The sequence below is a fragment of the Gadus macrocephalus genome, chromosome 15 (genome assembly GCF_031168955.1).
Source record: "Gadus macrocephalus chromosome 15, ASM3116895v1".
NCBI lineage: Eukaryota > Metazoa > Chordata > Actinopteri > Gadiformes > Gadidae > Gadus > Gadus macrocephalus.
In genome coordinates, this window is record NC_082396.1 from 24,147,255 (window position 1) to 24,269,150 (window position 121,896).

Consider the following 121,896-nt stretch of genomic DNA (forward strand, 5'->3'; position numbering starts at 1 on the left):
TTGTTTCCCCTTAAAGGCCCACTATGCAACTTTTTTAGCCAAAATTACATTAAGTATGCAGGTTGAGAGTTATGCTGATGGTTCTGCATCCATTTCTGGGTCGATTGGTGGGTGTGTCATTTACCCATGTCGCCTCTCCAGTGAAAAAGCGCATATGCAACTTGCTCTGTTCGGACCGACACAATCCGGATGTGACGCAGCGGAAGTATCCTCGAAAATGTAGTCAGATTGTAGTTTCGAAAATGCTTTACGGCACAGACACACACCCAAACATGGTACCGGCTAGATATAAACAGCCAGTTGCGAGGCAATTGTTGCATTCATCATGGATCAATCGACTGATAAGGGACCCAAGAGGCGACCGTCGGTAGAACAAAAGAAGAATGGACCAGAAAAGAGATCAGACACGAGTGAAAGGGGAACTATGCAACTTTTTTGGCTTGATTTACCTTAATATAACAGGCTAAGAGTCATTGCGATGGTTCTATTATACATTTTTGTTCGATTGTTCGTTGTTTCGACTCACCCTTGTGCATCTTGGCGGAGAAAAGGAATATGTTTCTGCCGGCGACCCGCCGCCCACTCTCGCGGGAGTCTCGGGTCTCGCGAAGTAACGAATTGCTTTACGCCGCAGACCCCCAAACACGGAACCGGCTCGATATAAACACAAGTCACTAAGGGATTGTTATATTCATCATAGATCAGCCGACTAAAAAGAGACAGAGAAACCCAATGTCGGAGGAACAGAAGAAGAGAAAAGGGAGACTGACCGGCAGAGAGGCCAGACACGAGTAAACGTTGGGCAAGCTTTTCAGGAATATCGTGAACTGAAAGAAAAAGAAGACTGCAAATCAGACGCCGACTCGGCCGTGTTGCTTTTGAAATTGAAAGTACCCTTGGGTGGCCTTTGTCTTCGTGGTATTCTTGATGTTGATAGTCTCTGTACAAATGTGTTTGCTCAACCATTTGGTTGTGAGCCCTGTAAAAATTGTTTTCTCGACCGTTTTGTTGTGAGCCCTGTATGTTTCTAGCTTGCTTGGTTGCAACCATATAAACACCTTTGTTTCCATGGGTGTTTTGCTGTTCGTCTGTCTCGTCCCCCAGATACAGACTGAATCCCCGAATCCAGGTTCTTGTTTATTGAGATTATGTTGGCCAAACCTCTTACACTGATTGTTCTGTTCAACCTAAGATAAAACAATTATAATCTAGGATATAAATTCTCCCCGCCAACTATAAAAAAGGATGGATTTATGTTTATTGCAATACAAATACACCCTTTTAAAAATGTTTAACCTTGCCTACACTTTATGAACATCTACTTCGGACATGGCTCCACGCATTCGCCGGCTTCTTTGAAAACAAATGCACATGGCTCGCGTAGAAGTGCATGGGGAAGGGTCGTCAACGAGTTGTTACAACAGTGTTGTGAAATATCTACTACGAAGCTGTAGGGGGCGCTGTGTAGATAAATGTGCGTGCCAAAACCAAGAAAACAGCGAAGAAATGCCCGAAGTTGCATAGTGGGCCTTTAATGGATCTGCTTTTTCTAGCTTTGCCAACTCAAGTTGTTTTTCAAATTTTTCTCTTTCCAGTCCAATTCTTTCTCGTTCAATCAACATTCGTTCTTTTTCCATTCTTTCATGTCTTTCTCTTTCTCCATCCTCTGTCTCCTTCCAATCTCAATTTCTCCAGTTCAAACTGCCTTTCTTTGTCTCTTTCATTAGCAAGTTATTTTTGTCTTTCATTCTCCAACTGAATTAGGCGAATTTTTAACTCAGTTTCAGAGCTAGGCTTAGGTTGAGGGTCACCATCAACGTCTACAAACGGAGCCAAGTTTTCAATTGTGAACACAGACTCATCATAAAAATGTTGTGCTATTAACTTAGCAATCTGAACTTTTGTGTAGCTTGCATTAACCTTAACTAGGTTCAGCGATTTAGCAACTTCCAATAAGTCCGTTTTTTTTTAAATCCTGCAGACCCGTAACGGTCTGCAGGATCGTTACGGGTCTGGTAGGTAACTCCAAAAACTCCTGCACTGCTGCTGCCATGATTATGAAATAAATCAGTTGAGTGAGTTGGATTCCAATTGCCTTGTCAAAATTGCTTAATGCCAAAGACTCATCAAAACCGGTTCAGATCCCGGACGAGCCCCCAATTATGTTACGTGTCAAAAATGGCAGCAAAGGCAGACAGAGAGTCATGGATGTGTTTCGAGTATTTATCTTCCACTTCAGGATCAAGACATGTTATTATCACAAAGTTACACCATTTTCCCCCTCTTCCCTAAACACAATGTCCATCGCGACCACGCAGCGTCGGAGAGCGTCCAAACGATAGGGCCTCACGAGGGAGGAAGTGAAGAGAGTCCAAACGATACAAAAACCAAGGCGTCCACGAGAGCGGAGGGAGTGAAGAGACGTCCGCGTCACGAGGGAGGAAGTGAAGAGTGTTGCCATCCAAAAATACGACGTGCACGAAAGCTCAGGGAGTGAAGTGACGTCCAAACGAAAGCGCATCCACGGGCGCAGATAGAGTCAAGCCCCCTCTGTCCGTAATTCTCTGCGCTATATACTGCGTGTAATCAGGAATGGGCCCATCACCAATCACTATCGCTAACCACGCATGCTGATCTGATCATTGACAAAAACAAATTAGATTTCCTTGACCACAAATAAAATACAGAATCATGTCAAAACAAAACAATTCAGAAACAAAGTATAAATGTAGGTTCATTACAATGGGATATTGCTAGTACTGAAGTCCGGTGTTTTAGTATGTAAATCTTGAAATAATTATTTGTCCATTTTCTTATTCTGTCTTGCAGAAAACCATTTGCACATTTATTCATTCATTCCTTCATTCATCTGATTATTCTTTGAAGCCATCGTTGATGTCATTCGCCTATTCAAGATATATAAACAACAAAAACTGTTCCCTGTGTATGCGTCTACCGGAGTTGCTGTCCTGGATAAAGTTGTCCCAGCGCACACACGTACATTCTCCAATATTGTTCCTTCGAGTCGGATTTCCTTCACCCACAACGGAGTCATGGACGAACAGCAGCAGCCGAAAGCGGAACACAAGGAAGAGGAAGGCCGCGACAGCTTCCAGCACACATGCAGAGTTATCAGGTCAGCTTACCACAGTCCCTCATGCCTTATACTGCCCCCCTCAAAGATGACAGCGAGAGCGCCAGCACACAGCAGCTGCGGTCACTCAGCCTGCAGACCGAGTCTGCCGTTACAGGTGACCAGCTTTACACTGCGCTTGGGCCCCCTCCCTGTCCCTTCTCGCCAGGAGCAGTCGAAAAGGCGAGTCAATGGGACATAGCATCGTATGCGAGTAACTTGCCCAACCACCTGCACATGTGTGTGGGGCTGCAATCGCCAGCCCCCTCCGAACAGAGCTGCTACAGTCGGCGCTTAACAGAATACAGCTTCAATGCAAGCGGACAAGGTTCTCCTACGCAACAGCACACGTCATATATCGGTCTGGGCGTCCTGTCAAACCACTCACCTTGGTTGAACTCCCAACCAGACAGCCGTGTCGATAACAGATTGTACGCCAGGCCAAAGGCAGCAGAGCTACACGTTGACTCCCTACTGTCAACATTAACTTCTGCATCGCTATTCGGAGCAGTTCCTAGTCTGCCATTTCCCACTGCGATGAGTCATGACACATTCTAATTTCCAGGCGATGCAAGCAGTGGGCCAACAACTGTCAACAGCACCAGGGAACCAGCCTGCCTACCAGCCATCCAGCTTGTGTCATCGCCTGTGCAGATCATCTATGCCAGCATGCCAACGGCCGTACAGGCCCAATATCAGCCTACGCCAATGACACCTGCCTATCCAGCATATCCAGCATATGCTCCAGCTATGCCTGCACAGCCAAATCAACCCCAGACTGCTACAGCGCAGTACCCTGCACACCAGTTACCCGCTGCAGCTGCTCTCCAGCCAGTGGGCCAGCACCCAGTAGGCACGCCTCAGCAGTTTACCTATCAACCACCCACATGGGCAGCGGCGCCTTTACCATTCACACCTGCTGTCCCCCCGCAGACAGCGTATCAGCCTCCGCCAGTCATCCCTGCACAGCCAGTGTATCAACTGCCGCCGTACCAGCTGAGCCATCATCCACAACCGGTGTACCAGCCCCAGCCTGCTCCAACAACTCAGCTGGCCTATCAGCTGGTGCCTCCAGCACCTGGACCAGCACCGTATCAGCCTGTACAAACTCTGCCGGTCCAGAATGCCCTTCAGCCCCAGTATACACCAACACAGATGCCATCCGCTCTCCAGCCTCCCAGGCAGCCAGTCCCAGTACCAAAACTGCCTAACTTGGTCAATGACAATGAGAGAGACTTTACTGACCTGAAGATGGCGCTGGACCACCTACTCAGTCCCCACACTGAACTCTCCGAGCATTTCAAGTACCGTGTACTTATGGAGCACCTGGTTCTGGATGAAGCCAGGTTGATAGCATAGTCCTGCAGGCACTATGCGCAGCCCTACACTGCCGCCATGCAGTCCTTACAGCGGCAATATGGACAGCCACATCAACTTGCGCAAAGCGAGATTGCCGCGATCCTGAACTCTCCTGACCTCAAAGCAGGAGATTCAAAAGCCTTCCAGAGCTTCGCCCTTAGCGTCAACCTGCTAGTGGGAATGCTTACATTGCTGGAAGGGCCCAACGGGATGGAAGTGATGTCGACCGGCCATGTCGGCTTCGTGGAGCATCTACAGGCTCAAGGTCGCCTCAATACAAACAGCCTAAACCCGTACAACCTTCGAGACCTTTAGATTCAATTAGTTGAACCAGGTTTACCGCTTTAGGTTCAATGCGCGTTCACATAAAAGGGGCATTTATCACGTAATTTGACTCACCCTTACACAAAATGGATCGAGCGAGAGTGGTGTATTTCACCCAAGGCGAGCAGTGAATTATTATGAACTCCTACGAGGAATTCAAAGTTCAAATCACAGCCAAGGGGAAGACAGTTGCCCATAATATGGCTAGGGTGGCGTGCTGGCAAAAAATAGCCGACCGTGTTATTTCGTAAGTGAAATGATTCTGCATATTGTCTAAAAAATATCATGTATTATCATGTGTTTTACCCCCATATGTGGTGCCAGCACGCTCCTACGAACATGGGGCCAAGTCAAAAATAAATATAAAAATATTATTCAATGTGGTAAGTTGTAAGCATCCATTTGAATAATTTCAGGTGAATCTAGCCTATGATTTGCAATGGCCTAGGCTCCAACCTTTAATCTCATGTTGATTACCTGTAGCAAATAAAAAGAAAACCCAAATTAATACCGCTCCACCGCCCTTCACCACTTCGGAGGAGCTGGCTCTCGCCAATATCGAAGGTCGGCCGATGATGGTGGAAGGGGGGATGTCCTCTGACCCCACTGCCTCGACATCCAAGGCGTTTGTAATGAGTATTCATGTATTGGCAAAGGACATAAATAATTGTCTTGCTAATCAAATGTGAAATTATTGAGGGTAAAATAATCATTTTATCATTCATAGTCATTTTTAGTTGAAGGTAACATTATTTTGGAGGAGCCGCCGACAATCAATCTCCAATCAGAGGTATATAACTATCAAAGCAAAGCATCACGTATTCTTCTAAATGTTTAATTATTGCAAAGAATGTCTAGGTTTCCCTGATTCTTGCAGGAGACTGTCGCCCTGTGACTCCAGGGCGACTATGGAGGTGATTTCTTTTAACAATTCTCACAGCTATAATATGAATTTGTAGAATAAAAAATGCCTAGGCCTACATAGCGGTTATGTAAGGGATAATGGAAAACACGGCACTTGACTATAGGTTAATGTACGTTGAACGTCCGGGGCCACCTTCGAACTTGAAACACAGACACACTGCGCAACAGTAAGTGCACGGCTTCTTTGTGTAGCATTGCCTACATACGGTCCAACAAGGACGATCAGATAATGAATACCCTCTGATGAGAATCTGTATCTCTCATAAAGAATATCGTCAGACAATGCAGAGGGATCGGTTCTGTCCCGAAAAATCCTGTCTCCGGAGAGACGCCTATACGAGAAGTGCGCCGAGGTCCATGGGAACACCCACAAATGGTGGAGGAGGGGCTAGGAAGCTGCGCACGCCGATTTAAGTAGCCGATCTCCGGCTAGACTAAGCTGAAAACCTGCTCCCGACCAGGTTTGGTTGCGAGCATAAGTCCCCATGGTGATACAGCGACGCTTAAAGAGATCGACTTTCGTGGTACAGCTAACCCTGGCTTTCAGCTCAACATACCTCGCTAACCCTCTAATCGAGCTTCGTAGTACAGGCCCCTGGACGAGTGTTTTGCAAGCTCTCTTGCGTTGTTTGGCCGCATGCGCGGTAGCCAGGCGACCGTCTCATCCAATGGCGAGCTCAGTTGGCGCTGTGTGCTTCAAGATTCCGATTGGCCCAGAGAAATGTCAATTATAAGAATGATCCAATAATTTTTCGCAATCCCCACCCCCCCCCAAAAGAAAACTCCGGTTCTACACGAATCACGTGAATGACCAAATTGACCAAGAAAACAGCGATTGTCGGCGAAAAGCGACAAGTTTGCTGCTTTGCAGAACACAAACCATAGCCTTTCAATTGGAATATTTTATTCGACTACAGAAGGGGTGTGCGCTGGTACAGGGCACCCTCTTATGTATGTGTCAAAACAACATATGCATCAAAGGGTAAATGTAGTATTAGGGGATACTCTGATATCCCCGTTTTTTTCAGCAGACCTCCTCAAATACACTTCGTGCTCATGCTCAGGAAGATTAATATATTGAATCTTGACCCAGAGCATGATTGTCCGACTTTATTCGTACTGCAGAACGAAATGTAAACCCATGCCTTTTGGATGGGAGCGTTTCTCAGAATATAAACAGGTATATATATCTCTATGTATATAATAAATAAATATATATATAATTAATTAATAAATATACATATTTCATCAGCAATGACTTTTCAGAGATTTGACCACTGGTCAAATCTCTGAAAAGTCTGTGCTGAAAAGTCAGTTTTGAAAAAATACATTGCAATGGTGTACATTTACACAATAAATATTCAACCTTTCAAAACTTATTTCTCTCTGCAAATGCGCGGGGGAATTTTTTTAGACTTTGAAATGAGTTTGTGAAAATGATGAAGAAGATAAAATGGAACACAAATTCATGTTTGCAGATGTTTGAATATTTTTTTCAAGCTATAATCTCTTTTTTCAGTGTTGCAAAACCTTTTTTACAAGGTGTTGTTTTCAAACCCAGACTTACAAGCCTTTGAAACTTTTTTTTTCAGGTTTGAATTATGGCAGGAAACTGGCTCCATACTCGTCTGGCTGCCGTTTTCTCGTCTGGCTGCCGTTTTGGTCGCTGGCTGGCTCGGTCGCTCAAAGTCTATGGGCGGTCCTTAATCAGTTAATTTGCATGTTATTAACGGGGTTTTTGCGACAGTTGAAGTACCAGAAAGCCATACTCTTTGGCGAAAGCTACCTACAGCTCTTTATTGCTAATATTGTTTTAATATTTATATATTGAAGTACAGTTTAAAATGATGAAATCGTTGTACAAGCGGTAGTGATGTTAGGTTAGTAATCAAGAAGGCTGGTGTTCGATTCTCTCCACGGACGGATAGATTTTTGCTCTTTTAGTCAAACTTATTGAAGCAATCGGCCTCTTTCATTTTAACATTTTTGTATGATTTAGTACGATGGTATGATAATTATACGACGTAATGACGGGCTGCGACGCCTGGCTGGTATCGGCTGGCTCCGACGACAGCCACGGCTGGCCGCTGTATGCCGCTGGCCGCGGCTGGCAGCTGGCTCTGGCAGGCTGACCGACTAGGTCGGACCATAAAAGCGTTGCGACCCTTTTGGAGACAAATAGGTCGCAACCAACCAGAGGTATGGCTGAATGAGCGACCTGGGGCAGCCATGCACCATGGCTGCTACCACAACCAAAAGCCTATGTTATCAGTTAACATCTCATTGAACAGAATAAATATACGTGCGTCAGTGTAATAAAAACGTACATACAATAATGTATAGCTTAGATATTGATAGACCAATAGGCCTTTTATAATATAGGCCTACATAAATATGTCTATTGGCAGTGGCGGCGCCAGAAATAATTTGTTGCAGTTGCTTAACAGTTGCTGTATGAATTCAAGAGGTTGCTGGTAAAAAAAAAAAACCTTGATCAAAACACCTGAATTTGGCTGAGGCACGGCCGGGAAGACATTTTCGGCACGGGTTGGGGTGGTTGCGGTCCCGTACGAGGCAAGTTTACAGTACAGTAACAACACAGACTAATCGCACCACTGTGATTGAGTGTGATCGTATCATTTGACAGTTCAACGTGCGCTATCTTTCTCCCTCTCCCTCACACACGCACCGACATAAAGACGTAAAGACATAGAACAATATAGAGGAAGATCTTTAAGAAGGCCAACATGAAAATAGCCCAGCGGCATGTACACATTCACTGCTAGTCCAGGTGGCACTGCGGCCACACGACATATAACAAACAACATAGTTCTCTCAATCAACAGCCCGTCAGCAGTCCCCCAACTACAAGGTTAGCTGTCCTGTCAATAGTGGTGAATTGCACATCTCAGACCCACCGTCGCCACGGTACATTCCAAAGCATTCACATTAGTTGCGCGATACGTCTCAAATGTAGGCCTATGTGGAACATTAATACAATAGTTGCTATTATTGTTCATACTATTATACTTCATAATACTTCTATTAAGGGTGGATCATACCAGGCTACGATAAACCCATCCTTTGGCATGAGCCAAACCTAGAATCTAGTTCTACTTCAAAACAAAATCACATGGGCCCCAAGTCAATATGCTGCGACGGGCAAACTTAATAACCAAACGGCCTACCTTAAATCGATGTCTTGATCACAGGACGTCTTGCAATATTCCACTTTAATCCATACGGTTTAACACACCAACATTGCTAGCAAGCATGTGCTAACATTGTATTGCTAATTCAGAACTGTGTAGGCTACAATATTTTCTTCCGTTTCTTCAGACATTGCCCACATCCAAAATGTGTCATGTATAAATATATAAGCCTATGCTAATTATATTATTTTAACTAAAAGGAGGTACCGTATTACAACAAATTAATATATCAAGACACATCGTGTGATTCACAACACAAAATGAAAAAAGATCTTGCGGGAGTAGACTGGATGACGATTAATCCTGTATTTAAACACCAACTACACACATTACATTACATTTCCATTGGTATTAGAAAATAAAAAAAATTGTTTCCCCCCCTGTTGAGAAACAACTTCATATATGGCATAGTTTTCCTTGACTGTTAACACCAATGTCACTGAATATCAAACACAATTCATTCTTAACACTCCAATTTCAGTTCTTAAGCACACTTGTTAAAAACACTGACTGTAAACAATTCTCTAAAATGAATTGCCATACTATGTGCACTTCCTCATTACATAGACAAACTCATTTCATACCGGTTTAATATCAGCAATCCCCCCATAAGGCAACACATTGCCTGTGATATTGATGAAGATGTGAGTGGATTTAGTGAGAACACACTTTTATTTTTTTAACACTAAACTATGTAATACAAAAAAACACTTCCATGTTGTTACCAAATACTACAGTAAAGTAGTGCAACTCTTTTCAATCATGTCAGAAAAATATGTCACAGTAAGTGTCCATCGTTACTCTGTGAGTGAGTGAGTGAGTGAGTGAGTGAGTGAGTGAGTGAGTGAGTGAGTGAGTGAGTGAGTGAGTGAGTGAGTGAGTGAGTGAGTGAGTGAGTGAGTCAGTGAGTGTGTCAGTGAGTGAGTGAGTGAGTCAGTCAGTCAGTCAGTCAGTGGGTGAGTGAGTGTGTCAGTGTATGGGTGCAAAAGATCTCAATTCCACATGGGCTTCGTGGGAAGATAGACACAGTCTTGCGATGCACAACGCCTGGTATTTCTCCTGTGAGTGAGGGAAGAGGAGTACATACAGAGTGTAAGTTAGTAAAAGCCCAATAAAACATAGATACGTGTTCATTGTTGTGTAAAAGTGTCCACAAGTGAATAGATTACGGGCTACTTACATAGTTATAACATCAATTTCTGCTTAATAATACAGTATAACTGTGCCAGGAACGAACACACACACACACACACACACACACACACACACACACACACACACACACACACACACACACACACACACACAGAAACAAGCGGGGCAAACACTGTGGAGTTAGTGGAAACAAACATCAGCATAACACAGACACACACACACACACACTTTTAAGGTACACCAAATTCATGACAACACTCACTCATAATATGTGTATCAGAATCACTGAGAGCAGAGTCTACCTACCATATATCACAGCAGCACAATGCGCCTGTTGTTGTGGTTCACGGCAAAGGCATCAACGATGGCATCCGCATCCAGTGATCTTGCACTTGCAGCGTTGATGGATAGTAAAGCCAGGTCACTGTTTCTAGAATCTCCTGAACTATTCCTCAAATAATTTTTGACTCGTGCGAGACAAGAAAAGCTTCTTTCACAAGCTGCAGATGTCACTGGGACTGTCAGAGATATGCATAAGAGTTTGTTGAAGTCACAGAAGGAGTCCTTGTATGGCTGGAGCAGGGCAAAAAATTCTTGTGTAGTGCCCACAGAGTGTCCTTGCTGTCCTTTAGTTGTGAGCAGGCGGCGTATCTGGTGCAGTTCGGCAGTCAGGTTGTCATGTGTAACCCCATAATGCTGAGCCATTGGCCACAACAAAGTCATGTTGAGAAATGATTTGTGCTTTGGGTTCAGGGCACATGTCCCCTGTAGAACGCCACAGGTTTCTGCAGAAAAACGCCTTCCCAGCTCATTGATCAGTTCATCAAGGACATTGTAGTAACAGTGTCTCCTGATATCTTGCAGTGAGGTAAGTGGTTGCCGTTGCCCTGTCTGTGTGTCAATGATGAATTCCTGGAGATGACCAGGAGGCTGTCTTGAACGTGGCTCCGCTCTGAGCTGGGTGTTGATGCCCGTCTTGGCACACAGGGCCTGTGCTTTGTCAGATATGTCTGCTAACGATGTCTCATTTAGCTTTTCTGACAGGGATGCTGAGACAGACTCGACCAGGTCCAGAGCTGATGAATAATCCAGATTTGGGGACTGTAGTGTGTCAGACAGAAATTTGGTGCTACAAAATACATCCTCAAACAGAGTGAGCTGCAGGACGAACTGCCCATCTAACAGTGCCATTATGGACTTGGCTTTTGTCCTCAATCGAGCCCCCTGCTGGCTTATCAAGGCTCGAAGTGTTGCGTGGATGGCAGGCAGGGTTTTTTTTATTGCCAGAAGTGCGGTATATTGGCACGCCCACCTCGGCTCAGATAGAGATTTCAATTCCAGCGGTGGCTGAAGTGGCTCCAATTCTTTTTGTTTCTGCAGAAACACATTGTGCACAATAGAACTGGAAAAAAAAAATTGCAGGATTTGCACGACTTCAAAAAAATCTGCAGCTGTTTGTATTTTGCCTACACAGTCTGTTAAAACTAAATTTAACCTGTGTGCATGGCAGTGTACGTAGAGAGCCTGGGGGACCTCTCTTCGGAATCGCTCTTGCACACCGCTGTTGGCACCAGACATAACGGCGGCGCCGTCGTAGCACTGGGCTATGCACTGTTCGTAATTGATGTTGCACTTAGTTAGTGTATTTTTGATTAGAGCTAGCAATGATTCAGCGTCCAAACCTTCTGCTGGTGTGAAGTGAAGGAAGTCCTCACGGACTCCATCCCCTCGCAAGTAGCGGACCACTACTGACACCTGTTCCTTCTTACTAACATCCCTACGCTCATCCACCAGAAGCGCAAACATCCCTGCGTCTCGCACATCACTACTGATTTGGTCTCGTAACATTTTGGCCATTAATGCGATTACTTCGTCCTGGACGGTGTGATGAGTGTATTTGGCGTTCTGTGCACAATTTGCCATTTTCTCAGCCACAGTGGTGTTGAACTTGCTGACTGAATGGAGAAATTCCAAAAAATTACCTCTGTTTGAGGACTCTTCTCCCTCCCGATGTCCGCGTAGAGCGATCCCTTGACAAGCGGTGTAACGCAGGGCCTCGACAATAGCCTATACTCTCTGTTCTCTCTCACTGCCTTAGAATGGCCCTCGTCCAGCGCATTGCAGATCCTGGAGCCAGCATCTCTCCTGGTTTTAAATTCCGCCCATGCCGCCATAGCATACCTGTGCACAGTGGACACATTGTGGGTTTGGAGTGTTTTCTGTGCCTTCACCCATGTGCTGAACCCATTCACGGTAAAGGCTGTTTCCTGGTGGACTCCTGCACCCCTCCGCCCGAAGTGCCTGCATGCGTAACAATACATAGAATCTTTGATTGTTGAATACTCAACCCACAAATATTGTTGATACCATCCTGGGTTAAAGGCGCGCATCTGAGAGCTGTATTTTTTCTTTGGATATGATCCCAGCACAGGACGACGTAGGTCGTCACCCGGAGTCTGGCTTAGATCCTCTGGCGGTAGTGCACTGCCACTGGTAGAGCTAGCTGGGCTAGCTTGTACGATTGGTCTGGGCTGCTCCTCAGCATAACCCCCCTCCGAACAACTGCCAAGTCCAACACAAGTCTGGCTATTAACGAGCCCATCCTCAGCCTCGCCATCGCGAGTCGTGTTTGAACTTGATTTCTTTCGAAATAGTAAAAACTTGTCCATATTTTTTAAGCACCAACGAGCCAATGTTACTTATTTTTCGTAAGACTATGCTATTAATGAAATTATTGTTTCATGTACATTAAATAATAATTAATTAATATTGTACATATTGCTTGGGATAGTTTGTGTTAATTGTGTGTATGTTTTTTTTTTTAATCTGTTCATGTCACTTACAGAGTGCCCAACGCTTGGGCCCAACGCATGCCCAGCGCTCGGGAACTGGGCACGGTGAGGGGGAGGGGAGGAGAGGAGAGTCCCAGGCTGACTCGTGTTGATTTGAACGACAGTCCAGTCACGGCCCTGAAATGTTGACGCTACTCACTGATTATGCACTTAATCTGGTGATTCATATGACAGGAATGGTCGGTATGGTGACGGGTACCGCATTCGGCCATAGGTTTAGTTGAACTTATTTAATACCATTTTACGGAAAATGGCATTATTTCAAATATGTTGTTTGAGTTTGACAAAAAATCAGGGGTTGCTCTGGGGTTTCTGGGTAATTGCTTGGAGTTGCTATAGCAACGGCAAGCAACCGTTTGGCGCCGCCCCTGGCTATTGGTCTATCCATCTATATTTTTAATACAGTGTTGTGTACAAATTTATATTGATTATATTGTCTATCAATATCTAAGCTATATATTATTGTATGTACGTTTTTATTACACTGACGCACGTATATTTATTCTGTTCAATGAGATGTTAACTGATAACATAGGCTTTTGGTTGTGGTAGCAGCCATGGTGACAATGGCTGGCTGCCCCAGGTTGCTCATTCAGCCATACCTCTGGTTGGTTGCGACCTATTTGCCGCCAAAAGGGTCGCAACGCTTTTATGGTCGCGACCTAGTCGGTCAGCCTGCCAGAGCCAGTGGCCAGCGGCCAGTGGCCAGCGGCAGCCAGCAGCTGGCCTGTCGTTGCAGCCAGCCAACCGACACCAGCCAGCGTCGCAGCCCGTCATTACGTCGTATAATTATCATAACATCGTACTAAATCCTACTAAAATGTTAAAATGAAAGAGGCCGATTGCGTCAGTAAGTTTGACTAAAAGAGCAAAATTCTATCTGACCGTGGAGAGAATCAATCAAACAACCCCTTGATTACTAACCTAGCAATGCTACCACTTACATCACACTGGCTTTTATGAAAAACACTGTTACACTTGTAACCATTTACACCACTGTGGCTTTTATGATAGACACTGTTACACTTATTACACTATAACTTGCTTCATAGGATATTTTATTAGTCTTTGACATTTAAAAAACCAATAGGCTATACAATATAATCAATACAAATTCGTATGCATCACTGTATTACAAAGTTAATTTAAAATTAATTATAGATGGATCATAGACCAATAGGCCTATTTATTTATATATATTATAAAAAGGCATATTGGTCTATCAATATCTAAGCTATATATTATTGTATGTACGTTTTTATTACACTGACGCACGTGAATTTATTCTGTTCAATGAGATGTTAACTGATAACATAGGCTTTTGGTTGTGGTAGCAGCCATGGTGACAATGGCTGGCTGCCACAGGTCGCTCATTCAGCCATACCTCTGGTTGGTTGCGACCGATTTGCCGCAAAAAGGGTTGCGATGCTTTTATGGTCGCGACCTAGTCGGTCAGCCTGCCAGAGCCAGTGGCCAGCGGCCAGTGGCCAGCGGCAGCCAGTGGCTGGCCTGTCGTCGCAGCCAGCCAACCGACACCAGCCAGCGTCGCAGCCCGTCATTACGTTGTATAATTATCATAACATCGTGCTAAATCCTACTAAAATGTTAAAATAAAAGAGGCAGATTGCGTCTGTAAGTTTGACTAAAAGAGCTAAATTCTATCTGACCGTGGAGAGAATCAATCAAACAACCCCTTGATTACTAACCTATAGCACCACTTACACCACTGTGGCTTTTGTTTTGATATTGCTACACTTATATCAAAATATATTATACTATATCTTTCTTCATAGGATATTTTATTAGTCTTAGACATTTAACAAACCAATAGGCCCTACAATATAATCAATACAAATTTGTACGCATCACTGTATTACAAAGTTAATTAAAAATTAATTAGAGATGGATAGACCAATAGGCATATTTATATATATTATAAAAAAGCATATTGATAGACCAATATGCTTTTTTATAATATATATAAATATGCCTATTGGTCTATCCAAGCTATATATTATTGTATGTACGTTTTTATTATACTGACGCACGTGAATTTATTCTGTATATATATATATATATATATTTTTTTTTTTTCTTTGGCTCAAAAAAAAGAAGCAGTAGCCTGACTATGTTCAAATGACATTTGTTCAAAGCAGTCGTTTAATTGCACTATAGGCTCTTTTTTTGTATCGTCCTGTTTTGATCAGTATATGCCAATGTTGTTATCAATAAAAAATCATTTGCACAAGGCAAGCCGATACACTTCACCATGTTGATAAGAGAATTCAAATGAGAAGAATTATGGGACAAAAAAATCAAGGGATATTTAGCATAGAAAAATAATTTGCGATTAATCGCGATTAATGTGAGTTAAATATGACATTAATGCGATTAATCACGATTAAATATTTTAATCGCTTGACAGCTCTAATAAATATTAAAACAATATTAGCAATAAAGAGCTGTAGGTAGCTTTCGCCAGAGAGCATGGCTTTCTGGTGCTTCAACTGTCGCAAAAAACCCGTTAATAACATGCAAATTAACTGATTAAGGACCGCCCATAGACTTTGAGCGACCGAGCCAGCCAGCGACCAAAACGGCAGCCAGACGAGAAAACGGCAGCCAGACGAGCGACCAACACAGCGACCAATGCGACCTACGTCGCGACCGATGCGACCTACGTCGCGACCGATGCGACCTACGTCGCGACCAATGTGACCTACGTCGCGATGCACGTTGTTGGCCAATCAGAGAGCTCGGCCCTACTGCAAAATAGGTCCAAAAAAGTCGGGTCGTCTTACACTACGGCCACACCAAACGCGTTACTCGCGTCGGATAACGCGAGTAACGCGCCTAACCTGATGCTTGATCATTGTGTGATGGTTCAACGCTTCCAACGCGTCAACGCAGCTAGATGAGTCCATGTCCATGCAAGAGAACGGAGCGTTCCCTCTTCGTCATAACTATCAAACAAAACATCCTTCACATTCACCGAGCGAACATTATGAAAGTAAAATGCACATTTCTCGCTAAAAATGTTTCCATAAACGCATTTAATGGCGTAACTATGTTACTATTTCCACCCAGAAAAAAGAAAGATGTTGGCCGTATGCTTCTGTGCAAGCGTCACTACTCTCTGCCAGTGACGTCGGGTCAAGCTCCACGCTGATTGGCTATCGCGGCTAAGCGTCACGCGTTGGAGCGTTGAAAGTTCAATTTTTTGAACTCCGGGCGTTGGTGCGTTGGGCACGTTACTGCGTTTACGTGCGTAATTACGTGCATCTGCCGCGTCTAACCCTTCAACGCGTGCAACGCGTCTACGCGCCTATACCAATGGTTCCCAAAAATCGGCAAAAATGCCGATTTTCGACGCCCCTAACGCGAGTAACGCGGTTGGTGTGGCCGTGGTTCTCTTCTTCGCCTCTCCCTTTAAATGTCAATACACATTCGTGGCCGCAGGTGGCGCCAGAAATTGGTTCTGGGAAGAAGTAGTCCAGCGTCCTTAACAACCAGACCGTTACTGGTGTTTAAAGACAGGCTGACCATTTAGAGACAAGTGGCTCAAAAGTGGGTCAGGTCAATCAACAACAGCGGAGGAGCTATGATGCCAATTTTAAAATAATGGTTGTCAATAAGGCAGAGTCAAGTAACAACTGCCAAGCTGCCAAGAAGTTCGGGGTCACGGAGTGTAACGTAAGAAGATGGCGAGTACCAAAACAACGTCTCAAAGATGACAACAGTCAGTGCAAATCCTACCGTGGTCCTCAAAGTGGTCGTTTCAGTGAGGTTGACCGGAGAGTTTTGAATACGTCAGAGAAAACGTGCTTTGGGAGGAGCTGGTTGAAGAGGAGCAGCTTGGGAGCGATGACAGCGAGAGCGAACACAGAGGACGTGTGAGGGATAGAGAGACATCGGAGGAGAAGTTTAGCGAATTTTAGTGAAGTTTAGTTAAATATGTGGCCTGTATTTTCTCAGTTATTTAAAAATGTTCACAATGTTGCTTGATTATGGCTTGACATTAATTTTGAATTATATTGTACATATTTTGCCTTGAAAGTGCCGTGGCCTTTACTGGCATTATTATTATTGTCATTAATATAACAAGTGTTTAATTCACTGTGTTTTTAATATTGTTATTTTAAAATGAAATGAAGTTCTTTGTACTGCAAATCTGGTCTGCAAATCGTTTTTTCTAAATGTTTGTGTTGAAAAACGGGGGGTCGTCTTATAATCAGGGTCGGCTTATATTCGGACCAAAAGGGTATATATCAATGGTCGCAACTCTTCTCTCTGGCCTGGGCGCTCCTCCTCCACACAAAGGAGCTGAGGCTGAGATGCTCAGCGGATCACAGCGCCGCCTCGTGCCGAGGGGACGGATAGCACGTCGAGAGGAAACGAAAACAGAGAGGCGCAGGAGGGACGGCTGCTAGCGAGAATAAGACGGGACGTGTCAATAATCCTGGAAGAGGAGCAGAAGGGTGAGGAGTGGGCCAGAGTGGGATAAGGTGTGTGGGTGGGGCGGGGCAGCGTGCGGCGCGGTGTGCGATGCGGGGAAGCGTGTGTGATGTGGCGGGGGACAGAGGGACAGATTGGTGATTGTGCGCGAGGCAACACAGATATCGAAGGCGGAGCAGCGGAAAGCGCTGACGATGTTTTCGAGAACTCAGTTGGATCCGAGCGCGAAACTGCGACACGCGCTATTCTGAGAGAGAGAGAGAGAGAGAGAGAGAGAGAGAGAGAGAGAGAGAGAGAGAGAGAGAGAGAGAGAGAGAGAGAGAGAGAGAGAGAGAGAGAGAGAGAGAGAGAGAGAGAGAGAGAGAGAGAGAGAGAGAGAGAGAGAGAGAGAGAGAGAGAGAGAGAGAGAGAGAGAGAGAGAGAGAGAGAGAGAGAGAGAGAGAGAGAGAGAGAGAGAGAGAGAATAACTGAAGACGACCCGGCTGAGCAGAAGGACAACTGTCATGGGATTAATGTCAACCCTTCTGCGGGTAAGAAGCGTTTCTCGTGTGTCTCGGTCTCTCTTCTGTGGCTTTCCTCTCCTACCAACTCTCTGAGCACCAGTAGGGCGAGAGACCCCCTCCTACCAGCTGCCCATAGATGACTAGACCAGCCCCATGGTGTTCTGCTGATCACCAGTGAGTGGATGAGGTCTCCTCAGTCTGTGTTCATGTTGTACTTCATTTTCTTGCAGAGGATCAACGCCAAGAATGACAACATTAAACTAGACACGTGTATAATGAATGCATTCAACCTGTAAATAGGTCAAATTAGGACCTACATTATAGGATATCTATTTCTCTAATATATATATCCTTTGTTAGACCATTTAGTTATTAAAATAGATTTAAGATGATTGCAGAGGAATGTTTCAGTCGTTTTACACAATATGAAAACGATTAACATGTATAATTATTAAAATAATATTTATTATAATTGTTATGTTTATTATTATTTTTGTTGTTGTTGTTGTTTACCAGTTTTACCAATAGCCTGCCCAGAGAGCATGACCATTGTGACCTTTGGGTTCAATGAGGGTCCACAACTCCCCAAGTAAAACATTGCTGGTGTCATGTGACCCTAGTAAAATCACTGGCGTCATGTGACCCGAGTAACATTACTAGTGTCATGCGACCCCCTGAACACAGGACCACCTGGCTCTGTGGATGTGTGTTTGTGTGATTGTGCATGTGTGTGTCTGCGTGTGTGTGTGTGTGTGTGCATTTGTGTGTGTTTGTGTGTAATTGAGCACGTGTTTGTGTGTGAGTGTGCATTTGTGTGTGTTTGTGTGTAATTGTGCACGTGTTTGTGTGTGAGTGTGCGTGTGTGTGTGTTTGTGTGTGTGTGTGTGTGTGTGTGTGTGTGTGTGTGTGTCTGAGTGTGATTGTGTATGTGCATGTGTGTACGATGCACTATTTCCACCTCTGACGGGAATGGATGGCGAGGCTGTGCAGAGCAAATAGACTGTCAGAGAGAGCTGGGAGGAGATGGATGAGAAGAGTAGGTGAGAGAGAGAAAACAAGAGGGTGAAAAGGAGAGAGAGAGAGAAGAAAGATAGATATAGAAATAACAGTGTACTGTGGTAGCTACGGGCTATAACTATGGGATGCCGTTTAGAACATTATAATGGAAGCACTTGTACGGGTCTTGCATCCACATGAAACGCACAATACTAAACACTTGTACTCACACACACTACTTGCGAACAATGCAAAAAAACGTGCACACACGTTGTACTTGTACACACACGCGTTCCCCTCAAGCACACACGTTCTACTTTTAGACACAGGTTCTACTTGTGCACACGTTCTACTTGAACTCACACATTTTACTTGTGCTCACGTTCGACTTGTAAACATGTTCTACTGGTGCACACGTTCAAATTGTGCACATATTCTACTTGCAGACTTTCAAGGCGTGAAAAGAGTCATCCCCGACCCACTTGCGTTCGAGCTTGAAAATCTGAAAAAATGAAAATCTCACTTTATGAAGTTTTCTAACATTAATATGAGTTCCCCTAGCCTGCCTATGGTCCCCCAGTGGCTGAAACTTGCGTTCGGTGAAAAATAAGCACTAGGTATCTTGCTCGCTTTTGAAAAAATGGAAGCTCAGTCACGCTCATTTGGAATGTGGCCCCATATGTCGTCATAAGGGGCCAAGCTACCTACCTTTTATCTGCCTTGCCCGCCCAGAGAATTTGGCCCGCAAATGAGACAATGAGCTACGAACGTGCGAGCGCCACATGCATAGGACGCGTCCACACCAGATTTCGTCAAGATTCATTTTGTACCCTCCACTTGTAAAAAATAAAATCGAGTTGAATTATTATGGATTAATACACGGGTCTTCTCAATGCCGTGGAACGCTCCGTTCCATTGCATGGGCTCTTCACAACTTCCAATTCACCGTTGCTTAGTATAATTGACCGCTGTCATGGAAAACAAAGGACTTTTTGCCTATAATGACATCTTTGGTATCACTCCTCAAGTAGTCCGGTAACTTTTCAACCCCAGCGTCTTCGGTTGCTGAGCGACGTCAATGTCTTTGCCAGACTATTTCTCTGCTGATCAACACTACGAATGCTGGTAACAAATAAATTGTAAAAAGACACCATGTGAAGTAATTTTTTCGTTTTGGTGCGTAGCCGTGTAATAAGCGGGATAATGTATAGAACGTCGCCGGTCATTATCAAAATTAAGCCCCTTCAGTGGGAAGTAAGACGCCTTCGCTGCGCATCGGTGTCCTGTTCGTCTGGGCTTATTTTCCCTATAATGACCAGCATTCTATACATTATCCATTACTTATTACACAGCTCTTTTCAATGCTGTAGACTGCTCCATTCACTTGCATGGGCCTTCCTAACATTCAGCTGTCAATTATTTTTGTTTATTACACGGCTCTTCTCGATGCAGTGGAATGCTCACGTCCTACTTGACCACTGTCAATAAAAGGTTTTTTTTTTGCCTCTGATTCACGTCATCAGTATCACTCTGCAGTCCGGTAACTTATCCATAGATATATATAGAACACGTGCAACAAATATTTTTTTCTTTTTCAATCTTGACGACTTTTGTAGTGCTGTGTGTAGTCACACGTTTGGCCCTTCTGAACTTTAACACGCAGTTCAATTCCTTTCCTAGCTCCTCTTGTTTATGTTGTTAGCTTAGCTCACATTGTCAACATTGGATACATGGAGCAGAGCATAGTGGGTCATATGTCCGATGCTTTTTGGAAACGTTTTCTTCATAAAACGTGCCAGACAGATTTTGTATACATTTCATTCCTTAGTTATTAGCTACATGGGTATGCCGTCTTTCAGAACCTTTCATTACCGGCACTAAAGAGAGAAAAAAGAGTGCATCCTCATTGTACCCAGCACTTCTGAAAATGTATTTCCGAATGCGTCTCTGTCCCCAGCACATTTTAAACCAAACTAACGCCCATGGCCACATGTGTGTGTGTGTGTGTGAGATTGCATACACTGTAATGTAAGTGTTGTACACTAGGGCTGAAACTAACGATTATTTTAATAATCGATTAATCTGTAGATTATTTTTTCGACAGATTAAAATTTAACATTTGTAATTTATTCAAAAACGGAACATTACTTCATATTCACGGTCAAAATTCAAGGTTATTGTTCCAAAGTCCCAGAACTATTAAAAGTAATATTAAATTATAAGAAAATAAAAAAACATTAGATCTTTAACCGGTAAATACTAACGTTTATAAATAAATTAAATCATCTTAATTTCTCTCAGATGACAAGAGATCGTTAATTTTTATTGATATTGATTTTCAAAAAAAACATACAATGTATGATATTCATATCTATACAGTATATAAGGGATGTCCATGGTTAACCGGTTAACCGATAAGAACTTTAACCGGTAAATACTAACGGTTAAAAATACATTAAATCATCTTAATTTCTCTCAGATGACAGGAGATCGTTAATTTTTATTGATATTGATTTTCAAAAAAACATACAATGTATGATATACATTCATATAGATACAGTATATAAGGGATGTCCATGGTTAACCGGTTAACCGATAAGAACTTTAACCGGTAAATACTAACGGTTAAAAATAAATTAAATCATCTTAATTTCTCTCAGATGACAGGAGATCGTTAATTTTAGTTGATATTGATTTTAAAAAAAAAACATACATTGTGTGATGTACATTTATATAAATACAGTATATAAGGGATGTCCATGGTTAACCGGTTAACCGATAAGATCTTTAACCGGTAAATACTAACGGTTAAAAATAATTTAAATCATCTTAATTTCTCTCAGATGACAGGAGATTGTTAATTTTTATTGATATTGATAACATTTTCGATACTCCTTAACGATCCGTCTTTATTGATGCCACTATTGATACTTTTCTATTATTTGTTGAAATAGAACTTGTACTATTGCTTTAATTGCTGATAAGATTATCCTAGCTCAAGATAGGACGTTAAACAGGTCATAATTCCATCTTTACTACCTATTTTATGTTGCTGGGAAGACAAGGTTTCGCCAAAATCTACATTTTTTATTTTTATACTACTTTTTGATACTTTTTTTTTTACTTTTTTATACTACTTTTCTGGTCTTAATTTCTTATTAATGACTCCTATAGCGCAACCTGACACGAATCACAGGACAAAAAACTATGTAGATTTTCGGGAAAACTCTTCCTCTCATCTGGGCGCTTTCAGCATTCTCTGTCAACGCTCGGTTTCGTCCTTCTCTGCCCCCTCGCCCCCCCTTCCTGCCAACCCCACTCCGTTGTGATTGGTTACCTTCCGGAAGACCCCCGCGGCCCGCGCGGGCAGATTTCACCAGGCATGTGGGGGCGTGACAGGAGTGCCTCTACGTAGATGATTTCCCGGAAATGTGAACAAGTGAATCGCAAACGTTATTCCGAGTGTTTAGCGCTCTGCACAGCCACCCCAGACTGTCAGCAGGGAATACGTCGAAATGCATGTACGTTGACACTTTAGTGTGGTTAAACATGACTATCAATCATTCTAACAACGTTTATAGGCAGTGGTGGGCAGAGTAGCTAAAAAATGTACTCAAGTAAAAGTACTGTTACTTTAAGATTATAATTACTCAAGTAGAAGTAAAAGTACTCGTAAAAATAATTACTCAAGTAAGAGTAAAAAAGTATGCAGTGAAAAGACTACTCAAGTACTCAAGAGTACAAGTACTGAGTTTCTCCGATTTATTTTTTAAATAAACAGAGCAACACAAACGGTACAAAATAGACACCAACAAAATATAAAACCGCAATGTTCAAATAAAGATAATGTAAATAACATCCTTTTAAATAAAATAAATAAGAGTTTTAAAAATAAAGTGTGTGTGTGTGTGTGTGTGTGTGTGTGTGTGTGTGTGTGTGTGTGTGTGTGTGTGTGTGTGTGTGTGTGTGTGTGTGTCACTCTGTTCGAGCCTGCATGAGAGTTCAATGTTGTCATTAGCTGTTACGTCTTTCTGTTGGACCAATTGCAGTTCAAGGCCGACTTGGGCTGTGCCACTTCGGGAGGGGGCGCTCAGTTACTTGACAATCCTAGACAAAAGCGAATTGGTTGCGACGTCGACCCGGCGCCCCCCGAAACGTTAACGGGCCACAGGGAATTCTCCCAACTCTCCCGATTACCACTGCGTTTGCGTGCGTGCCTGTGTGTGTGTGCAGGCGTTATTCAATTGCCTCTCGGCCGCTTGTACCCGCGATCTCGTCCTTTCGGTCATCACCCAACCCTCATGACCATAGGTGAGGATAGGAACGAAGATCGACCGGTAGATCGAGAGCTTTGCCTTGCGACTCAGCTCTCTTTTCGTAACAACGGTGCGGTAAAGCGAACGCAATACCGCCCCCGCTGCTCAGATTCTCCGGCCAATCTCACGTTCCATAGTCTCCTCACTCGCGAACAAGACCCCGAGGTACTTGAACTCCTTCACTTAGGCTAAGGAATATTCACGTGATAAAAATAGATCTCGCATGTAATAAAATAAAATATCTAAAAAAACAAAGTAACGACCGTCACGTAGCCAAATGGAACGGCGTAAAAGTACCGTTCTTTCTTCAAATATTTACTCAAGTAAAAGTAAAAGTATATTGCAATAAAACTACTCCTAAAATTACAATTTATCCAAAAAGTTACTCAAGTATTTGTAACGGAGTAAATGTAGCGCGTTCCTACCCACCTCTGTTTATAGGTCATAAAAATCGAAAAGGCATAATAGGTCCCCTTTAAGCTAACTAGCTCTAGGCCTATATCCTGCCGATTTTAACATGGATTTAAAAACTGGATTACTATTTTTAACTGACGGGACTTTCTACACTGTCCGGTGGGGTACAACACTTTCATATAGGCCTACAGTGTTAAGTTATGACAAGCGGCCAAGCCTGGTATTGCACCCGTTTTAGCGGGCTGTGGACAGGTCGGTCAATTCATGGAGTCCCAGAAGTAGATATCGCCGTTCACTCCAATACAAGTGTGGAACAGGAATTTGTCTCCGCAAAAAACGTCTGGATATTAATCAAAGGCTCATAATTATATTAATACCATGTTCTAAAAAAAGAGAAGGAAGGAAAGAATATGTTTCTTAAGCAATAACACTGAACTTTATTCTTCTAGGCCTACATACGTTTTTGGTGTTATATGGAGCAATCTTAAATATTTGTGAATTCCCAGATCAATAAAGTTCTATCTCTTTTTATTTGAACTACCTGCATGTCCTCTTGTTTATAGTATTACAGGGTTAGGGTTATCAGTTATACTACATCTTTAATCTTATTTACATACAGTAGGCCTGATTTCCTCCGAATATTGAAATAAAAAGATTCTCACAATTGTATTTCTGTCACTCAGATCTGATGGGTCTGTGTATATATTTGGACATTTGTTTCTCGTTTTCAGAAACAGAAAAACATTTCTTTTTGTTAAAAAAAGAGTTGTAATTAAGATTTCTGTTTAAAAATACAAAAAGGAAAATTTATATACAGTACAAGGTGTTTTTCTATATAAGGTCAAAAATTTACAAACTAATCTAAAATAATAATATAAATAATATATATATTTTTATTATTGTTAAATAATAATTGTTGCCCAGATGGCAGGAGGAGTGTAATTTAAAGATCACATATAGAGGATCCTCAGTGAACAATGCGAGAATATTTCTGCATCCGGTGCGTCACGGACTAGGGCGTGTCTAGGCGCCCATGATGCGGAAGCAAATCTCTCCTTCATATTCCCCTGCGACATAGAGCAGTTTTCATAGGAATGAATGGGTGGCCATTTTTCAGTCCATGGTCCATTCTTTTTATGTCCATGGACTCAACGAATCGATGACCAAATTCGTTGCCAACGCTTTTAGTAATCGATTTTTAGTGATTTTATCGATTCGTTGTTGCAGCCCTATTGTACACTTCTTTGTTATTTGGATAACCGTTCTGCTGTAGGTGTTATGGCGCATAACACGTCAGACTCTCTGACGTCTCTGGTATTTCACCAATGAGACTCGTAGGGGGGGTTATCTCAGCCATGGTTGAGAAGGAATTGGGGGAAAGGAACTTTGGCTTTGACTCCCTGAAGTACTTGAACATGGAGGAGAAAGGGATTGTTGCCCGCGATTGTCACCCGCTCTAGCCCTGCTGCCTGCTGCCCACCGCCTCAGGGCGGTGGTGCCTTGGTGCTGCCTGCTGCAGAGACGGTGGTGCCTAAGCGCTGCCAACTGCCGAGGCGGTGGTCCCTTGGCAACGGGCAGCGATGCTCCGGCGGGAGACAATCGTAGTCAACAATCCCTTCCTCCTCCATGTCACGGTTCAGTCTACTTCAGATTGATGTGGAAGTGGAAGAACCAGAGACTTCAGAGAACCCGACGCAATGTCGTTTGAGATTCATACTATCGTCTGGAGGCGCACACAGCTTTTGGCCGTGATAATATATAATATATATGATAAAGATATCTATGTATAATATGATATTATTTAGATATAGAGCTCCAGGACTCCCGCTGGAGCACACAGAGTATTCTAGAATACATACAGAACACGGCCAGAGGCTGAATGCGCCTCGCCATTGCGATACATCCACTGTAACTAAAGCGCATGGTACGGTGGCCGCAAGCTACTCAGGGCAACACCCCCACCCTCTTCCTTGACCCGCCTCTCGCCTCCTCATTTGCATTAAAGCTACAGACACCGAAACGGCGGGTTTGGGGAAGCTCAATGTGCGACAGGCTCATAGTGGCTGTAATTCTGCACCACGGCTGAATTTCGGGAATGTCTTGAAATACTGTGTTAGGGGCCCACTAATATCTGTATTAAAGCATCCATAAAGAAGCATGCCATGGGACCTTTAATCGGAAAAACATGGAGGCTCATGCTTAACTACAAGAATACAAATATATTATAATAATTATAGGTAGCAAATGTCAATTATCTAGTTCTGAAAAATTAATTTAGACAGTTGCTGCAGTTCTATACATTGCTGTCACCGTAAGAGAACCCTTCAATAATAACAAGGGCTGTAAGTAGTTACAATGCTAGATGATTTATCGTATACTCAGTATTTGCCAAAAGAAATGTATAAGAACAGCTCTACCCGAAGACTGTGGAATTCTACGTTTTTATGTTCAATATTTTTTATAGATAAGTGTAGTGTTCATACAGTATATTGTCTATATATGCGTTTGTATATTGTTTATACAAGTTTCTTGTTCATATATTGTGAAGTATTGTGGCTTGGTAATTGTGAAGAACAAAGTCCGTCTGAGCGACAGGATTGTTCCTCTGATGGAGTACAGCCACTACTGAAACCGTACTCTGATTATAGATCTTTGAGCCTCCAGCCCCACGGACCAAAACAATGCTCCGTCACAGGTAGGCCTGGACTGAAATAACCTCAATGACACATCTTAGTCCATTGAAGAACGAGCTTGGGTTTGTATTCAATCTAAAAGCATTTATAATGGAATATCCAATTGTTCAGTACCCCTTCAATAAATCAAGAGGCTTTGTGTGGGCTTTTAAAGGGAAATATGTAGCAGTTCCCCAATAAAGGAAAACTTCGGGATTTTCCATATGCACCCAATTTTCTGTTAATTTTGGATCTTAGGGACAAAAGGGGACAACAATATGTTGAATTCCTGTAGAGCGAGAACGCTGCGCTGCAATGTAATCCTTTGGGGCAATAGTGCCCTTCAATGTAGGTCCGGTCCGGTTGGTACTGTGTCTTTAAGTCTCACAGTACTCCTTGTGCGAGACTTCACCTGAGCCAGACTTCTCCTTGAGCCAGACTTCTCCTTGACCCAGACTTCTCCTTAAACCCGGACTTCTCCTCCAGTCTTTAATGTTCTTATGTCTTACAAAGGAGCTGTACAATTTGAATTTAGGTTAAAGAAAGATACTGTGTCGATCAAACCATTGTAACGTCTCTCCTGGTTCACAAAAACATCTGTTATCAATATCATTTGTCTTTGCCGTGTATCTATCCTGCCCAAGAGCGTTTACTCAGCATTGAGTCCTTTATAAAATCACATTGAATAGCCAAACAAAAAGAGAGAAAGAGAGAGAAAAAGAGAGAGAGAGGAGGAGAGTGGGAGAGAGGGAGGATAACTGTGGTCCGGGTGGCTGTGCAGGGTAACCTTTGTGTTAAACAGAGAGGCCATTGTTGATGTTGACGTTGATTAAACTGACGGTTTCTAAGTGGTTTAAAAGACGACCCGGCTGAGCAGAAGGACTGTCCTGTCATGGGAATAATGTGAACCCTTCTGCGCATAAGAAGCGTTTCTCGTGTGTCTCGGTCTCTCTTCTGTAGCTTTCCTCTCCTACCAACTCTCTGAGCACCAGTAGGGCGATAGACCTCCTCCTATCAGCTGCTAATAGTTTACTAGACCAGCCCCATGGTGTTCTGCTGATCACCAGCGAGTGGATGAGGTCTCCTCAGTCTGTGTTCATGTTGTATTGCAAGGTTAACATTTGTCTTTTCTTGCTGAGCCTCAACACAAAGAATGACAATTTTCTCCATCTCTTCTCACTTCAAAATTACAACAAGACACTGTGGTGGTATTGTCTAAATCCATCTCTTCTGGTGAACTTTTTGTATGGTTGTGTCATCTTTGATTCTTTCTCTGTAACTCTGCTAACACGGCTCTGTGTGTGTGTGTGTGTGTGTGTGTGTGTGTGTGTGTGTGTGTGTGTGTGTGTGTGTGTGTGTGTGTGTGTGTGTGTGTGTGTGTGTGTGTGTGTGTGTGTGTGTGTGTGTGTGTGCGTGTGTGTGTGTGTGTGTTGATCAGCTCTTCATGGAGGGGTCCTGGCCTGGCCTGTGGAGATGAGCCAATAGGCAACTATATACGGACCAGGGTTTATGCTGATGAAACTCATCTGCTCCAGTAAGGAATTCCCTTTTTTTACACCCCTTGATTATACTCTTTATATTACACCTCTCTGTTTCATTCATATTTATTCATTATCATTTCTTACTTACTTAGTTTTCCTCTCTGTCGTTGTTTTTCTTTCCGTCTATCTTTCTTTCTTTTTTTTGCATGTTTTCTAAGGCATCTTCCGAACTCATTCCTAAATTCTTCCTTCATAAGTTTCACCTGGTGAATGGGGACACTGCCTTCATCCAGACCATTTAGCATTTTTGTGCTTGTGTGTGAGGAATTGACTGACATTATTTTGCCGTCTTTTTCTACCTGCCCACCTCTAACCCCCTGGTCCTAGTTTATTAATTTATTGTCTTGAAATGAATATGTCTCATTCCTCAGAGAGGAAAAGGCTTGAAGATGATGCTTGTCTGACATGGAAAAATAGGAGATACAAAATGTGAGTTTCTATTTTTCATGAAATGTTGAATGAAAACATTGTTAAGCTTTCTTTTTTGTGTAGTCTGAATAAAAACCAAAGGACCAGCACTGTGATAATTATTAGCACCAGCATTCACAGTAGATGACACAGGAAAGACCAAATGGCCCCTTGTGCCTCCTCCCTCTGGAGACTGTCCTGTGATTGTGGTGGGATTGCTGATGAAGCAACCAGAGTACGATGCATATATATTAAGAGCAGCATCGCAGCTCAATAAATGATGAACTGGTCTCTTATGCAACAATGCTTGACCACACTAGATACATACTATATATTCATTGCATGAATCAGTCAAACTTTTATATTCATTTGTGGAAGTTTTGTAATGCATAAACAATCCTCAAACCACTATCCTGTACAAATCCTGTCTCTCTTTAATTCATTTTTCCCTGAAACAAATCTTTCTCTTACTTCACCTCTCCCACATTCTCTGCATCATTTCCCTTCCAGTGAAATCTTCCCTTTTGACTCCCTATGGTTGGTCTGTCTGATCTATTATTCACATGCTCTCTCTCTCTCTCTCTCTCTCTCTCTCTCTCTCTCTCTCTCTCTCTCTCTCTCTCTCTCTCTCTCTCTCTCTCTCTACCTGATATCCCATCCTCTACCCAGGGGAGGGGCTTCACCTAATGGTCCTACATTCTCATGCACCTCAAATCCCTTGTTTCAACGCGGTAAAGGGAAAAGAAAGGAAAACAAAATGGCTGATGTGCAGCTGCCTCCTGATATAGAAACCATATTTTGTGCATGTGTGCCTGAGTGCATTTGTATGGAAGGCCGGAAGGGTCAGAACTACGCCTCATTGGAGACGTGTATTCATACAATTCAACGTCAAATACCGATTTTAAGCTTTCATAATGCTCCATTTTACAGGTTTAAAACCCTGTCTTCAAGCTGGTCTTCCTGAACTCTCAACAGTGTAAAATAAGGTTTTGGACAGCCTTCTAAAGTGCTATTCAACATGTTCATTAGCGTGTACTGATAACAGTCAAATGAGCTCCTCCGCTCCATTCAGCAAGTGTGTACACACCTTCATCACCCAAACAACCTTAACCACAGTCAGACCACATCAGTCCGTTAATAGTCTTTCTTAATGTGTTACTGGGGGCCTACGTCTATTCTTCTTGATGCTCAGAGGCTGTTTATTCAAAAGGCAATATTAATTTACCTTTTTGCTCTTTCGTGATAGAGCTGATTTTAATGTCATCAATATAACGTTTTATAAGTATTAAGTCTTCATAAGAGACGAATGAGCGTCCTCCAGGTTAGAGTCTAGAGACCAATGAGCGTCCTCCAGGTTAGAGTCTGGAGACCAATGGGCCTCCTCCATGAGCCTCCTCCCTTTGTTCCACCCCTCATTATATTGGTTTAATCTGTGTGTATTTCACCGTAGACTAATACCAAAATGTACATTTTCAATACAAAGCATTTGGATTTCACCTAGAGATCACACATTTGAATGTATAGGGAGTCATGTAGTAGCCCAGTAGAACAAGTCCACGTTCATGTGAATTTAATTTAACAATAATAATATTGATTTTATAAGATTAATGCATTTTGCCTTTGGGTTAAACAGCCACACTGCCACACATCCAGAAGAATAGATGTAGGCCTATATACCAGACATAAAACTCACATTGAACACAGAGCAGTAGGCTGAAATATTGATCAATATGCTGCTTTCTAAGAAATAAACTGAGACAAAATTTGGGGATCCAAGGGACAATAATGGTAAGTCTACTGGTTATTACTGAATTGAACATGAATTAAACACCCGATGTAGCTTCCACATCGTGTACTGTAGTCAATGCATAGCGCGAAAGTGTGAAAGGCCGTTATTGGACTGGTGTGATGTGACTTTGGAGATCGTTGATTGGGTGAAAAAGTAAATGTTCTCAGATTATGAAACACGGGTGTGCGAATGTGTTTTGCACCAACTGCGCTGCAATGATTGTAGCACAAGGATTTGTGCACCTGTAACACAGATTTGCGTACTCGTAGACCCTATTTTGTGTTTACAATGGTAGAAAAAATATTTAGGACTTCAAATGTACTGTTACACATTTGTGACTTTAGAGTACACACGCAAAATAAATATATACGACTTAAAATTTACTGTGACTTTAGTGTACGCATTCAAATTCTGCAGTTACAGGCGCTAAAGACTTTTGCCACAATAATACCTTCATAAAAAAGGTTCATAATTGGCTTGATTCTCACTGGCTGTGATAATTAAGAGGAGGAGCTCCTGCAAGCAAAAGCTGAAATTGAATGCGCTATCGAACGCGTGTGTATATGTGTTTGTTTACGGCTGCGGTATGCACGCGGGCCCACGTGTGTGTGTGTGCGTGTGTGTGTGTGTGTGTGTGTGTGTGTGTGTGTGTGTGTGTGTGTGTGTGTGTGTGTGTGTGTGTGTGTGTGTGTGTGTGTGTGTGTGTGTGTGTGTGTGTGTGTGTGTGTGTGTAAAAGATAGAGGTTGGAGGCAATCTACATATTAGAGCACGGCGGGTGCTCAGATCTAAAATTGAATCTTCTTGTGTTCCACCTCACTGCGCATATCATCGATCCATCCATCAGCATGGCAACGGCCGCCATCTCTCGCCATCTCTTCCCATGAACCCATCAATCATCTTACCCCATGCTATTTCCATTCTATTGAAATAAGAGCCTTTCATTTAAGACTCTTAAATTAAATTCATTTAATGGCATTTTACCCTCCATCGTATCTCCTAACTGAATTTGTCCATCCACTCACAAAGCATCCCTCAGATAGCCCGCAATCTATCCTTCATCACCTCTAGATAGCCCTCATTTTATCCTTCATCACTTCTAGATAGCCCTCAGTTTATCCTTCATCACCTCTAGATAGCCCTCATTTTATCCTCCATCACCTCTAGATAGCCCTCAGTTTTTCCTCCATCACTTCTAGATAGCCCTCAACCTATCCTTCATCACCTCAAGATAGCCCTCAGTTTATCCTCATCACCTCAAGATAGCCCTCAGTTTTTCCTTCATCACCTCTAGATAGCCCTCAGTCTATCCTCATCACCTCTAGATAGCCCTCAGTCTATCCTTCATCACCTCTAGATAGCCCTCAGTCTATCCTCATCACCTCTAGATAGCCCTCAGTCTATCCTCCATCATCTCTAGACAGCCCTCAGTCTATCCTCATCACCTCTAGATAGCCCTCAGTCTATCCTCCTCACCTCTAGACAGCCCTCAGTCTATCCTCCATCACCTCTAGATAGCCCTCAGTCTATCCTCATCACCTCTAGACAGCCCTCAGTCTATCCTCCATCACCTCTAGATAGCCCTCAGTCTATCCTCCATCACCTCTAGATAGCCCTCAGTCTATCCTCCATCACCTCTAGATAGCCCTCAGTCTATCCTCATCACCTCTAGATAGCCCTCAGTCTATCCTCCTCACCTCTAGATAGCCCTCAGTCTATCCTCCATCACCTCTAGATAGCCCTCAGTCTATCCTCATCACCTCTAGATAGCCCTCAGTCTATCCTCCTCACCTCTAGATAGCCCTCAGTCTATCCTTCATCACTTCTAGATAGCCCTCAGTCTATCCTCCATCATCTCTAGATAGCCCTCAGTCTATCCTCATCACCTCTAGATAGCCCTCAGTCTATCCTCATCACCTCTAGATAGCCCTCAGTCTATCCTCCTCACCTCTAGATAGCCCTCAGTCTATCCTTCATCACTTCTAGATAGCCCTCAGTCTATCCTCCATCATCTCTAGATAGCCCTCAGTCAATCCTCATCACCTCTAGACAGCCCTCAGTCTATCCCCATCACCTCTAGATGGCCCTCAGTCTATCCTCCATCACCTCTAGACGGCCCTCAGTCTATCCTCATCACCTCTAGACAGCCCTCAGTCTTTCCTCATCACCTCTAGATAGCCCTCAGTCTATCCTCATCACCTCTAGACAGCCCTCAGTCTATCCTCATCACCTCTAGACAGCCCTCAGTCTATCCTCCATCACCTCTAGACAGCCCTCAGTCTATCCTCATCACCTCTAGATAGCCCTCAGTCTATCCTTTATCACCTCTAGATAGCCCTCAGTCTATCCTCATCACCTCTAGATAGCCCTCAGTCTATCCTCCTCACCTCTAGACAGCCCTCAGTCTATCCTCATCACCTCTAGACAGCCCTCAGTCTATCCTCATCACCTCTAGATAGCCCTCTGTCTATCCTCCATCACCTCTAGATAGCCCTCAGTCTATCCTCATCATCTCTAGACAGCCCTCAGTTTATCCTCCATCACCTCTAGACAGCCCTCAGTCTATCCTCATCACCTCTAGACAGCCCTCAGTCTATCCTCATCACCTCTAGACAGCCCTCAGTCTATCCTCATCACCTCTAGATAGCCCTCAGTCTATCCTCCATCACCTCTAGATAGCCCTCAGTCTATCCTCATCACCTCTAGACAGCCCTCAGTCTATCCTCATGCCATCCATCTGTCATATCCATGATCTATCAGTCTGTCTACAGTATCTATCTATTGTATATATACTGTATATTTCTATCTACTCTATATATATATACATATATATCTATATCTATATAGATATAGATATAGATATTTAGTATTATGCTACACGTGAATCTCCTAGGATGGCACAATTTGATTGGTTTGCTATGTCGGGATATTGGGCAATATCCAATGATTGAGATCTCAAACTCTGGATATTGTTTTCATCGCAGAATGTCCGTCTGGTCACACTAATAAAAACAAATAAATCGCTAATTAAAACAGATGAATCCCGGCAAAAAGTGTTATCTTTTTTCTTTTTGGATTGTTTATGTGTAGCATATGCTAATTCTTCACCTTTGGCGAAGAATTGTTAAATATATACTGTATCGATCAATCTTTATACTGTATATATCGATTTACTGTATACCCAGGTGAAAAAGTAGTATACTTTAGTGTATTATAAGTATAATTCAATTATACAAAAGTTAGTATAAGTATACTTTTACTTTTTGTGCTTAATTTAAAGTATAGTTAACATGTACTTTTAAAAAGTGTACTTCGCAACAGATTCAAATTCAAATTCAAAAAAACATTATTTGTCCCCAGGGGGCAATTGAGGGCACATAGCAGCAGCATTACAAACGATAGGGCCATGTCCAAACAAAAACAAACAAAAACAAACAAACAAAAACAAACACGGCTTCACCAGTCCATGTGGGGAGGGCACAAGCCCGGGTGGGGGGTTTAGGAGGAGTTGAGGAGGTGAACAGCCTTGGGAACAAAGGTTGCTTTTCTCCTCTGTGTCCTACAGCCGAGGCAGCGTAGTCGGCGCCCTGAGGGGAGCCACTCAAAGGCGGGGTGTAGAGTGTGTGAGGGGTCCTGCATAATTCTTTTGGCTAACCGGAGTGTTTGCTGGTCGTGGAAGGAGGAGAGAGTTCTTATTGAAAGTCCAATTATTTTAGAGCAAACTCTGGCCGTACTCTCCAGGCGGTTTCTGTTTTGGAGGGTGATGGTGAGGGTGAGGGTGATAGATGTCATTAAATTCAACTTTAACGTACTTAAAAATAAGTATACTAATTCTGCAATACTTAAAGTGGTATTGCTTTGTACTTTTAAAAAGTATACTTTATTTTAAGTTTATTTAAATTGTACCTAAGTGTACTTAGAAAAAGTATACTAAGTTGCACATACTTAAAGCGGTATTTTAGTGTACTTCTGAAAAGTACACTTTGTTTCAAGTCCTTTGTAATACACTATTAAAATGCTTTCTTAAAGTGTACTTAAATTTCCCTTTATTAGTAGTGTATTTAAGTATACTTCCTTACAGTTCACTTTAATGCAAGTTAATTTTAAGCTGTATTTCAGTGTACTTAGAAAAAGTATACTAAATTGCAAAAACTTATAGTTGTCATTCAGTGTGATTCTGAAAAGTACACTTAGTAATACACTATTAAAATGCTTCATTTTTAGTATACTTTAATTTCACTTCATTAGAAGTTTATTTAAGTATATTTCCATAAATTCCACTTGTAAGTTGATGGAATGGGTTATTTCATACATCATCAAAACCAAAGTGTTGAATTAATCAAAAGATTACAGATAAATAATACTGAAATGGCTACTTTTACTAGCTCCAACGACTAACTATTAAAGAAAATCCAAGGCTAGAACCAAAATTTGAAAATAGCAAGTTTATAACGGCCATCCAATCAGTGTGCGGCTGCAAATCGACGTCCAATGAGAATGTAGTATTTAGGGCGCCAATTGGTGGTTTACTCAAATACACTTGGCGGGGACGGTTAGTGTTCTATTTGAAATTGAGCAGTGAGCACCTAATATCTCCGGGTCTAACAATGACAATGTTTGGTTTGTTTTATTTCCAAGACGGCTCCGTTAGAGCAGAAAATACATCCGTCATACGTGATGCATACAGAAATAAAAAAAATAACGGTTAACTGCAGGGAAGACCTCGAGTCGGAGCAGGGCTGGATAGAGGTAATTTGGCCTACACAACGGCGACAACAAGAGGCGAAGCCTATTGCAGCCAAATTGCTTTTCGTTGGAGGTAAGTCAGTTCCAAAACGGTAGTGAAATGATTCCGAAATACTCTTTGTAACGTCAGCTAACTTTGGCTATAGTCTGTTGGAATGTTACGGTAATGATGATAGCCTAATAGAAAGAGTTGCTTTTATCGAAGTATAATGCTTGAATTTAGTAATCGAAGTAAAGTTACTGGATCAACTGGCGTAGTGGGGGCCTGTGGCGTAGCGGGGGCTACGTTTGCACCTGAGAGCGTCTTTATGTCGTATTTGTATTGTAAAATGTAGGAATGTTACGGTAATGATGATAGCCTAATAGAAAGAGTTGTTTTATAGCGGGGGCACGTGGCGTACCGGGGGCTGCGTTTTTTTACGTTTTGCACGCTCCGATTGGGCACACGCTCCGAACGGGCACGCCCCCAATGGGCACAAGCACTAGTCTGTGTCAATGTAATATATTGTTTATCTTAAGTCTTAAATCACATGCGTTCCTTCCTGTTTTCACAGACAGGTGAGGGAGAAATTCCCCAACACCATGGTTAGTGAGATCCGGGCCCTGCTGCGGAGGAAATGCAATAATGAGGGCTACACCAAGGTTGCTCCTCAGTAGCTTTATTATATATGTTATATATGTCAGACGTTTTAAAGTTAGGTGTTGTTGAATGTATGTTTGTATTAATATTGAAATTAAAGTTATGGTTTGTACAATTTAAGTGTTTTTTGTCATGGAACAAAATAGCACCCATGGAGTGTACTAAAATGGTACCAGAAAGAAGTGCATGTGTAGTATAATAGTGATGTATTGTAAGTATATTTCTGTAGTATTTATAAAGTACTTAGCAGTATAACAGTATTGTACATAAAATACCGTTAATATACGCTTCCACTTTACATTATAGTATAATAACTATACTTTAAGTACATGCCTTTGATGCTTAAATTGTGATACAAATGTACTATAAATCAATATTAAATACTTGTATTAACATAATGGCACACTTAAAAAGTACTAAATATAGTCAGAAAGTGTATTTGAATTTAATTTGAAATATTATAGAGGTATGATAATAGTTTGTTCAAAATACACTTATTCTGTAGTATAAGTAGTGATAAAATACACTTCATATACACTTCCACTCTACATTATAGTATTATAACATTATACTTAAAGTACATGCCTTTGATGCTTAAATTGTGACACAAATTTACTATAAATACATAATAAATGCATTTTTATTTACATAATTGCACGCTTTAAAAGTACTAAATATAGTCAGAAAGTGTACTTGAATTTAATTAGAAATATGACAGAGGAATGATAATAGTGTGTTAAAAATATTCTATTATGTAGTATAAGCAGTGATAAAATTAGTATATAATAATAATTTGATTAATAACATTGTACTCAAAGTGCATGCCTTAATGCCTTTGATGCTGCAATTGTGATAGAAATGTACTATAAATACATTTAATTAACATAATGGCAGACTTAAAAGTACTAAATATAGTCAGAAAGTGTATTTGAATTTAATTTGAAATATGACAGAGGTATGATAATAATGTGTTAAAATAGACTTATATACTACTATCAATTAAACCATAATGCCTTTTTAAGTATATTTCAAACACTGGTAATATAATGCTATTGTACTGCAAGTGTGTTTCAAATGCTAGAAATCATACTTTTCACTAGTGTACTTCAGTACACTTAAAGGTTGTCAAAGGGGGTCAGATGATCCAAATTTGAATAAAAATGTTACGATGAAGAGAAACTGTTTGAAAATGTTGTTTAAGATGTTGTTAAAGATGTATTTAAACGTACTTTATTATGCACATTTTCCCTGTCATGGCGTGCATGTTAAAAATAAACTTTTTTTCTACCTCAAGTATGTTCTAAATATGTTTTATGTTTACTTAAAAGTAATTTGAAATTCAAATTAATTATAGAAAAAATATACTTTCTGTGTACTGTTGAAGTATACTTTAAATGTGTACTTTAAATGTGCTAACAATATACTTAGTATACTAATGATATATCATGAGTGCTACTTTAGACATACTAAAGTACAACTTAGCGTACTTATCTGTACTATTTTGAGACAACATTAAGATGAACTATAGTATGCTTTAGTACAACTTTTTAATTTTTATTTGTCTTTTGTAAATATATTTAAAATACAATGGCAATACATTATGATTAAATTAGAAATATACTTCCAGTATATTCTAAATGTATTAATAGTAATCTTAAAAGTGGATTTAAGTATACTTTACATCGAACTACAGAACATTATAAATAAGTACAGTATTAGTAGAGAAAAGTGTACTTAAGTATATTTAAGTTAATCTTAATGGTGTCTCAAAATAGTACAGTCAAGTACACTAAGATGTATTTTAGTATATCTTAAGTAGCAATAATGATATATCATTAGTATACTAAGTACGTTTTTAGTACTCGAAAATAACACACTTTGAGTACAATAATTTTGTGCTTATGAAGTACACTAAGTGTGCTTAAATTTAGTATGTTAAAGTATACTTTTTTTTCGCCTGGGTATATAACTACATATTAATGCATAACTATATATATGTAGTTAGTTGTATATATTGTTATATATTATATAGTTATGTATATAACTATATACATCTATATACGGTATATCTACTGTATTGATCTATCTACATACTGTATCGATCTATCTACTTCTATCTATACACTGTATCTATATAGTGTATCAATCCATATAGCCTATATACTGTATCTCTCTATCTATATACAATCTATCTATCCTATACTGCATCTATCTACCTACATACTTTATTTCAATTTCCACTGTATATTTGTATATGTACTGTTTCTGTTTATTTATCAATCTATCTATAAACTGTAACTATGTATAAACTGTATCCATCTATCTTCCAATATTCTGTATTTATCTATTTATCGCTCTCTCTGTATGTATATCAATATATATATAAATATATATATATATATACAAACTGTAACTACTATAGATATAGTTTATCTATCTGCACTGTATCTATCTATCTCTCTATAGATCGATTGATAGTGTATACATAGATATTAAGTGTATCTATCCATCTAGTTTATCTATCTATTTTTATATCTATATATACTATATATATATATATATATATATGTATATGTGATGTATATACTGTATCTATCTATCTATATCTATATTTCTATATCTATCTATATATATACATATATATCTATATATATATATCTATATCGATATATATATATATATTAGTGGTGGGCATAGATTATTTTTTTTAATCTAGATTAATTCCGAAATTAATCTAGATTAAAAATCTGTTTGTTTACCTTGACAGAGGTCAATTATACTGGGCAATGGTGATTTATCAAATATAAATCACCGCCGGAAGTTGTGAAGTGCCCATGCAAGTGAACGGAGCATAAACAAAAATAATTGACATCTTAACGTTGGGAAGGCCCATGCAAGTGAATGGAGCAGTCTACAGCATTGGGAAGAGTCGTGTAATAATCCATAATAATGTAAGGTTTAGAAGTTAAATATTTGAAAGTTGTAGAATAAATTAATATAATTTATATTGGAGTTAATTTGCTAGAAATGTACTTACAATTTTTAGTCAGTTAATCATTTACATATTTATGTTACACAATTATTACATATTTACATGTTTACATATTTAACACAGTCAGGATATTCTGTTGAATCTGCCTCTCTGATTCCCTCACGTTTACCTCAGTCTAAATTCTAGCTTCTGATTGGTTAGTTCAGTCACGTGATGAACAAGGAACAAGGAAGTGTTTGAAAATAGTTTAACGGCGATATTTTTTTCAGCCGTTAACGCCGATAACGGCCCATCACAACTAGGCCTATATATATATATATATATATATATATATATATATATATATATATATATATATATATATATATATATATGTAAGGGATAATGCCCGACGAGGTGTCCATTATCAGGAATTATTACACGGGTCTTTTCAACGTTCCTTTCACTTGCATGGGCACTTCACATCTTCCGGCGGTCAATTATTTTTGGTTATTCTACTTCATTTAAGAATGCTTGATTCTGATTGGCTGGGAGGGGTGCATTAATCTGGCATATATCCCGCTGACTTGTCGGTTCTACTTGCTGCTGAATGAGCACAGTAGATCAATACGCCACTTGTATCGTTTTCTATCACATAGGCCTACAGAGTGCATGTTTGATCGATCGTCATTAAAGCTGACTTGATACGAATGTAGCAACTACGTTATTAAACTAGTGATCAGGGTCCAGTTGCACCAGCAGAACGTAAGGTCCCACTTAGGCTACGTTGAACGTAAATCACCCAAACGTTCGACTTTACACTCTACAAAAAAAATAGCAGTTGCACCAAGCAGATAGTTTCAACGTAACACTAAGTTATAACTTATCTTTTACACCTCCCCTCTAGCTGGTGTAAGTTCCATACTAACGATAAAGAACCGTTAAAAGAAAAAAACGTAAAAAGATTTCAACACTAACGCAGGGTAAAGATGGCTATTCGTTTTGAGCAATGGGAAGAGGAGTTTCAATGCGATTTGCGCCGGGAACGGATTGTCCGTGACCGTATCGATCCATTTCTTTATTATGATGATGTTGAATTATATGCGTGATTTCGGTTTTGCCGGGCGGAATATTATATTTATTTATTTATTATAAAATCCGCCATCAAATAGCTTAACCTCACGCCAATACCGTCCAAGCAAATTTTAGAGAATAAATGACTGAAACTGTTTTGTTTGCCCTCTCATTTGGGTGCTAACGCGTCTTCACTCGGGTAAGGTGGAAACTTGCCGGTATTTCCTGTTTACATTGTTATCTGTCAATGATTGGCTTGAAATTATCTAAACGTCATTAAAAGCGACACTGGTACACTTTATGCACTACTAGTAACATTACAACTTAAGTTATGGTGGTGCAACCAAAATTTAGAACACCTTTAGTTTGACACTAGCTACGTCGAGCGTAGGGTTAAGGCAGACTTTACACCCGAACTTATGATCGGCTTTACGTTCTGCTGGTGCAACCGACTGCAGATCCAGCCTTGTGTGGTTGCTATAGAAACGAGTTACCTACAGCTGAGCTAACGTTATTCACCGTAGTTCTAAAGGGAACTACTTTTCGAGGGAGATGAACTTAAACAGTATACATTTAATAAGCATGCAATACGAATAAGAAAAAGGCTAATTATTAAAGTATTTGAATTGTTTTATTATGTTGGCCGGCGCGAAGTAGAATAAACAGAATAATCACCTCAAGGCAGGGCAATATACAGTTTGATATGCCCGGCTCGTGGAAGGTTACCGCGAGCCGGTAAGCCGTCCACGAGCCGGGCATATCAAACTGTTTATTGCCGGCCTCTCTGTGATTATCCCTTACATCAGGGGTTTTCAAAGTATGAGAGAGTGAGCCCCCCCTCAGAGAAAAAGTTTCAGCTGAGCCCCCCCCCCCCCCCCCCCCAATGTTCTAAATACCTGTGTTTTGAAAGCTATCTTAATTATTTTACACATTTGAAACATCTCTGATCATAATTTTAAAACATTTGAAACATATTTTTTAAACATTTGAAATATAATTATTAGACATATTTCTGAAACATTACAACATCTTTGTGCGTTTTTAAACACATTTCTTAACACAATTTAACAACTGTATCTAAGCATGTTTTAGCTTAACCTTTTTTAAATACATTTGAACATCTTAATCTGTGTAAACTGCCAGTTTACACAGATTCATTCAGGGTCCCCGACTCTGAATTTTTTGAGTCGAATCAGATCTGCCTTTTCAGTCCAGAGATTTGACTATTCGGCGGGGTTTGTTTACCGGCGTTGCTATGGTGACCTAAATTATTATAAGCAACTGAAAACGATGCCGGTTTGAAACTAAAACTGTGGTTCTGAAAAAAGTATAAATGCTATCAAAATTCCGTTTAGATAGTATTGAAGATACAAGTCTGCCTATTTGTTTAATGGTTTGAACGATGGTAAACGATTGACAAATGAATGAGTTACGATGTCTAGAAGTAGGTGTATCAGAATGGACGTCTTCAACGAAAACAGCTGAAAACGAAGCGGAATGAAACTAAAACTGTGATTCTGAAGAAATGTTAAATGATATCGAAATTCTGTTTAGATATTATTGAAGATACATGTGTGTAGATTTGTTAAATGGTTTGCACGAAGATAAACGGTTGAAAATTGATTTAGTTATGTTACTGCTACCGTTGAAGTACGAGTGATGATTTGAATCATCGACTTTCAGGTTTTTTTCGGGTTTATTTTTTTCTCACGTCGCGCCCCCCCTGAAGAACTCTGGCGCCCCCCAGGGGGGGCGCGCCCCACAGTTTGAAAACCACTGCCTTACATAATTCATTGGCAACGGATGAATAATGACCGCTGTCAAGGTAAACAAAAGGACTTTTTGCCTTTGGTAACACTCCGCACGTAGTCCGGTAACTTGTCAATGTAATAAGCGGGATATGTATCAACCCAAGCGCGGTTGCTAAGCGACGACGTCAACGTCTTGGGCGGACTATTTCTCTGCTGATCAACACTATGAATGCTGGTAACAAATGCATTGTAAATAAATTGTTTCGTTTTGGCAAGTAGCCGTGTAATAAGCGGGATAATGTATAGAACTTTGCCGGTCATTATCGTAAAATAAGCCCCGACAGGGCGAACAGGACACCTCCGCTGCGCGTCGGTGTCCTGTTCGCCCTGTCGGGGCTTATTTTCTCGATAATGACCGGCGTTCTATACATTATCCCTTACTTAATGGAAGACGTGGAGGCGTGAACCGTCCGACGCGAAGCGGAGGACGGTTGCCTCCGTGAGGTCACGACGGTGACCAAATTAAGACCGTTCATTTATATTTTCATGCGTTTTACAATCCAAATATAAAGTTTTCCACAAAACATAACTTTGTTTCCCTGGTTACGCCTGAGGGTCTGACTAATACCCGGAACCACCATTACACGCCGGTTGAAACGTTGTTCACTCCTCCAGTAATCAGGACGGACCATAGCTACGACTTTCATGAGGCTTGCAACCATAATTCATGCCATTTTCATGATGACTGGATGTAGGCATATCGTGCTTTTTCATGTTGTTGTCATGGCTGTCAAACAAGGCTTTGACTGCGGTCCCGTTGCTATGGTTACTAATTTTAGAGACGATACGCCAGCTAGCGCATTAATTGAGAACGGTAAACAGACAATTTGACGGAACTACTTGTCCAGGTGTCCGTATATCAGGAATTAATGCACACCCTGCAGCCAATCAGAATCGAGTGCTCTGTGTGCCATCAGGGAGTGAGTTTGAGGTTTACAAAGCAATCCCATATTTTAATGATATTAATGTCTAGTAGTCAATGTCAATTTCAAATTTTAACCAAATCAAATCAAATGTATTGTCATTTTGTTGATTGAACAACAAAACGAAAAGGCGTTTCTCAGGGATCAAGATCAAGTGCACATACATTTCAAACAAACGTCCCAATGATGAAGAAATAAATAAATAATAAATAAAGTCCAGTGAGAAGATCTAGGACGCTGGTGCATTGAGCATCCTGACAGCTTGAGGCAGGAAGCTGTTCCGCAGCCTGGTGGTGGAGCATTTTAAGCTGCGATAGCGCTTCTTGGAGGGTAGGAGCTGAAAGAAGCTGTTCAGAGGGTGAGAGGGGTCTCTCACCATTTTCTGGGCCCTATTCCTGCAGCGGTTTAAGAATATGTCCTGGACAGAGGGAAGTAAGGCTCCAATGACCTTTCCCGCTGATCTCACCACTCTTTGCAGGATGATTTATGATAATTATAAAGATCAGTAAGGATCATTGTGATCAAATATCAAAATAAATCATGCAATTCTCTCTCGCTCTCTCTCTCTCTGTAAGTAACAATAAGTATCCAAGCGTGCTTAGGTCTTTCTTTGAAATACAAACTGCTGGGGCATTGTGTTTGTGTTGCACATTTATGCTCATGCTTGCGTGTGTGTGCGGATCAGAACATCAATACTTTTTAGAGAGGAGGAAGGCGGATATGAGGGAAGTTTGAGGGAGGAGTCAACAGTGAGTGGAGCGAGAATGAAAGAATTGGAGGAGGGTGCTGTGAGACGGCAGGAGATATAGAGAGAGAGTAAATGTCTTCAATACCAATCACACCTTTGACTTCAACACAGCTCAGAAATTCCAACCAGATCATCCCTTCTGGGCCATTATTCGGTTCATTGAGAAACACAGCACATGCTTAATGTCAACGTTTAGGTAAGCACACACAGACACACAGAAGCACAGAGATGTGATGTTGTAGGTTATCATATTGAAATGAGACGAGCGGACAACTGTTTGTATGAACTCAGGTTTATCTCCGGGATATCCGATGCACGTCTGACTCGTTCCAGTACTACGTCATGACCAACCAATATACGGCAGTGTCGCAAACACTACATCACTCTCTTCTTTTTTCAACGCCTAACATCACAACATTTCTGAATAGGCATACATGAACTTATGCATTGTAAACAGATGAGGCCAGATACCATTTACTTGTGGCTTCTAGTAAACAAAATAACATTTCACACAGTACCAAACAGTACACATTCTTCTGGTTTCAAATGTCTCATATACCCTGGTACTAGGGATGGGCGTGAGTACTCGAGTACTCGAGTACAAATGAACTCGGTTGGTGGGACAGGCAAACTCGAGTTTGCATATACACACACAAACAACGTTTTCTGAAGCAAATGTATCAATTTTCTGTCGGCGCCACTAACGCATGCCGTGGGCACAAAGCAAATGAAATGTATCCATTTCTGTGTGGCGCGTTCCGTGCCGTGTGCAGGCACGCCAGAATTCAAAAAGTTAAGAGATGGCGGTTAAAGCAAAGCAAAGCGAAGAATTGAAATACTTTAAAGAAATAGGAGATCATAAGGTGAAATGTAAAATATGCCAAGCGAAATCGAGCTACAAGAAAGTACTATGCGGCAACATATGCTCCTGAAACACAACGGTGAGTTCTGGAAAGCAGACCTGCAGCAACCAAGTGTGTCGGCTATTTTAACTGCCGCAAGACGCAGCTGTAATCCCGGCCGTGTAGAGAAGATCACAACGCTGAGTATTTCCATAGTCCATTTGCTGCCGTTTTATTTGCAGCTTTAAATTATTTGCAATGGTTAGGCTACTTGTTTTTGTTTTTTTTAAACTGTTGCAGGCCTTGGTTCGACGTGATTTAAATTGTGAGACGCATATTTATTTTTGTAAGGAAAATGTGTTTTGAACGTTTGCAAAAATAAATAATGAATACTCTGATAACTCAGACTGTTTTGATGGAGAATAAGCATTACATGTTTGGTTGGTAATATTGCCGTTCATCATCAAGCCTATTCCTGCTGCAGATGCGTCACATTCTAAAAATAGATTTGATTAAACGAGTACTCGATTGATCCTCGAGGAATTCCTTAGATCACTCGAGTTTGGAATTTACCACTCGTGCCCATCCCTACCTGGTACTCAACATGTTTCAAATATCAAATAAATATATCAACCCTGTGCCATAACATTCACAGTCATTTGCATAACATTCTCTGCATTACAAGTGCAAGTGTACTCGGTACGAACATTCATTAGAACGAGCTGTCACGTTCACTGACAGTAATATGAGCTATGTTGGCATATTGCCTTTGACCAACATCTCACACATAGTCCCTTAGGTACGGAGGGCGCTGTGGTCTGGTTCTGGAGGGGTACCTTTGTGGCCTTGGTGAGGCACCAGTGACAGCGTCACTGTCATCATCTTCGTCGGGATCTGATGGAATTTCCTGTATCTCTGGATTCACTCTCTTGAAAAAGGATGAATTACGAGTAATGGAATGTCCATCCCTGGTCGCAGTGACCATTGAGCCTTTCCCTTTTGAAACAGTATGTGGCTTACTGTTGTATGGTGTTGTAAGCTTGTTGTGTTTTGGTTGTTTGTGAAGCACTGTGTCACCAGGAATGAGGGGGCGTGGTTTGGCGTGACGGCGTGCGTCTGAGTTGCGCTTCATCTTGGCCTTAGCTGTGTTGTCTTTGTCTCTGATTGTGTGGTCAATGTTCTTTTCGATGGTTGAGGTGAATGTGGGGACTTTTGTGTGCATCTTGTACCGCAGCACTAGGTCGGCTGGGGATGCTCCAGTGGTGCTGTGAGGTGTAGAGCGATACTCACGGAGGAATGTGTTAAGTGTCTGCTTCCACGGAATGTTCACAGTCTCTGACACTCGGATGGCTTTCCCGAGTGTGCGCATGAAACGCTCTGCTGTCGCGTTGGCCTGAGGCCAGAGGGGTGTTATCTTCCGATGATGGAAACCTAGGCAGTCAGCAAACTTGGAAAACTGTTCACTGTTAAATGGTGGACCATTGTCTGTTTTGACCACTCGGGGTATACCAAACATGGAAAACACTTTGTCAAACACTGGAATAACTGTGTTAGCTGAAGTAGACCTTATTATCTCAACTACAGGGTAGCGTGAGTACTCGTCTATAATAACTAAGAGATACTCTCCCGTAGGGAGGGCGCCATAGAAATCCGCACTGATATTAAGCCAAGGGGCTTCTGGTAGATCTGACATTCTCAGGGGCTCTGACTGGGCTATGGGTGTGTTTGCTTGACATGCTAAACAGTTCTTTACAGTTTGTTCTGCTTTCTGATCGATGTCGGGGAACCATACCTTTGACCTGAGAAGTGTCTTTGTTTTAACAATGCCCTGATGTCCTTCATGGGCTAACTGTAACACTCTGTGTTCAAGGGATGCTGGGATGATGATCCTCGTGCCTCTGAGGACGATGTCGTTGCTGGGTAGCATGCTCAGCTCTTCGCTGACTCGGATGAATTTCTTCAGAGTAGCAGCATGCTGTGTGTTGTCGGTGATCCTGTGCCACGTGTTGTGTCTGATGTAGGAAGTGACCTCCTGTAATATCGGGTCCTTGAGTGTTTCTTCTCTGATCTCGGCGAGGGTCATTGCTTTGGGTGTAGCATGGTGGGCGATGAAGTTGACATATTCTTCTGCTACCTTCCCTGCTCTTGTAGATTCTCCTGTTGGTGTCTTGATGGGGTGACGTGACATGTAGTCGGCGGGGTTCTCTGCGCCTTTCCGGTACTCCACGCGAAAGTTGTAGGGCTGGAGTCTCAGTCCCCATCTCTCGATTCTCGCCGGTGGTTTTGATTTGGGGTTATTCCAGATCACTTCGAGGGCTTTGTGGTCTGTAACCAAGGTGAAGGGGTTTCCGTAGATATATAAGTGGAAATGTTCACAACTCCACACGATGGCCAGTGCTTCCCGTTCGGTCTGTGAGTAGCGTCTTTCCACGTCACTCAGAGCACGGCTGGCATATGCTATGGTGTGCCTCTCCCCTTTTCTGTCAGATTGATAAAGAATGGCGCCTAGGCCGACTGGGCTGGCGTCCACGATCAGCTCTGTGTCCTTAGCTGGATCGAAGTACGCCATGACTGTGTCACTGGTGAGGCTGTCTTTGATTGTCTGTAGCGCAGCAGCGTGCTCCGGGCCCCAGCTCCATTGTGTGTCTTTTTTGGTGAGCTCGCGTAGTGGAGCGGAGATGGTGGCAAAGTCTGGTATGAACCGTGCACAGTAGTTTGCCATGCCGAGTAGGCTTCTGCCCTCTGTCGGGTCCTGTGGGTCGCTGGCTTGCTTGATGGCGGCAACCTTTTTGGGGTCAGCTGAGATTCCGTCTGCTGAAAAGATGAACCCGAAGAATTCAAGGCTGGATTTATCAAACTCACACTTTTTGCGATTGAGTGTGAGACCTCTCTCTTTCAGTATCTGGAACACCGCTCTGAGGGTGTCGTCGTGCTCAGCCTGTGTCTTGCCGTGGATGATGATGTCGTCACACAGGTTCTTGACACCGCTGATCCCTTGCAATGTCTGGCATATTGCATTCTGGAACACCTCCGCTGCAGACGATATTCCAAAGTTTAGGCGTTTGTATCGCCTCAGACCTTGGTGTGTGGTGAAGGTCGTGATGTATCTGCTGGCCGGATGGAGCTCTAACTGATGATATCCGGCAGTCAGGTCCAGCTTGGAGAAGACCGTTGCTCCGTTGAGCCCATGGATGACGTCGTCCATGGTGGGTGTGATGTGGCGTTCGCGCTGTATGGCGGTGTTGGCTTGTCTCATGTCAACGCAGATCCTCACTTTATCCGGGTCTTTTGGTTTGGGAGGCGTCACAATTGGGGAGACCCATGGCGTAGGGCCTGTGACTGTCTCTATGATGTCATCATTCTCGAGTTTCAGCAGTTCGTCTTCGACTTTTTTCCGGATGTGAAACGGCACCCGCCTGTGTGGCTGACAGGTAGGCTGCACGTCTTTGTTGATGTGTAGCTTGACTTGAAAATCTTTTAGTATGCCTATTCCCTGGAAGAGCTCTGGATAACTGTCCACCAGCTCGTCTGCCACTGTTTGGCCGCTTGTGGATGAGACGCTGTTAACTATTTTGATCAGGCCAAGCTCATCGGCTGTTTGGTAGCTTAACAGGGAGCAGCCATCACCCTCCAGCACGTAGAACACGCCCTTAGTCTTTTTGTTCCCTGCCTCTATATCACAGTTGAATGCTCCAGCTATGGGCAGTGGGTTGGTGCAGCCATAAGGATATATCTTTACACTGACTGTGGTGAGCTGCGGGCGTGGAGTCATTGTGTTGAAAACGGACTCACTGATAATATTCACTGCAGCTCCAGAGTCTATGAGTGCTGATATCTTGGTACCGCTTGATGCATGTCTGTGGCTGCATATTGCCACTGTTGCTGTTTATTATAAACACATATTTCTCATCGCTGCTAGACGAGTTGTAGCCACCATTTTGCTCGGTGCTGGTCACATTGTACACTTTGTGTCTGTGTTGTTTACCTTTCTCTCTCTCTTCGTCTTTTGGCTCACGCCCTCTGGTTGGTTCTTGTTGCCTAGATCTGCATTGTTGAGCAAAGTGATTCATCCTACCGCATGCTTTGCAGTCCTTGCCCCGTGCTGGGCATTCTCCTTCATGTGGATATTGTCCTCCACAGTTCCTGCAGTTATTGATGGGCTTGCCTCTCCCAGTGTATTGGCTGGGCCGCCACTTCTGCTGGATCACATTCACTGATGCAGTATCTGTCTGTTCCATGCCCGCTGCTTGCTGCTTGGACAGTTCTAGTGACCTACCATGGTCGAGAAGGTCATCTAAGCCCTTGTCAGGCTCTCTCAGCGCGCGTCGACGCAGCCTGGTTGAAGTACAGCTTTGAATCAGCTGTGCTTTGATCTCTTTGTCAGTGTCTGCAAACTCACAGTTCTTTGCAAGCATGCGTAGTCTAGTGCAGTATGTGTCTAGATTTTCGCCTGGCAGTTGCACTGCCTTTCTGAACATATAAACTTGATACTGAGTGTTCTTTTTGGGGGTGAAGTACGTTTCGAGCCTTGCCTTTACGTCCGCATATTTGTCTCCCTCATCTGCGAGCGTGTCGTAGATATCATGCACAAGCTCTCCTGCTAGGTGCAGCAGCAGTGCCTTTAGCCTAGCATCGCCGGTGATGTTGACCTCAGTAGTGTAGTTTTCAAACCTCTGCACCCATTTGGTCCAACGCGGTCCCACCGAGCTTGGATCCGTTTCTGAGTCAAATGCATGGAGTGCAGGAGTGTGCGCGAGTGACATGACGAGTGTAGCGTTGGCCACTCAGTCCTCGGAATGCTGGCTATGCTAACTGTGAAGCTAGCTAAACTCCCGCGGTTAGGAAACGCTTTATATTCCTCTTCTTTTCCGGACTTTATTGTTCCATATTTATCCTCGTCGCCAGTGTGATGTTGTAGGTTATCATATTGAAATGAGACGAGCGGACAACTGTTTGTATGAACTCAGGTTTATCTCCGGGATATCCGATGCACGTCTGCCTCATTCCAGTACTACGTCATGACCAACCAATATACGGCAGTGTCGCAAACACTACAAGAGACACAGACAGAATAACAAGCATAAAGACATGAAAGGGCTTTTATGATGACACTTTATATTATTACAGTATTATGGCTGTCATTTACAAGTCATCTCTGAACATCATTGAGGTTGTGCCTTGCTCTCAAAGCATCATTCTATGGACAGAGAAGTGATGAGACATTATCTTCCCTTAGTTCAGTCAGATCACTTAATTTCAACTAAATTATTGTGAGTGAAAGGAAGACAGAGAGGGAGAGAGAGAATTTGTCGTGTTTGGGCTGTGAATTTACCACAGGAAATGAGTCACGCTGGCTCAAAACACATATGAGCCTCCCTCACCTCATCCAGTCATCCTGACACACACATGCACACAAACACATACTCACACACTGTCAAGTTCCCCCGATGGCCTCTGATTGGTCCAGTTTTTCTGATGCTTAATGAAACTTCCTGCCGGAAAGACTGCATGTGTGTGTGTGCTGTGCATGAGGTGCATGTGTTTGTTCTGTGCGCGATGTGCATGTGTGTGTGTTGTGCACGATGTGCATGTGTCTGTGTTGTGCACGTCCAGTCGAATAGGTCAAGTATGACATTTTCTGCCAGGCTGGGGTTGTGATGGGCCGGCCTTAGACGGATTTCCACGATGCTTTGACAATCATTGTTGGCTCTTCAACCACTATTGGTGGTTGAAGGTCCAATCTCTGCAAGTCAGAGGGTTTATTTACCAATCACATGTTCACATTATCCAAAAATAATAACAGAGTAATACTCAATAAATAAATAAACTATGTATCTTCAGAATAAGAGCAAATAGAGCAACAAGCTCAAGTTAGAAAGGCTGCTAGTTATACTAAAGCTATTTTTAGCTATATATTCCACAATAGACCGTAGACATGGTCAGTAGACTGACCATAAGGCATGTTATGCCATTAACATGAAACTTCACTTACTCATCATGCAAGACGTGAAGCCCCCTGCCGTGTCTGACCCTAGCCACGTGAGACCATTTATGTTGTGCAATAAACTCAGAGAAGCGCTGTGCTCTCCTAAATCTTGCAGAATCCGGTTGAAAATAAATCAAATACATAATCTTATCTGGTGCTGCTGATCTATTTTGGTGCTGCCATTGTCTTCATAACCCAGCAGGCTGCGGCGCTCCTCCTTCACCATGAACTGAACCTCCTACACATCGATCTGCAGGAGAAACAGAGAGGGATCTGACCAGATCGCCATGGTCTCACAAGGTCAGTCCGACCCAGCCACATCCAACACTGTACTGGTTGGCCAGTCATTCCCCACATATGGCTGACATGATCACATTTATTAATTAAACAATTTGTAATTCTGGTCAAATTCTTTACAACTGTATATTACTGTCTTTTTTTAATTGGGTTATGTGTGTGTTATTAAGTTCTTAATTGTTGTAGGCATCACCTTTGAAATGTGGAAGGGTGCCTTGTGTTGGAGGAGGCTGGGAGCCAGGAGGCTCATGGTAATGGATTGATAGGATCCATTCCTTACAGGCTGCCCCTTACCACAACCACTGCAAACATAAACCTACTAAAGCTTTGTATTGAGCAACAGTTCATGAATAGCAGCAGATGAATACAAATAGAGGCCAACGGAAGGATAGAAGGGAGGGGCATTACCTGGTAGAAGAGGGGCGATGAGAGAAAGAGAGGTGGAAACATGGCCAACATCCATTCTCCCAAGGGAGAGAGAAGGAACGAGAATGTGAGATTAGGGAGGACATATGTTCAGTAAATCTGGTAAAAAATTGATGTTATTGAAAATAACAAATTCTGGAATTACTCTATTTAAGTTGTGTATTCATAACTACCGATGTGTGCTTTCACCTAGGGAAAGGGCATCAGAGCAGAATCAATATTCCCCTTTCTTTGGCCTGAGAACGTCTCCCTGGTTCGGAGCAGGACTGTATATAGCATGATCTCCCCGAGTTCACGTAGCTCTCTTAGTCCTTCGTCAGAAGAAATGCGTTTCAAGATACTTTGAGTGGTGGAGAGGGTCTAACTTGATATAGACTGATGACCTTTAACCAGACTTTGTGCAAGGAAAAAGCTGTCTCATTTGAAAGCTTATCACATTCAATAACCAAACAATTGAAACTTGACTCAAAAGAACAACCCTTTCAGGATAGCGATGTGTGAGATCAGTCCATTTCTCCTTGAGCAGATGAATTACCCATGTGCTACTCCAAAGGCGATGAGGTGACGGACAAGATGGTGGTGTGCTTGAAGTAGGTTTATATTTGAAGCAATCCATTGTTCAAATGATCATACTGTGTAATTTCCCTCAAGAGTCACAGTATAAAGCACTATATTATACCCTCACCCCACTTCATCTACTAAAGACCTTTGAGCTGTCACAGATGGCCCCATGCAAAAAGCCCAAATGGATCCAGAGAATAACTGATGATGAACAAAGGTGTCACTCATAAAGCTGATTATGGGTCTGCTCCTTTTATATACCAGGTTGATAGCAGACTAAACTAGTGATCCGGGCCCGGTTTCCCGATAACTTCCACTCTTAGCGCACTACGAAGACTCCTATGTTTAGACTTAGCAAAATTGTGTACCTCTATAGGCGTGGTTTCCAAATGGTCTCTTAGTCTTCTTAGGAAAAACTTGTTACGTCGTTCGTAAACTGCGCTGCCCAGAAAGAAAGTGCTGAAATTCGATTGCTCAGAGTTCGATTTTCCATTTCATGCCCAGGCGCATGACAGCGTTATAAAAAATATTGCAGTCTTTGCGAATAAAACATTGCTCGAAATCCGTCTGGTAGGCCTAAACATTTATTTAACCATGGGCGAACATACTTGCATAGCCTACACTGATTTTGAAAAAATATAGAAAATATAGGAACAGAGGAGGAGATTGAGGCAATTACATCCTTAATTACACCCTAAACATGCCGTTTCATTTGGCCTCAATTGGCTACGGATGCAAACTTGGAATGAACAATTACATAACTTGGCCTATCCTGCTATCCTGCATGTCTATCCTGCTACGCCACCCATCACTTCCTTCAATTAACTGCAAAATATTAAGGTAGTAATTAAAGTAGAGGTTACGAATGACATAGTGTTAAGAAGATTTAAGAAGGTTTTGGGAAACTGGGCACGAAACTGATCTCATTAATCATTGCCAAGATGAATACTTGATTTTTTTGTTTGGACATTCATTTTATTCAGGTCTGTTATTTCTGTTGCTACAGCCGCTATGAATAATTGACCGTTGCTAGGGACAATGTGTCAAACAATCAAATCGGGGGAAAAAAATTAAGTAGTTGGTTCCGACCAGATCATTTCATTGGCCAAAAGTTATTCCATTAGTGCTGATGTTGTTATTGGGAAGTGAGCGAGTCGACCCAAATGCTCGACACAGAGTGAGACTGACACAGATTCAATTATAAGGGTCCATGAATAAGTAAAGGCAGGGTAAAGAACTAGGGGCTTGATGGAAGGTCGGTGGTCAGACAGACAAGGGTTCGGCAACAGGAGGGTAGTCGGACAGGAGAGGATTTGGCAACAGGATGGTAGTCGGACAGGAGAGGATTTGGCAACAGGATGGTAGTTGGACAGGCAAGGGTTTGGCAACAGGATGGTCTGCAGACTGTACTCAGGGAGAAGACAGTTTAGCGAAAGCGACAGAACACTATAACCAACAACCTTAAGATGAGGAGGGGCCAGGGACGAGGTACCAACTGTTAGGTGTGAAACAACGATCTAGCGATGATTGTCTGGAGAACCACGGTAGAAATACTGTGTGCTAACTGCCGGCAGGTGTGCAGAGCGTGGGAGATGAATGGATGATGATACTGGCCCCTACTAGGTGGCAGAAGTGGACAGCGTGACCCCTCCGTCTACAGACGCCACCTGGCGTACGTCTTGAACTGGACAGGTGTTCCCTTTGGAAGTCCTGGATCAGTGACGCATTCAGGATTAAACTCTGGGGAATCCACGCCTGCACTGATGCACATCGAGTAGACCACTCTTACTTTTAACCAGAAGCGAGGCTAACCGTGGCTCTCACTGCCGCACAGAATGTTCGCCATGCCTGTGATATTAATTGAGGACCATGGTGCGAGGCAATGTCCGTAGGGATGCCGTGTAAGCCTAACACGTGGAGCAAACAAGTCAGCTGTCTCCCTATCAGAGGGAAGCTTATGTAGAATTGAGTTGAATCTTTATTGCCGGACTCAGGTCCATAAAATACACACATAGGACAGGACTAGCACAATACAAAAGATCAGTTAACATATACAATTTAGCCAGTGCATCTTCAGCCTTGAGACATAGCGGGAACGGCTCACAGTGGGATTTGATAGTGCCACAATGATTCCATTTCCAGATTCTTCATAAATTGAAACATTAGGTTTCTTAAAAGTTCTTTAAATGTTCTTACTCCTTCAGTGACAAAGATCTGGCTGGTGGAGACAAACAAAACAGAGTTTGAGACCCCAGATGGCGGTCTCAGCCTTATGTGTCCACTCAAGTGTCCTGGTTGTGGAAGTAAGGACTGTGAGAGGTGCAACGATACAACTGTATCCTCAGATAAAACCCATGTTAAAATTGCCGAAGCCGAAGAACTGCTGCAGCAGTTTACGGGTTGAGGCGGTAGCCCATTCCGCCACTGTGGAAACTTTCATCCTCACCTCCCCCTGACCTATAATGTACCCTAAGAAGGAGAAGAATTTAACATGAAAGTCACATTTCTCCGTCTTAACGTAAAGTTTATTCTCAAAAAGGCATTGGAGAACCTGCCGCACATCATGCTTGTGCTCAGCCGAGGACTTTTTGTCTTAAAAAAAAAATAAAAAATTGGTTAAAGTGTAATTCCGGCGCAAATTGAACCCAGGATCTTTGTTTTGGCATGAAAACCCATCAACTAAGACTTCCAAATGCCTTTTTAATTGAATATCGAGTATTATAGTTTGCCGGGCGCAATGTTTGGCGTCCATGTTGTTGGCTGCAGTAGCATGACTAGGGTCCCTACACATAAAACGAAGCACAAACAACTTAGTTTTCAAACCCGGAGTTTATTTAAAAAGACAAGCAATACCGGTAGGTCCGTGTTTACAGTAAGTCCACACAAGTCGATTGCCGAATGCGCCGGAGTGCAGTTCAAGGAGGAAAGTTTTGGAATTTATAATTTATATAATTTATATTCATAAATAATATATAGCAAGTGTTGACACGTAAATTAAAGGAATTGCATATGTAAGTTACAGTTACAAAATAATTGTTTGTCACAATCAAGCATGGCACGTTGTTGATGGAAGATGCACTGCACACGTGATTGACGCATAGAGTGAAGGACAGCTCAAGCAACGGAGAAGACGACCCATCTACAGCTTGAAGTCAAGAGAGAGATGGTTCGTGTTTGTGTTTTCCCCGGCTGCGGAAAAAAAGAAAGAAATATTACACTCCAGAAACTTTCCATAGACTGCCATTGCAGTACAATGACCGATCTCTGGTAGACCAGTGGCTTATTGTTCTGAATATAGACATCAAGACGCTAATGCAGAAGGATCACCGTGTCTGCGGTGCTCATTTTGATAAGGACGACTTCATAATTCCCAAAAGAGCTGCTGACCCAAAGAACCCAAAAAGAGTTTCATTGAAGAGGAATGCAATCTCTTGAGTGCGGCAAGTGGCTACGGATAGAATTTAGGTAAAGTTGTTGGCTTATTTTTCGTGTTATATATGATTGTTCACAATTGGTGTGGGGGAGGATGTGTCGGGGGGAGCCAGGAAAGAGGTCTATGGAACAGTCATAGGGGCACAGAGGAGGCAGGGATAGGGTGTGAAATGTACTAAATACTAAGCCTAAGTCAAAGTAAACCTCCGGCATGGAAGACAAGTCAAGGTGATCCGGCAAGGATCTAAACCCTTACGCGGTGGGAGTATGCAGTAATACACCCAACTCTCAAGTCAATCTGCAGGTTATGCAACTGGAACCACTGGTAATCTAGTACCACATGGGTAATGAGACAGTCAATGACATGAAGAGATAGGGTCTCATGGTGATCTCCAGTTAAAACAAGTTTAACAGGTTCCTGCGCTCAACACTAGCGAGCAGTTTACCGTTGAGGGCTTTATCTTTGATTGGGCAGTCAAGCAGCTCAGTCTCGATGACAAGTGTTAGCACCACCGCCTGGTCGATAAAACTCTTGTCTGCTCCGCTATCCAATAGAATTGTGAGGGGTAGTGTCTGGTCTAGCCACAGGAGGGCAGCATCGAGCAATGGACAAGAAACTGAGGGGTTGAGGGCACGACTCGTCAGGACTCCTTGGGCTACTGGCAAGTCTGCTAGTTTCTTGGGCGAGTAGGACAGACGACCACAATACAGGCAGATTGACCAAAATACAGGCCGACCCTGCTCAGCATGCGAAGATCTCACTCCTCCGTAGAAAGGCGGGTACGACCCAATTGCATGGGCTCAGGCTCGGAAGGACTTGAGGGTCCACAACGGGGAAAAAAAGAACGCTGCTGGCGGAGGTCGACGGAGGATTTGCTCCCTGCGATGCTTGCGGAGCCGGTTGTCAACCCAGATTGCTAGGGCAAAGGGCTAGAAACCTCATCCTTGACGTCGTCATCAAGCACGCTCAGAAACGCTCCCTGCAATGCTTCGTCGTTCCAGCCACTCTTAGCCGCAAGGGTGCGGAACTCGATGGCAAAGACGACTACACTGCGGGAGCAGTAAACGTCTCGAGGCATCCCTACCACGTACCGGGTAGCCGAAAACTTTGTACATCTCCTCCATGAGGTCGGGGTAGGAGGAGCAGATGGCCCAAACCTCACCTCGTAATGCATCTATCAGGTAAGCAATCCAAGATTTGTCATGGGATAAATCTGGGGCTGTTGTTCGACAGGACCAAAGGTCGCCCTCGTAGCGCTCAGGAGCTGGAATAAAAGGTTCACGAGTGTGAGAAGATGGACTAGGGACAGGGACGGGGAGTTCAGGAATAGCCGGGAGAGGCGGTGGTGATTGGAGTTCACAAATGACTTGAGAAAATTCCAGAAAGCTGGACGCAATCTCGTGAATGGCCTGGGACCGTATTCACAAAGGATTTTAGGGCTAAAAGTAGGTCCTAACTGGCGAATTTAGGAGTAACTCTTAAAAATAATGGGCGTGTCACTCTTAAATTTAGGAGAATTTAAGTATTTTAGGCCTAAAAGTAGCACCTAAGTCTAGGAGAGCTTAAAAGTCCTCAAGAGGACTCCTAACTCAGTAAGACCTATTCACAAAGAATCGTAAATGCCTGCGAGACGAAATGTTCGGGTATTAAACTTGTTGTGGAGTTAATCGCGATGCAATAACATCCCCGACTAACAGGAATAATCCGATTAGTCCCGAAATAAAATGTTTGGCCACACTACGTTATTTAGCAATAGGGGAAATCCAACTTTGCAATGCCGACGATTTAAAAATATCGCAACCATCAGTCAGCCGTGCCATAAACTTTCCTTTGGACATTCAACAATTACACAGGATCAAAGCCAACTTCATGGCAATTGCAGGTATGCCCGGTGTGGTCGGTGCTATTGACGGGACGCACATAAAAATAATTGCGCCATCAAAAGACGAGGACGTGTTCGTCAATATAAAATGTTACCATAGCCTACTGGATGTTGTTGCAAAGTGGCCTGGATCTTCAGCTACCCATGATTCGCGCATTTTAATGGAGAGCGGTCTGAGGCAGCTTTTTGAGATGTACCAGTTGGGTGTCACTTGCTGGGAGACAGTGACTATCCATGCAAGACGTGGCTCTAGACAGCCTACCTCAATCCACAACCGGGAGCACAGTTGAAGTATAACATGCAAGTGATTACGCAGATTACGCTTAGTCCTATGCGTAAAACACATCGTATTGGCTCTTTGACGCCTTTTATTTGTTGAATCCTTATTTATTATTGTTTACTGATTTCTTCCATATATGCTAGAGCACAGAAACATACACGAAATGTTGTGGAGAGAGGAATTGGGCAGATGAAACGTCGGCTCATGTCCTCCACGGCGAAATACGCCTCACCCCAGAGAGGGCAAGCACAGTAATCACTGTATGTGCCATTCTACACAACCTCTGCAAGCGGAGGAACATTCCACAGCCAGACGATGATGATGATGATGATGATGATGATGATGATGGCGATCAACATGACAATGAATTTGGCCGTGTGGAACCGAGTGGACTGGCATTTAGGGATCACTTTGAAAACACATTTTAGGTAAACACCTTGGCACAAATCAGTCAACACTTGTGTAGTTCATAACATTTATTTTCTTTTAAATTTTACGTATTTTTATTGTTTGCTTTCTCTCTCTCTTTAACGTGCAGGCTACAACGTCATTATCGTGGTCTGCACAAAATTGTCATCATGCGTGTATTCTGCTAACTGCACTATAACTACTTAATTGGAATTCATTTCTAGCCTAGGCTATTTCCTTGTTTTTCGGTGATTCAGTGGGCTCGTCTGAACAACCAATCACAGAACTGACTGCTTCTAAACTCGTGCACGAGAATTTACGTAATCCATAGCAACGGCGCGTCACTCTTAGTTCACTCTTTGTGATTTATCCTTAGTAAGAGTAGGTCTCAGCGGCTTTGTGAATAACTTTTAAGAAAAAACTCCTACGAAAATGTTTTAGCGCGAGTTAGGAGCACTCCTAGCGGTAAGATAAAATGCTTTGTGAATACGGCCCCTGGTCATGCTGCCCCAAGAGGGCTCCTTGCTCTAATGACACAGACTCAAATTCTGTGTCGGCTGGGTCCACATTTTGACTAGATCTTACTGTTATGGGGAAGTAGAGCGAGTGGACCCAAATGCTCGACACTGAAACAGAGTCAAGTAAAAGGGTCCCTACTGAGGGCAACAAATAAGTAAAGGCGGGGCTTGGGGGCTTGATGGCAGGCGAGTAGTCGGACAGGGTGTACACAGGGAGAAGACAGTTTAACGAATGCTACGGAACACTATAACCAACAGTCTTACGTTAACACAAGGAGGGGCCAGGGACGAGGTACTAACTGTGAGGTGTGAAACGACGATCTAGTGATGATTGTCTGGAGAACCAGGGTAAAATACTGTGTGCTGATTGAAGATTGCCGGCAGGTGTGTAGAGTGCGGGAGATGTATGGATGATGAGACTGGACCCCACTAGATGGCAGAAGTGGAGGGCGTGACAGATATAAAGTCCAACAAAACTGGGAATTTTAACTATACATATGTCACACCGCCTCCCATAGGTTTCTAGGTCTGACGTCATGGGGCAGGTATAAGAGTCAGCGGCTGGCAAGCGTGGTTTGTTGGGCTCCACGCTGAATGTTCTGCCTCTTAATTATTAACATTTTATACGTTTTTAAGCTAGAAAACTCGCCGCCTCGACCTAAAGTAGAAGATATTGGCCAATCTCTGGCAATCAACACTGTTAACATCTGATGACGTCTAAGAGCAAAGTACAAGATAAACTACCTCTAATACTCACTTATGTACTGCTGATACCATTGACAAAAGGACAATGCTCGCTCACCCTAACCAGAAACGTGGACTTGCTGTTTCCAATGAACCCTTGCCTACACAAGTTTGGCTTTGGTTACCACGCCATCTTCTTTTCCATCAATTCTTCAATGGCCAAGCACGAACGTGCACGCCGGGTCAACAATAAACATGCCATTCAGAATTAAAACCACGACTGGATAAATGCAGCCTTAACCTACTCTCTGCAGATATTGCTTGCTAGCGATGTCCAACTGAATCCAGGCCCTAGTGCAACCCTCCACGGAATGCCGGGTCTCACCTGTACGGAGGTGAGAGATGCGAACGGTATATCTCCAGAGGTGTACTCTGCAGGAGTGAATTCTGTAAGGGAGAACCTGATAGCTGGGAGTGTGTCCGACTGTTCCATCTTGGCACCCGACTTCGCATCAGGAGCTCTGGCATTCCAGCCTGAATTGGACTCCCGTGCAACAAGCAGTGTTGGGCCTGTAGCTGGAGGCGATGTGCGAACTAAGGACTAGAGCTGGTCAGTTTATCATGCCAAAGTCATATGCGACCCTGCAGTTGAACCTAGGGGTATTTTTGGGGGCCCCCTAAACATTAGAAGCCTTCCCCCTGAATGTGACGATATCAAAGCACTGTTGTTGGACTCAAACCTGAATTTTGTATGCCTTAGCGAAAGATGGCTTCATAGCAAGGTTTTAAAGGGATACTTCACCAGTGGAGATATGAAGGTTATATGAAGTAAATAATTCTATGTATTATAAATGTGCAAAAACATTTTTATATCGTTTCATCCTAGCCTGAGAAAAGGCAGAAAGTGTCTCTCTGGCTCAAAAGTAAGAAATCCTCCAACTACCACAGTGCATTGCTCCCGCTGCACCGCCTGCCTGTTTCCGTTTGGAGGGGGAAGGACCCATGGTCCTAGCGCGAGCAAACTTTGTGTAAACATATCCCTGTGATACATTGACTAGTTTAGACTTCTGCCCTCGTTTATTCAAACACATAATTTGTATAGTAATGTACAGCATAGGAACATTTGCTAATAACACTAGCTCAGCATATCAAGTATTTGTACTCAACCTTATCTCCCCAGCTGAAATAAGTGTTTATCTTATACAGTAGGCCTACTTTAGTAAAACAGCACTTGGGTTACAAATCACAACAACCAACATGAATTTGAAGTTTCATTCATGAAAAAATATGAACTATTTATGAAAATGAAACGTGTAGTCTGCTAGAGTCAAAATAGTCACAGCTCATCTTGAGCATCTACTGTCTCCTGGTAGCCACGGTACTGCCCATCTTGTGCTGAATAATTAGCTCTGATGGCCTGGACAACACAGGGAGCCGATACTGTCTAAGAAAAAAAGAGGAAAACATTAGCAAAGGAAGATAAATTATGCCTTGAGGAGCCTAAAAAGCATTACACAGCCTAAAAAGCATTACACAGACTAAAAAGCATTACACAGCCTAAAAAGCATTACACAGCCGTCAAAAAGGCCGGCTTCCGAGGGTGGTCTGTGTAGGGGGCAGGTGGTCATAATATGTTCGACAGTCTGTTCAGGGGCACCACACTCGCATGCAGCGCTATCTGCCAGGCCCCACTTCTTCATTGATGATTTGAACCGACCGACCCCAGTACGTAGACGGTTCAGCAGAGTCCATTGCCGGCGTGGAAGATCGTCTCCTGTGGCTCCATCTCCTGGATCCAAGATGTAGTGGTGGATTTGGGTTGGCCCAGCCCTCTCCCACTCCTGTTTCCAAGCTGCCGCCAGCCATCCATCTTTGGACAGGTCCTCAGTGGTGGAACGGAGCAACTCTTGTGCCGCCTTGTTGAAAGGGTGGCGGGACTTGAGTCTGCTCAGAGGAGCTGCTGTCTCTGTGGTGTTATGGAGGATGTGCCAATCATGCTTCCGTGCTTTCCTTGCCAGGGCGAGAGTGGCAGCCTCTCGTCGTAGGCCAGCCGGTGCGATTCCTGCAAGGACGATTGGGGTAGGCTTCAGGCATCCAGTGATGATCCGGAGGGCGTTGTTGATAGCCACATCCACCTTTTTTGCGTGTGGACTTCTGCTCCATACTGGGGCACAGTACTCCGCTGCTGAAAAGACCAGGGCTTGGGTGGATACCCGTAGTGTCTTGGCAGTGGCTCCCCAGGTTGTGCCAGCGAGGCGACGGATCAGTGCGACCCTTGATATTGTCTTTGCCCGGACATCTTCGAGATGTTGTTTGAAGGTCAGTGTCCGGTCCAGACGCACACCAAGGTATTTAGGGGCTTGCTGGGACTCCAGGCGCTTGTGGTCAGTGTATGCCTCCAGTTCCCTCTTGGCGTCTCTGTTGCAGAGATGGCATGCTGCTGTAACAGTCTTGCCGGTGCTGAGTTGCAGGCGCCACTTTCGTAGGTAGGCTACTAGGACGACCATGTCTTGGTTGAGACCGTCTTCCAGTGCCTTCCATGTGGGTCTTCTCAGCATGATTGCGAGATCGTCTGCGTAGCCGTACTTTCTGGATGCTGTGTCTGGTAGATCAGAGATGTAAATATTAAACAGCATCGGAGAAAGGACCGAGCCCTGTGGGACACCGTTCCATAGTCTTCTTAGCCTACTGCGCTGGCCATCGCTGGTCTGTAGGACAAAACTGCGGTTAGACAACGTCTCCATGATGAATTTCACCATATGTCGATCGGTTATTGTCCTCAGCAGCTTCAGGTGAAGTCCGCGGTGCCAGACGGTATCGTACGCGGTGGTCAAGTCCAGGTACACTACCCCAGCTTTCTCATTATCCTGGAAGCTGTCCTCGATGTCTTGAGACAGAAGTGTAACCTGGTCCACTGTGGACCTACCGCGACGGAAACCGGCCTGTTCCTGTGGAAGCTGTGGGTCAATCACTGGCTCAATGCGGCAGTGGATCATTCTTTCCAGGATTTTAAATGGAACACAGAGCAGCGATATGGGTCGGTATGCCTTGGGGTCTTCCGCAGGTTTGTTTGGCTTTGGCAGGGCGATTACAGAAGCACGGCGCCAGATCTTGGGCAGCTTGCATCTCTGGTAGCAGGATGAGAAGAATGCACAGAGCCAGCTGGATGTTATTGTGCTCTGGTGCATAACAAACTCTGGGTGGATGTTGTCACGTCCTGGAGCTTTGCCTGGCTTGAGCTTGCTCATGGCCTTACTGAGTTCATCTGCTGTGAATTCTCCTGAGAGGTTGGAATCCGCACTGGCCACCCTGGAGAGGGAAGTCACCTCGTGCGTGATCAGACGGGCAACATCTTTGTCTGCGTCTGGGAAGCGACCGTTTTTCAGGAGCTCGGACGCGATGGCATCTGCTGTGACTGGGCAGCTTGGGGGCTTTGTGCATCTGCCTGTTAGCCGGTTGATGGTTTGCCACGCCTTCCTACTAGAGTGGGTAAAGTCAATTGACTCAACAACTTCAGTCCATCTGTCACAGACTTCAATATAACGTAACGTAGCCTATGCTATGCCAATAAGATCGGCTACTTTCGGATGAATGGATGAATACTTTATTGTCATTGCCAGAGCAGTGAAATTATTACCAGTTACTTCTCGTCCAAGAAACATACAAGACAGTGTGGGGAGACAGGACGGAGAGACTGTCGTGACGCATGCGCTCGCTCGTTAGATAAGAAAAAGGTAAACGAGGATATTCGAGAAAAAAATAAAAATAAACTATGCTCCTCTAACGCCTCGTTTCCACATACGTATGTTTTTCGTATCCGTGCTTCCGTAAATTTACGGAAGGAGTCGCTAGTGTTTTACGTACGGACATTAATTTATTTACGGACAAAAGATGGGGGAGCGTATGATAATGGCCGTTTTTAGGAGACCGGTACTTTGGAACATGAGGATCGACATATACAGATGTGGCGGGGGGGTTACGACTGAGTAATGCTGACAACGCCACCCCTAGGACAAGAGCAGGGGCACTCTATTTTACTCAAGAAACGCACGCACAGGCTTGACTTACAGGTATAAAAATATATTCTATATTCTCATTTAATTAAAAGTTAGTCGCTGTAGGTCGTCAATAAAATAGGACGCCCATTAGTACATTAAACAAAACAAAACAAAAACAAGGGATAAGCCTTGGTAGGTGGGCAAATGAAAAGCAGCCTGACCGGGCCTCAGTTTCAATATCACGCGTGAGACACACCCCAAGCTTAGTCAACACTACAATCCACTACAATCCACACAGGCAATATTGAACACGGCACACTTCACACATTCCCTACCAGGGGTGATAAACAAAACAAAACCAAACTGAGACACCGGGAGTCTAGCCTACGGGCCCAACCTAAACCTAGGCTGTTAGGGGCAGGAGGGGACGACAAACCAGAAGAAAGAAAATGTAAGTTAACAAAAAGGGGGGCCCCGCTAGCCGGTGGTCACAATTAGTCTACCAGCACAAATCTCAAAGTCCAACGACTAGGGGGAAAGAAAGAAACAAAAAAACACATGAAGCAAACAACCAAACAAACAGAAATACAAAACGCGTCCTAAAAGCAGCACCTGCACGTATCTCATTCACCCCAATCACGAGAACAACAGCCGACACTCGGATTGCCGGTAGCGTCTATAAACAAAAAGGAAACGAGAGACCCAGTTGCGTGATCCATACATATTCGGTTCATAGGCTAACTATTTACCACGCCACAACCGGATTAATAAAACACCTATTCAATAAAGCACAGCCAAAACATACCTTGTTCCTTCTCCCATCGGGATCGCTGAACGCAGACCCAGGCTCGTCACTCGCACGGACAGTGTCACCGTCGGCGAGCACTCAACGACCACTAGCCCAACGGAAACACAATTAAATCCCCCGTAGTGCACTGGCCAAGTAACTATCATAATTCCCCAATGAGGTAGTTAAGACATACCTTGCGCTGCGACCCACACCTCTAGACACTGCTGCTACCGGCATGAGGACCCCGTGTGCCTTACCGGCATGAGGACCCCGGGTGCCTTTACACCTGCCTGATCGCAACCGCCCACCTGTCCCACCCCTATTAGGTGACGTCAGCGGTACGGGGAAAGAGAACGTGTAGCAGGGAACATCAGCACGAGACAGAGAGAGAAGACCGAATCCCACAGGCCACAATCCACCCCCTCCAAATGAATCGGCGGCCCGACGATGACGCCTCATGTCCGGGAGTCTTCACCCTCTATGCCTGATGGACTGTCATCCATGACACTCATTGTCTTGGGTAGACGGTGTGGATTGGAATGCTGCCCTGCTGTAGGCCTCGCTGAGCGGCGCACCGCCACTGTGGTTTCCTCCGGCATCTCAGCCGTATCTTCCATGTCAATTTCTTCTGCCACTGAGGGACAGGTGGGAGCAGGTTGGGGTTCTTGGGGTTCATGTTCCGCATCATACCAGATGACTGCATCTCGGGTCTCATCGTCATTCCCGGCAGGGGGGTCGTCCCGAGCAGGGGAGTCGATGGGGATCTCACCTTCCTGAGTGAAGCCAGGGATTCCACTTTGTCCGGGCTATACTCCTGCGGGGACGCCACGCATCTCAGAACGATGCACCTGTCGGACAGGTCCACCCTCAGCTGCCGGGGTTACTGTGTATACCGCTCCGGTACCAGAAGGGCCACGCACGACTCTGTAGGCTACAGGATTCCAGTGGTCCTGGATTTTATTTCTCCCCGGTGGATGGCTCCGCAAATAGATAAAATCTCCTTCTTGGAAGCCAGCGTCATTCACCTGATCATTATGGTTCTGGTTCCATCGGAGGGCCAGTTCTTCTGATCTTTGCCTGACGTGTTCCTTAGTAATTTTGACGCTTTCCTGGTGCCTTTCAACCCATTCTTCAAGGGTATGGGTATCTGGGGCAGCCTCCCTGGAGCCAAGCAAAAAATCAACTGGCAATCTTGGATGACAGCCAAACATCAGAAAATATGGTGTATAACCCGTAGTCTGGTGTGGGGTAGTGTTATAGGAGAAGGTGAGCTGTGGCAGATGGTGTGGCCACCGACGCTTCTCTGCCTGGGGTAGTGTGCGCAGCAAGTCGTGGAGTGTGCGGTTGAACCGCTCACACTGGGCGTTCCCTTGCGGGTGGTATGGAGTTGTGCGGCTCTTTTGTATCCCGTACATCTGACACAGTTGCTGGATAAGGAGGCTCTCAAAGTTTCGCCCCCGGTCGGAGTGTATACGGGCAGGAGGACCAAATCTATGGAACCATTGCTCCACCAAGGCCTTGGCCACTGTGGGAGCTTTCTGATCTTTAGTAGGGATAGCCTGCGAATATTTTGGGAAGATGTCTGTAAGGATCAGGACATTCTCTCGTCCACGAGTGAAGTCAAGGGCCAGAATTTCATTTGGTCGAGTGGCTTGCATTGAGCTCCAATACGTACAGACTTTAGGTTGAACGGCCTTCCCCAGCACGCATCGCTGGCACCCCTGACACCACTCTTCAACATTTTTAGCCATACCAGGCGAAAAACATCGGCTTCGGAGTAGCTGGAGTGTCCGTTCTGTGCCTTGGTGTCCTTGCTCGTCGTGGACACTACGTAGGACTTCTGTTTGCAGGCAGTGGGGCAGCAATAGTTGGAGAGTCTCGGGGCCACCTCCTGGTGTGTGGATTAGGCGGTACAGAACTCCTTCGTCGTTGATTAGACGGTCCCATTGCCTAAGCAAAACTCTGCTTCCCTGCGGTAACACTTCGCGATCCGCTGCGCTTGGCCGTCGCCCCTCTCGGTAGTACTTCCTCAAGGGCCCGATGACCGGGTCAGCTCCCTGGAGCACGCTGAGGTCTTGAGGTGTACGCCCAGGTAGGGCTACCACCCCCCTGCACAGGCCCTCTATGGCAGGCATTGGAACAAGACAATGCGCCCAATGCAGGGACCTCGGTCCCAAACGTGAAGCGCTCCAAATACTGCCGAGAGAGGGCATCGGCATTCTGATTGTCCTTACCCGGCCGGTATCGGAGGGTAAAATTGAACGACGCCAGTTGAGAGGCCCACCGTTGCTCCGTGGCTCCCAGCTTTGCCGTGTGCAGGTGGCTCAGTGGGTTATTGTCAGTGAGGATCGTGAAATGGTTCCCCAGCAAATATTCACGGAACTTTTCCGTTACTGCCCACTTTACTGCAAGCAGTTCAAGCTTCATGGAGCTGTAGTTTTCCATGTTTCTTTCGGCCGCCCTGAGTCCCCGACTGGCAAATGCGACAGGTCGTACCTTCCCTTGGTGTTCTTGCGAGAGGATTGCACCAAGACCCCCGTGGCTGGCATCCACCTCCAAGATGAAGGGCTTTGAAAAGTCGGCATATGCCAGAACTGGAGCAGAGGTGAGTCGCTCCTTCAAGGACAAGAACGCATGTTCACACTCTTCGTCCCAGGTCGAGGCCAGAGGAACAGGGGGTGTCTTTCCCTTCTTGCGGGGTCCATTGAGTCTCCCCACCAGATGGTGGAGTGGGGCTGCCAGCTTTGAAAAGCCTTCCACAAAGCGCCTATAGTAGCTAGCAAAGCCGAGAAACGATTGTAACTCGGCTAGGTGTCCAGGGCGCCTCCACTCACTGACTACCTCTATTTTGGCAGGATCCGTGGAAACTCCTTCCCTGGAGACTACATGCCCCAAGTAGCTGACCTGATGCTGGAAGAAGCTGCATTTTGATACTTTTACTTTCAGTCCCTGCTTTTGCAGGCGGGAAAACACTTCTCCTAGCCTCTCCAGGTGCTGTTGGACGGTGGTGGAAAAGACGATAATATCATCCAGGTACAGTAGGACGGACTGGTATCTGTAATCCCCGAACATGCGTTCCATCAAGCGCTGGAATGTTCCAGGTGCGTTACACAGGCCAAAGGCCATTCTATTGAACTCGAACAGGCCAAAAGGCGTACAGAAGGCAGTCTTCGGTATATCCCGTTAGAGATGGGCCGATAGTCGATTCTATCGACTATCGCCGATAGATGGATTCCATCGTCGATGATCTGAAGTTGCCGATAAAAAGGCGATAATTATTTAAATAATTAATTTGTAATTTTTTTTTTTTGGAAATACAGCGCTGTGGTAGCTATTTTTACAACTTAAAAAGCCCCGCAAATTGTAATTTAAATAAACTGGCACAGGTGGAAGACATACTATGTAGCGCTGACCTGCCGTATTCACTCAGTGCTACGAGAGGAGAGGGGAGGGGCTCGAAACCTACCGGTCTGCTCGCACGGCGAAATGACATCAAACCCCGCTGCACCATTTCCGGGTCACAGCTGTGGTACATGAGCTGTGTTAGAAATCGTTCCCCAATCACTCACTCACTATTCCCTATAGTGTTCATGATATATTGCACTACATAGGGAACAAACAAACGAGAATTCGGACGCTACGCTGAACATTTCTAAACGTCATTTGCGTCAGTAAACGCGCCGGGTATTTGTGTGACGCAGACCGATGCGCCCACGTCATGTAAACAAACCGGGCACTCTCGAGGAAAGCTGGAGGTTGTATTGATGTTCAAGATTCAAGATTCAAGATTCAAAAAGCTTTATTGTCTAGTATGTTGCCATACTAGAAAATTGTCTTTTGACTGAAGGCTTGGAGGTGTGTGTGTGTGTGTGTGTGTGTGTGTGTGTGTGTGTGTGTGTGTGTGTGTGTGTGTGTGTGTGTGTGTGTGTGTGTGTGTGTGTGTGTGTGTGTGTGTGTTATTTGTGTGAGTTCTTTGAGGAATGAGTGTTCTGTGTGTGTATAGCTATGGGGATGAATGATTTTTTGTAGATAGCTTTCCTGGCCAAAGGCATTCTGAATCTTCTGCCAGAAGGAAGTAGATCAAAACAAGGATGGAGTGGGTGGGAGGGATCTAAGAGGATGGAGTTGGTCTTCCTTCCCACTGCCTGGATATACAGATCCTCCAGCGCTTTCTGGTGTATTCCTATTAGCTTGCTTGCTTGCTTAGTTAATCTATTAAGTCTTGCTTTTGCTTGCGTTTGTGAGGAAGCCGTACCAGGATGTAATGTTGCAAGTGATGATGGATTCCACCAGAGATTGGTAGGCAGTTGACAAAATGTCTTTACTGACATTGAAGGTGTCTAGTTTCCTCAGGAGATACATACGTTGTTGTCCCTTCTTGTAAACCCCATCTGCATGCTGGCTAAAGGACAGACGTTGGTCGATCTCTGTGCCAAGGTATTTGAACTTCACCACCTGTTCAACCACTTGTCCTTCCAGGGTCAAAGGTGAGGAAAGTGGATGTGGGGTGTTAGATGCCCTCCTCCTATGGCAACACAGTTCTTTGGTTTTGCTGATGTTCAACTGCAGTGAGCTTTCTTTGAACCACAGGGCCATTTCAGTGATATATTGGGTGTACTTGGACAGGGTGCTTTGATCTGTCAGTTTGGCCACCAAGGCCAGATCATCTGCATATTTAAATAGCTTGAATCCACTGATGTTGCATGTGATCTCATTGGTGTATATTGAGAACAAGATGGGAGACAAGACACAACCCTGTGGGACTCCATTGTTAAGGATGATGTTGGACGATGTTACACCCTGGACCTTTACATGCTGGGGTCTGTCCTTTAAAAACTCCTTGATCCAAAGTGTCAGTGCTGGGTTGACCTGAAGCTGCTGAAGGCGATGCAGGAGTGTGTTGATGTTAACTGTATTAAATGCTGACGAGAAGTCCATGAATAAGACCCTGACCAAGGAGTTCTGGGAGTCCAGGTGCTTTGTGATGGTATCCAGTAGATGTAATGTAGCGTCCTCCACACCTCGTTTTGGCTTGTAGGCAAACTGCAGTGGATCCAGATTCTCACCGATGGTGGTGGTGAGCTCTCCTGCAACAACTCTCTCCATGCATTTGCACAGGATAGAGGTGAGTGCCACTGGTCTGAAGTCGTTCAGAGCTTTAGCCCGGGGCTTTTTGGGAACAGGGATGATGGTGGTCTCCTTCCACGCCCTGGGAACAAAACTGGCATCTAGGAAGAGCTGAAACATTTCCGTCATTACACCGCCCAGCTGACTTGCACACTCCTTCAGTATTCTGCCCTTCAGCCCATCTGGTCCAGGAGCTTTGGAGGAATGGAGATGGGAAAAGATGGATATAACCCGCTTCTCTTCTATGCAGATAGATTCTGGGGGGTATAGGAGAGTGACCATTTCCTCCATAGAGTCAGTGTTGTTGAATCTGGCATAGAAGGTGTTGAGTTCTTCAGCAAAGGCAGCAGGGTCTGGGCATTGTACTGCAGCAGTGTTCTTATTCCTGCCCATCATGGTGTTTAGGCTCCTCCATGCATGCCTTATATCTCCACTGATGAACTTCTCCTCCATTTTGTTTTTGTAGTTGAGCTTGGCCAGCTTGGTCTTCTGCTTTAGCTCCTTTTTCAGCTCTTTAACTCTCTGCTGGTCACCCTGGATGAATGCAAACTTTTTTAAATTGAGACAGTTCTTAAGGTCTTTGGTTATCCATGGCTTATTGTTTGCAAAGATCTTAATTTGTTTGGTGGGAATAACACTATCAGCACAGAATGTGACGTAAGAGCATATGGTATCGTACAACAGGTTAAGGTCACCATTGCATTCCCTGAAGAATTCTTCCCAATCTGTCAGCTCAAAACATCCTTTCAGTCTTTGAATGGAGTCTACCTCCCATGCCATGATGGTTTGGGCCTGTACTTTTTGGGTCTTCAATTTTTGTCTGTACTTAGGCAGTAGTAGTATTACATTATGATCTGAGGACCCAAGGGCAGGGCAGGGCTTGGATACATATGCACCCGGGATGTTTCCAAAACATAAATCTAGCGTTCTATTCAGCCGTGTTGGCGTTGTTACATACTGTTCTAACTGTGGGAGAAGTGCGGTGACGTCACATGTGTTGAAATCTCCCATCAGAAACACGGGCTGGTCAGATGCCCTGGAGACGGCATTGTCATAACATTCTAAAATGCGCTCTGCTGCCAGCGCGTTGTCAGGGCCAGGGACATAAACAAGAATTACTGTTATTAATTGAAATTCACGGGGAAGATAGTGGGGACGAAATGACACAGACAAGATTTCGTAGTGTCGTGAGCAGTGCATCTCACGAACTGTGAAGTTCGTTGCCCATCTGTCATTTACAACCATGCAAAGACCACCTCCGACTGATTTCCCCGTTACTTCTTTGTCCCGGTCAAAGCGTATGAATGTAAAGCCATCCAAGCACACTGTAATGTCCTCAGTTAACCACGTTTCAGTGAAACAGAATAAACTTGTACTCCGATAATCTGAATCAAGCTTAACAAGTGCCGCAAGTTCATCCATCTTATTACGTAGCGATCGCACATTTGCCAGAGTGAAAGCAGGTAGTGGTAGTTTACTTCCCCGTCTCCTGATCCTGTTCCTGATCCCTCCTCTCGATCCTCTTTTCCTCCTTCTCTTCTTTATAAGCCGGTGTGTTGGTATGAGATCCAGCTGTTCTGGTGACAAATCAACTGTTTTGCAAGCATATCGCAGCTCCAGAAGGTCCGCTCTGGTGTAGGTGCGTCTCGATGCCATTTGATGCGCGGTGACCCCAGCAGAGAAACTATCTTCATATTCCGTCGTGGATTGATGTTTTAAATCAAACGATGCAGAACTCTCACTATCCATCCATATATGTTGAATGTAACATTTCCTTGAACAAGGTTTTTCTTATTAATTTTGAATGTTACATTTCTATGTTAAATCCCAAATAAATTGTTGACATTTCTAAACGAAAGCCGGAGACTCCATCATTAAATGTATTCGTTTTCGCGGTTATTCAGCTTCTTCTCCTCCGGAAAAACACGACCGCATTGCATTGTTGTATACGGGAGTAACACGTAGGGAACATCATATGTACACTCAAATTTTGGGTATTTTAAGTGCACTATATAGTGCATGAAATTAACCAGTGAGAATTCGAACAACTACCAAATGGCGAGCCCCCTATATAGTGCACTATATCCGTGATAGGGAACGATTTCGAACACAGCTACGAGCTGTGTGTCATCAGCGTGTGTCATCATGACAGCGCCTCCGGCACTGACGTATCGAAACTTAAATCAGTGGAGGCTCTCGCTGGTCCAAGAGGAAGACCATCGTTATCGTTTTTAAGAAAAAAATTGAAAAATAAAACGAGATTTTTTTCAAAGTGATAAATTATTATAAATAATTATTATTATAAAGTTGCCCCCCCCCCCCGATAGCATCGACTATCGGCGATCGCGAGGGGGCGCTATCGGACGATGGAAGTTTGTAGACGATTGCCCAACCCTATATCCCGTTCCACCATTGGGACCTGATTATAGCCACTCGCAAGGTCCAAGGTAGAAAACCATTTCGCTCCTGAAAGGGCATCTAGAGACTCTTCTATACGAGGAAGGGGGTAAGCGTCACGGCGGGTTTTTGCATTTAGTTGGCGATAATATACGCAAAGGCGCAAACTCCCATCCTTCTTGGTCACCAGGACTATAGGAGAAGAGTAGGGGCTGCTACTTTCTCTGATGACTTGGCTATCCAAGAGCTGTTGAATGTGCGCCTTTACGGTTTCATACTGAGAGGGTGGGATTCTTCGGTATGGTTGCCGAACCGGAGCATCATCGAGCAGGGGAATCTCGTGGCTGATTAAAGACGTGCATCCTAGATCTCCATCCCCTCGGGAAAAGATGTCGCTGTACTGGGCAAAAAGAGCCCTGGCCTCAGCAGCTTGTTGCTGAGACAACCCCTGGAAGGCTGGCATCATGGGCTCGGGACCACTAGAGCACTCAGCCACCTCCTGTGTGGAAACATAGGCCTGACACTCTTCCCATGATGGATTGACTGATATGGAGGCACCGGTTTCTGTCGCGGCCGCAGCCACAACTTGTACAGTGCCAATGGGGCGCCGTGGGGACAGCCACACTTTTGTGCTCCCGACATTAACTACCGGTGCATATAGGAATCCCCTTTTTGCCGGCACCAAGGTAGGGGACAGCAGTAGACCTTCGGGCAACTGCTCTCCGTCAAAGCCCAAGGGCTCCAGCAAATACTCTGCAGACTCGAGCTGGGGGCATGTAACTGGAACCATGGTTAGGGCTCCTGCCTCGAGGAGCCCTTCCCATGGACTTTCACTTTGAACGGCTTCGGTGCATTTTCAATGGCCTGGATCTGTTCACAGTGTCTCAGTGCGCGTCGGGCTGCTGGCGCCGCCGACTGCACCGGAGGGGAAAGGAAGAGCTGTGGCCCATGTTGTCTAAAAAGAATCTGATAACACTCCCCAATTACATTCATTCCTAGTATCCCTGGGGTCAAGAGCTTGCGGTCTTTAAGAGTGCTATTCTCTGGGTCTTTAACAATTAAGATACCCCTTCCCGGAATGCATTGCCCCAGTACCCGTACGTCCAACTCTATGTAGCCAATATAGGGGATGTCTAATCCATTAGCGGCCTTAAGCCCGAGCCATCTACAGTCCCTCGTTTGTAGATGATGAAAATGTTTTCTGAAGAAACTCTCGGTGATGGTAGTCACCATCGACCCAGTGTCAATCAAGCAGGGAACAGTTACATCTCCCATAGACACAGACAATACAGGGCAGGTTTTGACTAACTTTTCCAAAGATTGAGGATACCTTGAGGCAGACACATCCCCAAGTTTGCCCGAGATGGCGTCAAACGCGTCATTTGACGTCATCTCGGGAGAAAATTTGGTCAGGAAAGCTGGGCCAAGGGAAGACTGGGTTAGACTGAGGGAAAAGAAATTACATTACAATATCGATTTTATAATGATAGAACACCAGTTCTTAATGGAGGAAGTATCCCTTTAACTACAATTATTGATGTGCCCGGGTACACTTGTTTTAGAACAGTTGGGGATTTGGCAGAGGGGGAGGACTGGTTGTCTACATAAGGCAGGGGTCGGCAACTGGTGGCCCGCGAGCCATAACTGGCCCGCCAGACATAATATCTGGCCCGCCAGATTATTCTGAAGTTATATGAACGATTTTAATATATATATTTTTTATATCGAACATCTATATCTGTTAGCTTAAATGTAAAGGGTCGGATACAGTGAACTTTTTTTTCTTTCACAACCGTTTTTGAATTTAATTGTATCAAATCCTGCTGTGTGTGTGTGTGTGTGTGTGTGTGTGTGTGTGTGTGTGTGTGTGTGTGTGTGTGTGTGTGTGTGTGTGTGTGTGTGTGTGTGTGTGTGCAGTCAGTCAGCACCCGCCGTGGTGTGTGTGTGTGTTGCGATGTGTTGTGTGAAGTGTTTTAAGAGTGGTTGGCTGCTTTTTTAGGTACGCACTACTGCCCTCTCACCAGAATAAGGCCTTTCTACACTGCCAAGCCGGTTCGGTCGAGGCTTGGCACGCCCTGCGATTTTACCATCTTATCTCAAGTTTACTGTGTAAAACCGAGGAGGTAAAATCCCCCGTTCGTCACGGAGTGGGCTTTCTTGGTTCACTGGAGAAGGTGGGTCTAGAGTCTAGACCCCTTTAGAATAATTAATGAAGACACCCTGTTGCAACTTATAATGTAATAAAGACTCATAATGTAATAACGGCTCATAACGGCTCATAATGTAATAATTTCAATGTAATAAAAGTTCATAATGTAATAATCGGCTCATAATGTAATAAAATCACAGGCGCATAACGTAATAAGGGCTTTGCGCATAATGTAATACTGTAATAACTTATTACATTAAGAACCTTATTGATACGCTCATAATGTTATAACAGTTCATAATGTAATAATAGCACATATAGTGAGAAAAGTGTTGCATTATCATAATTCTTACTTCTGCCATCCCTGCAGGAGTGGAAGGAAATACTTTCACCTGTGTCCGTCTCTCAGCAAGATCACACATTTCTGCAAACATGCTGGAGCATTAGCCAACTTAGATGCCATATACTGAACCTCGCTCCCAATGAGTGGCAGGCCTCATAAAAAGGAAGAGATGCCTTATTCTTTAACGCATCATCCTCTATAGGTAAAATCCATGGTATAAAGGCAACAACTGCAAACACTGACAACTAGTGCACTTTTGGGCAGAGGTTTGTTTTTGAGTTTGACTATGATTTGTACATAGGTTGCGCGACAGTAACCAACTCAAAAGATGTCAGGAGAAGAGGTTGGATTAGGGAAGAAGGAGGGGGACTGTAGTTCATGTAGTTTAATGTTCTTTGCTACAATAACTAATAACTCCTGCAATGAAAACACATTTAAAATTGTACTTTTCAAAAAAGTAAGTGAACACTCTTTCCTTCCATACAAAAACCTTCCAATAAAAACGTAGCATTTTTTTTTTGTTGGTCTTTAATGCCAATTTAATAAAGGCTTTTAAACATTATTTTCCTACTACTTGTAATACATGATACAAGCAGCATAACATGTTAATTCAAACTTATTTTATTTTGGAACTGAACAATAACAAAAAAGTCATCAAAAAAGTTGGAGATCTGAACATCAAATTAGTCTCACAATATATAACAGCTATATACAGTATGTGAGTCTAGAACAGACATAGGGATGTCATAGAAAACATGAACCAGCTCAAAGGTTTTTTAATTGTAAACACAGCCTGTCAGGACACAAAAGTAAAAATATAAGTCAAAATAAATGTAAATAAAAAATATGACTATAAACATGATCATAAATTATAGTTGCCAACAAAAATAAAGTCAAGGGGGCTCCATTTGTCATTGGTCAGTAACTGTGCCAGTGATCACTCAAATCACTTTATTTATTCCAATGAATGTCTTTAATATGGAACCATCCAAAGGATGTATGTCGAATCACGATCTCCACCAGGGAAATTGACGACGAAACACCATTAACCTCGAGCTCTGCCTCCAACATAGAGGGCGTGTTATTTGGATTCAGGAGTTCCTCAAAGTGTTCCTTCCAACGATTATTAGCCATCTTAACTCCAGCTTTTAGCTAGCTATCAGGCTAGTGTTAAAGCTGAAATATCTTTACAAAATAACAGTTGTACATGGCCAAACTCAAATGAGTGTGTAAGCTATTCAGGGTAAAGAGTAAGTTGTTCGAATGCTACTTTCTATAAGAAGAAGTGAATGGAGTTCCATGAATGCCTTTCTCTACTTGAGGAAAATAATAATCAAGGCTAAGGCAAATTTACTCAAATACCCGTTGTAGTTAGTGAGTGTTTCTGCTGGTGCATCTTTGACAATGTTAATGAATCCTAATAAGTATTTAAGTCAAACTGAATTGGTATTGATCTCATCTTTTGATCTTAAACCCAAATGTCAACAAAAACAAAGAAATTGGCCTTGCTGTTACAATACTTTTGGAGGGGACTGTATGTATGAATGGGTTAATGAATGTGTGTATAAATATGTGTATGAATGTGTGTATGAATATGTGTACGAATATGTGTTTGAATCTGTGATATAATTTGTGCATGAATGTGTATATGAACGTGTGCATGAATGTGTGTATGGATGTGTGTTTGGATGTGTGAATGTGTGTATGGATGTGTGTATGCATGGTTGAATTAACATGTGTATTAATGGGTGTATGAATGTGTGTATGGATGTGTATATGAATGTGTGTATGCAGGGGTGAATTATGTGGGTCACTAATTGTAAAGCACTTTGAGTGGCCGCAGTCTTAACAGACACAATTTAAATGCAGTCCATTTCCCTGGATGTCCTGGATGAAGAGAGGAAGTTCTGCAAAGGAACAGAGAAAGAAAGAGTGACTGTTTGACAAAGGAGAATAAAAATATCCTGAGATTGCAAAAGAGAGAGGGAGAGAAAGTGAGAAAGACAGAGCGAGAGAGAGAGAGAGAGAGAGAGGGAGAGAGGGAGAAAGACCGAGCCAGACAGAGAGAGAGAGAGAGAGAGAGTGGGAGAAAGACAGAGAGAGAGAGAGAGAGAGAGAGAGAGAGAGAGAGAGAGAGAGAGAGAGAGAGAGAGAGAGAGAGAGAGAGAGAGAGAGAGAGAGAGAGAGAGAGAGAGAGAGAGAGAGAGCACAAAGTCCTCTTGGGAATGACGTGATACATATTCTCACCTATACTGCATCTTTAGCTGAAAAAGCATGTTACCAAGAAAGATCAAATTAAAACACGCCCATCTTTCCTATAAGCAGAGATGGGGAGATAGAAGAAGGGAGATGGTCATTAGCCACATATGGGTTGAGATTCACAATGCCCTCCAGATGCATCTATATATTCCTCTTTCTCAAACTAAAATGTGAGTGCATTAAAGGTGATTAGCCGAGAGTATACAACACGTATACAAGCCCTTACCCGCGTCACATCCCGCCCCCTTCTTTAATTATTTCATTCCCTGTCCTTATGTTTCTCTGATTGTCCTCACTAACCTTAAATGTTTTAACCCGTCCCTCATCACCATTCCCCTCCTAGTGTATTTAGTCAGTGTGTTTCCCTTCCTCTGTGCTAGTTTGTCTTTGTTCTCTGTATCAAGCATTTTCCAAGCGATATTTGCAGTTCCCAGTTTTCTGATTCCTGACTGATTCACACTTTTCTTTAACACAAACATAGCTCTCTCCAGATGGGTGTGTTCTGGGCTCCCCTGTCCTCCCCTCTGGGGGAGAGGGGCTCATGTGGTCAGGGTGGGACACAGCTGGCCTCCTATTTCTGCCAGCAGAGTCTCTCTTTAGATGCTATCCCTCAAAGCAGCTGCCTGCAGAGTGGTGTAGCTTTTGTAGAGCTTTCACCTTGTCCTATCAACTCATTGATCATATCTTGCGGGAATTGGATGTTGCCTTATTACAACTCTGTGGTCGTACTGTCTATACCAGTGGTTTTCAAACTGTGGGGCGCGCCCCCCCTGGGGGGCGCCAGAGTTCTTCAGGGGGGGCGCGACGTGAGAAAAAAATATACCCGAAAAAAAAACTGAAAGTCGATGATTCAAATCATCAGTCGTACTCGATGAACTGTAGAAGTAACATAACTAAATCAATTTTCAACCGTTTATCTTCGTGCAAACCATTTAACAAATCTACACACTTGTATCTTCAATAATATCTAAACAGAATTTCGATATCATTTAACGTTTCTTCAGAATCACCGTTTTAGTTTCAAACCGGCATCGTTTTCAGTTGCTTATAATAATTTAGGTCACCATAGCAACGCCGGTAAACAAACCCCGCCGAATAGTCGAATCTCTGTACTGAAAAGGCAGATCTGATTCGACTCAGAAAATTCAGAGTCGGGACCCTGAATGAATCTGTGTAAACTGGCAGTTTACACAGATTAAGATGTTCAAATGAATTTAAAAAAGGTTAAGCTAAAACATGCTTAGATAAAGTTGTTAAATTGTGTTAAGAAATGTGTTTAAAAACGCACAAAGATGTTGTAATGTTTCAGAAATATGTTTAAAATGTTTAAAAAATATGTTAAAAAAATATGTTTCAAATGTTTCAAAAGTATATTTCAAATGTTTTAAAATTATGATCAGAGATGTTTAAAATGTGTAAAATAATTAAGATAGCTTTCAAAACACAGGTATTTAGAACATTTTTCTTTGGGGGGGGGGCTCAGCTGAAATCTTTTCTCTGAGGGGGGGCTCACTCTCTCACACTTTGAAAACCCCTGGTCTATACAATGTCACAAAATATGGAATGTTAATCTTTACAGACTCATCATCTTAAGGTATATTTACACTGCCAAGCCAGTTCGGTCGCAGCTTGGCACGCCCGGCAATTTCACTGTCTTGCCTGTGTTAAACCGAAGGGGTAAAATTGTCACGGAGCCGGCTTTCCCAATAGCATCCAGCTGCAGCCCCGTCGGTTTTTTCCGGCTTCTTTCAACGTTTTGCGTAACAGTTGCCCCAGTCGGGTTTAAAGTCCGTATTGGAAGTTAATGTTTTTAAAAATATTTATGCATAACATTCTCTGAAAATTGCCCTTTGAATTTAAAATGCAGGATTTTATCAGTTTAAAAAAGTATATCGGCAAAAAATCCAGTTTTAAAGTGACAATTTTGAGCAAGGCTTCAAAAAACGTTGTTTTTTTATGTGATACGTCAAACGCGTCATATTACGTAGGAATTGGTAGACGCGGTCGCTGTTGCTGCCTCAGCTCTATGCGTAGTTGTGAGTAGTTACCGCGGTGAGCGGTCTTGTATTTTCCCCCCCTGTGGTTTTTGGGTTTTTCTAATCGACGAGATGAGGTTTTGTATCTGTGGGGGTTGTTCCAACTCCGACCTCCTGTCCGACCATCTCCGATTTCACAGTTTCCCCGATCGGAGAAAGGATGGAGCAGGCTTTCGAGCCTGGGTGCATTTTGTACAGGTGAAGAGAAAGGACTTTTTTTTCCGCCTCTGTCACCAAATACACGTTCATTTGCGTGGCTCCTCTGCTGCCTCTGCGTGTGTTTGTTTTGCATTGTCATGAGGGGACCCAGTCTGAGCTGATAACCTGTAATAACCCCTCTGCCTCACACCGCCAGCACGGATCTGGGCTTCCTCCGACAGCCTGCAGACGAGTGGGCGTGTCCGTGTAGAACGTCTCCCTCTCTCAACACAACCATCATGGGATCTTGTGATTGATCGCAAGCTAGTGCTGTGCAAACACACACGCCTCCACGCAACCTTTACAGGCTGCTGGGCCGGACGCCTGGAAGTCAAACGGCTGCCCTCACTGGAGATGGGCTGGAGACATATGGTCTTGGGGGGTCTAGATCCAGGGGAGACATGCAGGCCTGGGGGGGTCTAGACCAACATGCAGGTGTGGGGGTCCAGACCCAGGGTAGACATGCAGGTCTGGGGCTCTGTGTTCAGTTTGGCTCAGAATGTCAGTTTGCGTTGCCTAGCCGGTTTAGTTATCGTACATGAAATCCCCTGACACAAACGTGTTTACACACAGGAAACAACGTGTCCCAAGAAGACACAACATGTCCAGCGCAAACCCTCACGTTAGTTGTACTCACTCGCTCTCCAGTAGGGTCATACACACGACCTCTTTGACGCCAGGGTTGTTGGCCTTTTCACTGGAGCAGCGCTGAAGGTCCCAGGTGGCCAGGCGCACCGCGGCCCGGCCGTCCCGCGGGCCCGGGGCCGGTGCCACGCGGGGCCGCAGGGACACCATCTGCGTGGGTCCTCCCGGCGGGAGGTCGAGGTCGTCGCTCCGGAGGCTGAACGAGGTTGGGCTCGGATGGGACCGACCCGTGTAGGTCAGCCCGCCGTTGGTATTGGTGGACGGAGTTCTTGAGCGCTCCACAAACACCTGGAAACGGATCTTGTCCAGTAGGGAGCAGTTTATGTGATCGACCCGAACCAGGTCCTCGATGCTCTTGAACGGACCGTGTTGGGTCCGATAGGCGACAATGTTCCGGGCGATTTTCTCTGTGATGCCGCGGATGCTCAGGAGCTGCGGCGGGGTGGCGATGTTGATGTTCATGCCGCTGCAGGAGGACATATGCTCCGGGTCTCTCCGCAGGGAGGACGGGGAGTGCTGCGACGAACTGGTCCTACGCGACACGCAGATCTCCACTTTAATAATCTCCAGTTTGGTGGCGCCTATCCCACTCACCAGCGCTAGGTCCTCCACCTTCTTGAAGCCCCCGATGCAGTCCCAGTACTCCACGATGCTCCGCGCCACGGGGCGGTTGACCCCGGGCAGGGTCATGAGCTCTTCCTCCGTGGCCGTGTTGATGTTCAGCCGCTCCTGGTTCACCATAATTCTCCTGACACCACAACTCTATCTCCCTCCTATTGCCATGGTGCCTCCCCCTATTAATTGGTTGCTGTTCTCCCTCACGGCTAGCTGGCTCAAAATTGTACGGAAGTGGTCCGAAACTGTTATCCATTGTTGTTATGTTGCCTATGTAGTCTATGATGATTAGAACGTCCGTCTACCAATTCCTACGTCACGCTCGAAAATGAGCGTTTGAGATGCGGAAGTAAAATTGTATCACAAAAACGGCTCAAGATGCCACTTGTAGTGTAGATAAACAGCAGCGCCACAAGTACCTGTGTAGTGCGTACGTGTGTCTCTGTTGTTAAAGTTTATCGTTAAGGTGCGGCCACACCAGACGCGTATCTCGCGTAATTTTTACGCGAGATACGCGCGTAAAATGTTGCTTGACCATTTTGTGTCAAAAATGGTCGCATACGCGCAATACGCGCTATACGCGCCTACGTCCCCCTCAACCTCCTCTGCCACCAGAGGTAAATTGCTGCTGGTCTCCCTCGGGGTGACAAAGGGGTCGAGGAAGGACAGGACCCTAGCAAATTTCCACGTGTCCACTCTCCCTGCCGCTGACCCGCTCTTTTTTCCCTCCTTTTCATTCTTTTTGTGTCTCATGTACCTGTCCCTGAGTGACTTCCACCTCCTGCGACATACGTCCACTGACAAGAACATATATACATATTAAGTTGTGTAACCTGACCAGCGGGACAGTCTGTTGTAGTAGTATCACTTAATATTACTGCTAACTGGTGCTACCGCTAACCGGCGCTAACTTTTTTCATAGTAGAACACAACCGATAGCTGAAGCCAAGCAAAATACACACACACATTATTCACTGATCTTACCAGGAACGCCAATATCCTCTGCCACGTCGACCCACGCCCTCTCTGTTTTGTTCCTGTCCCTGTACGACACCATCGTGGTGTCATACAGGACAGGACGGCCGCACACGGCGACGATGATATTTTGATCCACCTCCATTTCTGTTCGTGTAGTGTCTGTAGTGTTGATCAGCAGAGAAATAGTCCGCCAAGGCGTTGAGGTTGCTTAGTAACCAGAGACTCTGTCCATGCAAGTGAACGGAGCGTTCCCTCTTCGTCATAACTATCAAACCAACCATCCTTCACATTCACCGAGCGAACATTATGAAAGTAAAATGCACATTTCTCGCTAGAAATGTTTCCATAAAAGCATTTAATGGCGTAACTATGTTACTATTTCCACACAGAATAAAGAAAGATGTCGGCCGTATGCTTCTGTCCAAGCTCACTACTCTCTGCCAGTGACGTCGGGTCAAGATCAACGCTGATTGGGCAACACGGCTAATCGTCATGCGTATGAGCGTAAAAAGTTCAATTTTTTGAACTCTTGAAATGTACGCGATATACGCGCTTTACGCGCGCATAGCGCGTAAATATACGCGCCTCATACGCGCAATATGCGCGTAAAATGTTGCTTATACGCGTATTACGCGTATTACGCGTAATACGCGCGTAAACCAATGGTTCCCTATGGAAAAAATGGCGATTTCATACGCGAAGTACGCGAGATACGCGTCTGGTGTGGCCGCACCTTTAGTTTGAGACTCATTTTAACAATCGGGAGTCATGTCAACATGACGTCAGGTGCGTCTTTTCTGGTGTGTGTGCGTCGTCATGGAAACATGAAGCTCTGCCGGTGGTGCGGCGTTTGGACCCTAGTGAAAACATACGTGTGTACAGCTGAAAAACGAAACAACATAGCACTGTATACCACCAGTATGTGTGAAAACACTCACTGTGGCTTTTTTAATAAATTGTTAGTTATTCATAGATTTATATCAGTTATTTTTCAGTTGTGTCTGACTATCAAACTAGACAATAAAAGAAAGTTAAATGTTTTTCTTTTGCTGTATTCATTCATGTTTTACAGAGGATTTAACCTGAACCAGGCTTTGCAACAATAATAATCACACCACCTTCATGCAGGCATAGTAGTATATACTAACTCCTAGCGTTACTGTGTGTGTGTGTGTGTGTGTGTGTGTGTGTGTGTGTGTGTGTGTGTGTGTGTGTGTGTGTGTTGCCTGCTGCCAGTGAGCAATGGACATACGACAGTTCTTTAAAAGAAAAAAGACAGATTCAGGTGAGAGACTAGGGATCTTCTTTTTCTTTTTTTTCCCTGAAAAGTGTTAAGCTAAAGTAACATAATTTAAACCAGCTATATCTATGTTGTATCAAATTACTTATAGGCAAAGGTCCCCTGCTTTTCTTTTTTTTTCTAACCCGCAACGGAGAATACAGCTTCTCTTGTGAAAGGAATTTGTGATTAAAACATTAATGTGTTTCTAAGCCCAATAATAATAATAATTATAATAATAAAGATATTTAAAATGACACGCCTCTGTGTGCCTTTTGATCATATTCTTAGAATCTGTAAATGGTCTCTATAACATTTTTGTGACATGACAAACTGACCTCAACTCTCCTGCCTACAATATATTCGTGTATGATTGTCAGTGTCAAGGGAAAGAGAGAAAGATGGAGATGGAGAAGGAGAAAGGGAAAGGGAGAGCATGCAAGAAGAACCAGGTGAGAAAACACCAACAATAAATTGACATAGTGAATAGTGGCGAGCAAAACAGTAACTACTCATACTCCTATACTAACTTATTGGCATTAAGTAGCCTAATTACATTTACTTTTTGTAACATTATTTTACACCACATTTTTTCATATTAAAGGAGGAGGAGAAGAACCGGGAGAGTCCATAAGGGATGAGAGGGAATCGACTAGTGAAAGAAATGAAGAGACTGAGGGAGTGCAACATAGAGACCACCAAGCCAAAGCAGCAGGGACAGAAGAGAGCTGTGAGAGCTGTGACTTAGGGGATAAGGACACTGGTCCTAAACAGTTAAAGCTGCCTCAATACCCTCATACTCAGTTTGGCACACAAAAAAGAGCCTTTCAAGAACAGTGGTTCAATAGTTTCAGATGGCTGGAATACTCAGCTAGACAAAATGCTGCTTTCTGCTTTCCTTGTAGAGTATTTGGAAAAAATGTCAGAAAGGATGCACTTGTTAAAGATGGAGTGAATAACTGGCAAAAGGCACTTGGCAAACTTCAAAAACATGAAACAACACAGTCGCATAAGGACAGTATGGTTTGTGGGAACAGCTACAAAGCAAGCCTGTCAAAAGGTAATCTTGTAGAGCAGATAGAGGCAGCAAGTGCCACTGAAATCAGTGAAAGAAGGCAGTACCTAGAGCGTATTTTGGCAGTAACCTGCTTCTTGGGGAAGCAAGGCATAGCATTCAGAGGTCACGATGAAACTGATGAGAGTCACAACAAAGGCAATTTCCTAGAGTGCATGGCACTTTTGACCAAATTTGATCCCTTCTTGCAGAGATACACAGCCCCTTCAAACACCACATACCTCTCATCTGATAGCCAAAATGAGATGATAGAGTGCTGTTCACAAGAAATAACAGAAAATATCATCAGTGAGATAAAGGGAGCAAATATGTATGCCATTATGGCCGATGAGGCCAGGGATGGAAAGAGAGAACAGTTGGCACTCTGTGTTAGGTACGTATCTGTTGAGGGTGCTGTCAAAGAAAGGTTCCTAGCCCTTACAGAGGTGTCACAGTTTGATGCTACTTCGATAACAGCTGCAATTGAAAATCAGTTGGTAAAGAAGGGCATTGATCAGTTGAAATGTGTGGCACAGACCTACGATGGGGCAGCTGTCATGAGTGGGGATGTTGGGGGTGTACAAGCCCATTTAAAAAAAAAGCACCCTGAGGCAATTTATGTGCATTGCTATGCACATGAGCTAAATCTTGTTTTATGCCATGCAAAGCTGTCTCTGAAGCCACAGAGTTCTTCAACATGCTGGCGAGTCTCTATTCTTTCTTTAGTGTCTCCCTTGTAAACCACCATAAGTTTGTAGACACTCAAAAGAAGTTAGGGTTGCAGCCAAAAGAACTTGTGCAGTTGTCAACTACACGCTGGGCATGCCAGCTTCATTCTGTGACTGCAGTGATTGATAATTTGCCTGCTATCATTGAGTGCCTCTCCACAATCAAGACACCTACAGCAGTTGGATTGAGGGCAAAACTCAGTAAATTCTCCTCAGTGTATTTGCTGATGGTTTTCCACACTCTCCTGTCTGTAACAGCAGGATTACACAGATACCTACAGAAGGAGACAATTGACATTGCCCAAGCAGTGACATACAAAAATGCAGTGACTGACACCATGAAGCAGAAACGCAGTGATACCACTGCTGCAGATCTTTACTCCAGAACGAAAGCTATGTGTGAGGCAAACCAGATAGCAGTCTTAGAATCATCCTCAGGACAGAGGCGGAAGACAAAGAGAATGGAGGAATATGTTGTTGAGTCAACTTGTGGGGCAGGCAGTGAAACCTGTGGCTCCTCAGAGTCTGAGGATCTCAAGAGGAAACTTTTGTTTCCTTGTCTGGACCGAATGATCTCTGAACTTGAGAGGCGTTTTTCTGGTGTGAATGAGGAGGTGCTCAATGGAATTCAGGCATGCAGTCCAACCTCAGGCCACTTCTTGTCTGAGCCTCATCTGACAGCACTGGCTCTTCATTACCATATTGAACTTAAGTCAGAGGAAGTGATAATTGCAAAAAACTATCTGAAGCGCAAGATTGAGGCAGGTACAGTTCAGGACATGCTAGCAGTGTTCAAACTCCTAGATTCAGAAATGTTCCCTTCACTGAAAGCTGTTATGCAGGTTGCCTTGACCATACCAGTTAGCAGCTGTACATGTGAGCGGTCTTTTAGTGCCTTGCGTCGGCTCCATACATGGCTCAGGAGGACCACAGGCCAAAGCAGACTCCAGCACCTAGCTGTGATGTCCATTGAGTAGGAGTTGCTTGAAGGAATTGAACACCAAAGGGTCATTGACAGGTTTGCCACCCTCAAAGTTCGGCGACATAGATTAACTCTCCCAAAGTAGAGTGTATCACCTGCATACATCGAAGAGCCAAATGGGGATTCAGGGGAAGTACAATCAAAGATTTCCCTCTCTTTCTTTTTCTATATCTTTAATTTCTAAGTATTTTCAAGACCTGGGTAAAGTAAATTTTTGTAACTTTTTGGATTTACCTTCTTTTTTTTGCTCTTTATGTGAAGCATGTTTTATGAAAGTTCAGACAGGTGTGCAACCAAGGAGATTAGAGATGGCCATTTGTAAATAATTTGCTGAAGATTTTGTTGTCCAAGTACCTTTGTTCAATGACAATAAATTTGAATCTAATCTAATCTAATGACTGTTGATACAAAAGGAGGCACATGGAGTTAACGGTCAGTAAAACCAGCTGAGTGAAGAGGGTTTTATGTTTGTTACAGGGGGCTGTGTGAACTGTCACAATAAAGATGGTGTTCTGGAAAGGGCTCCAAAAAAAGAAAAAAATCTTTTGAGTTAGTTGAACCAATGTTAAAATTATGAAGTTGTTTTTCAATAGACATATTTTTTGTTTTTGTGTGAAAAAAGGGTGGGTGGTGTGGCAGTGGGGCTCATTGAGTGCTCAGCACCCCTTAAGCTCTGACCCTAGAATCGCCCCTGTCTGTTGTTAAGGAGTCTGAGCAGGTCATATATGATATGACCATGAAAAAATACATATGATTCGATTTTACTGACAATGAAAGTTATTGGTAAATGGGTATCACAATGAAAATACATTGAAGTTGCTTTCTAAGGGCTGGAATAGACTTTCTGCTAGCAACACACCCCTAAAAGTCAAATCACACCAAATTATTTGGGCATCATCAGGATAGGGTCATAAGACTATGAGCCAAGTTTGGTTTGGATGCATGAAGGCCTTGCAGAGATATGAGCCCACTTCCTGTTTGACGTGCCCCTCAGGTCAAAGGTCACCAAATAGTTTGGATGTCCCCAGAATGATGTCATGAGTCTATGTACCAAGTTTGGCTATGGTATGTTAAAGTGCTGAGAGCAGGCTTACTTCCTGTTTGGTTTGCTTTGCCGTCAAGTTTGATTGGCTGTCACGGCCTAACGGTTTTGAATTTGATAAAGCTGTTTGACACATTTGTTCAGCTTGGTCTGAAGATCATATACGCCAAGTTTCATGAAGATTGGACATCATTTGTGGCCTGTGGAAATGTACAACTGATTTTGACAACTTTCAACATGGCGGCCAATTTCTGATGTTGCCATGAGAAATAATTTATAAGCTATATGGGGAGGTCTGACAGTATCATCAGACATTGAAAATAAGTTTTAAATGTACTCATGTGAAGAGAGAGGAGTTACAACACGTCTTCATTAATTATAGCGCCCCCTAGACGTCAATGTTCACCAAATTCATTGAGTGTTCCCATGATGATTTCATGGGTCTATGTACCAAGGTTGGTTATGATATGTCAAAGGGCTGCTGAGATATCTGCTTACTTCCTGTTTGGCGACTTGGCTGTCAAATTTGAGCAAACGGTTTTGAATTTGAAAAATCTAATTGATGTTTTTTGTCAAACTTGGCCTGAATATCATGTGTGCCAAGTTTCGAGATGATTGGAGAACATTTGTGATAGGAGATGTATTTTGAAGGTTTTTGACATAAACCAAGATGGAGGAAAATCCATCATGGAGGAAAATCCATCATTGGACCAAGGCTTCCAATGATCCCTTGTTTGTGAATATTGGACGAATGGGTCAAAAGTTATAAACATGAATGCATGTCCAACTTTGACCTGTTGGTGGCGCTAGGGCTGATTAGCTAGCGACCTCAAATTTGCTTTATAGGCTAATGGGCCTGTCTTGAACCTTTGTGCCAAATTTCACAACTTTTCACCAAGGCGTTCTATGGGCTGCCATTGACTCCAATGGCAGGTAAATAATAATAAGAAAACGTACGAAAATAGGTTGTCTCGCAGCGAATAGGTTGCGAGACAACCTAATAGGTTGGGGGTCAAGCAGCAAAGCTGCTTGACCCCCAATAAGAAAACGTACGAAAACAATAGGTTGTCTCGCAGCTTCGCTGCTTGACCCCCAATAAATACAGTGCAAGGCAGATCAGTGCAGAGGTAGTGTTAACAATATTTGAATTGTAAGTTTGAGAGATATACAGCACATGAGGTACATCACAATTGTTAATGGACCTTATTCAGCGCCAGGATGAGGGAGTTCTGAGAGTTCAACAGAGTGACTGCTTTGGGAAAGAAGCTGTCTTTGTGTCGCCTGGTTTTGGCAGGCAGTGCCCTGTATCGCCTACCAGAGGGGAGGAGGTTGAATAAAGTATGACCAGGATGTGAGGGGTCTGCTGAGATTTTTACTGCCCTTTTCCTGACCCTGGACTGGTACAGGTCCTGGATGGAGGGGAGGTCAGCTCCAATGATCCTTTCTGCAGTCCTAATTGTCCGTTGTAGTCTGGCCCTGTCCCATTTGGTGGCTGACCTAAACCAGACAGTGATGGAGGTGCAGATGACAGACTGAATGATGGCGGAGTAGAAGGTGGTCAGCAGCTCTTTTGGCAGATTAAACTTCCTTAATTGTCGCAGAAAGTATAACCTCTGCTGGGCCTTTTTTTTCCCAGACAATGTGTCAATGTGGGGATACCATTCAATGTGGTCAATGTGGGGATTCCATTTTAGGTCCTGTGAAATGGTCGTTCCCAGTTACCTGAAGGACTCCACAGTGGACACTGTGTCGTTCTGGATGGTGAGGGGGAGGAGTGGGGGGGTGGCTTCTCCTAAAATCCACTGTCATCTCCACAGTCTTGTTGTGGTTTAACACCAGGTGGTGCTGACTGCACCATTGGACCAGCTGGTCCACCTCCTGTCTGTAAGCAGACTCATCACCATCCTGGATCAAACCAATGACGGTGGTGTCATCTGCAAACTTGATGAGTTTTACGGACGGGTTCTTTGAGGTGCAGTCATTGGTGTAGATGGAGAAGAGCAGCGGGGAGAGGACACACCCCTGTGGCGCGCCAGTGCTGATGGACCAGGTTTTGGATGTGGTGCTCCCCAGTCTGGCATGCTGCTGCCTGTCAATCAGGAGGCTGATGATCCACTGACAGGTGGTGACAGGAACTGCAAACTGGGTGAGCTTCTGATGTAAGAGTTCAGGGACGATTGTATTAAATGCCGAGCTGAAGTCGACAAACAGGATCCTGGCATATACGTCCTAGGGTAATCGAGGTGGTGCAGGATGTATTGTAGTCCCATATTGACAGCATCATCCGCCGACCTGTTTGCCCTATAGGCAAACTGCAGGGGGTCCAGCAGGGGTCCTGTTATGTCCTTCAGGTGGCTCAACACCAGTCTTTCGAAGGCTTTCATTACCACAGACAGGGCGACTGGCCTGTAGTCATTTAGTCCTGTGATGAAGGGTTTTTTGGGGATTGGGATGATGGTGAAGCGTTTGAAGCAGGAGGGCACTACACACCGCTCCAGAGAGCTGTTAAAGATCTGCGTGAAGATTGGCGCCAACTGTTCAGCACAGACTCGCAGGCAGGAGGGGGACACACCATCAGGTCCTGGAGCCTTCTTGATTTCCAGCTTCTGAAACAGCCGGCACACATCCTTCTAGTGGATGGTTAGCGCAGGTGGGGGGATGGGGTTGGGTGTTGAGGGAAAACCTTTTGCGCGTGAGGGGTGTGATGGTGGGTGCTTTTCGAACCTGCAGTAAAAGTTGTTCAGGTCCTCAGCCAATCTGAGATTTCCTGCAGGGTGGGGGGGTGCCCTCTTGTAGTTTGTGATCTGTTGCAGGCCTTTCCAAACTGATGCAGGGTCGTTGGCTACCTTGATCTCCTTGGTCAGATTGTTCCTGGCCTGCTTATATAGGTCCCGGTCCCCACTACTGTAGGCCTACTCTTTGGCTCGAAGCAGCCTCCTAAGATTAGCAGTAAACCAAGGTTTGCTGTTGTTGTATGTGCAGAGGGTCTTGGATTGCACACAGATGTCCTCGCAAAAACTGATGTAAGATGTTACAGTGTCAGTGAGCTCGTTGAGGTCTGTAGCTGCAGCTTCAAAAACGCTCCAGTTGGTGCAGTCAAAACAAGCCTGCAACTCCAGCTTTGATTCCCTTGTCCATTTCTTTACAGTCTTTGCCACGGGTTTAGATGTTTTTAATTTTTGGCTGTAAGTTGTAATGAGATAGAATAGAATAGAATAGACTTTATTTGTCATTGTGGATTGGATACACAACGAAATTAGTTTGTGCAACCACTAACAAAAGTGCAGTTGTGCTGGGTGGAGGGTAGGAGTGCAGGGGATGAAACTGTTCTGCAGTCTGGAGGTGCGGGCTGTAGTGGCCCGGTAGCGCCTGCCAGAGGGTAGCAGGGTGAAGAGATGGTTTGCGGGGTGAGTCTCATCCTTTAAAATGCTACATGCTCGGCGGAGGCAGCGCGTCCTAAAGATGTCATCCAGGGGAGGCAGTGGAAGTCCAACTATTCTCTCAGCAGACCTTATGACCCGACTGAGGGATTTCCTGTCCTTTTCTGTGCAGTTGACGTACCATGCAGTGATACAGTAAGTGATCACACTTTCAATGCAGCAGTGGTAAAAAGTCTTAAGCAGCTCGGGAGACAGGTTGTTTTTCCTCAATATTCTCAGGAAGTAGAGCCGCTGTTGTGCTTTCCTTACTGTGGCAGTTGTGTTCATCACCCATTTCAGGTCCTCTGAGAGCATAACCCCCAGGAACTTAAAGCAGGAGGTCCTCTCTACTTCCTCACCATTGATGATGAGGGGTTGGAGGTTCGCCTTTTGCCGCCTGAAGTCGACTATGATTTATTTTGTCTTTCTGACATTCAGGGTCAGGTTGTTTTTTTGACACCATTCTGTCAGTCTGTCAACTTCGTCTCTGTAGGCACTTTCATTTTCATGGGTGATTTGTCCTACCACAGTGGTGTCATCTGCAAATTTGATCACAGTATTTGAAGGATGGGTGTTGGTGCAGTCATATGTGTATACGGAGTACAGCAGGGGACTCAATACACAGCCTTGTGGAGCTCCAGTGTTGAGGGACAGGCTCGAGGATTGGTGAGGACCCAGTCTCACTGTCTGCGGGCGATCTGTTAGGAAATCCTTAATCCACATACACAGGCTGTAGCTGAGGCCCAGATCAAGAAGTTTGGTGATCAGCCGGTTGGGGACGATGGTATTAAAAGCCGAGCTGTAATCTATAAAGACTAGTCTTACATATGTCTCCTTCTTGTCCAGGTGTGTCAGCGTTGAATGGAGGGCTGTGACGATAGCGTCCTCAGTGGACCTGTTTTCCCTGTAAGCATACTGATGCTGGTCCAGGGAGCGAGGGAGGAAAGCCTTAACGCACTTCGCCACCAGCCTCTCAAAGCACTTGGCGATGATGGGAGTGAGCGCCACAGGTCTATAGTCATTTAAGGTGCTGATGTTACTTTGCTTGGGCACAGGTATAATAGTGGCTGTTTTAAAACAGGTTGGTACGACCGCTTTGGCTAAAGACATATTAAAAATGTCCGTAAAGACATCTGCAAGCTGGTGTGCGCATTCTTTGAGCACTCTTCCTGGAATGCCATCTGGTCCCTCTGCCTTCCTTGTGTTCACAGACCTGAGGATGAGTCTTACCTCCTCTGCTGTTACCATGGCTGTGTGGTCTGTGCCAGCAGGTGGGGGAGCAGCTCCATTATCTAGCCCAGGTGTCTCGAAGCGGGCATAGAAGTGGTTGAGCTCCTCTGCTAAGGAGGCATTGATGTTTGTCGGTGGGTTCGTGATCTGTTGTATGCCTTGCCACACTTGTGTTGGGTCTCTGTTGGTGAAGTGGCCCTCAATCTTCTCCCTGTACATGGCTTTGGCCTGCTTGATGCTTTTTTTCAGGTTGTGCCTGGCTATGCTGTACTGTGCTCTGTCACCTGATTTGAAAGCTGCGTTGCGCTCCCTCAGAAGGGCCTGTACCTCCCCAGTCATCCAGGGTTTCCTGTTAGGGGGAATCCTGCTGCGGGTGATGGTGGTGATATTTTCAATGCAGGTCCTGATGTAACAGAGGACAGCGAAGGCATACTCATTTACATCCTGATTAAAAAACAAGGTCCAGATTGTTCTTTCAAAGCAGTCCTGGAGCTGTAGAGATGCATCTTCAGGCCACTTCCTAAACGTTTTAATGGTAGCTTCTTGTTTTTTAATGATGGGGCGATATGCGGGAATCAGGGATAGTGACAGGTGATCAGACTGGCCCAGGTGTGCGAGGGGTGAGGCCCTGTATCCCTTTTTAATATTTGAATACACACAGTCCAGAATATTTTTTCCTCGAGTTGCGCACTTTACGTGTTGATCAAAGCAAGGCAGCACCGTCTTGAGGTTGACATGGTTAAAGTCACCAGCCACGATAAAAACGCCCTCTGGATAAGTGGTCTGCTGTTTGTTTATAGCTGCTAGTAGATAGCCAAGTGCTGCATTAACGTTGGCATCTGGTGGGATGTATACAGCGGTTACCACGGTAACGGAGAATTCGCGTGGTAAATAAAATGGTCTGCATTTGACTGCTAGCATCTCTAGATCCGGTGAACAATGCTGATCAATGACAGTGGAGTTTGTACACCAGTCCTTATTTACATATGTACATAGTCCTCCTCCACGGCTCTTACCAGAAGCCTCTGTTCTATCGCTGCGATGAAGTGAGCGACCTGCCAGCTCCACTGCTGCATCTGAGATCCCCGAGTGTAGCCAGCTTTCCGTGATAACGACGATGGAGCTGTCTCGTATGATTGACCGCGTCGATATATCTAGATGAAGCTCGTCCATCTTATTTCCTAGAGACCTGACATTTGCGACGTAAAGACTAGGCAGTGGTGGTCTGTTTGGAGCCCTTTTGAGCCTAGCCAAGTCGCCAGACCTGCAACCTCGCTTCTGTTTACGTTCCCTCCTCCGTCTTCGGGGTATGCCGCTCGGTGTATCTATCCATGGAGACGCCGGTGTTCTTGCAATTCCCGGAGGAATCCCATGCGAGTGTTGAAAGGCACTCGTTATCGGAATTTGGGATGTTCTACCGAAGTGAAATAAATCCTCTCTGTTGTAGACAATATTTGACAATTGATTTGGTTTAATTTGACTGATTTCACTGCATTGTTTTTGGGAGCACTGAGCCGCTGCGACTATGCGCGCCGCCATGGCAACGCATATATGATGAAGATGAAGCAGACAGTGGTCGGGAAACGGCACGGTATGCATCCTTTAAAACAGTGTAGCAGTGGTCAAGTGTATTTTTGTCTCTGGTGGGAATCTTGATTTGCTGGCTGTATTTAAGGAGTTCCTGGTCGAGTTTGGCGCTGTTAAAATGAGTCTGGGTGTTTTTTCTCTGTGTCTGTTATCTGGTTGGCCAGCTGTTGCAGCACGTCTGCTACGCAGGCTGACGCTGGTATGTAAACACTGACCATAGCAAACGAGGAGAACTCCCGCAGAGAATAAAAGGGCTTGCAGTTAAAGAAGAGGGTCTCTAAGTGAGGGCTGCACGTCTTTTTCAGCACTGTAACATCTGTACACCAACCTTGGTTTAAGTAGAAGCAGATTCCTCCGCCTTTCGTTTTCCCCGAAAGCTCTGTGTTGCGGTCCGCTCGGATGAGTTGGAAACTGGGCAGCTGAAGTGCGCTTTCCGGTATGCGTTCACTGAGCCATGTTTCACTGAAACACAGGGCGGCGGATCTGTAAAAGTCTGAGTTCTTATGGTTGAGAAACAGCAGCTCATCCATCTTGTTTGCCAGGGACCGGACGTTTGCCAGGTGGCTGGAAGCGAAGTGCGTAATCCCCGTTTCCAGTCCCTCTTTAGAGCAGACCTCTTTAGACTAATCTGCATACTACAAATGTTTTTATGTTTTGTTAGGCAAGATGTTGTTGTTGGCAAGATGTTGTTGGTTTTTTTTGTCTCTGTTGTAGAAACAACGCAGCAACACCTCTACCCAAGTCCCGCCCCTGGAACCGCGAAGCCGTATAATCGCATTTACATCAAAATGAAACCGCCAATGTATGTAGGGTCTGGGAGGGTAAATTGGGGTACTAGCTCCAGTCGGTAATATACCTCGGTCAGTGTAAATGCTCTGACCATGCCGGGTAAAAGGCGTGCATAAGACGGGCATATTTGGCATTGTAACATCAAAATGACACCCCATTCACTAAACTACAGTGTACATTTTGATCGTCCCACATTCCTTTTCTCTTTCTTGCTCTCTCGCCCCCCGCATCCCTCCCTGCAGTGAGCCTCAACCACAGCAATGGGGAGCTCGAAAATTGCTGGTTCGAGCCAGAGGACGCCTCCCTCCTGGTGTCCCCCCTGGTGGTGGCAGGCATCGTCATCGGGCTGGTCCTCTTCCTCTCCTGTGTCACCATCATCATCGGCAGCCTTCGCAAGGACAGCCGCCTGCAGACCCCGCACCTCCGGGCCAGCTATGGTGAGCGCAGACCTCTGGGTTTGGGTACCAATGTATTGACAGCAGACGTAATCCACCATAAGAACCTTTGCGGGTCCTTTTAAAGGTCCCATGGCATGAAGATTTCACTTTATGAGGTTTTCTAACATTAATATTGCCCCTTTCACACCGCCGCAAAATCGGGGCCGGTTCCGGGCCAGTTCGGAGCTAGGGCCAGGGCTTTGGTTTCACAGCACCAAAGAACCGGCTCCGGCCCCTAAAAAACGGTTCAACTCTGGCCCCACTTTAGAGCTGGGCTAGAACGAGAACCGCTTTTACGCAGGGGGCAGGGGGCGGGGTTATCCCAGGAAGACCAACGAAGGGCGGCATTTTTAAATCACCGAAGTGAACGATGGACGCTAAGACAAAATCACAGTGGACCGTGGAGGAGACAACCTGTCTCCTTGGATTTTGGTCTTCTGCCGAGGTCCAGAAAAAGTTCCACCATTGTTCTTGTTGTTTGAAACTGCGAGGGTTGCTGGTAAAGCGGAGACGTAAGCAAACGTTTGCAGTGACGTCATGACGTTGCTCTCGCCGGCTCCGTGGCTGGCTCTCGCCGGTGTGAAACCAACCGGTTCTTAACTGGGGTAAGGCTGGAACCAGTTTGGAACTGGCCCTAGCACCAGCCCGGAACTGGCTCTCGGTTCTTTTTGGTGTGAAAGCGGCATGTGAGATCCCCTAGCCTGCCTATGGTCCCCCAGTGGCTAGAAATTACATTAAGTTTAAAACAACCGCTAGGTATCCTGCTCTGCCTTTGAAAAATGAAAGCTCAGATTCTCCGATTTCGAATTTCGCCGAATATGTCGTCATAAGGGGCCAGGTTACTCATATTTTGATAACCGGTTGTTTGTGTTGGCGCATAAGGTAAGGTTTGCATAAAGCTCCCATTTGGTGAATAGACTAGACTGCGTTGGGTTCTCTGACGTCTCTGGTACTTCCACAACGAGATTCGTAGTGGGGGATATCTCGGCCATGGATGAGAAGGAATTGGGTGAAAGGAACTTTGGCTTTGACTCCCTGAAGCCCAGATTGAACCGCGACACGGAGGACAAAGGGATTGTTGCCCGGGATTGTCTCCCGCCTGAGCCCCGCTGCGAGATAACTCCCACTACGAGTCTCGTTGAAGTACCGTGAGTCCGCAAACAGCAACAATCCCTTTCTCATGGCGCCGCTCAGTCTGTACTTCAGATTGATGGAAGTGGTAGAACCAGAGACGTCGGAGAACCCGAAACAGTCGTTGGAGATTCATAATATCATCCGGTGGCGCACACAGCTTTTGGCATTGATAATATATATTATATTATGTAGATATCTATATATTATATTATATTATTTAGATATAGAGCTCCAGGACTCCCGCCAGAGCACCCGGAATGTTCTCGATTATTTACAGAACACGGCCAAAAGCTGTGTGCGCCTCCGGACGATATTATGAATCTGAGCCATAGTGATACATCCACTGTAAACACAATCCCTTTCTCATGGCGCAGCTCAGTCTGTACTTCAGATTGATGGAAGTGGTAGAACCAGAGACATCGGAGAACCCGAAACAGTCGTTGGAGATTCATAATATCATCCGGTGGTGCACACAGCTTTTGGCATTGATAATATATATTATATTATGCAGATATCTATATATTATATTATATTATTTAGATATAGAGCTCCAGGACTCCCGCCAGAGCACCCGGAATGTTCTAGATTATTTACAGAACACGGCCAAAAGCTGTGTGCGCCTCCGGACGATATTATGAATCTGAGCCATAGTGATACATCCACTGTAAACACTAGCGCATGGTACCGTGGCTGCAAGCTTCTCAGGGCAACACCCCCACCCTCCACCTTGACCTGCCTCTACAAAACGGCATCTTTGTGGAAAGCCCATTGTGGGACTGGCATGTAGTGGCTGTAATTTTGCACCAAGGCTGAATTTCTTGAACGTCTTCAAGTACTGTATTAGTGGGCCACTAACATCTATATAAAAACATCCATAAAGTAGCATGCCATGCGACCTTTAAGTAATTGTATTCATATTATTATTATTATCATGATACATTGCAGAATGGTGTTGATAGATATCATTGTACCCTCATAGCAAGTCTTTGAGTGATTCTCCGGCTCCGTCATCCAACATTGACACATCACGCTGCTATAAGACTGCGTGTAACAGGACGGGATTTCCTACCACGTCGGAAGGTTGTGATAGGTCAGATAGGTCAACAGTCAACATTGGCTTTTGCAACAAGGCAGCTCCGACCATCCAATCATTCCCAATTCCTAATTTCTCCTTTATCGTGATACTGCTGATGCTCGATAGCTCCAAGGATCAGGTCTCAGATTGAGCATTACAGCCCAAGTATCCCTCTCTCAAGTGTAGAATATTGGTGTATTTTAGTGTCTCTCTTTTGTTCACATTTCTAGTCTAGGAACAGGCCAGGGCCTCTCATACTGATACAAGGTGTTCCCCAACATTCTGCCATTGTTATGTCTCAACAAGGTTGAACCGACCTGGTCCTCCGGGACATAGCCAGGGCCAGATACCTTATCAATGCTGAGAGTGCGTCTGTTTTCGTGTTATTCATATATCCCCTTTTTGTATAATACTCGCCCCAACCCTTTGGTTCGACGAGAAGAGGGTTCGACAGCCAAGGAACAAGTCATCAAACGGCTCCTCAATGGGTCCACTATAGATTATTCAACCTAAGTCTGTATCTCGCTGTATTACATCCTGGAATAAACCATCTATTCAACCCTCTGATCCAACCTGTCAAGTTGCTGTGATTTCGACTTCAAGAATTACTACTACGACTGAAAATACACAACGCAGAGTCTGTCCGAACAGTTTAGAAATAAGCTGAAATCTAACATTTGGTGCCGTGACACCGTCTTGAAGAGAGAGGAGTGAGAAGACGATTGCCTCAGAAGATTGCCCTGTGATCGAGAAGACCGCACGCCCTGCCTGGGAAGACGTCTGATCAACGCCTGCCCTGCTGAGGGACCCGCATCCACAACGCGGCTGAACCAGCGCATCTCCATGCACCACGTGGGAATCAACGGTGACTGAATCTCATTCCACACTCTCGACCAAGAGAAAAGAACAAGAAAGTAATCTTAAAATAATCTACACACACATAACTGTTATTATTAGTATTTGTTTTACCATTAGGCTGCACTACATGTGCTGAGTAATGAAGTTGTGTCATTAAGAGCTTGACGAAGTGAGAACCTGTATTAGTGTTTAAGAGCTCAATAATCACTGAATATACGCTGTATGAATGGGAAAGAATTGTGTACACTGTGTTTAACTCTTTTGAGTTTGTATTTGTATAAGGGTTAGAGTCCTGAGTTTGTTTGTATTTGTATAAGGGTTAGAGTCCTGAGTTGAGTTTGTATTTGTGTAAGGGTTAGAGTCCTGAGTTGAGTTTGTATTTGTATAAGGGTTAGAGTCCTGAGTTTGTAGAATAAGGCCTTTGGTCTGGGTTAGAGTCCTAGAATCTGGGTTAGAGTCCTAGAATAGGAATTGCATGTCATTCAAGTGATTTGTTCATCTTTGCTAGTTTGTCAATGTTGATACGTGTCCTGAATATAACTTAAAACGTTTGGTTTGCTCAGGGGTTTTGTTTTACGAAACCGTATTTGTATTGAATTCACTGGTGAGGATTACATGAATCGCTAGTTTTTTTTGTGCTATGTTGTTTTGATTCCCGCCGTGGAATCACAGATATTGTTTTTTTTAATCTGAGAGGGAAAAAAGTGAGCCATCATCTGGTGTTGGCATACCGAGCTCCGTGGGAGACATTTATTTGTTTTTTCTAAGCAGCGATTGGTCGCTAGTTTTAGCTTTGCATAGGAAAAAAAAGATAGAAACAATGCTGAAATGTAAAGGCAGAAAAGGAGGAAAAAGATAGCAATCAAAGTCCTAATGCGTCTGAACCAATTGAACAAGATTCTTTTGAATTGGAGGTTAGAGATATTGATATTTATTCAATTAGCGAGACACTGTCTAGATTCTTCAACGACAGACATGATTTGCAAGGAACCGAAGAAAAACTTCGCATAACATATGAGATAACGACTGATCCCCAAACTAAACGCTGGCCAAAGGAATCGATCTGGATGGTTTTCAAAGCATGGATCAAGAAGACTAGACGAAATGAACCAATCGGGTTGTCACTATGGTCTCAGTGTAAGCGCTACTTTATTAAGCATGTCAGCAACAAAAAAAGAGATGAATTGGAAAAGACAACTGCTCTGAAAAAGAATAGAGAGCAAATCAAACTGCTTGCCGACGAAATTCGTTTGTTAAAGGATGAAGCGACTCTGAACAAAGAGCAGAGGAAGTTGACAGACCTACACACGACGCTGGTCAGACAAGGAGTGATAGCGGCCCACCCCCTCGACTCAGGGCCCTCTGAGGGGAGTGACCAAGGCAAAGGAGGAGGAACCTTGGGAGCCTATGGTCGCATTTACCCCAAACTGCCATTGTGTGGCCCAGATGGGGAATACATCTTCCCGATGCAGCCATCGACGCCATCTGGTGGTTTACAAGAGTCGAGACACAGTGTTCTTTCAGACATCAACAGCTTTATAGGCGAGTACCCAGTCATCTGCAGTACTCCCCACGTGCCACGGAAGGGAAATCCATCTGCCCCACCTGACTATGCTAATTATGATGCGACCCAGATCCCACAACAATTTCCCCCACAACAATTTCCCCAATTCTCCCCTGTCCCACCACATTCCTTCCTTCCACAACAATTTCAACATCCGAACCACCGGGTACAACAACCCCCCGCGGAGTGGTCTGGAGCAGTGACTAAGAATGAGTCACTCAATGGAGGATTTGATGACAACATACAACCACACATGAAGACCACAGATGAGAAAGACAAAATAGTTAACCTCAGGCCCTTGAAGAAGATAGAAAGCGTGGAGGGACGCACAATCCTCTATGAACCCTCCAGCCCGAAGGACATCGAAAGATGGAGTGCGGAAATCGACCACCCGAGGAGAGCAGGCCTACAGCCATGGATGAAATTGAAACAACTGATGCTTCTGTACGAACTCCACCCCTACGATGGCCTTGCTATATTGTTCAAACACCTGAGCGGCACTGAGCGCACCCAGATTCGATACGATGTGAAAGATGCCATAGGAGAAGACGGAATAAGACCAGGAAAGGGATGGGAGGCCATAAAGGCGTGGATCCAAAAACACTCCAGGGCACAAGTCAACTGGACAACAATCACTCGTTGTATGTAGAAGGAAGACGAGGGTCTGGACCAGTTCAATAAGCGCTTCTTCGAATGTTATTTGCTGCACTCAGGCCAAACTGAATATGATATGGACAACATCGACCAGTCACAGGACTTGCCTTTGAAGACCATGTATCTCCAGCAGGTACTGCCGGAGATCCGAAGGGGAGTGAAGACAAGGCTTCCCAGCTGGGACAACATGTAGCTGCACAATGGCAGAGATCAAGGAAGTCTGAGAAAAGGTGGATCGAGATGAAGAAGTCAGGATTCGATTCCTGGCTGACGAGAAGAAGGAAATAGCCAGGGACCAAGAAAGATTCCCCCAGTCCAACAGGGATAGAGAACGATTCATTCAGTCCGACAGGCAGAGAGAACCTCGACCATGCCACAACTGCGTACAAATTGGACACTGGATAAGAGAATGTAAAGCGCCTCGAAAGATGTACCGTGACCGCTCCAACGAGAGAGTAGGGGAAGAAAACCGCTCAGACAAAATGAGGGAACTATTGAAGAAGTTACAGGCGAAGAGTGTTGAAGAACTCAGCCGCATATGCGATTCAGTGTCGGAAACCAACAATAACACCAACTTGGAATGACACTCGTTAGATTTGGCACGCAAACTAACTGATACGCGGTGAAGAGTAGGGAGTGTTTGTTATTTTCATTCCTTTATTTTCACGAGAGGTTAGTCTTCGAAAGATGCTAGGACTTTTGTCACCGCCTATCTAAGTGAGAATTCATGTTGGTTCCTTCTTGACACAACTGCTCAGCGTTAGAAAAATGTATTTGTTTTGTTTTATTTTTGAACAAAGGTTCACTCATTCATTCATTCACACAAGGTTTATTGAGAACTATGATGACTGATTACTGATTACTGATATAACCTTTTTCGAATCAAGCGATTTATTTTTGTATGATCGTTTCAATGACAATTACAAACCATAGTTGATTATTATTACTGTTGGAGGCTGTGACAATGCCTCCCCCGACTGATACTGCACTTTTTCTTTGTTTCATGTTTCATCGTACCTGGGAGATCCAGGAGACACGGACACTTGTTGAGTCCTTGGGATGAGTCCTTGAACTGAACTGTGTCTGTGTTTGTCCTGACGCCCTACTACGAACTTTCATCCTCATCCCCCATCACACCTGTGGTGGCCATCAACTGGAAAAGAACTCTGTCGCAACTGCTACTCAAAACCAACTGAGTCATGCAGTATTGTCTGTGATGTTGTTGTGCCAAGCAGAGGGAGGTGTCTGGACAGTTGACTTTCTTGATTCTTTAAATCTTTTATCTGTTTTGGTTTAATCTTGAGTAACCTAATGAGTTTGTTATTTTCTTTATTATAGTGGCCTACACCTGGTTTACTTGTGTATGATTTGAATTTACTTGTCTATTGTCTTTTATGTCTTCTATGCTTTCTTTCATTGATTTAGTTAATTGTTAATGGTTTACCAGTAGATACACTGAATTCTCATTTTTTGGGTGATCTTTAAACTACGTTTAGTATGATCAGGAGGGAGGAATGTAGAATATTGGTGTATTTTAGTGTCTCTCTTTTGTTCACATTTCTAGTCTAGGAACAGGCCAGGGCCTCTCATACTGATACAAGGTGTTCCCCAACATTCTGCCATTGTTATGTCTCAACAAGGTTGAACCGACCTGGTCCTCCGGGACATAGCCAGGGCCAGATACCTTATCAATGCTGAGAGTGCGTCTGTTTTCGTGTTATTCATATATCCCCTTTTTGTGTAATACTCGCCCCAACCCTTTGGTTCGACGAGAAGAGGGTTCGACAGCCAAGGAACAAGTCATCAAACGGCTCCTCAATGGGTTCACTATAGATTATTCAACCTAAGTCTGTATCTCGCTGTATTACATCCTGGAATAAACCATCTATTCAACCCTCTGATCCAACCTGTCAAGTTGCTTTGATTTCGACTTCAAGAATTACTACTATGACTGAAAATACACAACGCAGAGTCTGTCCGAACAGTTTAGAAATAAGCTGAAATCTAACACAAGCTTCACATTAGGGACTGACTCACAGGTGCTGGTAAGATTCAAGGGTTGGAACGAGAGAGCAAAAAAGGACAATAGAGAGCTAGATTTGAACCTAAAAATCCAAACATTTCCCCTCTCTGTCCCCGCTATTTTCCGTCATTGAGAGGAGTTTATTTTTACACCTCTGTGATTTTCAGCCAACAATGGATTCCGTAACCAATCAGGGAAGGTATTCCCTGATTCAAACCAAAAGCTCTCCAGTGATATCTCTTACCTCTTCACTGCAGCACCTTTATTTATCCTAGTGCTAGATGCGACTGTGACATTCAGGGGTAATGAATGAAGGTGGTGTGTTCTGTCCAGGTCCAGATGGTTTCTCCTACGAGGGGTCACTGGGGGAGCTGCGGTCGGCGTGTATGGAAGACTTCCCTCCAGGCCTGGACTTCAACTCATACACAGAGACCCTGTCCGATGCTCATGGCGTGTTCCAGGACTCACCACCGGGGTTCGTAGTGTGGGAGGGCCACTAATTACTATGGTTTGAGGGTCGGATGATCCAATAGTGAGATACATCATTGCCATAGCTACGCATCTGTGGCCTACTTAAGATGAAGAAGTAAACTCCTAGCATTCATACAGGATTGGAATAAATACGGTTTCTTTCTAAGAAACCCTATTTAACATGAATGTGTGTGAGCTATGTGTTTTTACACACAAAGCCCAGGCCGTTTTTCAAAAGGTCTCTCAACAGTTCATCTGCGTATCACTCTAGTCCAACGCACGTTATTAAGCGGCTCTTTGTGCACAGCAGTGTACCCCCCTTACTGTCCCCCCAAAAACATACACACACACTCACGCACGCAGGCATGCACGCACGCACGCACGCACACACACACACAAAAACACCAACCCACATGCATGCACCCACAAACACACACACACACACCAACCCACAGTCATGCACACACCCAAACCACACACACACCAACCCAGACACAAATACACAGACACACAAACTTACATGCATGCACAGACACAAATACACACAAACACCAACCCACATACATGCACACTCACAAACACAACCACACACAAACACCCACACAACAATTCACACACACAGAAACACACAATCACAGTGTGTAGGATTGTGTGTGTAGCTGAGTGAAAAAAGGAGGAGACCTAGGGGGTGAGATAGAAGGGATTGTGCAAAGGGCAGTGTCTTTGATCGAAATATCAGCTCCTCTAATAGGACACTTTAATAATTCACACACGTCTACCCCCTGCATTGTGTTGTGTGTTTTTATGAGTATGACCTCAAATAAGTGTGTGTGTGTGTGTGTGTGTGTGTGTGTGTGTGTGTGTGTGTGTGTGTGTGTGTGTGTGTGTGTGTGTGTGTGTGTGTGAGTGTGTGTGTGTGTGCAGGGACGTCCCTAGGAATTCTGGGCCCCCTAACAGAATTCAGTTCCCCCCTAACCCAAAATATATATATATATTTTCAAAAAAAATACAATTATATATAGCCTACATTTTTATATATTCATTCACATTTTATAATCATTAAATATTGGGTTAGACTGGGTCAAAATTGGGTAGTCATTAGCATCAGAAGAAAATGAATAACAACTGTATAACAACACGATAAACCTACCTACTTACCTAGGCTACTTTGTACACTAGATAGTTAGTTAGTATTTAGTTACACATTTACCCGGGTTGTAGTATAAGCTAATAGACTGTGACAGTGCTGCTTCTACTTAGACTGTCCTCCTTCTCCCCTTCTTCTATTTCAACCTCACTGGTTTCTTTTCTCATAATTATCTGAACATATTAAACAATGTTGTCAACAGTCTATTTGAGCTAGTCTATTGAGCTGGGCATGACTAAATATGTATTTGTAAGTTTTCATTTGCTGCATTAGCCTACAATAAATAGCAGCTATTAATCCAAGGGTAGACTACTTGTAATTTTAGCTGACATAAAAATTAAAAGTCAGCTAAAATTTAAGTATCCTTAGTTTAATGTCTGCTAATATTGTCTCATCATCTCTCATCGTCATCCGCTTATCCGGGGTCGGGTCGCGGGGGGAGCAGCTCAAGCAGGGGGCCCCAGACTTTCCTTTCCCGGGCCACATTGACCAGCTCTGACGGGGGGATCCCGAGGCGTTCCCAGGCCAGTGTTGAGATATAATCTCTCCACCTAGTCCTGGGTCTTCCCCGAGGTCTCCTCCTCACTGGACGTGCCTGAAACACCTCCCAAGGGAGGCGCCCAGTGGGCATCCTTACCAGATGCCCGAACCACCTCAGCTGACTCCTTTCTAAGTAAAGGAGCAGCGGGTCTAATCCGAGTTCCTCAAGGATGGCTGAGCTTCTCACCCTATCCCTAAGGGTTAACGAAGATCGACCGGTAGATCGAGAGCTTTGCCTTGCGGCTCAGCTCTCTTTTCGTAACAACGGTGCGGTAAAGTGAACACAATACCGCCTCCGCTGCTCCGATTCTCCGGCCAATCTCACGCTCCATCGTACCCTCACTCGCGAACAAGACCCCGAGGTACATGAACTCCTTCACTTGGGCTAAGGACTCATTTCCTACCCGGAGTAGGGCTGTCAAAATTGCTCAAAAATGACATTCGAATGTTCGTCTGGAAAAAAATCACGAATTCGAACTATTCGAATATCTGGTTGCCTATTTTACGCAGTTGCCGTCAATATGTCAATAATGCGACAAAACCATGGTTCAAATTAGAGGGATATATATATATATATATATATATATATATATACGTCTCGTTGAGAGTGCTGGTGGGCGGCGGCTTCCTGCTGGGCATTTCCTTACTTTAAAACGAGGGACATCGCGAACAGACAGAGGCTCATTCACAAAGCAGTTAGGCGCTTGTACCGCGGGAGTGTTTTTTCACATTCGAATATTATGAGGGACATCGCGAACAGACAGAGGCTCACTCACAAAGCAGATAGGCGCTTGTGTAACCGAGCGTTGGCACTTAGATATTTATATGACAAGAATGACACAAGCGTGGAAGGGAAAATAGTCTCGTTTACTTAGTACATATCAGAAGTCACCCAGTCACAGCGTGAGAGCTGGAATACCTATATCCAAGTACGGAAACCCAGAGGGGATAAAATACATTCGCTCTTCACATACTAGTCTGTTACACTTGTACCGCGGGAGTGTTTTTTCACATTCGAATATTATGAGGGACATCGCGAACAGACAGAGGCTCATTCACAAAGCAGATAGAGGCGCTTGTACCGCGGGAGTGTTTTTTCACATTCGAATATTAATTTTCACGTTCGAATTCGCGTTTTTGGATACATTTCGAACGAATATTCGAACTTCGAATATTCGTTGACAGCCCTAACCCGGAGTAAGCAATCCACTGGTTTCCTGCTAAGAGTCATGGCCTCAGATTTAGCGGTGCTGATCCTCATCCCAGCCGCTTCACACTCGGCCGCCAGCCGATCCAGTGAGTGCTGAAGGTCACAGGCCGATGATTCAATGAGGACCACATCATCTGCAAAAAGCGGTGACGAGATCCTCAGACCACCGAACTGCAACCCCTCCCCACCACGACTACGCCTCGATATCCTGTCCATGTATATCACAAACAAGATTGGTGACAAGGCGCAGCCCTGGCGGAGACACCCACTGAGAACGAAACTGACTGGCTGCCGAGGACGCGAACACAGCTCTCGCTTTGGGAGTACAGAGATTGGATGGCCCTGACGAGAGACCCCCTTACCCCATACTCCCGCAGCACCTCCCACAGTTTCTCCCGGGGGACCCGGTCATACGCCTTCTCCAGATCCACAAAACACATGTAGACCGGATGGGCATACTCCCAGGTCCCCTCCAGGATCCTTGCGAGAGTGAAGAGCTGGTCCGTGGTTCCATGTCCGGGGCGAAAACCGCATTGTTCCTCTTCAATCTGAGGTTCGACGATCGGCCGAACCCTCCTTTCCAGCACCTAGGAGTAGACTTTACCAGGGAGGCTGAGAAGTGTGATACCCCGGTAATTGGCAGACACTCTCTGGTCCCCCTTTTTGAACAGGGGAACCACCCCTTTGGCACTGTACCCGACTCCCACGCAATGTTGAATAGGCGTGTCAACCATGACAGCCCCTCAACACCCAGAGCCTTAAGCATTTCTGGCTGGATCTTATCAATCCCTGGGGCTTTGCCACTGCGGAGATGTTTGACTACCTCAGTGACCTCCACTAGGGAAATTGACGACGAAACACCATTAACCTCGAGCTCTGCCTCCAACATAGAGGGCGTGTTATTCGGATTCAGGAGTTCTTCAAAGTGTTCCTTCCAACGTCCGACGACCTCCTCAGTTGAGGTCAACAGAGTCCCATCCTTACTGTACACAGCTTGGATGGTTCCCCGTTTCCCCCTCCTGAGGTGCCTGATTGTCTTCCAGAAACACTGGTGCTGACCGAAAGTCCTTCTCCATGGCTTCTCCGAACTTCTCCCACACCTGCTGCTTAGCCTCCGACACGGCAGCAGCTGCAGCCCTTCGAGCCTGTCGGTACCCTGCAACCGAGTCAGGAGTCCTCCAGGATATCATATCCCGGAAGGCCTCCTTCTTCAATCGGACGGCTTCCCTGACCACCGGTGTCCACCACGGTGTCCGAGGGTTACCGCCCCTTGAGGAGCCTAAGACCCTGAGGCCACAGCTAGCTGCCGCAGCTTCAGCAATGAAGGCTTTGAACACCGCCCACTCCCGCTCAATGCCCCCAACCTCCACAGTAATGCCAGAAAAACTCAGCCGGAGGTGTGAGTTGAAGATACCTAGGACGGGGGCCTCCTCCAGACGTTCACAATTTACCCGCACTACTCGTTTGGGCTTACCAGGTCTATCCGGAAATTTCCCCCATTCCCTGATCCAACTCACCACCAGATGGTGGTCGGTTGACAGTTCCGCCCCTCTCTTTACCCGAGTGTCCAAAACATGCGGCCTCAGATCAGATGACACGATCACGATATCGATCATCGATCTTTGGCCTAGGGTACTCTGGTACCAGGTACACTTATGAGCACCCTTATGTTCGAACATGGTATTCGTTATGGATAATCCATGACTAGCACAGAAGTCCAATAACAAACGACCGCTCGGGTTTGGATCAGGGAGGCCGTTCCTCCCCACCATGCCTCTCCAGGTGTCTCCATCGTTGCCCACGTGGGCGTTGAAGTCTCTTAGCAGAACAACGGAGTCCCCTACAGGACTCCATTCAGGGTCTCCAAGAAGGCCGAGTACTCTGAACTGCTGTTTGGTGCATACGCACAAACAACAGTCAGAGTTTTCCCCCCTACAACCCTTAGGCGCAGGGAGGCGACCCTCTCGGGGTAAACTCCAACACCGCGGCGCTCAGCCGGGGATTTATGAATACTCACGCCCTCGGCAACTCCGGAGAAGCAACGCACAAACAAACAACGCACACACACATACAACGCACACACACATTGTGTACAATAAATAGAGTCAAATTCACGTTTGCACATTGTCAGCAAGCAGATAGATGTTGTCAGATGCATCTTTGTGTGTGTGTGTGTGTGTGTGTGTGTGTGTGTGTGTGTGTGTGTGTGTGTGTGTGTGTGTGTATGTTTGTGTGTGTGTTTGTGTGTGAGTGTGTAATGTGCGTGTATGTGTCTCTGTGTGTGTGGGCCACAGATGTTTGCGAGAAACTCATAGTACTCAAATCAACAGATCACCTACTGGGGCTGTGAAGACTGCACTTCCGATTCCTTTACACACACACACACACACACAAGAGCTCACCGCTGTGGTGATGGTAAAGGTTCACGCTACAGCTTTGCTCAAAATCTGTGTTGAGACATACACACACACTCATGCACGCACACACCCTTGTAAACATGCACATACAGCAGGTTGTGTCAGCGATGGGTTTGCATTGCATAATAACGAGGAAACTGCTCTTCTGCTGTGGTATACTGTGACTATTCGTCCCTCATACAATGACCATCCCTGCCTCCTGTTGGTCGTTGTACAGGTTGTGTGTGTGTGTGTGCATGTGTGTGTATGTGTGTGTGTGTGCATGAGTGCATGAGTGAGCCCATGTGACTGCATGCAAAAGTAAATGTGTGTGAGTTCATACCTACAATCTCAGCATGACCATACTCACTCACACACACACACACACACACATACACACACACAACCATATGGCGCATGCAGCAGCACGTCACTGAGCCACGTGCCGTCAGCCCTCCTCTTGGTTCTCCATTACCTCCACCACAACCCTCCTTGGGGCCCGGTGCCCGGTCCTCTCACAGAGTAGGGCCAAGCAGGGGTTGATTGTTGCAGTAGAACAAGCAGTGGCCCTGCTATGCCTCTCAAACAGTAGAGTCAAGCAGGGGTTGATTGTTGCAGTAGAACAAGCAGTGGCCCTGCTATGCCTCTCAAACAGTAGGGACATGCCGGGGTCAGATGTTACAGGGGAACTGTGGTAGAAATTAATGAGTATATTCTATGGTAACCCATGATTATTATTATGCCTTATATATATTAATGGTAGAGGACACATGATACCTGCAGAGCCTGGATTCAGAACAGATGGTGGGACACATGAGCAGGTTGACCTCAGCCTTCAGCCCTATGATTATTTGGACTACAGAGTTAATGCATGCTGCCCTCAGACTGGTGTCCAAAATCACTTTTGTTGATAGTATTCTGAGACTGATGATTGATGAAGATTGACGTGGGCGGAAACCCCCACTGGGACAAAGAAATTCTTGTATGTATGCGTGTATAAAGGAGAAGCTGGGACCGATGTTCGGGCAGTGACTCTATAGACCCAGCAGTGGCTCTGAAACTGTAAGGCCAAGCTGGGGTCCGAAGTTACAGGAGAAGAAGAAGCACATGGTTCTGGTGCGGGAAGCGACGTAACAGAAGCTGTCTTTAGCAAGTGCCTCCGTTCCGCCATAGGCTTTATGTTATAGACCCCTTACATTCAGTTCAACCCTGATCAATGATGTGTACGTTTACATCTGCGTTTGTTTAGTCAACCGAAACATTCATCATGGCTTAATCTGTGTAGGTACATCGGTTGAACCCTGAGAATCAAATGCTAAAAAAGCCCCCTCCCGAGGTAGACGTTACTATAATATGTATCTCTATATATCTCTCTATATATCTCTCTATATATATATATATATATATATATATTAGTGCTGTCAAGCGATTAAAATATTTAATCGCGATTAATCACATTAATGTCATAGCTAACTCTCGATTAATCACAAATCTTTTTTCTATGCTAAATATCCCTTGATTTCTTTGGCCCATTAATTGTTCTCATTTTAATGCTCTTATCAACATGGAGAAGTGCATCGGCTTGCCTTGTGCAAATGTTTTTTTATTGATAACAACATTGGCATATACTGATCAAAACAGGACGATACAAAAAAAATGCCTATAGTGCAATTAAACGATGAACATACAAAAATAGTGCCTTGAACATAGCAGTCAGGCTACTGCTTCTTTGTTTTGAGCCAAAGAAATAATAATAATAAATTGCGTTAATCGTGCGATAAAAAAAGTAACGCCTTAACATTGGTTTGCGTTAACGCCGTTAATAACGCGTTTAACTGACAGCACTAATATATATATATATAGAGAGAGAGAGAGAGAGAGAGAGAGAGAGAGAGAGAGAGAGAGAGAGAGAGAGAGAGAGAGAGAGAGAGAGAGAGAGAGAGAGAGAGAGAGAGAGAGAGAGAGAGAGCTGGTTCCAACACCTTCTCATCTCATAAACACAAAGCATATTTACACTGCCAAGTTCGGTCGCTGCTTGGCACACCCTGCAATTTCACTGTTTTGCCTGACCAAGGGCGTAAAATCCCCCTTCGTTAAGGAGACGGTTTTCTTGGTTCACTGGAGAAGGCGGGGCTACGCACGGAGAGTAGACCACTTTAGAATAATTTGCATACTAATTTGCCTACTTTTTCCTTTTTCATGATTCAAGACACTCGCATGCATGTATGAGTATACATCTGAGTGTAGGCTACAAACGCGATGTACTATTTACAGGAAAAATCCTATGGAAAGTTCCTTTGGTATTTTGTCATAGATCGCACCATCTTTCCCCCCCCCCTGCGTTAAATGCGAATGCCCGATTGCCCCTCTCCCATGATGGTCAGCTTCTCGCGAATTTACCGTCTCTCCAGTTAGAACTACTCACGTTGATAACGCTGCGTTGTCTCTGTCTAGACAACACAGTAACACCTCTACCCAAGTCCCGCCCCTGGAACCGCAAAGCTGTCTAATCGCATTAACATCTAAATGAAACCGCCAATATGTGTAGGGTCTGGGAGGATCAATTGGGGTGCGAAATCAGGCCGGTGTATGACCTCGGTCTGTGTAAACACGTGGAACAATTCCGGGAAAAAAGCCGGACACAAGACGGGAATATTTGGCAGTGTAAAAACATTTAATCACATGCCCCCAAAGTAATGCAGAGATGCAAAGTAATCCCATTTGCACTTACAGGTGCATACCATGAAGACATGAACACTCACTCAAACATTAATTGTGACCTTAGTGACCAACCCAACCACCTACCTACAAATGTTTTCATTATTCTTTCAGATTGACACCCTCCTATTTCAAGACCAGCATGTCAACCCCCTCCACCTCAGTGTAGCATCGTTTTCGGTCGTTATTCTCCTCTGTTTGTTTGAATCTTCTGTGTTTCTCTGGATCTCAACATCAACGCACACAGGGAAACCTGAATGAACTTTGAGGTTTAAATAAAAATTTAGAGAATGAATGAATTCATTCTGTAAGTATTTGTCATAGGATGGGGGCCACGTCAGATTCTCTGAACAGTATCTTTGTAAGGCCGGCCCCGAGAATTCATTAAGCGTAATCTGATTTCTGGTCAGGAGGAAGGAGACACATGTGTGTCACCGCTGGACCAGTGCCTCCGTTCTTATACAGTTACCGTCCTTTAATGGAGTTACTCTGAGGCACTGCTTCCTCTTACCACACCTATGAATGTGGAACAAACACACACCACAGACACACACACACACACGCACACATGCACACACGCGCACATACACACACACACACTCACTCAGACACACACACTCAGACAAACACCCCCTTGGTAATTGTCCTTTGATTTGGTTTTGCCTTAATGTTGATGTTGGTAAGATTTAAGTTTCCCTCACGAAAGGCTAGTTTTTTTTAATGACACTCAAATAATAGCTATTCAATCTTAACTACAGCCAATTATTTTCTTTATTTCGATTTTTATAATTCATCTTATTTTATAAAATGTAAAGTGTGCACTGTGTGTGTGTGTGTGTGTGTGTGTGTGTGTGTGTGCGTGTGCGTGTGCGTGTGTGTTTGAGTGAGACAGAAACAACTCTTGGGTTGTGTGATTGTTTAAGGGCTAGTTATAACTTCAGCATTCATTCCCATCATTCATTAACCTTCACAATAACTCCTTGTTCTTCTGTCTGTTTCCGTAGCTACGATGAGTGTATCAGCCCCGGGGCCTCGCAGCTCCTCATTCCCACCGAGGATCCGCCCCCTTACTCCCTATTGGACCCCTTAATCAGAGGGGCGGGGCAGGAGGAGGAGCCTGCCTTCATCAGTCCATACCCCTATAGCAGAGCGTCTTCAGACAGCTGGCTCTCTCCTGACCAGTACCCAATAGGACTGCAGGATCCAGAGCAGCAGCCTATCTCTTCCATCTCCCTCCCCCTGGAGGCGGCGCCGGCCTATGACTCGGTGGTGACTGAGTTGCCCCTCATGCCATGTGTCCTCTACAAGCACCAATCCCAGGGGGCCGGAGCTCAGCCCCACCATACTGAGGCAGACCACGTTGTGTAGGACTCCGGCTGTGGTTCCTCCAACGTTGGGCGGCCACTGGGTGGTTTGTTGTCTGAATCCAGGGGAATGAATAGCTTCCAGAGTAGGACGCTGGAGACACTCTCACTAGGAGTGAGGCTCAGTGTTATAATGTCCGCTGTGGAGACGAGGGGGTCTGGCCAGATGGGACCCTCTTTAGATACCTAGAAATACCTACTGTAGCCTGAACTTTGTATTCTTTATGCATGTATTTATGTATTTATTTATTCAAACAGCTCTCTTTATTTGACCATGAATTCGCTACCGTGCTTTATTTGTTGCTGATTGCGAATAAACTTGAAAACTGTAGGTCAACACATTAACCAATGATGAGTAGTGACACCTGGGGACGGATTTCGGAAGTTGGTCTTTCAGGGCAGCAAAAGGATATGCTGCACAGTCTAATGAAGGCTTCGACTGCTCAAACAAGCCCTCTGTCTGCTTAATGCGAGCATGGGCTCATTGCCAACAGCAGCAGCAGATTGTGACCTGCTCACAGGAGTCATGCTGCGCTCTCAGCATCGTCTGGTGGAGGAATAATGAACAATATAAACCTAGTAAGTGACAGCCGGAGCTGTTAACTAGTTGAAGCCAGTGTTAGTTGAACTATAAAGAACTATAAACGTACAAACAGGCCTCTCACTACAAGATACACATGGTGTTATGGTAGCTGAAAGAATATATATATATATATATATATATATATATATATATATATTCAGTATATATATATATACAGTATATATATATATATACAGTATATATATATATATGTTTCAATAAATATTATTTTTTTAATTGTAGTAACCTGTACCTCGGGAGGGGGCTTTTTTTTTAAGACCCATGAACCTCGTGGAGTTTTCTTAGTAAGGAATTTAGTTTTAGTTGTTGCCCAGCAGCGTTGTGTAGCTATCTTGCTCTCCATCTGTGTGTCTCTCTCTCTCTATGGATCAGAGTGGATAGAGCGATGGAGAAGTTGAGGTTACGATTCAGATAAAGGCTGTAGTCATTTGACATACGTGTGGTGTGTTTCTGTCTGTCTATCTTTCACATTGTTTCTCTCTTTTCCATTTTTCTTTTTTGGAGTTTTTTGGAGTTCTAAACCAGAAACTGACGTTGGCCCGTCGCCACGGTCGCTATTTTGTTTCTCTGCTCCTCTCCATATATACTCTAACCTGTCATACGATATTCTTTACTCATTATTCAGCATTTGGGAGATTTAGTTTTACGCGGTTGCGACTTCTCATTCTGATCTTTGTTCCGATCTTTCTAAGCAGTATTTATTTGGCCTCAGTAGTTGGACGGGGTTGTGGGTTTGAATAGGACCTAACAAAGGTGTGTTATATTTCCTTTTTCAACCATATCAACCGAGATTGTATCCATATAATCAAAAGGAATAAATGAGTAGTTTAAAAATATGTCTGGCCCAGAAATATAATGAATTATACTAAAAGTAGAATTAAGTTTAAGACAGCTTAACAATAAACAATGAGAATACCAATATATGATCTAGAAGTTGTAATCACCCCAGCAGCTTATGGTCATACAAGTCCACCCTATCACACTTTTTATTTGTGTTCCTCAATAATGTGTACTCTTTAGGTATTTTATTATTTATATTATATTGTATTCAGTTATTCACTTTGTTTTGAAATTAATGTTACCGCTACTGAGAATGAGAATGAAGCTGTTTAGGTCTATTAGAGCCGCTTAGCTTTCAACAAATCTCAGATTCAGAATAAATGTGGAAAAACCTCTTAGAACATTATGATTACCGTTACAATAATAATTAAACAAATCTGGAGTGAATGTCTATCGGTTTATTTTGCTAGACATACTGGAACCTATTTTAGACCTTTTTGACCTTGGTTATTGGTGAATGAAATGCCCCAGTAACTCTTTTTGGCTGCGTGTGCAGACTGGTAGCCTGTGAGGAAGAAGACAACAGGTCAGTAGTCAAACATATGTTATGTGAACATACAATTATGGATCATTTAGGATTATTTATGCAAACATAAAAACGTGGACATTCATTGAGCATGTATGTACATATCAATGATGATGATTACAATTTATAGACAGGACAAGCTTCACAATTTGAGTTGATATTCTTAAGATGCATGCGTAGTGGAATTGTATGCTTTTTATGATTGTCATCCTATTTTTGTGTTAAAAGAATGAGCCTACAACTTTTAAACTGTTCTATCTACATTATTTTCTTGACCAACATAATATAAATGTGATAAGACCCTTTATGGTGCATGCTAACATAGCTGTGTTGACGTGTAAAATTGAAAGTTTCTTCCCCTTCGTCACCATCCCTGTTGGACATCAAGCAACCCAGATCAACTGGTTAAACTATATTTTTGACCTTTATGAGCATAAATGAAGTTCAGAGGTGAGGAAATTAGGTAGAAGAGCATCTTAATGTACGTGCATCATGTTCTTCTGCGAAGGGACAGCAGGATAGTTCTGCTGTTTAGCAGATGAGCCTCCCAGTAATCCTGTCACATTCCCCTTATGGGCTGGGATACTGATGGTTTTTACTTAGCTGTATCTTCCGTCTGTCCAGCTGTACTGACACTCATTCACTTCGGCTTTCTCTGAACCGTCACCATGTAATATTTTGACTGAAGGTATCGTTTTTGTTCAATTGATTCCGAGCTCATGAGTGTCACAATAAAATCCATCCATCCACAACTTCATTGATGAAGGGAGTCTTGATGAGTCCATCTGGTCCACCTCATGGCCTAACATTGTACTGCAACGCTGGTGGGGCTATTGCGTTATTTCTTGAAGAAAGTGGTCCAATCCTTGGTCGCTTTTAACTCACTTTATTTGTTAAAGGTTGGGTACGGAATTTGCTTTTTTGGCCATTTTTGCAAAATTACTTGAAATCCTTATCATAACCCGCTTACAGCCACTGAGTTAGAAGTACTGACATGAAAATTAAACAAGTCAATCATCTGTGGAACGGGCAGGGCTCGAAAAACTCCAGCCAATCATTTGGATTGCCACCTCGTTGCATTGGACAGTAAGTACGTCAATCAAACGGTCGTACTGCACTCCCCCTCCCCCGCGCCCCGCGCGCGACCCCTTCGTGCAGTACTCGTGACCCAGAGCAAGCTCCTGTTTGTTGTTATCCTGCGGTAGCTACTGGAACTAGTTAATCCACATTTGGACCTAGCAGTTGAAGACAATTTCCATGGCAGACAAGACGCCACCATCCCCACCACCACCACCACCACCACCAGCAAAGAGAAGGAAAACTCATTTTCAGAGAGTAACTGATAATAAAAACGCTGAAAGAGAAAAACTGAAATCAAGAATAATCCTAGGCGCTGCTTTCGAACATTGGCGGCAACTGAAGGACGAGAAGGGTCTAAAAACGAGTGTATTACTCGTTGTGAAAATGTCCACACCGCAGCAACCCTAGTAAAAACCAGGACAATTATATGAAACAAACATACATTTTCTAAAAATAGTAATGATTTATGTGACCGTTTAATGTTTATAACATCTGGTGCAACCATAGCCGCGAGAACGTATTCTCAGCAGGGGGTGCTGGAAAAAAAAAACTCAGCCTGCACTAGACTCGCAACTCGTTACATTGATAAAAAAGATATATAGCAGCGCAGCTCAATTACACCAGTGCATGCGCGCACAGTTGAAAATCGATCGTTGTGTTCACTTTCTTCACACCATGGTTCACATCCAGCTGCTCACAGAACAAGTTTAGCGCACCACCGCTACCCTCACACTTTTTCATATAACCTTTTTTCAGCACTAGGTCATACGAGCATTAAATAAATGCTGCGTCTCAAAATGCCTTGGACAGCAGCGAGGATGACACGCTTTGCCACGGACCGAAACAGTTCAGAGCGACCACAGCCAGAGCGAACACAGCGGGGCAGAGGAGTGTCAGGAATAGTCTTTGGTGTACACATCAGTACGGCCTATTTGCACTACTGTTTAGTGGCAATGCAGTGTTTTATTCTATGCCTTTTTATTTTCGTATATTATTTCAATGAATACAATTTATTTATTCATAAAAACAAGATCTGGTCTTCAAATCTTTTTTCCAAATATAGGTCGTCTTACAATGGGGTTTGTGTTTATATTCGGACCAATACGGTACAGCGGGCGCTCACATGACGTTAAGCATTTCCTGGTGCATAATGTGACGCTTCAGAACCTAAAATCCCGTTTCTCCCCGTTGACACGACAACACATAACCGGCGTTTTCAGAAATCTCCACTTTGGCCGGAGTTTTTAGAAATGATCGTTTTCTGTGATAAGACAGGGCCTCGGACAGGGGGTGTTGCAGCACCCCCAGCACCCCTACTTCCCGCGGTACTGGGTGCAACTTACAGCTGAATGTAGTGCCATGTTGTTAAACGAAAACCTACGCTAGCCTGGCTCGCTCTCGCGCATCTCTGTTCGCGCTCGTGCATGATTGCGCGTCCAGGTACTTGGAATGGGTGGAGTCAGAGTCAGCGTTGAAGGAGAGGGGGTAGGACCATTTGAGTTGTGTATTTTCAAAATCTGCTGGCGTTTCGCAAATCGCATACCCAACCTTTAAAGTAGGCATGTTTCGGTATGGTAACTATGAAGCTTAAGGGAGGGAATTGTATCTAACGCGTGTGAGGGACAATATCGTGAGCTTCAAGCCCCGGGCTTAATGCTGCGTTTGAGTATTCTCTGCGAGCCGACTCGGATCTCGGATCGGACGCCACGTTTTGAGCGTAGGTCGTCGGAGAAAAACATGGACGCCACCCGGAAAGCTATTGTTGCGGTAGCATTGGCCGACTACCAGGCACTCCAAAATAAGTATGTGCTTCACCTACACGACCTCGAGGAAGAATTCCAGGAAGAGTACACAAGACGCAGAAGGTATGTTCATATTTCAGTATATTTAGTGGAGTGAAAGCGTTGGAGTCGCATGATAGTAGATTGGCATGCTAGCTAGCAGGAAATGGGCTAAAAACATGGGCGACGTAGCTAAAGGTGACATCCTTTAGCTACGTCTAGAGCAACTCCTTGCAGTGTTGCTCTTCTACTGAACGTTTTTGTCGATATAAATATATGCACTTAAAAGGTAAAGATGATGTGTCATGCATGTTTCTGGAACCTCTGTTGTGCACTGCACCTTTGCACTATGATTCCCTTGCGCCTGTTGGCTTTTTATCCACACTCCTCCTTAATATGTAACATATCATAACCTCAATTAACTGTAGTGGCACATCATTTATGTCTCCCTTTGCTTTTGGGTAGTATGTATGTTGTATGAATGTCAAAGGGTAGTATAGGGTAGGATGTATATATTGTTGGGATAGGTTAGCATGTGTGTGTTTATTTGTATGGATGTCATTGTCTTTGTGCCTTGATGTGTATGCTACTGGACACCTTCATTTCCTTCGAGATGAATAAAGTAACTCTATCAAGCTATCTATTTATTTATATGACAAGTTGTGCAAGATGCAAACTTTGCTGGCAAACTCAGTGAAAAGTTACATTTTCCCTATTTCTTGTCATTCACGTAGGGCTGTTGTAACAGCTGTGCTGCAGTCCAGACCGCAGGTCATCCTGAAGTCTGGAACGGAGTGGGAGGTCATGCTGGATATGGATGACCATACATTTGCCCGCCATTTCCGAATCAGAAGATCCAGGTTTGAGCAGCTCCTTCGACTGCTTCAGGAGGGCGGCCTGCAAAGCAAACACAGCCATGGACTTCCCACCTTGCCTGTTCCCAAAAAAGCCCTCATGTTTCTCTGGTATATGTCCAACCAGAACAGCTACAGAGAGATTTCTGATAAATTTAACGTCTCCCAGTCAGCGGCGCACACAGCCATCCTTCGGGTGCTGACTATCGTGTCAGGGATCGGCCCACACTTTGTTTCTTGGCCAAGAGGCTGTGACAAGAGGATGTCTTCTGCTGCCTTCCAGCGTACCTCTGGCCTCGATGGAGTCATTGGGGCAATAGATGGTTGCCACATCAGGATCCAGAGGCCACCCATCAGAGGAGGGGATTACATAAACAGAAAGTTATTACTCTGTCCTCCTCCAGGGTATTGTCAACGATGAAGGCCGTTTCATCGACATCTTTGTTGGACCACCAGGCAGGGTGCACGATCGTCTGCTCGGTGACAGTGCCTACATTGGTCAGGCCTTCCCCTTCATCATTACCCCAAAGCGCGACAACGGGGCCCTCACCGATGCTGACCACCAGCAGAATTTCTACATCAGTAGGGGGAGGGTGATCGTTGAACAGGCTTTTGGCAGGATGAAGTGCAAGTGGCGCCGCTTAAGAAACCTGCAGAACACCAGGATGTACATAGTGGTGATGATAATCATGGCTGCATGCTTCTTGCACAACTTTGCCCTTGAAACTGTGGATGGCTGTGATGAACACCCCACGGGCTGTCCAAGACACGAGGATGGGAACGAGTAGTTTTGACCATTGTCATCTAATAAATGTATATCGTTTTTTTACCTAGCCGTACCTAGAACTGGCTTAAACTTAAATCCACAGTTAACCCAGAGTTAGGCTAGATACATAGCACTCTCCAAACATTATTGTAAAGTATATTCTTTAGTAGAGTAGAGGGCACATGCTGCATTATGTGATGTCATGTTCATGTATTTGTAGGCGTTGTAATATAAAGTGTTAAATTTAATGCTTCACAGGCCAGTGAGGTTTTTCTGGTAACTGGTAACATTCAACCATGACAAGGCTTGGTTGATATTCAAAATAGATTTTATTAAACAATTGCTATTGCACAGAAGTGTGCCTTGTTTCCTCTTTCTATCCTCCGGGCCAAGGACAAACAACAAAACAGGGCCCACGGACAAACAACATAACAGGGAAAAGTGAACAGGTTTCAGTGCTTTCAGTGTTCTCAACTATTTACAGTAAAAAGGCATTAAATAAAATATATCAAATTACATATAATATAAAATAAAATATATAATATCTATAAAAAATGTGAACATTAACCAAAATACATTAACATTTCCAATGAAAAAAGATTTCACATCTTCTCCACCATCTGGCCAAACAAACTCTGGAGCCCCTCCTGGGCTTCCTTCATTTGTGCCAGGGTCTCAGCGTGCCGTTTATGGGCGGCCGCTTGGGAGGCTGCCTCGGACTCCCTAAGGAACGCCAACAGGTCCTCCTCCCTCTGGCGCTTGCGTGGCCTCCTTGGGGTGTTGGCAGGGGGCATGGTGGTAGCTGTGCGAGGAGCACCGCGGGATGACGGAGGAGGTGATGGAGTTCCGGATTGAGCTGGAGAGGGGGCGCTGGTGGACGAGGAAGGTGAGGCATCTGGTGCAGACACACTGACCTGCAGGGCACCTGGCCTGCGCACATCCAGGCCCATGGCTGTTCCCACAACAGGGAAGACTATGTTGTGGTGACATCCCATGAGGTCATCCATCTCAGTATAAAACTGAAATTTACCAGGGCCCCTCCCTGTGGACAAATTGTGGACCTTCACTTTTTTGTACGCCTCCACCAACGTGTTCCATTTGCGAGCTACCTTGTCTGGGGGAAAGGTATGTTTGAAATGGTCGGTCAGCTTGCCAGCAATCTCCTCCCACAGCAGCTTCTTTGAGTTCCTGGCCAGCTTCAGGCGCTGGCTCAGGTCCTGGAGGGACCTGGGAGGGCCCCTACCCTCTGCTTCTAATTTCAGCCGCATGAGGTCAATTAGGAATAGGGTGTGGTCCTTCAAGAAAGTCTCGGTGACAGTGGGCAGTGGGGCATTTGAAGGCAGTGGGGCATTTGAAGGCTGTGGGGCATTTGAAGGCAATGGGTCAGTGGCAGGCAGTGAAGCATTTGAAGGCAGAGGGGCGGGAGCTGAATCAGACAGAAAAGACACATGTGAAGTAAATTCATTATTCCCATGGGACACTGTCAATTGTCACCTTAATTGTAATACTTTTATAAGTGATTGTTTAGACATATATATACTGGGTGGTTCCTGTAATACACTTTGAAGCTTTGAACAACCGTGTGGTGTGCTGTGGGTCTTTTCCCTCCCAGGCCTGCCTCTGGATCTTTGCTTTCTATACCTGGCTCGAGCATTATTGTGGTTTATGCTGTGCATACTTCATTCTTAATTATGCTTATTACTATCTCACCTGTGCTTTGAATGCACACCAAGCTAACGGAATGCCTGAGCCCCTGGTCCAAGTAGTATGTGGCTGGGTTAGCTTGTTGTTGAAACAAGGGCCCAGGAAAGGGACGGTCCTCTCCTGGTCCCAGTACAGCAGCATGTTGCTCTTGTTACGTATTTTAAGAACCTGAACTACCCACACATAGCCCCTAGGAAGCAGGACCAAACATATAAGCCGTAAATACTATACATAGCCACAAGGGGAGCAGGACCTTACTGAAGGCTGCAATAGCTGCTCCATCCACAGAAGGCAGCACCACAGACAAGGGAGGAAGCCGAGGGTAATACGTCACACCGGCTCCGCCCACTCCTTCCAGGCCATGCGGATCAGACCATAACATCGAGCAATAGGTCTTCAGAATCTCCCGGCAGCGAGCAGACAAGGGGTTAATGTTTTTGATCAGCTGGGAGACGCTCAGCACGTGCTAGACACGCTTCCACCTCCTTTTGCTCCGTAGTTTACAATACCGAAATACTTTAACAAATAAAGTCTCTTAAAAGCTATCCTGGATTAGAACACTTTCTTGGAAGAACTCAGCACTCTGATCAACAAACACTAAAAAGAAACGCTGTATATTACACTCTGTCTTTTGGGCAATGTTCTAAGATGCACAGTTATCATTCACACTTTATCACACTGCAAATTCAAATAGGCTACCAGTTCAGCACACACTGCAACATTGACATTTCACCCACTGAAAGCACTTTTCTAGTAAAACCGTAGTTTGCTTAGGTAGGCTACATATAACTATATCAGGTTAACCCTTTAAGCTTGCCACTAAAGGGCTCATTCTGATACACTTCATCATTCGATAAATGATACTACCACTACTATTTTCATTTATATTATTTCAGGACTATTGCACTCATCCCTGCTGCCTTTAGCATGGACAACATCTCTCCTAAAGACATTATGACCACGTTTACACCGGGATTCCACCGGACACGTATGCGCCGCGGAACGGCTGCGTCCTCTGCCCTGCGTCTATGGCAAGCCGAGTGTGCCACAATTCGACTTCAATTAAACGCGTTCTGAAACGCCAGCACGCGTGCCCAGAACGCGTTTTGGTTTTCCAGAACGCGTTCCGGCGTTTCAGCGCGCGCGCCCAGAACGCGTTCCGGCGTTTCAGCGCGCGCGCCCAGAACGCGTTCTGGCATTTCAGCGCGCGCGCCAAGAACGCGTTCCGGCATTTCTGCGCGCGCGCTCAGAACGCATATTAGCATATTAACAGCACGCGTGCTGTTAATATGCTAATGCACTCCTCCCCTCAATTTTCTCAGCCAATAGATTTGAGCCGTTTTCACCTAATCATATGCTAGGGCAAACACACAGACAACATCAGTCGAGACCAGAGCTCTTCTTTCGCGAATCTTTTCTGTTGTGTCGTTCTTAAAGTCGAAAGATGTTAAGATGTTTCAAATTAGGTGGTTAATGTGGAGGTGGTGAACACTACAAGTACATACACTTTGACTATACACTATCTAAGCTACTTGACCGAACATTGTGTATGGTAAGTGCCGTGGCAACCGTGCCGTGTACAGTGGGGGTCATTATCCAGGATTGCCATCATCCATTTCAGTCTTCTTTTCTCTGCTATTGAAGTGATGCACTTCAGCTCTATACCCAAAACATAGCCAGCTTTCCTTAACAACCTGTCCAGTCGCCCAGTATCCATCTTCTTAACGCTGCCTCCCCACAACAGCATATAGGAGAGTACAATGACAGACTGGCTAAACATCCTGAGGACCTTGCAGACATTGAAGGACCACAGCCTCCTTAGCAAGTACAGCCGGCTCTGCTCTTTCTAGAGTGCATCTGTGTTGGCATTTGTACGTGGTGACCCCCTCCACATTGTCCCCTCTCAATGGAGACTGGTAGCATATGTCATTTAGTCCTCCTGTAATCCACCACAATTTCTCTTGGAGGTGTTCAGTTGCAGGTGTGATGACCCAGGCGGGTCTTTGACCCGGCCCCTGCTGTGTGTATGCCTGTGTTTCTCTCACTCCTAATCAGGAGATTGTCGGCAGGTGCTGGTTGGACCGGGACCGCAGTGTATAGAGCCTGCCCAGACAGGCTTCTCCCTCCCTCCTCCTGTGTGTTTGCCCTAGCATATGATTAGGTGAAAACGGCTCAAATCTATTGGCTGAGAAAATTGAGGGGAGGAGCGCATTAGCATATTAACAGCACGCGTGCTGTTAATATGCTAATATGCGTTCTGAGCGCGCGCGCAGAAATGCCGGAACGCGTTCTGGGCGCGCGCGCTGAAACGCCGGAACGCGTTCTGGAAAACCAAAACGCGTTCTGGGCACGCGTGCTGGCGTTTCAGAACGCGTTTAATTGAAGTCGAATTGTGGCACACTCGGCTTGCCATATGCGTCCATTCCTACCGGGCGCGTAACGGCAGCGTAGCGCTGCCTTGCGAGCCAGCCGCATTCACGCGAGATCACGAGATCACGAGATCACGTGATAATCCTGAACCTAATGTACTCACCTTCCACTCCCAAAACTATTGCAATTAAATGCCACGCTTTGTCCTTTCTGACATTTTCCTTATAAAAAGGAGGATTTGGTACATAAAAGACTTCATGTTGCTGAACTTCGACAATGAATCTCTCGTCGTCCATGTTGCCGACCCTCTGAGACCCTTTGATGGATTGACTGCTGACCTGGTGCCACCGGTCATGACGTAATAATGTTGATGTGAAGTTACATGAGCTGAGTATTGTGTTTTATTTTGAAAATTGACCGGGTGCTCTATGGCTTTTACTTTTCACTTCCAGCCCGGCTCGACCTGCTCTGTCGAAATTGACGCGGTTTAGCAGCGGCTCGCGGCAAAAATAGAATTGGACGGAAAGATAGCGCCGCGGCGCAGCACGCCGCTCCTGGGACGCTGCTGAAACGTTCTGCGGCGTTCCCAGTGGAAATGGTCTCATTGATTAGAGTGGAAGCGATCAGCAGGCGCGTACGCCTCCGGTGGAATCAAGGCCTTACGCATGCAACAGCCACCTCCGTTCGGGCGAGTGGTAAGGAACACTAATCAAAGCTATATCTGAAACTTTTTTTACCACCCCCACGGCATCTAACAAGTCCAATCCCACACGCTTCCAGCAGTAACATTTTTTAAATTATGATGACTATTACCTCACCGTACGAGAACGCAGCTATTTGAACTTCTACAATTTTCACTTCATTTTATGTTTCAATGTATCTTCTGCATATTGGCTTCAGTAAGTTATTACAGTAATACGAGTGATTGAAATTGCCATTTAAACCACCAAAGCGGTCCAAACACAATGAAAACAGTTCACTCACATGTCACACTGGGCGCATCCATCTTCAATTCTATCTCGGAAGCCTCGCTCGGTCACCACTGAGTTCAAACGAGATGGCGATTTCGACGTCCGAGGAAAAGGGGCGTGTTTGTGCGTGTCGCTAGACAACGTCCTCGGACCTCCGAGACGGATGGATATTAAAACGCACCATAAGCCTGGGTCTCTCCGCGGTTACCTATAGTCTCTGTTCTCTCCCCTTGAATCACGCGCTATATGCCCGTCAAGTGGGCGTGGCCTATTCAAGTGGGCGTGGCCTATGTGACGTATTAGCCTCGGCTTCCTCACCTGTCTGAGGTGCTGCCTTCTGTGAGTGGAGTAGCTATTGCAGCTTAAGTGTTCGATCCTGCTTCCTAGTGGCTATGTGAGGGTAATGCAGCTTGTGTGTTCGATCCTGCTGCCTAATGGCTATGTGGGAGCAGCTTATGTACTTAAAATATGTAACAATCCCTCCTTGGCCATCTCAGATGGCCATAAAATAAGATTTATAAGTCATAAGCACCATTTACCACACCGAGAACATAGTCAAAGTAGGAAAATCATCAACACCACCGACCGAAGTGGAAAAACTCCATAGTGGAGATAAACCACAACGCGTTATATGGGACAAAGTTTTGTTTTTTTCGTTAGCATAAAAGTGAAAGGTACAAAAATTAGGCGACATATATTTGCAGCATGCATTGAAAGTAAAAAGTAAAAAATACAAAATCATTTGACATAATAAAAATTAAAAAATTTGAGATTATCTGTGGGTGGCATGGATTTGGATGGCTCAGGGGATCTTCATGTATTGGTGCGCTGGTGCATGTGGGTGGTTTTGGACATTTTTGTAGTCGCAGCTCTTGTTTCCTCT

The 121,896-nt window shown here is 44.3% G+C and overlaps 2 protein-coding genes across 10 annotated transcripts; one reads left to right on the forward strand and one right to left on the reverse strand.

The window, feature by feature from the left end:
• The first annotated feature begins 17,252 nt into the window (after positions 1 to 17,252).
• Positions 17,253 to 110,251, forward strand: bean1 (brain expressed, associated with NEDD4, 1). Of its 9 annotated transcripts, none has more exons than XM_060073705.1 (7): positions 17,253 to 17,437; positions 27,754 to 27,849; positions 28,228 to 28,285; positions 49,995 to 50,092; positions 92,169 to 92,363; positions 100,005 to 100,146; positions 109,158 to 110,251. In XM_060073705.1, exons 4-7 carry the CDS (start codon positions 50,080 to 50,082, stop codon positions 109,519 to 109,521), a joined length of 714 nt encoding a protein of 237 aa, XP_059929688.1. In that variant the 5' UTR covers positions 17,253 to 17,437; positions 27,754 to 27,849; positions 28,228 to 28,285; positions 49,995 to 50,079; the 3' UTR covers positions 109,522 to 110,251. The 9 variants fall into 9 exon arrangements, with proteins under 9 accessions (XP_059929688.1, XP_059929691.1, XP_059929689.1 ...); XM_060073703.1 differs by having other exon boundaries at positions 17,254 to 17,464; positions 49,992 to 50,092; XM_060073700.1 differs by having other exon boundaries at positions 17,254 to 17,437; positions 49,992 to 50,092.
• A 6,062-nt stretch (positions 110,252 to 116,313) lies between these two features.
• On the reverse strand, positions 116,314 to 118,037 carry si:ch1073-357b18.4 (uncharacterized protein LOC797129 homolog). The gene is made up of 2 exons (XM_060073423.1): positions 117,679 to 118,037; positions 116,314 to 117,394 (listed from the first exon to the last, which is right to left on the reverse strand). The coding sequence occupies exon 2, from the start codon at positions 117,234 to 117,236 to the stop codon at positions 116,571 to 116,573; it is 666 nt and encodes a 221-aa protein (XP_059929406.1). The 5' UTR covers positions 117,237 to 117,394; positions 117,679 to 118,037; the 3' UTR covers positions 116,314 to 116,570.
• Between the last annotated feature and the right edge of the window lie 3,859 nt (positions 118,038 to 121,896).

Coding starts and splice junctions, on each gene's coding strand:
- si:ch1073-357b18.4 (XM_060073423.1), bottom strand. CDS start 117,236: ATGCGGCTGAAATTAGAAGCAGAGGGTAGGGGCCCTCCCAGGTCCCTC.
- bean1 (XM_060073708.1), top strand. Junction 92,364..100,004: donor GCACCTCCGGGCCAGCTATG/GTGAGCGCAGAC, acceptor TGTTCTGTCCAG/GTCCAGATGGTTTCTCCTAC. Junction 100,147..109,157: donor TTCCAGGACTCACCACCGGG/GTTCGTAGTGTG, acceptor CTGTTTCCGTAG/CTACGATGAGTGTATCAGCC.